Source organism: Rattus norvegicus, chromosome 2 (genome assembly GCF_021556685.1).
Source record: "Rattus norvegicus strain SHRSP/BbbUtx chromosome 2, alternate assembly SHRSP_T2T, whole genome shotgun sequence".
Classification (NCBI taxonomy): domain Eukaryota; kingdom Metazoa; phylum Chordata; class Mammalia; order Rodentia; family Muridae; genus Rattus; species Rattus norvegicus.
Genome location: NC_141535.1, coordinates 139,772,268 through 139,916,446, shown reverse-complemented (window position 1 = coordinate 139,916,446; position 144,179 = coordinate 139,772,268). Strand labels below are relative to the sequence as shown.

The 144,179-nt window shown below is 40.8% G+C and overlaps 1 protein-coding gene and 1 long non-coding RNA gene across 5 annotated transcripts; one reads left to right on the top strand and one right to left on the bottom strand.

The window, feature by feature from the left end:
* Nucleotides 1-78,887: 78,887 nt before the first annotated feature.
* Nucleotides 78,888-84,906, top strand: LOC147996255 (uncharacterized). The gene is made up of 3 exons (XR_015678045.1): nt 78,888-78,957; nt 82,714-82,858; nt 83,312-84,906. It is a non-coding gene; the product is annotated as an uncharacterized LOC147996255 (long non-coding RNA).
* Nucleotides 84,907-107,852: 22,946 nt separating this feature from the next.
* Postn (periostin) lies at nt 107,853-139,133 on the bottom strand. 4 transcript variants are annotated; one of them, NM_001439590.1, is made up of 23 exons: nt 138,976-139,133; nt 137,523-137,621; nt 134,373-134,437; nt 132,875-133,032; nt 130,210-130,374; nt 129,184-129,330; nt 128,548-128,689; nt 127,144-127,356; nt 126,421-126,555; nt 125,472-125,620; nt 124,121-124,257; nt 122,615-122,745; nt 122,024-122,154; nt 121,832-121,934; nt 121,659-121,726; nt 121,284-121,329; nt 118,363-118,443; nt 115,349-115,438; nt 114,282-114,371; nt 113,576-113,653; nt 113,120-113,203; nt 109,464-109,505; nt 107,853-108,617 (listed from the first exon to the last, which is right to left on the bottom strand). In NM_001439590.1, the coding sequence occupies exons 1-23, from the start codon at nt 139,098-139,100 to the stop codon at nt 108,580-108,582; spliced, it is 2,517 nt and encodes an 838-aa protein (NP_001426519.1). In that variant the 5' UTR covers nt 139,101-139,133; the 3' UTR covers nt 107,853-108,579. The 4 variants fall into 4 exon arrangements, with proteins under 4 accessions (NP_001426519.1, NP_001102020.1, NP_001426520.1 ...); NM_001108550.2 differs by lacking the exon at nt 113,120-113,203; NM_001439591.1 differs by lacking the exon at nt 118,363-118,443.
* Between the last annotated feature and the right edge of the window lie 5,046 nt (nt 139,134-144,179).

Below are 144,179 nucleotides of genomic sequence, written 5' to 3'. Positions count from 1 at the left end.
CTTCCTTTCCAATTTATATCCCTTTGACCTCCTTTTATTGTCTGATTACTCTTTGAGTACTATATTGAATAGATAAGAAGAGAGTGGGCAACCTTGTCTAGACCCTGATTTTAATGGGATTGCTTCAAGTTTCTCTCCATTTAGTTTAATGTTGGCTACTGGTTTGCTGTATATTGCTTTTACTATATTTAGGTATGGGCCTTGGATTCCTGATCTTTCCAAGACTTTTGCCATGAAGGGGTGTTGAATTTTGTCAAATGCCTTCTCAGCATCTAATGAGGTGATCTTTGAGTTTGTTTATATAGAGGATTATATTGATGGATTTCTGTATATTGAACCATCCCTGCATCCCTGGGATGAAGCCTACTTGATCATTATAGATGACCGTTTTGATGTGTTCTTGGATTCAGTTTGCAAGAATTTTATTGAGTATTTTTGCATTGAAATTCATAAGGAAAATTGGTCTGAAGTTCTTTTTCTTTCTTGGGTGTTTGTGTAGTTTGGTATAAGCACAGTTGTGGTTTCTACTTTGTGAAATAGTTTGGAGAGTGTTGGTACTGACTGATCTGGTCCTGGCCCTTTTTTTTTTTTTTTTTTTTTTTTTTTTTTTTTTTTGGTTGGGAGACTTTTAATGAAGGCTTCTATTTCTTTAGGGGCTATGGGGCTATTTGTTTAGATGGTTCATCTGATCCTGATTTAACTTGGTACCTGGTATATGTCTAGAAAATTATTCATTTCATCCAGATTTTCCAGTTTTGTTGAGTATAGGCCTTTTTTTAAAAGCAGGATTTGATGATTTTTTTGAATTTCCTTGGTTTCTGTTGTTATGTCTCCCTTTTTAGTTCTGTTTTTGTTAATTAGGATACTCTCTGTGTGACCTCTGGTTAGTCTGGCTAAGGGTTTATCTATTTTGTTGATTTCCTTAAAGAACCAGTTCCTGATTTTTTGATTCTTGTATAGTTCTTTTTGTTTCTTCTTGGTTGATTTTAGCCCCAAGTTTGATTATTTCCTGCCATCTACTTCTCTTGGGTGTATTTGCTTCTTTTTGTTCTAGAGCTTTTAGGTGTGCTGTCAAGCTGCTAGTGTATGCTCTCTCCTGTTTCTTTTTGGAGGCAAATCAGAGCTATGTGTTTTCCTCTTAGTACTGCTTTCATTGTGTCGTGTCCCATAAGTTTGGGTATGTTCTGCCTTCGTTTTTATTAACTTCTTAAAAGTTTTAAATTCCTTTTTTATTTCTTCCTTGACCAATTTATCACTGAGTAGAGTGTTGTTTAGCTTCCATGTATATGTGGGCTTCCTTTCGTTTTTGTTGTTATTAAAGACCAACCTTAGTCTGCGGTGATCTGATAGTATGCATGAAATTATTTCTAAATTCTTGTATCTATTGAGGCCTGTTTTGTGACAGATTATATGGTCAACTTTAGAGAATGTACCATGAAGTGCTGAGAAAACAATCTTTTGTTTTAGGATGTAATGTTCTATAAGTATCTTTTAAATCAATTTGGTTCATCAATTCTGTTAGTTTCTCTATGTCTCTATTAAGTTCTGTTTCTATGATCTGTCCATTGATGAGAGTGGGGTTTTGAAGTTTCCCACTATTATTGTATGAGGTATAATGTGTGCTTTGAGCTTTAATAAAGTTTCTTTTATGAATATGGGTGCCTTTGCATGTGGAGCATAGATATTCAGAATTATGAGTTTATATTGGTGAATTTTTCCTTTCACGAGTATGAAGTGTCCTTCCTCATTTGTTTTGATAACTTTTGGTTGAGAGACTATTTTATTAAATATTAGAATGTCTACTCCAGCTTGTTTCTTGGGACCATTTGCTTGGAATTTTTTTTCCAGCCTTTTACTCTGAGGAAGGTGACTATCTTTGTTACTGAGATATGTTTCCTGTATACTGCAAAATGCTGGGTCATTTTTATGTATCCAGTCTGTTAGACCAAATGGAGTCATTTGATATGAGAGATATTAGGGACCAATGATTATTTTTTCCTATTATTTTTGTTGTTAGAGGTGGAATTATGTTTGTGTAGCTATCTTCTTTTGGCTTAGTTGAAAGAAGATTACTTTCTTGTTTTTTTCTAGGGTGTAATTTCCCTCCTTGTGTTGGAGTTTTGCATCTATTATCCTTTGTAGGGCTGGATTTGTGGAAAGATATTGTGTAAATTTCGTTTTGTCATGGAATATCTTGGTTTCTCCATCTATGTTAATTGAGAGTTTTGCTTGATATAGTAGCCTGGGCTGGCATTTGTGTTCTCTTAGGGTCTGTATGATATCTGCCCAGGATCTTCTGACTTTCATAGTCTCTGTTGAGAAGTGTGGTGTAATTCTGATAGGTCTGCCTTTATATGTTACTTGACCTTTCCCCACTACTGCTTTTAATATTCTTTCTTTAATTTGTGCATTTGGTGTTTTGACTATTATATGACGGGAAGAGTTTCTTTTCTGGTCCATTCTATTTGGAGTTCTGTAGGTTTCTTGTATGTTTATAGGCATTTCTTTTTTAGGTTAGAGAAGTTTTCTTTTATAATTTTATTGAAGATATTTACTGGCCATTCAAGTTGGAACTCTTCGATTTCTTCTATACCTATTAATTTTACGTTTGATCTTCTCATTGTGTCCTGGCTTTCCTGGATGTTTTGGGTTAGGAGCTTTTTCCGTTTTACATTTTGTTTGACTATTGTGTCAATGTTTTCTATGGCATCTTCTGCCCCTGAGATTCTCTTTTCTATCTCTTGTATTCTGTTGGTGATGCTTGTGTCTAAGACTCCTGTTCTCTTTCCTTGGTTTTCTATCTCCAAGGTTGTATCCCTTTGTGATTTCTTTATTGTTTTTATTTTCCATCTTTAGGTTCTGGATGGTTTTGTTCAATTCTGTCACCTGTTTGATTGTGTTTTCCTGTAATTCTTTAAGGGATTTTTGTGTTTCACCTTTAAGGGCAGATGTCTACCTGTTTACCTGTGTTGTCCTGTATTTCTTTAAGAGAGTTATTTATTACCTTCTCAAAGTCCTCTAACATCATCATGAGATGTGATTTTAAATCAGATTCTTGCTTTTCTGGTGTGTTGGGGTATCCAGGACTTGGTGTGGTGGGAGAACTGGGTTCTCATGACGCCAAGCAGTCTTGGTTTTTGTTGCTTGGGTTCTTGCACTTGCCTCTCATCATCTGGTTATCTCTGGTGTTAGCTGGTCTTGCTATCTCTGATAGTGGCTTAATGGTCCTGTAAGCCTGTGTGTCTGCACTCCTGGGAGATCAGGTCTTTCCGGGTAGATATGAGTATGGAGAGTTGTGGCAGAGGGTCAGCTCCAGGTTCAGCGAAATTTTCATCTTGAGTGAAACACTAACTTTTCAGCTGTTTTGGTCATTTTCATAGTATAATTTTATGACTGTTTCTAAAGCAGTGCAAACTGCAAAGAGTCAGAATTACATTAAAAATAAGTACAAATGACATTCTGAATTATATTGTGGTATCTGGCATATTGGATTATGAAATGATTTTTCTTTAGGAATGTTTGAAATCTTGTCTGGGATATATATACTAAATATTCATTAGTACGTTTTACAGTGGAAAATGTGTCAAATGTACTTAAATGGTTATAAATTTGTGTAAGTCTCTCAACTTCTCTTTAGATTATTTCTTGCCAGAGGGGCTGAAATTAAGTCGGAAATTCAGAGTTCTTTAACTGCTTCAAGTTAAATACTTGAAGTTGTAGATACTTGGCTCTTGGTTGTAACAGAGATTTTAGAATTTATAGTGATATTTTAGATGTTTCAAAATATGGTGAAATTAGGTTATGTTAAAATGCTCTTGTGAGATTGCTCCAAGGGGAAGTGATCAAAGAGATTTAATGATCATGCTACTTAGTTAATTAACTTGCTTCTGCTAAATGTTTGTTCTTCAAATGTGGTGGCTGGAATGATGTGTCATTTATATTCTCAAGCAATTCTTTCCAATTTCTGTTGTTTGTTTGAGTATTTGCTGACATGATTTATGGGCTGCAGTTAATATTGAATTGGAATATTGCATATAATATCATTTTTATGTGAATAAATGAAAACAGAAACCCAAAAAATCCTCCCCAATTGTGGATATATAAGATTTTATGTGACAGAACCTAATGAAGTCTTTACATGTTTTGCATTATGTAGTTCAAATGATTTGTATGTTTCCATTATTTCATGAAAACCTGCTACCATATTAGGGCTCCATCTGGCCCTGATCATCAGAGGTCATCGCAACTGGACTTGTTGTATTTTGAAATTCCCTCTTGGAAGGAGAGGGCTGGTATGGAGTGTGAGCCCCTCTTCTGAGTATCCAGCCACCTCTCCTGGTGAGTCATATGCAATTTTGCATGTGGTCTTATGGTCTAAGAGGGACTAGAGGGTATAGGTAGGGAGGGACTCTGGGAGGGAGGATTCTGTCTATGCAGCCATGGGCAGGGGAACAACCCTGATGCTTGAAGGCATTGCAGTGTGGTTGCTTTAAGGCATCCTCACTTGCCTGTAACCATTCACTCTCTGTAAGTAAACCTCACTGGTTTCTTGGGTACCTTGATCTCTCCTAAGGACCCTGATTGGAAAGGCATTACTTACATCTTTCCTACAGAAAAACTTTTAGTAATAGGTGCTTATTGTTGGTAAGGATTATCCTTTTAGTGATTGATTTGTATATTTGTAGAAGTTACAGAGTTAACATGTATAATTTCTTTAGAGCAATAATGGTCAATGGCTTGCATATATGCTATATATATGTGTGTATGTGTAGTACATATTAATGTTATAAGATATATATAGTATAAATTAGGTCATGCACACATACATCATAATATTTTCATATTTAATAAACAGACAAGCTTCCACTTATAACTTTCTAATACTGCAGCTTGTAACTCTGAAGAAATTAGTTGTTGGTATATGTCATTTCCTTTGCCATCGGTTGCTCTATTTCCCAGGAAGTGAAGAATGCAAAGAAGTTATCTGTACATGTAAGGAGGACTAAGTCATTAAAGGGACTTAGTCAAAAGTTCTGCTGAAAGAGTCAAAGGGAAGACAAATGGAGTAATTATCATGAAATCAGAAAATCAATTTGTCCTGTTCACATTGTCAAATTCCCTAGGCTTCTTCAGTATGTCTGAAACAAAAAACAATGCTGTTTGCTTCCAACAAAGAAACAGTTTCCCTTTGCTTCCACTTTTTGGTGTCAAAGGGCCTTTGAGGGCCAAGGTCATGTCTATACAAGGTGTGCTGACAGCTCCTACAGAGAGCCCACCACTTAGTGTTGACTGAATGGACTGATTGCAGGAGTGAGTGGTGGGTGGTAGGAGGGAGAGGTCTAGGTGTTTTTTAAATATCATAACCTATTATAAAAAATTAACTAAAACATTTAACACCAACATATGATATATGAGCTTTTTATCAAGTAGAAAAGAATTTTAAAATCAACTGAAGACTTTAAAAACCTGAATTAAAGCATGTGTGACTGCGATCCCCTTAGGAATTGGACTTCTCAGAAAATTGGCTTTCTAAACCTGTGACTAAATGCAATGTGACTGTGACTGTGCTTTGTGGCTCATGCCTATTTATACCAACTATCATAGCAAGTGGGGACATAAATGCATCCTAGTGCTGTGTCCCCATGTGTTTTTTTCTAACAGTAGCAATACTATTCCTTGATGTAATTAATACATAGGGCAGACCAGATGTCCTCAGTTTTTAGTTTTTTGTTCCTTCATGAAGTTAAGACAGACACGTTTGAATAGCCATGTTTATTAGTAAACAATTTGAATGCTGCAGATGCTAGAAGTCTACCCTGTGAGCCCAGTGATAGATCTTTCATTTCCTGGTTTCTCAGTATCATAGATGAGTCTGGAAGACTCTTATTCTCAGTCTAAAGGGATGGTCTTGGTCACTTCTGCTGTCTTCACTTCTGTTTATGCATGTGTGTGTGTGTGTGTGTGTGTGTGTGTGAGAGAGAGAGAGAGAGAGAGAGAGAGAGAGAGAGAGAGAGAAAGAAAGAACACTTATCAGACTCAAAACAATAAAGGATCTTCTCATTTTGTTCCCCTTTCCCCCTTTGTGTCTGCCAACTTGATCCTGTTGAGGGAGGATACATCATATTTCTCCCTGGAAAGGGAAGGAGTGGGACACAAAATAAGCACTGACATTTCAGGGTACTCTCCCAGTGTCCCTCTAAGCTAGGTTTCAGCTGCATTCCCTCTTATGTGGCAGCATTGTTGGGAAGTCTAGGCTGGTGGCCCTTCTAAGTTTGACCACTCCAGTAGATTTTATCTTTTAATTCCTTTTAAGGGATAGCTCCTATTGCCTTGTTGGGTTATACTGGCAACATTACTATTTGTGGGGCATTGCACAGTGGGTGGAGTAGATCTGTGTCAGGCCAGGGGCTCCTGCTGGTTGTGTGTGTGCGTGTGTGTGTGTGTGTGTGTGTGTGTGTGTGTGTTTGTATGTGTATGTAATGTGTGTGTTTGTGAGGGAGCTTTATGTACATCAAAAATGTTGAGAAATGTGTGTATAAAATGGACTGAAGATAAATATCTGTTCTTCCACTAACTTATTGACAATTTGTCCCAATTAAAATAAAAATATAAATAGGTTTGGTATGTACTAATGATAGTGCATAAATACCACAAAATATCTTAAAATTACATTAGTGTATGTGTGTGTGTGTGTGTGTGTGTGTGTGTGTGTGTGTGTGTGTGTTGGGGTGCGAGCCACAGTGTGCACATGGAAATCAGAGGACAACTTAGTAGGAGTAGGTCCTCTCTTTCCACCATGTCATCCTGGGGATGAAATTCTGGTTATCAGGCTCAGTGGCAAGTCCATTCATCCATCAAAACATCTTACCAGCTCCAATAAGTCACAATACACTTTTATATAAACACGAGTATTGATTTATTACAAAACACCTTCTCAGTTCTGGTAGTGTAACTTACTGCTGAAGAGACTAACATGATGCAGCCTTCCCTCACAAGTGTGCTTGGGTAAGTAGTATTGATTGTTACAGAAAAATTTGATATTAGAAATGGCATCAAGCAATTCTATGGTGATTTCTAGGAAGTTCATATAGGATCACGTACATCTTTTCATAGAAATTATGTGTGTATTTGTTTGTTCTAAAGACAAGATCTCATGGTGTGTATAAGCTTAGGTTGCCTTCCAACTTGCAACCTTCTTGCTTTAGTCCTTGAGTTCTGGGATCACAGGCATGTAATACCATGTTCAGCTGGGAATTTATGTTTGTTGGCAGTTAGTTTTCAGATGGCAGGATGCACTAAATCCTCTTCTGGAAGGAAGAACAATTTGAGAATGAGTCTCATCACCACAGAGGATTCCTAGAGTTTAAAAGATAATAGTTATGGCCTCTTTCTGGTAGTGCACAAGAACAGATGGAAAAGGTTGAGTGGGACCCTAGATGTTCACATATACCTTAGAAATAGGATATGGCAGCTTTGAACGTTGTCTTTTTAATATGATGCTCTTCTTAAGTGAATGCCATAAAGATCCCATTGTGAGCATGCTGAGGTGATTGCAGTGAGCAGAGGGTGAACTTCAGAGCCAGCCATATAAAGAGACTAAAAAGCCTTCTGTGACGTTTTGTCAAGGAATGATACTTTCCATGAAAAAAATCATTCCTCAGCCATGGTCTGGAAGACACTACAAACCAGATTCTGAAAACTGGAGAAGTCATTAACCCATTGTAAACCTGCCCAGATCCCTGGCAGACAGTGTGGTTTTCTCAGAAAGCATGTTAAATTTAGCAAGGAGGGGAGTTGAGATTTTGGAACTAATATTTAGACAGATTTTGATTTCAAGGTATGTGCAGAAGCAGCATTGGTTCCCGACTTAAGCCTGAAGGGTCTTATTGCTGAAATCCCTTCCCACGGAGGGAGATGTAGCAATGTCTACCCGTACTCCTAAGGTCTCATCCACAAACTGAGGCATGATCTTGCCAAAATGAGGTTCCTAGTTCGACTCTGGGAAACTAATGAGTTCATTGATCTTCCTTACAGGGCATAGATGAGGGGTTACATAAATGAGTATGGGTACTCCTCCCACACCTGGGGAGCCTTTACCCAGCAGGGGCAAGGGCTCCTCCATAGCTGCAAAGATGGAGCCCCCTCTCCTAGTCTTTCCCAGTCTATAGCTCCTCCCTGAAGCCATGTGTGATTAAGGAAGAGTTGCATACAAGCAGGTAGGGAGGCTAGATACTCAAATATCTTGTAACCATCCCTATCCTTCACAGAGGAAGTGTAAATAGTGAACGAGCTCACCTGGGATGATCATTTACAAGGAGGTACAGCTGAAATCCCCAAAATGGCAGTTGCTGGGATCTACGGACAGACATCCACGACAGACCTCTAACTGCCACCTCTGTGGATTTACTAAAGAATACATCAGTTCATTAATTTAACAGATTTTTGTCTAGCTGTGAGTCTTGTTCAGTTTGCAGAATCCTACCCAGAGAAAGTACCCAGATCTATATAGTTTTATGTATCTGTGTTGTAATTATATATTGCATTTTATTAAAGTGACTTAAATGAATTAAGTGTCACATGCGCTCAGCTCAGGAAGAGCTGGTCCTGAGGAACTGTTGAATGGCACAGTGCTCTTAGATATTGGGAGGGAGGTCAGTGGGCTGGCAAGATCAATAAAGGCACTAATATACAATTGGGAGAGGAGTCAATTTGGGTTCTTTAGCACTATAGTGTATGATGAATTTCAAGTGACCAGAAATGAAGATGAGCGATTTTCTAACACGTGGAAATGACAAGTGATCAAAGGGACACTCTCCTTACTGAACATGTATTCTTCCGTACAGTACATGCATCAACTCATCAATGCTGTACCTATAAAGTGGTGCAAATATTCTGTCATGATGAAAAAATAAACCTGACTAAAGAAGGGAAGTGCTTGCTTGCACAGAGCAGTATCAGCAGAGCCACCCACAGTGTCCCAAACACCAAGACCATTATGTCACCATCGACAAGGTATTCTTTTTCCTTTTAAGATTTATTTATTTTATATGTGTGTGGGTGTGTTGGCTGTACTCTATCTGTGTACCACATGTGAGCCTGGTGCCCGACAGGGTCAGATCTGGAACTGGTGTTACAGATGGTTGTGAGCAGCTGATTTGGGGGCTGGGCACTGAGCCCCGATCCTCTGGAGGAGCAGCCTGTACTCTGACCCACAGAGCCTTCCCTTCAGCTCCTTGTTTGTGTGTTTTGAGAGGCAACCTAGGCTGACCTTAGACTTAGAGCAATCTTCCTGCTTTCCTCCCCAGGCACTGAGTTTGCAAGTTTGTTCAACCACACCTGGCTCACTATTCGTATTTATAATTCATGTTTCTTGTCAATCTAAAATAGTCACACATACCATTTTGTTAAATTTACATGGTTTAGAGCTATGCATGCTTGAGTATATTGTAGATGTAGTTTTTAATGCAAATTATACTTTGAAAATTTATATTTTAAGGCTTGGAGGAGGATTTTGCTCCTTGAAACCAATCTTGATACATTTAAACATTTGAAAATGGAATATATTTCTTTTGGTGTCTGAACACAGAGTCCTGAGTTTGAAATCCTTGGCTAGCCATATTAATTGAAATAAAATTCAGGGGAAAAATAGAACAATTTATTGTAACACAGGCCAAGAATGACTGAAAGTAAGTTAACTGCATTTTTCCATACCATTTATAAAACATATCTTCGTGACTCAGGAGGGGTGGTGAGTTTTAGTAAGTCCACTGGGTCAAATAAGCATGACTCCCTAAAGGACATCGGGGTCCAGTGGTGTGATGGGGTAGGTGTAGAGGGATATCGGGAGAGTTTTATGTGATCTGAAACCTGTACTGGTCTGGCTGAGGCTGACCCCAAGCCTGTGCTATTCTTCTCCCTCTCAGCTGTTGCCCAGGAGGTAACCAAGCTGGAGGCCGGATTCTCCCCAGCCAGACTTTTTTTCCTGGCCCACAGAAGTGGCCATCCATTCCAGTTCAGTGAAACATTACCGAGTTTTCATTTCAAGACTTCTGACTTTACTGGAAAGAGAAGTTGGACAGATGTCCTGGCCACTCTCAGACATTTACTAAATTGGAGTCCGCTGAAGTCAGAGAGGTCAGAAGCTGCCTCCACCCAATTCCAGCTAAGCCTGTGTGCTGTGTACTGTGTACTCGGCTACTCCTGTTCAGGTAGCCAGACATTTTAGTGAGGGGGGAGGGATACAGCACATGTACAAATACTCATGGCAAACTAAGGGGTTAGAATGTTTTCCATTACTCCTTAGATGTTTGTTTCCGTGCACATGTGTCTTGTGAGGGACACAGAGGCCAGATGCTCCTGTGGGATGTGCTGGTGGTGACAGAGCTTGGACCTTTACTGCTCATTCTGCAAGAGTAACATGAAGTCAAACCTAAAAGGCACAAGCCGTGTCCACTGACTCCCAACTGCCTTACATCTTTAGGGAGTTGTTCTAAACCGTTACAGAGAACCTCTGAAGAACCTTCAATTTAACAAATTTGGCATCGAGTGCTGGGTGTAGACTGATGGGCTACAGTGATGTGTCCTCATGAGATCTTCTGTTTTCTGTGAGACTGGCATACCACAGTCACACAGACACTTACTTACACTGAAATCAAGAACACACAAAGAAAACCTTAAAGACCCCCAACTATGGCAATGAGGCCACTGACTGCATTCTTTGAAGAATGCCACACACGTGAAAGACTGGTTTCTAGAATATGGAGGAAAATCCAAAAGATGCACAGGCTCTGGCAAGATAGGGGCTTGGATGCTGAACATGCCAGCAACTGGCTGATGTGTGGCTCTATTTCTTTTGCCATCGTGGTGCGGTGCCCTCCTGGCCATCATTTTGTAGTTACATCCCTGTTCTGCAAAAGGGCTGCAACATAGTGTTAGTGTCTGAGTGAGCATGTAGCTTGGGGGCTAAACCCCTCTGCTAATGCAACTTCAGAATGCCTGTCTTTCATAGAGCTATAACTTTCTGACAGAGGTTGGATATCTCTAGAGATGTACTGTCTGCTGTCTTTATGATATAAGCTGAGCATATCCCCTGTTATTCCTGTTTGTCATATTAACCTATCAACCATATTCCCATTGACCTTGAGCTGAGCATGCCCCAAATTATATCCACCACCTTTGCTTCTGGAACTATGACTTCAGTCTGCTCAGGGATGTGCCTCTCTCTAATACACTTTCCTGCTCGAGCAGGCTTTCTAAATAAAATCCCTTCAATAGATTCCCTTGTCCTCAAAGGGCACTGCCTCTCTCTATTCTTTTAGTTTTTTTTTTCAGTTGTGTGTGATTTCTGCTTCGAATTCACCAAGAAGTGAACCTATTGCGTTTGGTTACAGCAGAACTCACGTAGTCTTAACTTCTTTGTTTCCAGGCTGAGGTGGTAAAATCTTATGCTTTTAGAACATTTGGAAGTTCATTATTTAACTCATAGGTCCTTGTGAGTAAGGAGTACTTTTGGATTACTTTTCACCGTTTTGGCTGTTAATTTCTTCATGAAACCTTCTGGTAGCCCAACTTCACATTTGAATTTGACCCCCAAATTTTAAACAATCAACTCGGACTAGCTTATTTATAGTCATTTTGTGCCAGACTGCTTTTGAGGCAGAGTAGACAGACTGCTGCTAGTCATTGGAATTCTGGGACTTGGAGGTTCCTCACTGGGCTGCCTTCAAAGGCACCTGCCCTATAGAGTTGCCCTGCTCTCCTCTGCTTCTTGGATATGGCTGTGCTGGCGCCCCTGTGCAGATTGTTTCTGTGATGCTCCATGCGTGTGAGCCTGTGCCTGTCCCATAGAAGACCGCTGTGTGCTATTTAATGTTCCCCACCATATATTTGCTTTGGTATCTTCTAAATGCTGTAAACCTTGTCCCCACAGGAGGCAAGACTAGAGAGGAGGCATATTTAGCACATAAAAATAATATACTAAGATATCGGGATATTATTTCCCATGAAGACCTTAAGTAAGAGAGGGACACATCCATTTTTTTATCCTGTAAGTTATTTTACTCTGGCTGTAGAATACAAAAAGAGTTAAAGGGACCAAAAAATGGAGTTAAAGTCTTAATCAATGGAGGCAGTGCTAGGGCAAGCTCCAGGAGAAGCCAGTTATGAGGTTTGGGGGTCGACTGGAGATGGAAGGAGTTAATGACAGTGAGGCATCAAAGATTTCTATTGTGTTTACCCAAAAGCTAGAATTATTACCTTGGGAAAGAGAAAATCTCTCTCTCTCTCTCTCTCTCTCTCTCTCTCTCTCACACACACACACACACACACAGATACAGAGAGAGAGACAGAGACACAGAGACACAGAGACACAGAGACACAGAGACAAAAAGACAAAGACAGAGAGACAAGGAGACAAGGAGACAGGGAGACAGGGAGAGGCAGAGAGAGAGAGAGAGAGAGAGAGAGAGAGAGAGAGAGAGAGAGAGAGAGAAAGAGAGAGAAAGAGGGAGACTGAGAAAGACAAAGACAAAGACAAAGACAGAGGACAAATGAGACGAGAGATGATAAAGGACAGCTTAAGAAAAGTGTTCCTCATAGAAAGAGTATATTTGAAACTCATTGACTTTCTTGGAGTGGACAAGTGTTCCCAGAAGACTGTGTTTTAGAATGATATGTGAAGAATGGGAAAGCAGGGTAGAGGAGGGAGTATGGGGAGGGATGATTAATACAACTTTTGAAATAGTCATATGAAAACCTTCAACTGTAGAAGCTTCTTAAAATATATGCAACACACACACACACACACACACACACACACACACACACACACACACACGGACTTTAAATGGAGTTAACATATAACTGGAGTACAGTCCTTCCCTCAAACATCATAGGCCATCCCATAAAAAGTCCAGTGACAGATAGGGGTTAGCTCTTTTTACCTTGATGGTCTTTCCAACTACAGGCTAGTTTTCATAGTGCTGGAAGGTTCTATGCAGGCTACCGAGGGAGAATAGTGATTGACACTCTTACCCATATGTGAACCCTATGCACTACAAGATGGATGACCTTCTGAGATCTCCCTACTGGTGCAATAGTGGTATAAAAGATATGGGAGTAACCAACCACTTACTGATTGGATTTAAAGGCTGCCGCACAAGATGGATCCCATGGCTAATGCAATGAATGAACAGTTCTCAAGGGATGGCAAAAAAGAGCCAATAAACACGAGAAAATAATAAACCTTGGAGAAATGAAAATTAAAAAGTTGAGCCTCAACTTTACCCTCGTGAGAATGGCATCCATTAACAAAACAAATAACAACTGGTGTTAAGGATGCATAGTAAAAGAAATATTTATCTGCTACTGGTGAGAATGTATATAGTCCACCAACTATGGAAATCAGGATGGGTTTTTCTTTAGGAAAAAACTATCATTAACTCAACATTTGACCAACAGAGAGCATTAAAACTTACCGGAAGGACTCTAAGCCAGCATATCACAGAGACACTTTCACCTAAGGGCTTACTTCAGAACTAGTTATAATATGTAGGCTATAGAATCCATAGGTTTCCAACAACAGAGGAATGGATAAAGAATGAGATACATATGATAGTATATTTAGGTGATCCCAAAAGTTCCACCAGAGAACTACTAAAGCTGATAAACAACTTCAGCAAAGTGGCTGGGTATAAAATTAACTCAAATAAATCAGTAGCCTTCCTCTACACAAAAGAGAAACAAGCCAAGAAAGAAATTAGGGAAACGACACCCTTCATTATAGATCCAAATAATATAAAGTACCTCAGTGTGACTTTAACCAAGCAAGTAAAAGATCTGTACAATAAGAACTTCAAGACTCTGAAGAAAGAAATTGAAGAAGACCTCAGAAGATGGAAAGATCTCCCATGCTCATGGATTGGCAGGATTAATATAGTAAAAATGGCCATTCTACCAAAAGCGATCTACAGATTCAATGCAATCCCCATCAAAATACCAATCCAATTCTTCCAAGAGTTAGACAGAACAATTTGCAAATTCATCTGGAATAACAAAAAACCCAGGATAGCTAAAACTATCCTCAACAATAGAAGGACTTCAGGGGGAATCACTATCCCTGAACTCAAGCAGTATTACAGAGCAATAGTCATAAAAACTGCACGGTATTGATACAGAAACAGACATATAGACCAATGGAACAGAATTGAAGACCCAGAAATGAACCCACACACCTTTGGGCACTTGATTTTTGACAAAGGAGACAAAACCATCCAATGGAAAAAAGATAGCATTTTCAGCAAATGGTGCTGGTTCAATTGGAGGTCAGCATGTAGAAGAATGCAGATTGATCTATTCTTATCACCCTGTACAAAGCTTAAGTCCAAGTGGATCAAGGACCTCCACATCAAACCAGATACACTCAACCTAATAGAAGAAAAACTAGGGAAGCATCTGGAACACATGGGCACTGGAAAAAATTTCCTGAACAAAACACCAATGGCTTATGCTCTAAGATCAAGAATCGACAAATGGGATCTCATAAAACTGCAAAGCTTCTGTAAGGCAAAGGACACTGTGGTTAGGACAAATCGGCAACCAACAGATTGGGAAAAGATCTTTACCAATCCTACAGCAGATAGAGGCCTTATATCCAAAATATACAAAGAACTCAAGAAGTTAGACCGCAGGGAGACAAATAACCCTATTAAAAAATGGGGTTCAGAGCTAAAGAAAACATTCTCAGCTGAGGAATGCCGAATGGCTGAGAAACACCTAAAGAAATGTTCAACATACTTAGTCATAAGGGAAATGCAAATCAAAACAACCCTGAGATTTCACCTCACACCAGTGAGAATGGCTAAGATCAAAAACTCAGGTGACAGCAGATGCTGGCGAGGATGTGGAGAAAGAGGAACACTCCTCCATTGTTGGTGGGATTGCAGACTGGTACAACCATTCTGGAAATCAGTCTGGAGGTTCCTCAGAAAATTGGACATTGAACTGCTGAGGATCCAGCTATACTTCTCTTGGGCATATACCCAAAAGATGCCCCAACATATAACAAAGACACGTGCTCCACTATGTTCATCGCAGCCTTATTTATAATAGCCAGAAGCTGGAAAGAACCCAGATACCCTTCAACAGAGGAATGGATACAGAAAATGTGGTACATCTACACAATGGAATATTACTCAGCTATCAAAAACAATGACTATGAAATTCGTAGGCAAATGGTCTGAACTGGAAAATATCATCCTGAGTGAGCTAACCCAATCACAGAAAAACACACATGGTATGCACTCATTGATAAGTGGCTATTAGCCCAAATGCTTGAATTACCCTAGATGCCTAGAACAAATGAAACTCAAGACGGATGATCAAAATGTGAATGCTTCACTCCTTCTTTAAAAGGAGAACAATAATACCCTTGGCAGGGAATAGAGAGGCAAAGATTAAAACAGAGACAGAAGGAACACCCAATCAAAGCCTGCCCCACATGTGGCCCATACATATTCAGCCATCCAATTAGACAAGATGGATGAAGCAAAGAAATGCAGGCCGACAGGAGCCGGATGTAGATCGCTCCTGAGAGACACAGCCAGAATACAGCAAATACAGAGGCGAATGCCAGCAGCAAACCACTGAATTGAGAATAGGACCCCTGTTGAAGGAATCAGAGAAAGAACTGGAAGAGCTTGAAGGGGCTCGAGACCCCATATGTACAACAATGCTAAGCAACCAGAGCCTCCAGGGACTAAGCCACTACCTAAAGACTATACATGGACTGACCCTGGACTCTGACCCCATAGGTAGCAATGAATATCCTAGTAAGAGCACCAGTGGAAGGGGAAGCCCTGGGTCCTGCTAAGACTGAACCCCCAGTGAACTAGATTGTTGGGGGGAGGGCGGCAATGGGGGGAGGATGGGGAGGGGAACACTCATAAAGAAGGGGAGGGGGAGGGATTAGGGGGATGTTTGCCCGGAAACCGGGAAAGGGAATAACACTCGAAATGTAAATAAGAAACACTCAAGTTAATAAAAAAAAAAAGAATGAGAGAATGAGATACATATGTACAATGGATTTTTTCTCAGCCGTAACGAGGAATTGAATTATGAATTTGATAGAACACGATGTGGCTAGACATAGATAAAAAAATCGGAATATCATGCTTTCTCCCTCCCGTGGATCCTATATAGATACAATAAATCACATGCCTATGATATGTGAAAGTAGAAGGGAATTTCCCTGGATGAATGGTGGTTATTTGAGGAGTGGGTGAGAGTATTGAGTTTGGGGCACTCGCTCTAAGTACACCGTGAAAGGGTTCTTATGAAATCATACTTGTGTGAAAGTCTTCTTGTGAGATTTATCATCACATATAGGGGGTGCGTGATTAAAATATGCGAGGGAGAGAAGGAAAGAGAGAGAAGATACAAAGGCAGGGTCAAGAAGCCATTGAGGGCTTCGGCTGGGTTCAGAGACAGAGAAGAGAAAGACTGGAAAGCAGATGCTTAGGCTGCTTAGGCGCTGGGCTCTGGTTCCAAAGCCGCAGTCTGCGCTGCGCTTACTTCTTTGGATTCGATGAGGTACCTACTTAATCTTTCAATAAATGTTTTCAATCACGTCCTGAGTAATATGCACAGGAAATCTAAAGTCCAGACAGGTTAAGTATTTGGAAGGTACCGAGCAAGCTGTCGGAGGATCTGGGAACAGACCCAGGGCTTGAGGCCACTCTCTTTGAATGCATGGAGCTGTTGGCAAGATCCATCAGGGGAAAATGTCTTCAAACCTCCGCCAGGGCCCCTGTAGGGGTCCCGTGTGTCTTTGAGAATTATGTTAGTGGCATTTGGTTTTCTAATAAGTAGTCTCACTTATTTGTTAACTTTTAGTAATAAGCTTCTCCCCATCCTATTGTTTGTCTACAGTTCTAGTTCTTTAGTGGACAAGTAAATCCCTCATCTGAAGTGGAGATGGCACCTTCTCCTTAGTGTCAGAAGCAAGTCCTGCTTTTTGACTTAATAAGAACCCCAGAATGCTACCGTAACAGGAAAGTCCCTACGGTATATATGTCATATTTTATATATTAATATTTATTGTGTATGTTGGAAAACTACATGGGTAACTTTAGAATTGAAAATAGAGCAAAATTAGGCAAAAATGAAGAATTGGGACTAGTAAATGACACTTGGCAGGAGACCTAGATATGGGTGTTCTAGACAGTATAAGGGATTTCTCTTTACAAGAAAAATTTGGTCAGTTTTTTTTTAGTGTACATTCTTAAGATTTTCATATTAAAGGAAAATGTTGAAATAAGGAAATTTTGATTTATTTCCCCTACCTACTAAAATAAACCCTATTCGGGCTGATTCAGAAAGTGTCGCTGTGCCTGAGTCCCTGGTGGGAAATCTGAGAGTAGTTTTAAAAAGTAAAATTTCAGCAGACATACCTTTGGAGAAGACAAATAACTATGTAAGGGAATACTTCATTTAGAAAGTACTTTTCCTAAAGAATTTTTAAATAAAATCTTTAACACTGCCATAATAATCGCACATATTTATGGATTATTTCAATAATGAGCTGTTTCAATAATATATATGCTATGTAATGATGAGATGAGAACATTAACTGTACGCCTAGTGTCTCCAGGATTTATCGCCCCTTTTTTGTTGGAATATTCAGATCCTCTTTGCTGAATACTTTTAAATGTGCGATTAGTTGCTTTTGAACCTAATTTTCCACAAACCGTTTTCTCCTGCGTATCTGCATTCCTGTGCCTGTGAACTGTCCTTCCCCTCTCCTACACTCCAACCCACACATCCTCCCCAGCCCCTGGAAACCACTCGTCTTTTGTGCCGTTTCCACGAGGTCAACTTTGGAGTGTGTCTCTCAGAGTCTCCCTGACCTCCTTTGGGATGAACTCATCATCTCTGTGTTTGATTCTCACAGTGTGATGTCTCCTAAATGTCAGAAGTGAAAGTGTCACTTTTGATCTCAGGTCCATGAACCCTCGGCTGCTCATCTGAGAGCTGCCTGTGAAACTGTGAAACCTGCTTTTCCCCCAAGCAAAACTCAGTTGTTCTACCATAGTCAGAGAGTCTGAATGCGAATAATCTTTTCCGCCTCGGTAAATTTCCTCATTTATTTAAACCCCAGACTTTTAAAAAAAATTAACATATAAAGTTGTATGCATTTGGGTTAATGAGATGTTTTAGTAAATAAAGGTGCTTGTCACACAAATCTGGTGGCTGAGATAGACCTCGGGAAGCCACATAAAAGGTGGACAGAACAAACTGACTCCATCATATTGGCTGGCTTCCACATGTGTGCCATGACATGTTGTCTATGCCCCCCCCCACACACGCACACACAGATAAACACATTCATAAGCAAAACAGGCATTGTATGCATTTGTCACAGCATTATGGAGAGGTTGAGTACAGTTTCTGGGCAGACATGTTCCCCCACATAGCTATCGTGATTGTGGTGAGAGCATTCAACACCCACTCTCTCGGCATTTTCAAGAACACCCTGTAACGCTACATACTATACTCTCTTTGCTGTATACTAGGTGTTTTGTTCTAGGTATGACTCCTTTCTGGGGCATTCCTCACCCTCCTTCTCACCACACCACCCCTGGTAACCATAGATTATTCTCCAAATCTATGAGATCAGGGAAAACAGGATCCAGTTCAGATTCTTAGAAGCATCTTTCTGTGTCTGGCTCATTTCACTTTACATAGTGTCTTACAGGTCCCACCATGCTGTTGTAAGAAGGATTTCCTTCTTTTGAGACCAAAGGGTATTACATTTAAATTGTAAGCGCAACTGACCCAGCACCATAGGCTCATTCTGTCAGTTTCTGTCCACTTCACTGCTAACATCTTGCTCTAGTATAAACCAAGTCTCAACTTGATTGCTGAAATGTGTTCCAGTTAGCTTCACTTGTCAGTTTGACATAAACTAGATTCATCTAGAAACTGGGAGGAAGCCAGAGAATGAGGCAGTTATCAGCCTTCCTCCATGGCTCCTGCCTCTGGGTTCCTGCCTTGACTTCTCACCTGACTTCCCTCAGTGATGGATTGTGACCTTCAACTGTAATCCAAATAAACCCTCTTCCAATTAGTTGCTTTGGTCGGAGTGTTTATCATAGCGACAGAAAGCAAGCTAGACAAGGATGACTTACTTTGTCTGCCAGGATGTTTTAACTGTTCTGTAACAGGGTCCCTATTACAGAAATCTCAGTAACCTGCAACAGTAAATATTTCTTTGGGGGGCATATGTTTGTTCCAATAAGAACAGGCTGAGTATGTCTGTTGACTTCAGGTCCTAGGGGAGTGGACCAGTCATCACCTCCACCTTGCCAGTTATTGTGGTAAAGGAAAGTAAGTGTAAGAGCATTGGACGACTGTATGTTGGCAATGGTATCCTCATCCTGGAACCTTTGCGAAGATTTTTGTCTTTTCATGGTTTGGTGACTAGAGCTAGTCACACAACCTCTGTGAAACAGGAGAGTGCCAGGAAAGGCAACTGTTTTATGTACATGGAACAAGGTGTCAGGGTGTCTATTTTTAGTCTTGCCTTCTTAGACTAGTCTCTGAGTAGCCACCAGAAGGAAACTTTCAAAGCTCTAAGACATATATACATAAAGCATTCTAAATCCTGGTGGTCCTCAAGGTCCTGTGTCCCTTGACCCTCATTACCTTCCCATCTGATCCATAGCTGTTTCTGACTCTATCATGTGACCACACTATGCATAGTTTACATCCAGTCCTTCTACTCTGGATTTCAGCAACAGCTCCATTCTACAGACTGTTTCGTGTTTGGTTGGCTTATTATGCCTTGATCTTTCGCTTCAGTTCCTATTAAGATCACAACCTCAGAGACATCATCCCCAAATTTCCACTGAACCCCCGTTTATTTATTTCAAAGTTCTGTTCTTCAACTGTCTGAAATTATTTTGTCTAAAAAACAAAGGAGTGTGAGTAGTTTGTGTGTGTGTGTGTGTGTGTGTGTGTGTGTGTGTGTATTCATGTTATATGCATGTTTTTCCATTCATGTGGAGGCTAAATAGTGAACAGTGAGTGTCTTCCTAAACCACTACCACTTTATTTGTTCATTCAGAGACAAAGTTTCTCAGTGAACCAGGAAGTTACCCACTCTGCTGGCTGATTGGGCAGCAAGCCCTAAGTATGCTCCTTTCTCTGCTTCCCCCACCTTGGGATCAGAGACATGGGCTTTGCCTCTCTCCTCTTCATGTGGGTGCTGGGATCTGAAATAAAACCTCAACCCTTATAAAGTAAGTGCTTTGCTGACTAAGCCATCACCCAGCCCTAAAAGTATTTTACCTTCCTATTAGCGGTGACTAAAGGACTGAAGGAGCTGAAGGGGTTCGCAATCCCACAGGAAGAACAGCGATATCAACCAACCAGACACCCCAGAGCTTCCGGGACTAAACCATCAACCAAAGAGGACACATGGAGGGAGCCATGGCTCCAGGTGCATATGTAGCAGAGGATAGCCTTGTCGGGCATCAATGGGAGGAGAGGCCCTGGGTCCTGTGAAGGCTCGATGCCCCAATACAGGGGAATGCCAGAGTGGGGAGGTGGGAGGGGGAGCACCCTCAAAGAAGCAGGAGGAGAGGGGATGAGGTAGGGGGGTTCCGGAAGGGAAACCAGGAAAGGGGATAACATTTGAAATACGAACACATAAATATCCAATAAAAAGAAAATCATTTATTATGGTACAAAGGGAGGAAACGAGGTAAAATAGGAACCTACAGGCCAAGAAGATGGTGTAGAAGGTGCTTGGGTCTGGGAATACATCTCTGGGAAGGTCTTTCGCTGCAGTCGTTTGGCACCGCTTGCTACAGCACAGGACTCCTGAGAAAGTTTTCACCAGGGAACAGGCAACCTGGCCATAGATGCTGAACAGCCATTTGAGGCTCAAGACTGAAGTGGCCAGTCTCCTGACTCAGCACTTAGAAATTATAGGGCAGTCTGTACACTTGGAAACATGAAAATCAGATAAAAGTATTTAAAAGGTAAAAAGCTGTTAAAAATTAAAGAATGGTGAGAAGCTAAACTGAGTCAAAAATTTAACTCAAAGGTTTTTTCGAAAAGATGGAATCTTATTCATCTCTCAGTAACTGAGTGAAGGGGAATTGGCCATTCGTGATATAAATTTTTAATATGACCTCCAATGAGTGGGCATATGTCATACAAATATTTTCCTATGGGGCAAAGTAAGCAACAAGCTTGGTAACATTTTAACAATTGGAAACAGCTTACGAAAAAGGAGAAGGCAAAAGGGAGGTCCATCAGGGCCCGTTCCAATTCTGTGGCTTTATGGATATCTGAATCAACAGCAATCAGGCTCAGAAATACATGGTTGCTACAATGATTAGATATTTAGGTCAGATGTTTCCAGAAACTTGGTGAAGTAATTCGAACTGGAGGTTGCTGGCAAGAAGCTAGAGCAGGAAGCTAGACAGAGATGAGGTTCTGATGTGGAAGTTTCCAGATCTATTTTCTTACACTAACTGAGGGTTATTCTGTCTCTTCCTGAAGATTGGGCAGAGAGAGAGAGAGAGAGAGAGAGAGAGAGAGAGAGAGAGAGAGAGAGAGAGAGAGAGAGAGATTACAGTATACCCTATGTCCCTTCAAAAGAGGACAACTGACTTTAAAGGATAAACTGAAAATACACAACTGCTTGGTAAAAGGAAATAGAGAGATTGGTTATGCTGTAAACTTTCCTTAAAGAATTAATTCTATCACAGAAGGTTTTGAGTAGAGACTCTAGGAGTCCTATTTCTTGGGTCAAACTCTGGTTCTGTTAATTCCTTAGGCCATGCATGTCTTAGATTTCTCTTTTCCTATGCCACAGGGTCACCAGAATGCAATGAATGATAGACGTAGACGCACCACCTGGCATTTTTATCATAATGAATTTTGATTCACTCTAAGTCTACTCCTAGTGATTTTTTTCTTAAAGCTAGAATTTGTTAGGAAAGATGATGTGGAAGCCCTCTTGCTAAATTTATTTAAAAACAAAATTCACTTTACATACCCAAGAAGGATTTGGATGTAGGGGTGGAATGCGATATTACGGTTCTCTTTAATTCTATTTCTTTAATCCAAGTGCCTTTCTCTTCTCCATTCCTAGTGTTGGTTGTAGGGTATCCTTCAGAGAAGACAGCTTAGACATGTGTTTAAGCCAATTGAAAGTCCTTTTGAGCCAGCCAGCAGCTACACTGGATGTTCAGGACCCAGGGTGAGGTTTGAAGCACAAAACCAATAACTTGGGTTGACATACTTTGGCTTACAAGAACAGTTAGCCAGAAATGAAACTACAGAAGCCAAAAAGCAAGGTTAGTACATTTAGAGATTTCCCCAAAACTACTTTGATGGATTAGCTCTTTGTTCTAGTTTTTGGGCAGGTGGGGATGTCTGTGTGCTAAGTTTTACGGCCTAAATGATACATTAAGGAGTCAGCTGTGCTAAGGTGTGGGGGACACCTAAGGTCTAGGGGCCTGATACAATGATCTATTACTACTGCTACTATTACTACTATTATGACAACTGCTATTAATATTAGACTGTGTCTTTTCATGTAGCCTTGGCTGTTCTGGAACTCTTTGTAGAGATCAGACTGGCCTTGAACTTGTAGAGATCCATTTGTCTCTGCCTCTCCAGTGCTAGGTTTAAAGGTGTGCACCACCTTCCTGGTTCCTGCTGTTCTTTAAAACAAAACAAAACAAAACAAAAACAAAAACAAAAGTGTAGCTATTTTTAATAAAATGTAGTTTAATGAAACATAAAATATTTATTAACTTATCTTCCCCTAGACTTCTTATTTAAGTGTACTTAAATTTTGGGCTAAAAGAAAATCAAATAGTTGAACAATCAACAAAAATTTATTTTCGTTTGAAACATAATACTTAGAAATTTTTAGGAAGTTTAATAATAGTTCATTTAATATTTAAAGAATTATAAATTTCATTTTATGTGTATGGCCTGCCTATATTGATGTATAACACATGCATACACCGTGTCCTTAGAGGCCAGTAGAGGGCATCAGATTCCCTGGAACTGGAGTTACAGATGGTGAACTGCCTTGTGGGTGTTGGGAACCAAACTCTGGTCTTCCACAAGAGCAGCCAGTGCTCTTAATGGCTTAACCATCTCTCCAGCATGTAAATGGAGGGCAGAAGACAGTGTGTAGATGTTAGCTTTTTCCCTGATCCCCAGAAATTGAGCTCAGGCCATCAGGCTTGTTGACAGTGCCTTTATCTCCTTGGCCTTCTCATGGGCCATGTGTGCTGATTTTGATAGACATTTTGCTGCTGATGCCCATTGTTTTTAACACTTTGGTCATGTGTATGTTCGTGCTGGTAAGGAAATGGATTCTCAAGAGACTTCACAGCCTATTTTTTAAAAATCTATTTTAGAAGTTATTTTCAGGAAGACAGAAGCATGTGTGGCTGTGTCTAAAGTTTCTGGGCTAATTCAGTAGTTCTTCAGGACGATCACAGCTGCTCTTGGGGAAACTTACTTCCACCCTCTTACCGAGCCCTGCCCTTCAAGAAAGAGGTGCCTCTTACTATTCTTGGAATATCTGTCTCATGCCCAGCATGGCACTACCTCCTGTCTCCAGACAAATACAGTATACCAAATCTTAGGCAGCCACAACCTAAAGCAACACCAGCATCAGTATCTCTGATTTTTCTGATAACCTCCTGAGAAGTTGGCATAGTCAGAAAATGAATCACAATTTTGCTCTGTACAGTAGCAACGATTTCACATCCATTATTCCATCTTGAAGAGATATGTCCTTCCAGGCACTCACATTGGATCTCATGTAAGCTGGCCTGTTTTCTGAATGCAGTTTCTGAAGATGTATGATCCAGGGGACGCGTGGAGAAAAACACTTCTTCGGGGTTTAGGATGTGAGACAACGTATTCCAAATAAGATCTTTTTTATTAATACTTCCTTCGGGACCACTATGACAATATCTGCAAGCTTGTTTCTTTGTGTCACTTCATATAGACCCAACATATGTTTGACATACACCAGTGTCCTGAGCATAATGAGAATACAGTGACAAGGGCATGACTCTGGCAGTTATCAAACCCCATGTTTTATTTCATATCTATCTAATTTCCTCTGTCTCTTTATAGCTTGCCTGTGGCCCAACTTTGCTAATTTTGGAGAGTGGATTTGAGGGTTGCTTCTGTGGGTAGATGTCATTACAATCCTGAGATTCCATAATTCTATGATTTGATATATAACCCATAAGTCGTTAAAATATTTCCAATTTCTCCTTCCTCCCCCCTTCTTTTGTTCCCTCTTTCCTTCTTTCCTTCCTCCCCTCCTTCCTTCTTTCCCTCCTTCACTCCTTTCTTCACTCTTTCCCTTTTTTCTTCCTTCCCTCTTTCCTTCCTCCCATCTCTCATTCCTTCCCTCTTTCCTTCCTCCCCTCCTTCCCTCCCTTCCTTCCTTTCATCCTTTCTTTTCTCCTTCTGTCTTTCCTTCCTCCCTGATTTCCCTTTCCCTTCTCTGCTTCCCTTCCTCCCCACTTCTCCTTTACCCAACAAAAATAATCACAGAATAAGAATGATTACAATTTGCCTGCTGTGTGTAAAATACTAACAGTTTGCATAGAATACTACTGTTCCTGTGGAGATTGGTATTTGGGGAACTTAGGTCTCATATGATAGTTCTGTAGTCTGGGACTCAGGCTACACTGAGATTTCTACAGTGTCATCCATGGGGAATAATATTCACTCTTTTGATACCTACATTGTACCTTTCCCAAATATGTTCTAGGTAAAGAGAGAAAGAGGTGTAGATATAGATGTCATAGAGTTAGCTAATAGATAGAGCCTTGTCTCTCCTAACACCTCACTGATTGGGCTGTATTTGAATTATATGGGTAGATTGGTTGGATGTCTTCACAGGTCTCAGGTGATGCTAAAGTGGCTGGGGGGCGATCCCTTTGTGCCTCTCCATACTGAGAAAGCGCCACTGCAAAAGACAAAAGAGATCAGAACACTTACTCAACCATGCTCAAACATTACCCCCAACATTCACCACCCCCCATACATGTTATCCAGAAGTTAATTTTTAGAATAAGGGAATTGAATTTTACATGTCAGTTGAAACTTGATTCAGTGGAAACGCACCCATTTCGAATTATAGCTGAACCTAACGTGTAATTGCCTTAACCTTTGCTTTAGATGGGTAAACACTGTGCTGTCATTTATGTGATGTTAGCCACCTAGTCTCTGTAATTCACTAATTTGCCATAAAATTCCTATAATGACATAGCTTGCAGATAAATTGTTATATTTAAATAGCATAACTTATGAAAAAATAATGTAATGTTAATCATGTTGCAAACAATAAATTTGGTTAATTCTTTCAATTCCTAAGTCCATGAAAATAAGAGAGAAGTGACTCACGGTCCTTTCAGTAGGAGTATGGCTGCTATACTGGAGAGGAGAAAAGAGGGAATGCAGACGGGTCATAGACACTTGGGGAGAAATTGCTACTATGACTGTGCCAAGAGGATACAGTAATTAAACTAACTCCTAATGGCTTATCACTGTATGCATAGGTGAGAGCATCTCTGCCCTCATCTGAGAAGCTTCTCGTAGTAGTGATCAACATAGAGCAGAGCTCCTCAACTGGTCGTGGTGCAGAGAATAAGACAGTAGAATGCTTGAGACCACACCCCTCTTCCCAGGGCTCTAGGATTATCATGGAAGTGGGGCTGGAAAGAATGCAAGAGGTGTCCTCTGGGCACAGCGGGGCAGTTGAACCTATTAACTTGCAGTGCTTGTGATAGCGTACACAAGACCTGCACAAGCGCAAGTCGATTAAGTCTTTGCAAAGAGGGGACAGGTGGGCACAAAGCCCTGCCCCTGCTTAAGGAGCTATCGGCAATGGATGGTTGCTGGGAGAGAGAAAATGACTCTAATGATGTACTGTTTACTGAGTTCCAGGGGTAAACCTCACATCTAAGAGTATTTGTGAGACACAAAGATATTTGACGAGTTAATAAGAAAAGAGGACAGAATGTTGGGTGGGTCGAGAGGTAGGAGTGGATCTGGGAGAAGTTGGAGAAGGGGGGGTGAATATGATCAAAAGTCTCAAAGAATTAATAAAAACACTATTTCAAGAAAAGAAGTTTTCATGATATTGCAATTCTTATCTGATTATGTGGTCTTGACTAAGTCATTTCTTTTAATTTTGAGTTTTTTTCAAAGTAAAGTGTCAACAATTATAATACATATCAGGTTTCATAAGGGTCAAATGATAAAATGTATTTGACACACTTAGAAAATTCTAACCCTCTGCTTTGAAATGAGTTATAGGCATAGGTGCTATTAACACATCCCCAAATTTGCACTCCTCAAATTATGCTGAAAATCTTCACAACCTGTTGTATAATTCTTTTGATGAGCATGCGATGTATACCCCTTTGTCCCAAGGAAGAGGAGACAGAATTTTAGCCTCATGACACATTTTTTGCTAGGAACTGAGAGTTCTCTGCCAGGTGGGTTTATCCAAAAGTAATATTCATAAAACACAGGTTGTAGTTGTTCTAGTAATGAAGTACTTCAGCGCGTGGGGACAGCATGCTGGCAACTGAGGACACTTTAATTTAGTGAGCTCACAGAGAATCTACTGGAATACTGGAAGTCAGACCTGGATCTGGGCTGTGGGCACTGGAGGGCTCTGAATGTCCTGATGAGATCAATATTTAACATGAGGCCATGGGAAACTTTTATGGATGTGCAAGCTGTGACTTAGAACAGTTGGGAAAGTGATTAAAAGGAGACAAAAAGCAAAGGGATGACTAAGAGACTATTTTAACATTTTGTTTCAGACTGGAGTAGGGCATTTGGTCATCGTGAGACTCCATGGTGAGTCTGTGTCTAGGAATGCAGGAGTGCATTATTAAGCAGTGCGTTAAGGAGGAAACCGTCCACACGCTACTTTTGGACAGTCTTCAGATGTGCGTAAGAGACATTAAGGCAGATGACAGTCTAGACTCAGCTGCTCAAATTCCTGGGGAAAGACCATTGTCATCATTCCACCACTTGAGACATAACTCTTTGTTTGTTTGTTGTTTTTTTCTCGGCTGCTTCTAGCTCATCTCTGAGCTGGGCACATTTTGTTTTCTTGGGTTCCAACATCCATGTTTCACATGTAAGGTTTTACAAAGAAAATTACTCTATGTATGTGTTGAGGCCAACAGCTTAGGTTATCATTGAGAAAAACAGTCTCAGGGTTTTAGGAAAATATTGGGAATGGCCCCCACAGAACCCATGGCAGCCCTTAGCTACAAGCCAGAGTCAGTTTGGAGGCAGAAACCGTGGAGAGTACGGGTAGCACCTTTTACCATCACATTTGCACAGTGGAAAGCCTCGCATTGGCCAGCCTGGGTAACTTTGGTGTGAGTGTGGCAAGGTCTCAGGTTTACCCTTAGTGGTTAGTTGTCTGTTGGGGTGATTGGCATAGATGGTTGGTAGCCTGAAGTAGAAAACCTGGTGAAAGAGGTGCCTGGGTGGGGGGTGAACTCTCAGCAGGTTGGTTTTATATGAACGATAGGTGTATAATATTAGATAGTTTTCAAACCATCACTGTTGTGGTTTGAAAGTAGACCCTAAATCCTCTACATGCTGCCCCCTTGTAGTCTCCCTTCAAACTTTGCTTTCATGTCCTATGTGTCCTATCGTCCTCCCCCTACCCCCTCCCTCAGAACATTCTTTACCGTTTTTTCTTTTTGCATTTACACCCACTCCAAGCTGGGGCCTACATATGGGAAAGAATGTATAGTGTTGTGCTGTTTACCTTTCTGGGCCTGGGCTGCCTCTGTTAGTATACTAATTTTGAGATTTTTTTTGCACATTTCATAGTTTGACTTCTCTTTGGAGTTGAATAAAATTCCATGTGTATATGTACCCCATTATGTATTCATCTGTTAATGGGTATTCTTGCTGTCTCCATTTCTTTGCCATTGTGAATAGAGCAGCAATAAACGTAAATGTAAAACTGACCATGTGAGAGACATAGGGTCCTTTGGGTGAATAACCGAGGACTGGTCTAGCTGCATAACAAGGCAGTTCTACTTTTAGTTCTACTCTAACCTGATTTCCACGATGGCTACAGTAGTTTACAATCTCACCAGCAGTAAGTAATGGGCTCCTTTTCCCCACAGCCCTCTGACATTTCTTATCTCAGTTCTTGACGATAGCTATTCTGAGCAGGGTACGGTGGTGTCTCAGGGAAGTTATAATTTCAGTTTCGCCAGTGGCTGTGGATGATGAATACTTTAAAAATGCTTATTGGTCATTTCTTTCTTTTAAGAAGTGTCTATACATCAACTCACTTTTGAAGCAGGGTGGGGGAGAGAGAGAGAGAGAGAGAGAGAGAGAGAGAGAGAGAGAGAGAGAGAGAATGTATGTGTGTAATCTATTAGTTCTTTACAATTCTGGATAGTAGCCACCTCTGAAGAATGGCTGGCAATGATTTCCTCCCAGTCTGTCTGCTGCCTGCTCTCCTGGTAGTTTCTTTCGCTGTGCAGAAACTTCTAAATTTCATGCACTGCCATTTGTCTATTTGTTAATCCTAGTTCCTGTGTGGCCAGAGCCCCATTTAGAAACTTGTGTCTGTGCATATAGCTTGAAGAATGTTCTGTGTCCTCTAGACGTTTCACTAGTTGGAATTAAGGTTTCAGTTATCTATTTTAACACTCCATTTTTTAACAAATCCCATTGGTTCTTTAGTCTCAGGGTTTTTTTTTTAAGGTGTGTTCAGATTATGTAGTCTTTATGTTCTGCCAGCTTTAGTGTTCTATGATGCTAACGTAAGAAAGAAAGGCCCATACTTCTTGGAGTCCTTCTTATTGTTTTTACTTTATATGCTAACTAGACAAACTCTTTGGGCTTTTAGCTCAAAATATTTTTCCCTTTCAAATGAAATGCAGTGTTAGGGAATATATTACATGAAACGAAACATGTGTTTGTGGTTTGGTATGAGACAGCCCACTAAGCTCTCCCCCCTTTTCCCCGAAGTTGGCTGTTGGGTACAAAAGCTCAACAGCTTAATCAGTGATTCTGTGCTCTGAGCTTAGCTTAATCAGTGATTCTGTGCTCTGAGCTCAGCTTAATCAGTGATCCTGTGCTCTGAGCTCAGAGTTCCATTTGCAATCAGCGGGGCTGACAGCTGTAAACACTCTTGCCTCCTGCCCGGGAGAGCTGAGTGTTCCAGCAAATGCACATTGCAGTGGAAAACCCATGATTACTTTTCAGTGTCTCTGCAACACGCCATCCCACAGTTGTACTTGAAGCCAGCAGAATGCCCTGTGCATTTAGGGTGGGACTTCAGACTTTGCCTGAAACCTGGTGATACTCACTGTGTCCTTAGAGCTGGATGCTTTGAAGCCAAACCCACAGCCAGCCACCAGTTTTATGCACCCCCCAACTCATTATAATTTTAAATGATTTATTTTACATGTATGAGAACTGGCACATAAGTATGTGCATTACATGTACACAGGATCCAAAGTGACTAGAAGCCAGCATCTATTCCCCTGAAACTGGAGTTACAGAGAGTGGTGAGCCACCAAGTCAGTGTGGGAACTGAACCGAGGGTCTCCTAACGGCTGAGACAATCCCGTGGCTCCCCACTCCAGTCTCAAACCTCTTTTACTTGGGATGAAGTGGATGAAAGTGTATTAATTGTGAAGTCTTAGCATACATGCCTTGAAAAAACCCTCAGCACAGATCTTTCTGTCTTGGCTGGGAACAGGTGAGGTTGTTTCTTCTGCAGAGGAGCAACATTTACTTTAATATCGTAGTATTATTAATGTATTAATAGTATAAATGTAGTAGTATTAATGTAGTATTATGTAGTAATATGACTGAACTAGGGGAAGGAAGGAAGTGAAAGGGAGGGGTGAAGGAAAGGTAAAGATGAAAGATTTGGGTTTGGGGGGAAATGTATTTGGCAATATTTTATTAGTGAAGTTACTTCTTGACTTGCACACCATCAAGGGAGAATCTTTACAGGTGGACATCAGAAAAGCTCCAGATGGGCTGTTAAGATGAATATTTCTTCACAGATCAACTCTCCACTGTCCTTATACACCCCAGGGCAAGAACAGTGCGTGGGGGACTTGATAAACTTTCCTGGGACATCTATTTTTTTTCTTACAAATGACTTTTATAGTAAAATAAAGATAAAAAAATGTAAAAGAGCCCTTTTAGAATAGGCATAAAACTTGAAGAAAATCCCTACCCATGATGGGCAGTTTCAGTTCTTAGGACCCATCTCCCCAAACTAAGTATTATTTTCCCCTAGCCCCGCCCCGACCCATAGATAAAAATGTTAAGGGCCATTTATCTCCTATGCTTTAGAAATTAATAAATTATGCCATAGAGATGTAAAGTTGCCGTGGAAACCCAGATTTATAAATGCCAATGTCATCCATCCAAATAGGCTCTGTGTTCATGGTCCCAAGGTGATGGTGGCAGCCCAGTTCTATGGCTCATTTGTGGTAAATCTGAAAAGCGGGCATCCGGTTTCCACCAATAACAAGAATTTAACATGTCTCATTAGGTCTGGATCACACGATCATTACAAAACCAACTAGAGCTCAGCTTATGTTCAGCTGCCTCAGATACTGGAGTCAGGGATCAGGAATGTAAAACACAACGATTGCTGTCTTGGAAGAAAAGTAGGCAATAACCAGGGAGGCAGTGTTGACTTAGAATGGCAGTGTTATTACTGTTTTTGTCATTTATTTTTGAGACAGAGTCTCCAATAACTAAGGCTTGTCTCAAACTTGCCAACAGAGGTTAACCTTAAACTTCTGGCCTGCTTGCCTCCTCTCCCAAGTGCCAAGATTACAGGTGTATGCTACCAGGCCTAGTTTATTACCACTGGCTTTATAACTTAAAAATCACAGATTCTTACAGCACTGTGGCAAAGCGGGGAGGTTGGTGGTCACTGGACTTGTAGAATGGGCTTCAAAAGTGACTTTTCTTGGATTTTAGGGGAAAGAATCAGACCCTCATTAGACCTTTTCTTGTACCAGAAGCTTCTCACACATTCCTGCAAGCTCTCGCTACAATCCAGAGCGATCCAGTGGTCTCTCAGGGAGGTCACAGTTAACTAGGACAATTCTAAGTGTTGCTGTTATCTTCCTGAAAGGAACTAAATATTTTCTGTGCCTCCCATGACTGTCTAACTTTCCCCCCTTTCTATGACGTTTTATGGAGCATGGTTGAATTCCATTTTGAGTATATAAAACCTGTAACACAACTAAGAAGTGGGCCCCGGGGAGAGACACGAACTTTGCCCCAGCACATAATTCATCTCTCCACTGCTAACTTCCAGCAACTACGACTAGCGTTCCCACAGTCTGTACACCGACTCGCCCTCCCCCAACATCCCATAACCTCTAAATAATGTTGGAGCTATTCCTAGGAGGGCTTCATCTTCCCCAAAGTCAGGGCCCTTCTCTTGCACAGCCTTCTCTCATCCATATTCATCTCGATACAACAATGTGGAATTTCTCTGACATGTTCGCAGGCCGTTCTCTATTTGGCAATTTATCATTGTCCTCTTTCTATTGTATCCAGAGCATGTGCTAGTTTCCTAGGGAGAGGCTGGTATCTCATTACTGTCTCTGCAGTTCTGGTTTCTGGCTGACGATGGCCAGTATTGAATCGTCTGGGAGCTCGTATGTCACGTCACCTACTGCAGGGCACAATTCTGATATGAAGATCACGGGTGTGGAAGTGCACGCTCTACTGCTTCCAATTGCCCATGTAGTGCCAGGGAAACGTTGGTGACCTCCCCAAACCCAGACAGGGGTGGATCTGATGCAACTCATGGCAGGGTCTTCATTCTATTCGAGCTAGCTCAGGACCCCTCCCACCCACTGCAACCCACCCGTATCACACAGGATGGTTTTGGTGGTGAGGGAGCTCTGAATATCTATTAGGGTTTACAGTAAGCAGCAAGCAGGGGTAAGTGTGCAAGCATCTAATTGGAAAGCTACTGTGACCTTTAACATAATTGGCTGGTGCTGGGAGTCATATCATAAACGTAATTTCTGTTCTCCTCTGCGTTGGTGGTCATTAGGCAGGGGGTGGGCTTGTAACCTGGAGACGCTGGTCTTGTTGAAGGTGAGCCTAGAACCTCGAGAGCTAGGTTTGGATTTTGCTGGGGGAATAGCTTGGAAACAAATGCTAGGCACCAGCCTGTTAGTTTACCTGAATTCAAACTTAGGTCAAGCTCTCTGAAAACAGTCTGAATTTAAAAGATTTGGCCTCTCCCCTACATGGTAGACGTTTCACCACATCCCCAAGTTTTAGAAGATGGATGTTAGGCTTTTCTTTCTTTCTACTGCTTTGTTCCCATCCGATCCTTTTGAGGATTTGTTGGTTTGGTAACTCACATCTCTCTCCTTTGGACAATGTTGCTAGCCTTACTGCCCTGTTCCCTAACAGATGATGATGCCTTGGTCATGTTTTTAGGACAGTAAATGTGGTTCATTTTACCCAGATCTTGTTATCTTGCTGTGTTGGGAGGTGCACCATTCCAAGCTTATGATTTTGCTGCAGCTGCTGGATCATGTGTCTTTTCTCAAGGGACCACGGAGGAACCTTAGCTGGCCAGTGAATGTTCTTCCTGTCTTACATTCAAGCCACATGCTGACTGTAGACTAGCATGGTATCTAAATTAAAAGGGGAATATTCTGGATGAATTTCCCAGTATAGAGAAAGGCGCTAATGATAACAGAAGAAATTTAATCCAGCTGTTTTAATTTTCTGATAAACGAATGTAGCGAGCATAGGACATCCACAGCTACTTTTAAAGCTGCAAACATTCAATTTTCTTTTGGCAGTGAACACAACTACTTGCTCACAGAAAATGTATTTTCTTCTAAAGATAGTATAATATTTTATATTTTAGTCTCGGAGGAGGGAGAGGACATAGTTTGTTCGCAGTCACGACTTTAAATAATGGTATTTTAAGGAAAGCAATGATAATTGACCACAAACTTGAATACTGAATTCCTTTCAATAACACAAAGCCAATTTTGTGGATTCACTGAAAAATAAATAACCAAACAGTTCGTGTTTCTAGCTCTGAACTTAAATGCAGAGCTGACTTGTGGGCAGCAACAGTAGGGGATTCTCATGGAGGGAGTCTTCTCTTGGCTTAGAAGGTCTGAGGGGCCCTGGACTGACTGCTTGGCTCTGTCATGCATGTATTTAAAAACAAAACAAAACAAAACAAAACAAACAAGCAAACAAAAACAGCTTAAAATAGCTCAGGGTCTTGAAAGATAATTTAGTGGTTATTTAAGAGCACTAACTGCTCCTGCAGAGGGCCCAGGTTCTATCCCCAGTACTCACAATTACTTGTAATTTCAGCTCCAGGGGATCCGACACCCTCTTCTGGCTTCTACAGGCACTGCACACACACACACACACACACACACACACACACACACACACACACACAGAGAAAAGGAAAACAAATCTCTTTTAAAAGAGAAAAACAAACAGTGCATAACTAGGGTTCATAGTGATGGTCTTGCTGCACCCTTAAATTAAAATTGTATTTCCATTTGCACATAAATGCTGCAGTTCCAACTTTGGTTATGTACGCTTATGGAAAACATAATTCAGACCTCTGAGAAATGTACTGTGAACTCCAACTCAGAGCGATAATTATGACGACCTAATGACAATTGACTGGATTTCCAGAACATTCAGAGGCCTGGGCATCTCAAGTTCTGATTGTTATTCCATAAGGAAATATTTCCTTCCAGTAGAGACGTTTTACCTTTAGAAGGAGGATGAAGAGCAGAAGGAGGAGGAGAAGAGGAAGAGGAGGAGAGAAGGAGGAGAAGGAGGAAGAGGAGGAAGAGAAGGAGGAGAAAAGAAGAAGTGGCAGCAAGCAGGGCCATGTCTGTGGTGGATGACGGAACATCAGCCTTTGAGTGAGCTCTCAGTTTAACCGTGAGCTCTGCCAGCAGTGGCTTGGTTGGGGAGGCAGAAGGGCTGAGGGTTGTGGAAGCTGTGGCAAGAGAAGTGCAGAGAGAGGCAAGAAAGACTTCCACAAAATTAAGGATGGCAATGGCCTGGATTGGAAACCGGAGGGGGAGACATCTCTGTGAGCTATTTCTTCCACCGTGCTGTTCGTGTCCACAGGATCTTGGAGGCATGCCCCTTACTTTAAGAAAAAGCCTGATTCAAGGGAATCTCCAGATGAGCTTTGATATTCCCAGCACAGCGCTGACACTCTCCTGCCACAGCTCTTCCTGCTATGCCCTGTTCTCTGAGTGCAGGTATGGAAGGTGGGCAAGCCTGAAGCCAGCCAAGCAGCGCAGGTGCAGATGTGTGGCTGGCACCGCCTTCCCTCAAGGGTGGGTCTCCATACTGTTTTATCAAGCTGACACATGAAGGCAGACCTTCAACAGGAAGTGAAAGGTTTTTCTACAGTATTGTGCTTTTGAAAAATGTTATTTTTATCTTGTAGCACAAGTACCTTCATGGTAGATTTTCTTCTTGTTTCTCTTATGTAGTGAAAGCTTCAAGAACACACTAGGCTCCTTGATCCATGTCTTTACCATTTACTAAAACTAGTCTTCTTGGGTGTGACGACTCACATTTAAGCAATGTAAGACATTATCGACCATGGATTGCAGACAACAACAAAAATGCACAGATGCAGCCAGATTCCACTTCTCCTGGGTGTAAGTCAAGCCTAGGACTTAAATCAGTTCCTCAAGGGCTAATATATTTTTTCAGTTGTTGATAAGTGCATTACGAATTTGACCAAAGATCTAGACAGTCTGAGATATTTACACATTACAAACATAAGAAAGCTTGAGCAGAATGGATTTAGCATTTTTAACACCGAGTAACCAAGGGGGAGAATCCCTCTCTCAAGGGAGCCTCTCACCTTCTTTCCCGGTTTTGACAGTTACCGATTGGACACAGAGGGTGTGTTGTGCTTCAGCCCTGCCTAGGACGTTTGCTCATGTTTTCAGCTTTCACACTACTGAGATTCAGGTGGTTCTAGGAATTAGGTCCATCTCTGACTTTTTCTCTCTTACCAAGAACTGTGCACCAAGTTCCTGTGTCTGTGTGAGCTCTCGCATCTGTATCTATCTCTTGGCATCCTCAGCTTCTGATAGTTGTCTGATAGTTGCCCTGACGTTGTGGTTAGGTCAGCAATAACGTGGCTTTGCAATTGGTCACCGCAGCGTGGCTCTGAGAGCCCGGCTTCGGTTCCGGCTCTTGTTGCTGATTTAGATACTCATAGGTAGTTAGTCTTTAGCACACTTAATACACAAGTGAGAGGGAAGAAAAGGGGAAAGGGAGAAAGGAAGGAAGGAAAGAAGGAAGGAAAGGTGGGCGGGAGGGAGGAAGAAAGGCTGGTTTTTATACCAGCAGTCATTACTTTGGTGTGTGTTTCGCCCTTTAAATATTACTAATAAATGTTTCAGATGCGGTGTGATGAATATGTCAGTAACTTTAGAAGGATGGAAAGATGGGGATGATCTCTGTCCTCGTTTAGCTTCCATTGCTACGATAAAACACTGACCAAAAAGCATCTCGGGAGAAGAAAGGCTTTACTTCATTTCACAGGCCATATAGTCCGTTGATAGATTCAGCTTTAGTTGCCAACTTGTGACCCCTAGAAAGAGGGAACCTCTAATGAGACATCGCTTCCACCAGGTTGGCTTAAAGACTGCAGAGGTGCTTTCTCCATTGCTAATCGATGTGGGAGGAGCAGCTGACTGTGGGCGGTGCCACCCTTGACCTGCAAGCTTGGCAGGCTGGGAGAGTGCGCGCATGCGCGCATGCGCGCATGCGTGTGTGTGTGTGTGTGTGTGTGTGTGTGTGTGTGTGTGTGTGCGTGCGTGCGTGCGTGCGTGCGTGCGTGCGTGCGTGTGTGTGTGTGTGTGTGTGTGTGTGTGTGTGTATGTAATTCTGTTCCCTTGGCACAGCAGTGACCCAGGCAAAGTCTGTGCCACTTGGGCTAATATTATATATTTCGAGTTTCCTTAGTCCTTCATAATCTTTGATTGTTTGCTTTGCGTTGCTTTGCTATAGGGACAAACTCTAAACATAAAACAACACATAGCTTAATTGTTCAGGGGCTTTGACAGTGTTTGGAGGACACACATATACACACAATCAGGAAAACAGTTTATAAGAATTCTGATTTTCTATTTCAGTCTCAATACACATCAGAAAATAAATGATAATAAACAACAATTCACAATCATAGGCATTACATATTAAAAAATTTCATTAGTTTTTAAAAATTTTAGTTTAGATTTCATTATTCTTTCAAGACACCAGTCAATATATACATTTACTTTCCACAACACCATTTCCTTTCATATAGAATGGCCCTGCATGCCTATTTTTTTCTGACATTAACTTCTTGAGGAGTTTATACAATTTTTTTTTTTTAAAGAAGTCCTCACAATCTTGGTTTGGTTTATGTGATTCCTGTCTTCTAATCAAAGTTCAAAATTTGGGGACTTGAATTCCAGCTGATCTTATGCAACTTTTATTTGTGTCACATAATAACCAGATGTCCAGTTGTCATTTGGTCAAACTGTTAAATCTCCTCTCCCTTATAAAAGTCAGTTACCTTTTAAAATTCATAATAACCAACAAGGCAGTACTTCATGTACATGTGCAGCACCTGTTTTCAACAAAATCCACCCCACGGTTTTAGATCCTCTGTGAAGCAATTATGACATTGGGGTTGTACGACTCCACTTAAGGATCCTATTACCCACCCTCTGTGCCCCCTGCATTTAACTGTTTAGTTGGTCTCCCACACAGCTCCTGTAAGTGGGTATTTTGTCCTATGTGAGCAGAGGTGGTACTCCCGTTTTGTAAACTTTATCACTGGTATTTTGGTGAGGACAGCACTGAATCCGTTGATCTCTTTGTGTACTGTAGACATTATAATATCAGTTGTTCTGCTTTAAGAATGTGGGTCTCCCCGGCAATTTTTGCTTGTCTCACTCTCCTTCTTTCATCAATATTTTATAGTTGGCATTGTTATGAATCATTCATCCCCAAGTCAATGTATTGGTACTTCAGTTGTTACAGCTTCTGTAGATGGCAGAGCTTTCCTAGTTTCCAGTTCGGAATATTTGCTAGTGCTATGTGGCTGTGACATCATCTGAGCAGGTACTCATGTGTGTATGGTGAGTTTGTTTTCTGGAACTTCAGTAAATGTGTTAATTTTAATGTTTTGTTTTAGTGGAGTTTGGGTTTTTTCTCTCCATTTGTTTATCTATTTGACTTTGGATGTTTGATGCCCTTCCCTTTCTTTGCCTGACTTTTCTGCACAGGACCTAGGATGCCGAATAGAAGTGGTGAAAGCGGGCAGCTTTGTCTTGCTTCAGATCCAAGAGAAAGTCAACGTTAGCGATACGCTTTTCATTCGTGGATTTTTATCATGTTCAGGAATTTTATATTATCTCTATTTTGTTGAACCTGAGGGACATGAATAGTTAAATTTTTGCCTATCGTTTGTTTGGTCCTTCAATTTGTTCATGTAATTTATCAATTTATCAGTTTATTGATTGATACTTGCATCCAGTACAGGAATACACTTTCTAATGTGCTTTAAGGGATTTGGTTCACTAGTTTTATGTATTTATTTACTCTACCAATGTCACACATATGTATATACATACATATTACAAATACATGTAATAAAATGATACCATACATTATACATATTATACATGGAATATAATCATATCATGTATTATAATATAATATATGCATACTTATATAATATATACATATAATACATAATACAATGTATACATATTATATACATGTAAAACTCTGATCACACCCACATCTTCACTCTCTCTGACTGTCTTTCCCCATTGCCAACCTCACTATGCCCAAGCCCCCCACCCTCTTTCATGTCACTTTGTTTTGCTTTGTGACTCCCCAGGTTTAGTGTGGGATTGTGGTCTGTACTCCAAGAAGCCAAGTTCAGCCACCTTACCTGGGGAAACCAATTAAAGTAGTCAAGGTAAAAGCTAAAAGCAGAAAAAAATAAAGAAAGAAAAATGAAAAAGTGATGCATTCAATGTGGTCCCACTGGTAAGAGGGACAATGCTATCCAGTGACCCGCTCCAGTCCCTTCTCTGGGATCCTGAAGGGAGATTACAGTTTAGATAGAGGGCATAGGTGAAGGTGTGGTCTGCCTATCACTTACCCACCATTATTATAGTTTTGTCCAGTCCTGTCAACTGTAAATCTCATTTCTATTCTTTCTCTCCTTGGTGCCCTTTCCTTCTCCCAGTGTGAAATTCCTGGGGAAATTCCCAGTCCATTCCACCGGACTCCACCCTTGCCCGTCCTCCCTCCCTTTCTCCCTTCCTCCCCCCTCCCTCGCTCCCTGCCTCTCATCTGTTTCCTGAAGCTCCTCTAGTTTTGGCTCCTGTGTGACTTCGGCTTTCTCATATGTTTTTGAAAGGATTCACTCCTCTTTAATTGTTTTGGAATGATTGAAAAAAAATCGATGTGTTTCCTTTTTTCTGTTTGTGTGATTCAGGAAGAAAGCTGTCTGGTCCTGGGCTTTGTTTGATGGGGGACTCTTCATCATCAGTTCAATGTCAGTGTTTGGTCTTCTCAGATTTTCTGTTGCTTCAGCCTTAGCAAGGTGCAGGTGTCTGGGATTCTCAAACTTTCTCCATGCTGCTGTGCCTGTTGGTGCACCAAAATTTTGATAAGTTAATAATAGTCCTTTGGATATTTTGTTGTGTGTGCTCTAACACTTCCCCTTTCATCACTGATGTTTTTCATTTGGGTCTTTTATTTTTCCAAGCTGGTCTAGCTAAGGGCTTGTCTCTTTTGTTCATTTTTAAGAGAACTGTATTTCATTGACTCTGGGAGGGGCTATTTGTTAGCCCCTGTTTTGTTTATTCTTTCTCTGAACTTCTACTATGGAAATTTTGACCCACTCCCTACATTTCCTCGTTCCTTATGTAGCAGAGCTTTCTGCTTTTTTGTGAAGTATTGATGGCCAACAGCGTCCTTCTTGGTGATACGTCCACATTAGATTCGAGTGTTTTCATGTGTAGATGGATTTGTCCTTGACTCAGAAATAAGCCATGTCGTTCTCAGAGCTGTTTCTTCTCATTGATTTTTAGCTTTCTTTCATTGTGGTTGGAAAAGATACTTGATATGATTGCAGTTTTTGGAAGATTTGTCAGGATTTGTTTTGTGGCCTGTTATATGATCTACCTTTGGGAGTTTTCTGTGTGCTGTTTGAGGGTGTATGCCCTCCAGTTGTTGAGCAGAGTGTCCTTAGATGTTGTTTGCCCAGATGTCTCATTGATGATGTATTCTTTGCTGAAAGTGGAGTGTGAAAGTTATACTGTTACTGTCTATTAATATCTGGATTCCACATCTGGATTTTTGAAGATTTAAGCCATTTATTTCCTATGTAATTATAGCTAGGTATAAGTTCTTACCACACCCACTTACACTTTCTAACTTTATTGCAGTTTCCTTATTTCTTCCTCTGCAATTAAGTGATTTGCTCTAGCAATGTGCTTTGGTTCCCTGTTTTTTTTAAGCTTTAAAATTCTTTTCTGTCATGGATTTTAGTTTTGTGTTTCTATAAGGCTAGAGCAAGTATCTTTCTCTTGTAAGATATTTTGAAATGACATAATGGTAATGTTAAGAAAAGAAAGAGAATGGAAAAGCATACTAATAACACTGGCCCCCAATGTAGGCTCTTGAAGTCCCTCCTCCCAGCAGTATGAACTGTCAATCAATGACTCACTTTGCATCATCCTGTATCCTGCATCCTCTTCTACCTTGGCACATGGATGCCATTGTGATTTAGTTGCTTTGCTTCCCGTTTTTATACAGAAGATATGAATGGTTAATGTGCCATGTTTACAACATCATCGCGTCCTGGATTTGTCTATATAGTTACTTTTTCCAGCATATTTTGTACCTTCTAATGTTTTCCTGTAAGGCATCAACAGATCTTTCACTCAGCATGCAGAACTACTTTGGACTTTCTTATAAAACAGATCTGGTGGAGACATATTGTCTCCACTCTGGCTTATGAGGGAATGTCTTTCAGTCATTTCTGTCATGACTTTGCTTGATAGAGCATCTTCGGTGGACAGAATCTCATGTCAGTCCCTCTGGCCCATAAGATTTCTCCAAAGAAGTGAGGTGTGGATGAGCTACAGTGCATAAGGGATTTCTTTTTCATGGAAGGAAAAGCTCTTGCTAGCTCGTAAAACTTCTCCTTACCTTCCACCTCTGAGAGCTCAGTTATGAGATGTCTTAGGATAGAACTGATCAGATTGAATCTGAATGGTGACCTATGGCTTTCCTGTAGCTGAATATTTGTGTTCTCTGAGTTTTGACAGGTTTAATTTTGTTGTTGTTATTGTTGTTTTCTTTGAATATGCTTTCTATCCCTTTGTCACTCTTGTTTCTTTTTTAAGTTTTGGTTTTATTTTATGCATTTAGATGTTTTGCCTTAGTGTATGTCTGTCTACTACAGGAGGGCATCAGATTCCTTGGAACTGGGGCTATAGACAGTTGTGAGCTGCCATGTGGGGGAATTGAATCCAGGTCCCCTGCAGAAGCTCATAGCCACTGAGCAATCTCTCCAGTTCCTCTTACAATTTCTCGAAATTGGGTAGCCCAAACACTTGCTTTTACTTCTACCTAGAAGCTCCTCTGGATCCCCTTTCCTCTCCTCGTGTACATTTTCAAATATCCTGCTGCGAGCTCATAGACATTGCTTCTGGTTGACCCGCTCTGCCAATTTCTTCTCTCATTCTTACAACTGCATTTGGTGCTGCTCACGTTTTTCAGTGTAAGTTTTAAATGTATTTCCATGTCTTTTTGTAGTTTCTGTGTTTTAAAAGAATTAGTTATTTGCATTAGGAGATCCACTTTTAAGTCAGATGTGCTTGAAACACATCTGAGAGCTTTGTCATACTCATTGATGTATAGACTGCTTCTAGAGCCTTAGTTTGACCACTAGGTTATCTTCTGAAGTTCTTGATGACTCTTGGTACATGGCATTATCTGTGCATTGAAGGACTAAGTGTCACTTCCAGTTTTCAGAATCTGGCTTGGCTTGTATGTGTCCTTCCAGAGTCCTAAGCCAGCTGCCCGCTTTCTCTGATGCTGTGGTTGTTTTAGCTATCAGTACTAGATTGCCCAGTTCAGGGTCTGTTGTGACTCTTCTCTCCATAGGGTCATTGCTATTCCAGCATCTGTGGTGGTTTCAGTGAGAAATGTTCCCTCTAGGCTCAGATTCTGAAATGTTGATCCCTAGTAGGTGACGCTGGTCAGAGTAGTAATGGAACTTTTAGGAACTTGCTGGAGGAAGTTTTATGTCACTGGCAGGCAGGGCTCCAGGGAAGGTTTAGAGCACTTAGTTGGCAATTTTATCTTTGAACGGTGTCCCAGCAATAGCCGTGATGGCTAAGGTTAAAGGCGTGAGTGATGTTGATGTTCTCTTGGCACCAATAGCTAATGGTAAACTGTGTTCCACCAGAGTGTCAATGACTCAGTAAATTGTGCTGTTTGGACGTGCACATGTTGGGAGCCTGTGGTGAGAAAGAAGTTTGGGTAGCAAGGAACCAGAGATTAGGATAGTGAGAACAAGAAAGGAGTGTGAGGGTCAAACATCTACCTTAAATTCTGAACCAGAATCTTTTGCAGCACATATTTTATTGTATTTTTAAATGGTTTTGTTGTGGTGGTTTTAACAGGCAGAACAACTAGGCTTGTGGAAGATTCTTATATTGTATTACCCCCAAGCAGAGAAGGGCAGGATTTGAACCCGACTAGTGCTTAAATTTACCAGAGCAGAGTAATTCACTTTAGGTCACATGCACTGAGGATAGAGGGAAGATCGCGTATGTGCTGCAGGTTCTTAACTGTAGAACAGAGGAAAGAGATAGTGACTTCAATTGGAAGCGTATTCTGCTGACACAAATCTGTTTCTTATTAGAAGCCACTCCTAGGCATTCACTGATGGCTGCTCCCAGCAGTGCATGCTACAGACTCACGTAGTGGCACGGCTTTCAGACAAGAGGATCTCATTGTGCGTGGCTGAAGTTAGGCTGATGGACCTGGCTCGTCATCCAACTACACTATTGTATTTCATGAGACAGAAGAAAAACGGTGCAGCCAACCTTCAGAAAGGCTTCCCACAAATGCCCCCAGAATAAACAGCTTATGTGTTTTCCTCTTGCCTGTCAGAGGTTATTTAAGTAGAAGTAAAGTGCAGGGGAGGGGGGTGATGCTTTCGATAAGCACAGGCCAAGGCTAACCCACACCACCATGTTACTTTCGTGTGGTGAGGGTATCCTAGACAGACCTGGTCATCATTTCCTAAACGTGCTTTGGTAACGGTGTTCTGTGTCATCAGTAACACAAAGCTGCCTTGCTTCTACCCGTGCTTTCACATGATTTTAGCAGTTAAGGAGGACTCAAACTTTGGATATCATCAGTCTTGCATCATTTGGATTAAGTACACCTAGAAATCTCTTCACTCTTAAAATGCCATCTCTGTTTCTAAACCGAGTCTCTCAGATGGTTTCTGTCTTAGGCGGGGGTACTGTAACAAATCCTTGTTGATCTGCGGGAGGAAACTCTGTTTTTGTTAGCTCACAATGCTCTAAATGAGATGATTGCAGTGTACAGTGTCTCTGAGTCATCGGACTGGAGCCTCCCGTGCTTGCTTTCAATGCGGAGCATTAGGGTCTGGCCTGTGGCTCTTTCCAGTCTTTGATGTAATAAATGAACAGCTTATGCACTCATCGGCTGTGGTAAAGGCCCTGTCTGAAGAGCCATCTCTTTCCAGGCCCAGATGAGCAGCACAGGGTCAGGAACAGGGAAGCTGAGGAGGACACAGAGCAGCTGGACATGTCCCACAGAAGTGGACACATACAGGGAACAATGGACAAAGGGAACTGAGCCAGGCTGGCATCCTTGAGGACCATCATGGCCAAAGCTTGCTTGTGGTTTTAATGTGTTTTGTTAAAATATGAACACATTTGGACTGGGAATATAGCTTGCCCAGCACATGTAAAGCCCTGAGTCTGATGCCAACATTACACAAACTGAATATGGCAATAGACACCTATAATAATATAGACACCTTGCAAAGAAGCAAGGGGATTAGAAGTTCAGGGTTGTCCTTGGTTATTCTTCTCCATAATGAGTTAAGGTTACCCAGGGCTACTTGAGATTTGTCTCAAGAAACACACACACACACACACACACACACACACACACACACACACACACACACAGAATTTAATCTTAGAAATTAAGCTTATTTTAATGATTTTAATAACTGAATAAAGAAGGCAGCCTGGCTGAGAATCTCTACTTTCTCAGCTTTCTCAGCCTCAGCTTCATATCCACACGACAAAGGGCTAGAATGCCTATAACACAGTTTATGGTTCTTAGTTCTCTATATTATCATAGAGAGTGACACTAACGTATGTACAAGGTTATATTTGAAGGCACGAAGGTCTAGACTATGAACTCCGATAAATAGATTTGTCTGTATGCACGCCTGTATTTTCTTGTGAATGTACATGTATGTGCTTTTGTGTACGCCTGTCTACACACCCAGAAATCAGAGAGGGAGTCAGAGAGGGGTGACCTCTGTCACTTTCTGTGTGTTTCTTTCCCCGATGCAGTGTCTCTCCCTGAAAACAGGGCTCACATGTTCTTAGCTAGGCTGGAAGCCAGCAAGGCCCCATGATCCTCCAGTCTCTGATCTCCTTGGTGCTGTGGTTACAGGCACTTTTGGGGCTGTTCAGCTTGTTACTTTGGTGCTGGGGTTCGTACCCTGGTCTCCATGATTGGACCGTGACTGACTCTTAGCTGCAGAGCCCTCCTGTCCAGCACTCTGGTTTGTTTGAGTCTGTTTATCCTCCTCTTTGTACTTCAGTCTTGTCCTTGACTTATTTCTCCACTTCTGAAATGTAGCATTTACAAGGAATAAAGATCACATCCTTTTTATTGTTTCAAATAAAAAGTTTGTTGTTATTCAGTTGAGCCCAGGTGTTACCCATGCAACCTTTGGTATTCGAATCCATTATTAAATTCAGACTCAAGGATGGAATCCATTCTGCATCGTTTGTTGGTCTGGAAGTCATGTATATGTCACATGTTTATTAGGTTGATACAGTGGCCTTTGGCAGAGACCATATTCTGTGCTAAGCCCTAGCAACTATGCTGTCCTTGAACTCTACAACTGCCTGGCTCAGCCTCCGGCATGTTCGGATTACAGCACGCACCATCATGACCAGCCATTCATTAGTTTTGAATCAACTTCCTCTTCGCTATTTTCCTAAAAATGTCCTTCCTTTTAGCGATGAGAATGTGGCATGATTGGTATCAGTGTTATCCATGAATAAAATTGTAAAGACTACCTTGTAACTGTGATTCTGGAGCTGAGGTGCTTCATCCCCCCTTTGCTCCCAAATAACTGCGGGGCATTTCTACGCCTGTTCTAGCCCATTTTAGTTCCCAAATAAATGACACAGAGACATATTATTTGTATGATAAGCTGTAAGCACTTAGCTGGGCAGGTTCGGAGCTATTCTGACTTACACCGCCTGCCTCCTCATCATGTGGTCCTTTATCTGCATCCGAGTTCTTCCATTAGGTCCACATGTGTCTTCATAACGAATCCTCCTGGTCCATCCACATGGTCTCTCTACTTTTCTCTTCTCCCTCTCTCTTCTTCCTTCTCCTAGACCCTCTCTTTTTTCCTTGGGACCCCAAGACTGGAATCAGAAGTCCTGCCATTTCTCTTCTGCCCAGCTAATTGACTGACTTTCTCTTTATTAACCAATCAGAGATGATGGAAAACAATATTTAAGTAACATTGAGACTGGACATGCTTGACGAAGCCAAGGACTGTAATCAGATATCTGTGTGTAGGAATCAGCATCCGGATCAATACACAGTGCCCCAAACCATCCCCCAACACTACCTTGTATTTAGAATGTGAATCTCTCTCTCCATCTCCTTCCTTCTTCTCTCTCCCTCTCTCTGAGTCTCTTTAGCACCTACTCTTGTGAGGGAATGTGACAATTCATGTATCGTCTACATTCCCCCATGTTTCTGTGTCTGTTCTATTCCTTGCCCACAGTTTCTTTATCGCTCTGCCATTTGGGTCAGGCAGCAAATATCTAAGATAAGGCTTTAGCATTTTTAACTTTTCCTATTTTAATTCACTCTAGATGCGGCTGCCACATACCCACCACTAAACACTTCCAACCAATGGAAGCTCATCAGTGGATCAGCATTTTTTCCATAAAAAAAAAAAACACACAGAAATCAGAGAGGGAGGGCTATAAAAATAGCCTGTATGACTTGGGATCAACATTACAGACCAAACCTGGCTCTTACCTTGAGCCCTCTCGAGTTTCTCCTTCAGATCCCCTCTGAATTAGAAAAGTAGAATTAGATGACTCAGTGGTTAAAAGCCCTGGCTGCTGTTCCGGAAGTCCTGAGTTCAATTCCCAGCAACCACATGGTGGCTCACAACCATCTGTGGTGGAATCTGATGCCCTCTTCTGTTAGCGGGCATACTTGCAAATAAAGCACTCATATACATAAGTAAATAAATATTTTTTTAAAGAACAGAATAAGCATCCTAATTACACTATTTTACAGTTTGCTACATCCATGGTTCCCTAAACCAGCAGTGATCTCAGTACTGAGTTCTGCCAAATGGCGTCCCCTCTCAAGAGTCCCCACTCAGAACTTCTGGTATTTGTATCGAAGACATCACACTTGGACTGTAGCATCTCGAACATAGGCACCATTCCTTCATTTTATTGAGAAATAATTATTTTGTTACATTCCGAAGCACTTCATATTCAGTAGACAGCTGAGAAATGTCTGGGCTGTATGTTAGAAGTTGGATGTTTAAACAGATGGAGGAAATTCTCAAATGAGAAGTGAGGCTGTTTTGAAGGGACAGGCTTGTTTTCTCTCTGAAGCAGTTATGAGATCATCAGTGTTGGGAAAGAATGGGAATAGGGAAAGGAGTTTTAAGCAAGACTTGCCTTGTGTAAGAGCAGATGCAGCGTGTGACCACATCATATTGAACAAGAGGACAACAGAAAAGTCTGCTTTCCCATGCGGTTAGAGAAAAGCTAGATACAGGCTTGAGTTAGGTCAAGTGGTTTTAAGAGTTTTCTTCTCAACAGCGTTTTGCTCTTTCAGGCTCGGAATTTGATCCAACGCAAGGACAAAGTTGCAAACTTCATTAGAAATAGCCTTTGCTTACCAGAAAAGGGAGGTGGGGAGCTTTATGAAGATTTAAGATAACTGTGGACAAGTAAAATGGAGAGTATAGCCAGGAATAAAAACAATATAAATAAAAACTCCCTCCACAATCGCCAGCACAGAGTGAATGGTAAGTTTGGCAAGGTGAGAGTTCCCATGTTTCTCAGATCCAGCAGCTACCGGTTAATTTATTATCACAACAGGACACAATTCTGGAATAGAGGAAATGAATTATTTCATAGGTAGAATTAAGTTCCTGTCAGATAATTTGTGTCTCAGTATTTTTATCTAGAAACCACAGGTTGGGTTTGAATTGGCCTCTGGTGTGGGTTTACGCATGTGCAGTTTAAGACAACAGTGGTTAAGAGAATATGGGGACTGCCTTACTCATTCATTTCTAGGAGACAGTCTGGTGACTGTAACTCTCATGTTATAAAATTGAGTAGTTTCCGTGTGACCTTTATACATATTTAAGTATTTAGTGTTTGAGTCCTTTAAAATACCTCACAGGATAATTGAAGGGGAGTTGTACTCATGCAACCGGCAAAGCAAATGGCTTAGCTATTCTAGTTCGAGGGCCATAGCCCACTATAATTACCTGTTTGACTAATGTGTCACACTAACTCTGCTGATCCTCCCATGATTCAACTGTTCTCATTTTATAAACAAAAATCTTAGACGAGATGGTAAATCATGAGCCCAGAGCAAATCTGTGTGCATGACACATAACTGTCATATGGTAGCTCCCCATTCCTGCTTTCATTCAACACAGGTTTTCCTGAAAGATGGCTAGCACAGGAATTTTATAAATCAGGAAAATTAAAGATGCTTGTGCATTTGACTGAACCTACAGTAAATACGGTGTTTTAACTATTGATGCAGATAGTTAGATATTAGTAGTCATGGAGGTATATTAGGATGCATCCCTTTCTCACAACCAGCAGTTTTGATTATGGGTCATAACAATGGGATCTGAGTGGTATCCCTGGCCCCGGGTAGAGACATGACATTCTGAGATCATCCCAGTCAGATGATTACTGTATATCTGTTCTTTATCTTCCTGATAAAGAACAAACTAACAGTATTCTCTTCTCTGAAAAGAGTTAATGCCATTGGGCCTGTCAATCACATGGGTAGGAAAGTGTTAGTTGGCACAATGTCTTTTAGATAATTTTCCATTTTTGTCCTATAAATGTGTTCTCCTGCCTACGAGTTCCTTTGCTTGTTGTCCTCTCACATCCCTCGAGGGAGCCCTACTTTACTCTGTAATATATTGTACTTCCTGTACTATATTCTCTGGACCTTATCTGAGTTCTTTTAATGGAGATTCCCAAGGACCAGGGGCTAGAGGGAAGGTTAGGGTGATTGCCCAGCAGTATCCTCACATTCAGTCACACACAGTACTCAAAATCAATGGAGGTATCAGGAGATGAAGCTGTTTGTTGTTTTCCATGGTGGCATAATCCCAGCACTTAGGAGGAACAGAAATGCAAGAACATCTTCTGCTACATAGCAAGTTGTAGGCTAGCCAGGGCTACAGTGCCCTGTTTCAGATATTAAGTAAAAATTAGCCGGCTAGCTGGGTGTGGCGGCATACATCTGTAGTCCTTGCAGTTAGGAAGCCGAGATGAGCGAATTGCAAGTTTTAGGCTAGCCTAGGTTACTGGGTAAGACAGTGCTTCAATGTGAGCCAAACAAAAATCCTAAACAAATAAAAACTGTATTTTGTACAATTCCTAGGTAAAGCGCCCTGGCTATATGTAAAGTCTTGCTTCTGGGCCAGGCCTATTGTGAGATGCTAATGGGATCTGTTCATGATGTACATAGATGTCACACTTCATCTCCATCATAAATAGATGTCAGGCCACCCCTTGAGCTTTTGGGTTTGGATTGTGGGCTTGCTTTGGGTCCTATGTCATGAACACTGAATACTGGAAACCATACAGAGGAAAGGAGCAATCCTTGTAAATGACTAGAGTCTATTACATCTGGAAATGTTAGAGGCACTGGAAATGGAAAATAATTATTTCGAAGAATCAGAATCATGTGGATGGATTTTCCCCTAGGAAAGTTCAGGACTGATGGCCAAAAACACTGGGGCATGCACTCTCACTTCAAAGTATAGCTCAAGTATTTAATCTTCTCAGATTCAAACATTTTATTATTTCACGTAGTGTTGAAGTTTGATCTTTGGCCATGTATTGTAATACTAAATACTGGGGCCCAAGGCCTGGTTGCTCCCAGGAACGAGAGAATCTGTGCATACAATGTGACCTTGCTCCTCAATTTAAAACTATTAGTTAAATAAAGATGCTGACATCCAATAGCTGGGCAGAAAAGATGTAAGTGGGGTTTAGGGTCCCTGGGGTTTGGGGTCTGAGGAGACTAGGGGGAGGAAGAAGAAGGTGAAGAGAGGTGGAAGTCGCCATGGTGTACGTGAGTCATAAAAATATATCCATGAGGACAGCCAAGTGGAGTTAAGAGCTGCCCAGATAGAATGTAGTGAATTATAAAATGGTGTTAATGATGGGGAAATAGATTCTAATAGCCAAGAGGGTAGACTTCCCAACTGTAGGGCTGATTTAGCGTTCATAAATATAAAGGTTGTGTGTGTCTTTTATTCAGGAACTGAATACTCAAAGGCAGGGTAGAAGCCCTGATGGAGATTAAATATCTACCACAGTTAGGTGATAAGGGAAGGTTGGAGCCCGCAGTAAGACAGTAGCAGCTATAGCAGGAGGGAATGTCACTGGGGATTTTGTGTCTACTGTTGAACTGATGCTATATTCTGCAACACTGAAGTTTGTAAGCAAGAAACTGAGGCTAAACAATGTTACTGTTCAAGTACATTGCTAAAAAATAACTGGAAATATACTCTGTCTTTGGAGAAAGGGTTGGTGGGCAGGAGATCAAGGGTCAGGGGTCAGGGGTCAGTGATGATGGTCTATTCGCTTCATTTTTCATGCACAGAGATAAACCACTCACACTTTCATCCAATAAGGAGAGAAAGGGATTTGGTTTTCACAGATGAACCAGATACTGAAAAATTTCCCCAAATAAATTGTTCTGAATCATGCAGTTCCTGAAAAGACACATAAGGTGATTGGTACATGACACCCGTGGCTAGCACTTGACCTATATTGAGGGAAAAATCATTTCTACTGTGTATCCACATCCTATACCTTCAGGTCAATAAGATCTACAAATCCACACTTTTTATATATTTTGCTATATCACTTAATTGTTTTTTATTATTTTATAGGTTATGGATGTTTTTGCCTGCATGTATGTGTGTGAACTATGTATAAGTAGTGTTCACAGAGGCCAGAAGAAGACGTTGGATCCCATGGAAATGGTATTACATACTGTTCTGAGCCACTAGGTGGGCATAGGGAATTGATTCAGGTCCTCTGAAAGAGCAGGCAATGTTCTTTACTGCTGAGCCATTACTCCAGCCCCATATCATTTAATTATGAAAGATAGAACTAGTCAAATAGAGCCCTACTAAACACTCCCATCTCACCGCCCTGGAGCTGGCTCGGGAGCACTGCTTTCACTTTATCGAGCACTTTCTCTTCTAAGTAAATCTTTGACTCACTCACTGGCCTTCTATGTCTGTCTCCACCTTTACCAAGGAGAACAAACACCTGGACTGTTTTCCTTGGACAATGTCCCCAGAAAACATGAGTGTGACTTTGTGTATTCAGTAATAAGACAGTGAGGCTACTGAACACCTCATGAGGACTAAGTCTAAATGTCAGCCAGTGGTCTAATAAAGAGGACACTATTGACAGTGGCATACTGACCTCCCTCAGCAAGAGAGAGGAGGCAGCTGTGGTATAAAAGAATTAATAGGAATGACTTCATAACCATCAGATCTCATTTCTGAAAGCATGAGGTAAGAGAAGACACAGATTTACTAAGGGTCACAGGCCATCTCTCAGGCTGATTTAAAGTAGAAAAGATGTTTACTTGAAGGCTTAGAAAGCAATGGATTCAGTGATTAGGTCTGTGGCCTAAGACTAGTTCTCTCGGGTCATTTCTGTCTATGAACCCGTCAGGTGGCACCAAAGCCTGGTTTCAGAGCTTTTAGCTTTTAGGTACAGACTTTCTGTTGAAAGTAAATCTTAGTTCCTGAGAGCAATGGCAACACAGAGCTATCAGAACTAGGTATGTGTGCTATGAGCAAGGAATGAGGCCATTGCTACAGCTCCTTAAAACTCCTAAAATAGCAAAGCCTTAACAACATCTAGCTTCATCTGATTTTGGGTAGAATTGGAAGTTGGTTCCCAGTGTTTGTTCAGGACCTTGTGCCATCTTATTCAGTGGCCATGCTGTATTCTAGACTTGTCTCATCTTTCTGGGTTTCCATGACTTGTTTCTACATCTGTTTTGCAGGATGTGGAGTGGAGGAAGAGGTAATAGGAGGTTCTACTTTTTCACTTTGAGTCTCAGTCATGCCACCAATCAAACCATGGTCAAACGACACATCCATCTCTAAGGGAAACAAATATTGTGAGTGGTCACATGATCCAGATAAAATATCTATGACTCTAAGCAGAAGGGATGGGCTAAAGCAGTAAGTGAGTCTGTGGAAACATGCCCCCCTACAGATGAGTCTACTCCTTCTGTGTATTTGTCTCCTTTTTCCACTGTAATTTTCAGTAAAACCACACTCTAGTCATTTACTGAAAAGTATGTGTTGGTGTTCTTACCATGTAGACATCTCAGTGTTTAATGTGGTCAATTTATTAAAGGCCACATGATGTCCTTGTTATAGATAAGCAGACTCTCTTTAAAATGGTACTTTTATTTTATGTGTTTGAATGGTTTGTCTACATGTGTCTGTGTACCACATGCATGCAGTACACATAGAGGCCATAATAGGGTTCTGGGACTGGAGTTATAGGATGTTGTGAGCTACCACGTGGTTGCCAGAAACCAAAGCCTGGTCCTCTGCAAGAGTATCCAGTGCTCTAACTACTGAGCCATCTCTTCAGTGTCTATAGTCTTTTTCTATAAACAGATGTGGAAACAAGTCATGGCAACCCAGAAAGATGAGACAAGTCTAGGAAAACAGCATGGCCACTGGACCAAATGGCCTCAGGCCCTGAGAAACACCTGGAACTACTCCCCAATTTTACAGAAAAAAAAATAAAAAAAAAAAACAGATGAAGCTAGATGTTGTAAATGGAAGGGCATTGCTGAGAGCTGAGAATGCAGTGTGCTGGTGAGGGAAAAACTCTAATTAGGGAACTGTTAAAATGTTATTCATTTTAAAGAATCCTTCCAAATAAGCAGAAGGGGGGTGGGTGGGTGGATGTGTCTCAAACCATGATCACATGACAAATCCATCTCCAAGGGAAAAAGAAATAGTCTTTTTTTTAATGAGTGGTAATGTGATCCAGATAAAATGTCTATGATTCTGAATGGAAGGAAAGGGCTAAAGCAGTAAATGAGTGAGTCTGTGGAAAATGGCCTCCTATGGGTGAATCTGTGGAAAATGGCCTCCTATGGATGAGTCTGTTCTCTCTGTTGGTGATCATTGGTCATGATAAGACCAATTTATGAATTATTAGAGGACTTGTACATCAGTTTTCTATAAATGGTTTCCTTTACTGGTTTTTCTTTAATCCCTCTGGATAGGTCCTTGCCCTGAGGTCACCACTCCCTTTATTCTGTTTAGCATTACATATTTCTTTAAACTGTTTATCTCCTTGAGTCCTGGACTTGGCTCCAACATTACATTTACCGGGTTCCCTTGTATCCCCAAACTGTACATTTTGATCTTTTCTGTGCTCAGCTTGCTCCTTTTCATTATAGAGCTGCATTAGCATGGCCACCAACAACCAAGCAACACAGTCAGTTCTCGGCTATCTGGAAATTTCCTCTGCTGAAGCTGGTAATTCATAACTCTTCAATTAGCCTCAGGCAGACATTTTTGAACAATGGCAAAAATCAGCCACATTCTTCACCAAAATATCTCAAAATGGTCTCTAGGTCACTTATAAATTGTCTTAGTTAAGATTTCCATTGCTTGAAGAGACACCATGACCAAGGCAACTTTTTTTACAATTTTTTTATTGGATATTTTTTATTTACATTTCTTTTTTTTTTTTTAACTTGAGTATTTCTTATATACATTTCTAGTGTTATTCCCTTTCCCGGTTTCCGGGCAAACATCCCCCTAATCGCTCTCCCTCCCCTTCTTTATGGGTGTTCCCCTCCCAACCCTCCCCCCATTGCCGCCCTCCCCCCAACAATCTGGGGGTTCAGTCTTAGCAGGACCCAGGGCTTCCCCTTCCACTGGTGCTCTTACTAGGATATGCATTGCTACCTATGAGGTCAGAGTCCAGGGTCAGTCCATGTATAGTCTTTAGGTAGTGGCTTAGTCCCTGGAAGCTCTGGTTGCTTGGCATTGTTGTACATATGGGGTCTCGAGCCCCTTCAAGATCTTCCAGTTCTTTCTCTGATTCCTTCAACGGGGGTCCTATTCTCAGTTCAGTGGTTTGCTGCTGGCATTCGCCTCTGTATTTGCTGTATTCTGGCTGTGTCTCTCAGGAGCGATCTACATCCGGCTCCTGTCGGCCTGCACTTCTTTGCTTCATCCATCTTGTCTAATTGGATGGCTGTATATGTATGGGCCACATGTGGGGCAGGCTCTGAATGGGTGTTGCTTCTGTGTCTGTTTTAATCTTTGCCTCTCTATTCCCTGCCAAGGGTATTCTTGTTCTCCTTTTAAAGAAGGAGTGAAGCATTCACATTTTGATCATCCGTCTTGAGTTTCATTTGTTCTAGGCATCTAGGGTAATTCAAGCATTTGGGCTAATAGCCACTTATCAATGAGTGCATACCATGTGTGTTTTTCTGTGATTGGGTTAGCTCACTCAGGATGATATTTTCCAGTTCAGACCATTTGCCTACGAATTTCATAAAGTCATTGTTTTTGATAGCTGAGTAATATTCCATTGTGTAGATGTACCACATTTTCTGTATCCATTCCTCTGTTGAAGGGCATCTGGGTTATTTTCAGCTTCTGGCTATTATAAATAAGGCTGCGATGAACATAGTGGAGCACGTGTCTTTTTTATATGTTGGGGCATCTTTTGGGTATATGCCCAAGAGAGGTATAGCTGGATCCTCAGGCAGTTCAATGTCCAATTTTCTGAGGAACCTCCAGACTGATTTCCAGAATGGTTGTACCAGTCTGCAATCCCACCAACAAGGGAGGAGTGTTCCTCTTTCTCCACATCCTCGCCAGCATCTGCTGTCACCTGAGTTTTTGATCTTAGCCATTCTCACTGGTGTGAGGTGAAATCTCAGGGTTGTTTTGATTTGCATTTCCCTTATGACTAAAGATGTTGAACATTTCTTTAGGTGTTTCTCAGCCATTCGGCATTCCTCAGCTGTGAATTCTTTGTTTAGCTCTGTACCCCATTTTTTAATAGGGTTTGGCATGGGTTATAGCCTCTCTGTAGAAGCACCAAGCTGGATTCAAACAAATAAGTCCAATGACAAGTTTTGACCAGCATCTTTGAAAGATGAGGGCATTTTCCCCTCAAGAAAACAATAAAACCAACTAATGGTAAAGTCATTTTTAGAAACGTTCAACAGAGAACTTCCACAAGCCTTTAAGCCACAAAATCAACTTTGAAATATGAGTCTGCTAGCTAAGAGCATGTGATGGATGTAGTGTGGGAGGCTATCAGTTGAAATCTCGAGCCTCGTGGGGCTTGAGATTGAGACTAAAGAAAAAAGAGTCGGAAAGGATAAACCAGGCTGAGAAAGCACAAGCTCATGCTCATGCTTTGGTCCTGAAAACAACAAAACAAACAAACAAAACAAACGGAAAAAGCCTTCTCCAAGGGAAGATGCTGACAGTGCCCTAAGCACTGTGGGAAGAGGTTTTTTTTCCTGTTCAGTTCAGAGTCACTGGGACATCCATCTCCAGTATTGCGTTCTTGGCTTATGTAAACAAGTTTCAAAAGAGTAGCAATCTTAAGCAGAGCTCTGCCCCTTTTCATATCCCTGAAACCGCAGTTACATATAAATCAAAAGCTGTGGCTCTGCACGGTAGGCCCTGGATCACAGCTGCTCAGACCACGAGTGCTCAATACACAATGCAGTCGATGAAGAATATCGAGGACTTGAGATTAATCCTGGAACCCACACTAAGGTGGGAGGAGGGAACAGAGTCCACAAATCTGTCATCTGACCTCCATATTCTTACCATGGCATGTGTACTCTACATACAAGTTGTATATATGTACATACACATAAATACATATAACACACACACGCTGTGTAGATTTATATACTGTCTAGATTTAATTATTCTGTAATATGCATATGCTTCAAAACAGCATGTTATGCTCTGTGATTATAATTTTAGGTACCCTTGGTGCTTTTCATGGGCCTCCTGACTGTCATGCATCAACCATTATCAAAGTTTTAGAGTGCAGGCTTGGTCCCAGAAACCCTAACAAGCTAGGCTTCACCACTCATTCCTAGTATTTCAATTAAGGGGGCAATAATGAAAATCAGAGAAAAAATAGGTTTATTCAATGAGGCCATGTTGCGAAGAGGAACAAATAGGTTAATCTAGAGACTGTGATGCCACTCATCTTCATGGCTGACATGGTATTTAGGTTTAAACACACAGCAGGAGCTGTGAATAATGAACAGTCCTGGACAAGGTGTGCCCCTTGCCTGTCATTAACCCATCATTGTCTGAACTCTGTTTTTCATGCAAGGCAGACTCACAATTGTTAGACCTGTGTGAAATGTCTCTGTGCGAGGCAGCTTCCTTCTCTGCTGGTGTCAGACTTCAGCTCTCTCTTTCTTCCACATGGGATTCCTGGGAAATTTTAATTCTTTGAGCTCCAGTGTTTCAGGAATCATAGCTAAGGGCACGGAGGATGTGTCTCTTTGACAGATGTCCTCTCCAGCCTGGTGAGCCACCGAGAGACCAAAAGCCAACGATGCCGACAGATGGCAGCTCTTCAAGCATCTAAGTCCTCAATGTCCAAAGCTGGCTTCACTCCTCCGGTGAGTGGCATTTCTTTCATTATCTTGTCACTCATAATAAGCAAAAGAGACCCGTCTACATGACCAGCCATCTCCAACTGATACAGCTCTGACTTACGTTTTCTCCTTGGAATCTTATTTCCTTTTGACATGGGTTGAATAATCCCATGGTAGACTTTTCTGCCAAGTATAGAAGCTTCTAAATATTTGCCCCCCTGGGCATTTGCTTAAGTCCTGTCTCTAGGTTCTGTGCCTAAATCCTTTAACTCCTCTCCACATTCCAGTGTCCCAAGCCATCTTAACGTTTCAGCACAATCCCCTTGCCTTTGGCTATCTTAATATGAGGAACTAAGCACAGAGAGTAACATAGGCTCTGTTCTTTTTCTCTTAAACGGAATTCTTTCTCTGCTTGCGAAGGCTCTATTTGTGGTTTTTTTTTTTCCTTTCGAACTCTCCAGCCCATCGATGACCCATCTCAGATGTGTCAGACATTCAAACTCACAAGTTGGATGCTGGTAATAAAGCAGCTCTTCAAGGTCTTTACAGACACAAATCTTTTTCCTATATTTTGTGGTTTCTAGTTTTACATTTTTTATGGAATTTCTGTATTTGCCAGGATGTGTGTCCATCTATATATCTTTCTTGTGCTTTTTCTTTGGTTTGTTGCTTCCCCTGTTCTCTCTTATTCAGGTTTGCTTTTATTTTTATTATTGATTTTAGATGACTTTCTGTTTTCTAATGATAGAGAACAAGAAAAGATGTGGATTTGGCGGGGAAGATCTAGGAAGAATTGGGGGAGGGAAACCATAATCAGGATATATTGTATGAAAGAAATTTATTTTCAATAAAAAGAGAGAAAAGGTCCTTTTTTATATTAAAAACATTTACATTGGTTTCAAATTAAGATCCACGAGTCAGAGATACCCCATCTTTCCCCCTCACTGGTAATTATTTTGAGTCTGACAGGAATTGAATTCTCTGTTTAATTGTTTTCTACTTTCATAACGTTCTGTTTAGACAGTATGGTATTATCAAAGAAATTCAAAGTATCTATCATAAAATAATGGAAGTGTAGTAAAGTATTTAATAATTTAATATATTTTCCCCCTCCACTCCCCTTTCTCCTTCCTTCTCTCCTTTCCTTTCTCCCTTTTCCCTCATTTCTTGGACTTTGTAAGTCAGACACTCATGGAGCCCTGACTGCCCTCAAGTTTACTACAGAGCCAGCGGTGACCATGAACTCCTGATCCCTCACGTGCAGAGATGGCAGGCCTGTGTCGCTACATGCGGCCCAACAGTTTCCTTAAATGAATGTATGAATGGGTTATGTATTTATTAGAGCATATTTTCCTTTCCTCCATCTCTTTGTGGCGAGGCTCCGTGACTATGAGTATAAAGAATGTGGCTCTCATTCTGTCTAGTCCCCGACAAAACAAAGCTCAATGACTTCTTTGTTTTCCTCTCCGAGCTAAGCACGTCATACAGGGCTACTTAATATTTTCCCATAGTAAGTGTCAGAGAAGGCTCATTGGGACATCATAAATAAGCAATTGGTGCTGGAAAGGGGGGTGCTTCCAAGTTAGCATCCCCCCAGGAAATAAAGAAAGGCAGGTCAGCACCCCAGTGGCTTGGCTGGGTCTGCATGTCCACTGTCCTGTGACTCCCTGCAGGAGCAGAGGGTGTCTTGACTGAGACATGTTGTCTTGGTGATCCTGAGATGTCATTTCAAGATGTGTACTTGGTTAGAGACATGATATTAATTCTGTGTTTTTGTCACAGCCTTACTGAATTTTACTAGAATATTGTAAAACAACAAACTGAGACTATGTCTGTATGCACAAAGAAAAAGCAGATTGGTAACCCAAATGCCCCAGTCTACTAGCATTGAAAGAATCTTTTAATGAAAGCATGCTTCTTTAACAGTAGGGTAAGCATATTTTAAATCACACTAAGTTAATAAAACTATCAATATGGTTATTTTGTAGGACGGTCTTGAGGCATGCTTCATGGAATACAAGTCCAAGTAGACTTCTCTGCAACGAAAATAAACCTTTGGCCACAAATGTTGCTGAATATCCACTACCCAAGCACTCCAGAGGAAAGCAAGGTCTAGCCTGGGCTACAGAGTGAGTAAGTAAGTTTTAGGTCAGTCTGCGTTTTGTAATGGGATCCAGTTGGAAACAAAACAAAACACAATAAAACCTTTTAAAAATAGCACATGCAAAAAACGAACAGAAACAGGTCATAAGCAGCAGATTCTCTGAGTTCTACAGATGTGGTCACTCCTCTGTGATAACTTCTGTCATTAAGTTGAAATGTACTATATACCTCAGGCTAATCCTAAACATGAGATCTTTCTGTCTTAGCTTCCAGAATGCCAATATTCTAAGCATGTGCCACTATACCTAGCAGATTAGCATGTTTTTAAATTAAAATGTTGAGAATTTCATGCATGCATTCTATATTCACGTCATTTCCATGCTTCCCTCCTCTTGCTCCATTTCCTTCTGTGTTCTCTCTCATTCCCAGTCCCACTATTGGCCTCTGCTTTCATTACTACTCTCTCACACGAGCACTCTGCTGTTCCTGTCTTCTCTTGCTTGTGGTATGTTTAGGATTGACCACCTTGGATTAGACAGTCTTTAAAAGTGAGTAAGTTAGTGTCTTCTGTATACGCCAGGGAAGGTGAACCCATTCAACCTCAACAATATGACTGCCTAAGGGAGATCCTCAAAATGACAGCACCAGTTCACATTCTGGTACAGATGGGTAAACCTCACAAGGATTCACCCTGGATGAAGAGATGCTAGAGAATTAGTCTTACCCAGATAGGTTTCCCAATCCCAAATGGTCAGCCATAGCCATATATACACACAAGAACTATACAGGTAATTATTATGTTTTGTTATATCTTTTCTTTAGTCCTTAAGATATGTAGGCAAACCATTCCAATCCTATTTAAGTGTTCCAGGTCTTTCCCAAGTTTGGGTTACATCTTGGTGGTGGACATATACCCATCCCTATAAATAGAATAACATTTGTATAGATGTCTTTAGTTCAATCTAAAACTAAGGTATTTTGAAACAGAGTATGTGGAGAAACCCTACTGCTAAGGCTGAAGTTTGAGTTTATGAGAAAGCCCTGAGCTTGGCGCAGAACGGTAGACTCCCTTGTCAGCAGGGCTTCTCCTCTGACCTTGTCTGGGGGCCTGAAACCCCTCTGCCCTCTGTTATACAGTGTTGTTCTGGGGTTCCTAGAGTGGCTCTCCATGCTAACGAGGCATCTCAGCACCTTTGCCTTCAACCAATGACCTTTGCTCCCACTGGATAGTCCTAAAACCATATGAACTTTGGTCTACTCCAGATAAAGCATATGCATGTGAACCTGCCCTGAATACATAAGCTAAGGTCATCTCAGAAAACATTTCATTGAAGATCTAAGGAGAAGGCCTTTGCCCAAAACAGCTACACCACTAAGATCCTCTGAGAAGGCCTTCTCCCCCAAACCCCTCTTGCCCCGGCATTTTCTCCCAGTTGGACCAGGATCCTGCATAACTCCACCCATTTTGGATTTTTGCTTCATCCTTCCGGCCGCATCTGGACACCCTGAGGGGAGGAAGCGGAGGTTGCAGAACCACAGCTGGCCCCCCAAAACGCAAACCACAAGAATGAGCTTCCGAAGCTCACACACTGGAAGGCTTTGGAGGTAATAGCTATTCCTTTTGGCCTCCAGTGCTCTGCCAGTTACCCCTCCTCTTTCAGTCTCAATGACTGATTCACTTCCATGGTTAAAGATGAAAGAAATGGCCAAGGAAACAACTTAGCACTGTCCCTACCGCACTGGAAGGCACCCACAGAGAGGCAATATTATTACAGTCAATATTTCTGAAAAATCAGTGTCCTGCAACTCAGTTTTACCAGGTTGCCTTCCTTTTAAATTTTTTCCAGCATAGGATTTTTATTGATTGTTTGGGAATTTCACATTACGTATCCTTGTCACACTTAACTTCCCAGTCCTCCAAGGTCTGCCTCCCTGACTTGGGACCTCACTCCCCTCTAAAAACAAGAAAAAGAAAGAAAAACAAAAACCCCAAATCAATCCCTCTCTCACAAGTCCAATATGTGTTCTCCACATGTTCACAAAGGCATGGTTAGGTTCCCAGTGGCCTGCTGCCTTAAGAAACCTGAGTGCTTCCCTGCCTGCACTCTCACTGGAAGCCACCAGTTGTGGAGAGCTCTGCTTCAGCATCCTTACCACAATTTTTAAGAGCTTTCTCTTTGAAAGCTTCCTGTCTAGGCTGGTATGTTTTTGGAGGGAGTGTGGGAGGTAGGGGTTGTTGCACAAGTCTTCTATGACTTTATTTCTCAAATGTAAGTCCTCAGTCATCCATGCCACTGCAACGTGAACTTCCTCTCCCTTTACAGTCAGTGGGAGCGCGGATTGTGGACTTTCTGGTGACAGCATAGGTCACAAACATCCACATAGTCACCAGCATCTGCATGTGCCACGAACCTCAGCAGTCTCTAGTGACTGCAGACTACGGACATCAGCACAGACCTCTGGTATAGCACAAGCCAGAGACAACATTGTAGCCCTTTGTGGGTAGCAGAAGTCAAGAACATCAACATAATCTCTTTGGGGCATTGGCCATGAACACCAATATGGTCTCTGGCAGCAGTCCAGCCCATGGGCTTCCAGACACCCTCATGACCCTCAGCAGTAGCACCGACCATAGATATCAACATCGACCATGGTAACAGCACAACCCACAGATGTCAAGATGGCTTCAGGTGGTGGCACAGACCACTGATATCCATACGGCCTTCAGTGGTAACACAGACATCAACATGGCCCCCACCTGAGCTGGACTACAGACCCCCAACATGGCCTTTGGCAGCAGCATGGCCCATGTAAATCAACATGGCCTCAGGTGACTGTATACAGGCCACTGACATTAACATGATCCCTGGTGGCAACATGGCCTACAGATATCCAAGTTATTTTCTTACGTGCAGTTTAGTTCTCAATAAGTATTGTTAGAAAGCATATGCTAATATAAACATGTAAAAGTGACTGGATAGTTTTATTTCTTAAAGTCATAACTTTCAAGTAGCGGTTAATTTACTGGATGTATATTTACAAGATGCTCCATTTATTAGTGTAAATAAGAAAATTTAAATGAACAAATGTCATCTGTACATTTGCTGAATGTGAAATGTAGTTGTTGAGTGTTAATGTCCTCATTTGTCAAAATATATTCTTCATCAGAGATTTATTTTTATTTGTGTATATGAATGCTTGCCTGCATTTATGTATGCATATTACATGTGCAGTGCCTTCAGATGCCAGAGAGTACATTGGACCCCTTGGAATTGGAGTGACAGTCAGTTCTGAGCTGCTGTGTGGATGTCGGGAACCTAACCGAAGTCCACTATAAGAGCAGCCAGTGCCCTTAATTCCTGAGCCCTTTCTCCAGCCCCAAGATTGATAGATATTTTTTCAAATCATGTATTATTATGGGATATAAAGTTCTTCTAGTATTTCTGTTAATTAAATACATGTGGAATCCACAGTACCATTAACCCAACTTGAGGCCTTGTTAGTAAATGCTTTAATTTTGTTCTTGTGCATTTATGAGCCCAGCCACTAAATGATTCTAATCCACTGTCTAAAGCTTCAGTGGACAGGGTAAAGAATGTAACCATAGCTCTAATGTAACAAAGGTAATCTAAATACTTTAAAGTTCTTAACTATTTGTGTGATCTATGAACAGCTTAAATGCTTATAGGTAAATCATATGATAAGGAACCATTATAAAGAGGATGCTGTGATGGCCAACGAACTAAATTTTAACCTCAGTAAAGCTCGTTGCCCTAAGTTCTTTCTCCAACCAGAGGATCAGCTTTTCTTCTTTTCACAACTGTATAGGGACGTCTCCATGTTTCCTTATTTTAGATCTGCTCAGACAAGATCCCAAACTGAAAGTGACATAGATTTAAATAAAGATCCTGTAGGGAAGAGAGAAAGTCATGCTTCTAGTTGGAATCCACTGTGTTTCTTGAGGATTACATTTTTGTGCTTGTTTGTCTATCATCTATCTATCTATCTATCTATCTATCTATCTATCTATCTATCTATCTATCTATCTATCTTTCATCTATCAATCTATCAATTTATCATCCATCTGTCATCCATCAAATATGTATGTATGTATCAATCAACTATCTACGTATCTATCAATCTATCATCTATCAATTTACCATCCATCTGTCATCTATCAAGTATGTATATATGTATGTATCTATCAATCTATCAACTATCTATCAACTATATATCATTTATTTAGGTATCTATATATGTATGTATGTATGTGTGTATGTATTATGTGTATCATCTATCTATATATCTACCATCTATCTATGTATTTATGTATGTATAAATCTATCATTTATCATCTATCTGTCCATCCATCTATCCATCGTCTGTCCATCCATCTGTCTGTCTGTCTGTTTGCCTTCCAGGCTACATGTCTGCCTCACTGCTGGGGTTCCCAGAGTGCCACTCAGGAGAAGCAGAGCACAGCCCGTAGTGGGGGTCCTCAGTCATGTTATCCCAGAGTGTACTGCAGTGTACTCATGTGCCACTGGTGAACCAATGGGAGTTGGGAATGGGGTTCCCTGGTCCATGCTTCCCCTCAGGGAATCCACACACCAGGCAGGTAGGGCAAGAGAGAGCCCAGGATGAGGGCAGAACCAGATTTGACTCCTAAACCAAGTGAGTACTGAGAGTCAGGAGGGGTTGGAAAAGAGAAGGCCTTCTCCAGGAGATTTAGGCGAAGCTCTTCACATCAAGTAGGCCCCCTCTCCCCACCTTCACAGAAATCCTTGAGGGAGAGGTAATCTTTGCCTGTTCAAAATGCTTTCTTTGATGGCAACTGTGAATGCATACACCTTACTTAGGTTGAACCAGAGATTAAATACCTTTTTAGGGAAGGGAAACTCATTGGTTGAATACTTGGGATCTATCTAGACATCTCATTAGCACAAGGAATTCCAGGTTTTTATGCTACATGACTGATTGCCATGTTCCTCAATGGGGTGTCATGGTTATGTGTCCCACTGCAGAGAGAGTTAGGGAGGGAGTTGGTTTCACTACTACTAGTCTCAGTTCTGAGATTTGCAGGGTTTGAGCTCACTCAACCTTACCAGCTCTTCTGTCTGATAGTATGATCCACTAACCCCACATCTATCGAACTGTCATCTATGTATCTATGTATCTATGTATCTATGTATCTATGTATCTATGTATCTATGTATCTATGTATCTATGTATCTATGTATCTATCTATCTATCTATCTATCTATCTATCTATCTATCTATCTATCTATCATCTATCTATCTATCTATCTATCATCTATTATTTATCAATCTATCATCTATCTATCTATCTATCTATCTATCTATCTATCTATCTATCTATCATCTATCTATCTATCTATCTATCTATCATCTATCTATCTATCTATCTATCTATCTATCTATCTATCTATCAATCTATCATCTATTATCAATCTATCATCTATCTATCTATCTATCATCTATCTATCTATCTTTCATCCATCCATTGCTCCATTCATTTATCCATCCAACCATCCATCCACCCACCCATCCATCCATCCAACCACCTCTACAGAGAGAATACTCTGGCCCAATTCCAGCAGCTTTCTGCTTCCTGATTGGCTGAGATACGGATAGTTGCTGCTCTCCAACCTTCCCCTCTATGGTGGACCAAAACCCCATAGGCCTTTTAAACCATGTGTGAAATGAAACTTTTCCTATAAGTCATGATGAAAAAAACAACACAATTGACATTATTACCCACATAAATCCTCTCTCGTGTCAAATACTTTTGTTTTCTCACTTCTGCCATGCTACGAGTTCTTTTTCTCTGGGTCTCTGTAACTCTTCTTGTTTATTCTCTTAGTCTTTTTGACTTTCTCTTAGAATCTCAAATATTTTATCCCTATTTTTAAAAGGTTAATGTTTTTGACTTCACTCACGAGCGCTGTGTCTACACCCTGGTGGTTGTGTGTCCACAGCCAACACTCTCACCGTTCCTGCACAGGGCTTTCCTCACAGCCCTTGGTTGAGTAGGCAGCTCTTGTTTCTTACAATTGCATTATTATTTTTGTGTAAAACCCTTTTATCTCAATAAACAGAAGACTTTCTCTGGAAAGAATTGTGTTTTCTATTTCCATATTACAGTTTCCTCTGTATAATTATGAAATTCTATTATGGGGATGGTTATAGAAGCTCATTCAAAAAACAGGACCTGGGACCCAACTCTCCAAGTGCATTTAACCCAGAACTAACCTCTAGAAAGTTGAATAACTTTACCAACATGGACCAGCTATAGCAAAGAAACACTGGGAACTTATATTTAGACCTGCTTATTATTTGGCAAGCTTTTATCTAAAACTTGAAGTGTCAGGGTTAAAAGTAAATGCTGACCAAACTCTACTTTAGACAGGGACTAGTGCAGACTTTTAAACATAGCCATTCTCCACAAAAAGAGGACAAAATAATGAATTAGCAAGGACTCCTCTTTGAGAGTCCTTCAGAAGGCACTGACCTAAGTTGGGGGCATGTGATGTCTCAATAGGCAGACAGCCTCAAAGATCACTGCCTGTAGGAACAGGAAGAGATTGCTTCTCATGGTTTTCAACATATTCCCCGTGGGATTTTAGTTTTGTGTTAAGCTTTTCCAAGCCTTCCTGCAGACATTACATCTTAGTCTCTTTCTCTTGGGGAAACATGAGTTGGAGTTTGATGATTTAGACATCTAGTATACAGACATCAAGATCAAACGACAGAGACATCAGCTAGATTTTACAAAAAAAGTGTCTCTTAGTGTCTTATTGCATAATGTTAAATTCATTCAAGAAGCCACAACCTAGTTTCCGTTTTGTTAAAATATCTTCCTGGAGACTTCATATTCCTTTGGTCTGATACTCATTTCAAGAAAAGTAGACTGGTGGTTGAGGTCTTATTTAACTGTGGTTTTAGCTTTATAAATCAGTGAAAGAATCAATAAAATGTTACTTTGTATAACATTAATCATAGAATATCTAAATATCTTTAAAAATATGACAGGTTTTGATAGGAGTGAATTAGCCTGAGCCAGGCTGACTCCATGACAGGCTGCAAATTAGCAGTTCAGAAGACCAGGCCTTAAAGACTATACATGGACTGACCCTGGACTCTGACCCCATAGGTAGCAATGAATATCCTAGTAAGAGCACCAGTGGAAGGGGAAGCCCTGGGTCCTGCTAAGACTGAACCCCCAGTGAACTAGACTATGGGGGGAGGGCGGCAATGGGGGGAGGGTTGGGAGGGGAACACCCATAAGGAAGGGGAGGGGGGAGGGGGATGTTTGCCCGGAAACCGGGAAAGGGAATAACACTTGAAATGTATATAAGAAATACTCAAGTTAATAAAAAAAAAAAAAGGATAGAACTTCCAAAGTTGACACTCTTTACATGAAGAGTGGTACTGATCATAATGGGAATGAAAAATGATTAGCACATGTTAGTTTACCGTCATAAAGAAGTTTGCTGTTGAAAGTGTGGGAGACTATATCCACCTTTGCCATTCAGTTTCATGTGAGCACTGATATCATTCTATGTTATCACATGTAGTTGTGGGAAACCCTGTCACTGTGGCACTTCAGACATAGACTATGCACTTTTCTATCAGAAGACCACTCTGTTTAACACCTCATGCTTTTCCTGCTGGTAGCCGTGCTTCTGTGTTTGCTTGTTTGTTTGTGGGATTTTTTTCAATAAATAAAGCACAGTTTTTTTTTTAAAAAAAAAAAGAAGACCAGGCCTGAGTTTCTACTTTCCAAAACTGGGCGAGTTAGTTATTGGAACAACCACAGGCTTATGTAAAAGGGACCCCTCCCCAGCTTCCAAAAGGACAGTTAGCCAAGCTTGCAGTCAAGAGGTCAAGTTGCTTGAAGCAAGACCCTAACCAATCATAGGATCACCCAGATACCCAGAGATAGAACCCTCCAATCAAGATAGAGATGACCTTCCCTTTCCCAATGTTCCTCCTTTTGGCTTTAAAATTGAATCTGTGAATTCAGGCCGGGTCCTTCCATCCTGATGGGATTGGGCCCATGCATGCAGGAATTTGTTCAATAAATGCTCTTTGCTTTTGCATACTATTTGAGTCTGGGTTATAATTCTTCCAAGAAATTCATGGGCCCTAACAATGTATTCACTATAGCTTCCAGAAGAAGGCTCATGCATAAATTATGGGGGAATAAGGCAAACCTCAGTTTCCTATGCTCAGTTTCCCATGTGTTTCTCCTAGAAGTGGCAGAGAGGCATCTATCAGGGTTCAAATCACTCAAGACCAAGACTTAATTAACCAAAGGTAAGAAGGATTTAGGGGAAAAAACTCACAGAACTTAGACTAAGGAGGGTACTTTGTCTATAGCTGCCAGTAGTGATGGCAGAAACGCAAGAATACTGCATGCTAGCCACAAATAGATGGCACATTAATCTCCTCTTTCTGCGTGAATTGACTGAATTAAACATTCCTCCTAGTATCCAGGTAACATTGAACCATATCGTCATAGTTGAGTAACTTTAGTGAAACAGACCACAATGGCTGAAAGTAAAAGCAATCCGAACTGTGTCCTTCAACTCCAGGCTTATAGAATGAAAGTATTCTAAAGAGAGATTTGTAGATGATGACGAGTCTTCTTTACATAAGGATATGAGAGGAGGACGGAATCGGGTGCTAACTCTTGGAGCAGGGCTCTGTACAAGGCATGGTACCGGTTGCAAGGCCCAGGTTAGACCATCCATTGTCTTATGCAAAGGTAGCATTAGCACACACCAGCCCTACCCATGCTACTTACCTTTACTTTGATTGGCTGTGACTGTCAGGGCCCTGGAGAGCCCCCGAGGAGATAATGAGAACATCTGACTCACAATTCCAAAACTATATACACACCCTAGAGTGTGACTTTCATTTCTGTCAGAGCCTTTAAGGTAGAGAGATGTCTGTGCTTCTTCTGAGGCATCGAAACGAAACTTCTGCAGCCGTCTGTGGGCAGATGGAGAGAATCTTCAATGTGTGTCGGCTTTTGAAGGCTTTGTTAATTAATGGTGGTGAATGAATTGTTTGATACACTGCTTGGCAGAAGGAAGCAGACATCTAGACAAACAAGCAAGTACATGGGTGAATGGGTCAGCATTTCCTCTCTGGAGTGATAGAGTGTGGGGACTTGTTTAATTACTAGCTGATGAGGAGGGAGGAGGAGAAGGAAGAGGAAGGGAGGGAGGGAGAGAGAGAATCATTTTAGCATTCACTTAAAGAGAAAATGATCTAGAAAATATCATCCTCAGTGAGGTAACCTGATACGAAAGAACATGGCATGCACTCACTAATGAGTGGCTATTAGCCCAAAAGCTTGAAATATCTGAGGAAAATAAATTCACAGACCATATGAAGAAGCCCAAGAAGAAGAAAGAGCAAAATGTGGATGCTTCATTCCTTCTCAGAAGGGAGAACAAAATACTCATGGGAGGAAATACAGAGTACAAAGAGTGGAGCAGGGACTGAAGAAAAGGCCATCCAGAGACTGCCTCACCTGGGGATCCATCCCATATGCTACCACCAAACCCAGTCACTATTGCTGATGCCAAGAAGTACTTACTGACAGGAGCCAGATATGGATGTCCTGAGAGGCTCTGCCAGAGCCCTATTTATGCAGATGGGGATGGCTGCAGCTAACCATTGAACTTAACAAGAGGAACCCAATGGAGGAGCTAGAGAAAATACTGAAGGAGCTGAAGGGGTTTGCAACCCCATAGGAAGAACAACAATATCAACCAACCAGAGCTCCCAGAGCTCCCAGGGACTAAACCACCAACCAATGAGTACACATGGAGAGATCCATGACTCTAGCCACATCTGTGGTAGAGGATGGCAATGTCCAGCATCAATGGGAGGAAAATCCCTTGGTCCTGTGAAAGCTTGTTTCCCCAATGTAGGGAATGCCAGGGCATTAAGGTTGGAGTGGGTGAGTGAGAATGGGAACATTCTCATAGAAGCAGGGGGAGTGGGAGAGGGTATAGGAGAGGGGGAAAAGAGGATATCATTTGAAATGTAAATACATAAAATATACAAGAAAAATAAAATTATTAAAAAAGAGAAAATGTTTTTAATTTTGGAGGAAAATGAAAGCAGGTATGGTGGAAACCATTTTAATCTGTTGAAAGCAGACTGAACGTGAGGGTTAAAATATCATATTTACCCAATGTAACCCCAGCACTCTGAGCCACAGGAGATACTGAGCCTCCTGGTCTGACCTCATTGGTTCCTCTGTCAGTTGATTAATTAATTAGGCAAACATTGAGTGCCTCCTTGTGCTAGGCTCTGTCACAGACATACAGTCAGGTCGGAATACCAGATAGGTCTCAGGAGGTCCTCACAGGATTCACATCCCTGCATGATTTCCTTCATTTTTACTACACAATTCTCAAAAACACATTAAAACCATTTAACCTAAGTTCTATATCTTCCTTCTCTTCATAGTTTTCTCTTTGGCCAACTTTAGTTCTGCATGTATTTTATTTATTTATTTTTTTCTCCATCTTTATTAACTTGGGTATTTCTTATTTACATTTCAATTGCTAGTCCCTTTCCCGGTTTCCGGGCCAACATCCCTCTAGCCCCTCCCCTTCCCCTTCTATATAGGTGTTCCCCTCCCCATCCTCCCCCCATTACCGCCCTCCCCCCAACAATCACGTTCACTGGGGGTTCAGTCTTGGCGGGACCAAGGGCTTCCCCTTCCTCTGGTGCTCTTACTAGGCTATTTATTGCTACCTATGCAGTTGGAGCCCAGGGTCAGCCCATGTATAGTCTTTAGGTAGTGGCTTAGTCCCTGGAAGCTCTGGTTGCTTGGCATTGTTGTTCATATGGGGTCTCAAGCCCCTTCGAGCTCTTTCAGTCCTTTCTAAGATTCCTTCAACAGGGGTCCCGTTCTCAGTTCAGTGGTTTGCTGCTGGCATTCGCCTATGTATTTGCCGTATTCTGGCTGTGTCTCTCAGGAGAGATCTACATCCGGTTCCTGTCATCCTGCACTTCTTTGCTTCATCCATCTTATCTAGTTTGGTGGCTGTATATGTATGGGCCACATGTGGGGCAGGCTCTGAATGGGTGTTCCTTCTGCCTCTATTCTAAACTTTGCCTTCCTATTCCCTCCCAAGGGTATTCTTGTTCCTCTTTTAAAGAAGGAGTGAAGCATTCGCATTTTGGAAGATTTAAGGCTTAATTATCCCCAGTCCCGGGGCAGCAATCAGCACATACATTCCTGCAGTCCTGGTTGCTGCTGACATGTGCTCACAGGTCAACCAGAATCCAGAGTCTGGATGCTCGAGTCCTCAGTCCTTGTTTGGCTTGCTGGGCTATTTCTCTGGGTGTCCTGTGAGCTGCCTGTGTCCTTAAATAGGCTCCTGGCCTCAGGCTGTGTTTTAAACTTGGAATTCCCCTTTCCACAGACATCAGCTTTTACCCCATCCTTTCCCAAACAACAGGAAAACTGGACGATGGAGGGGACGCTTGCTCTAAATTGTCCGTCATTGCGCCATGAAGTAAATCCATTCACCTCCTACCAAGCCTTCTCACTGTTCTCATATTGAGTTTGTCCATGATTACTTCCAGAGACTTGGTGTTTTTCTTCATATTTGAACAAGCGTTTGTACTATTCAAATGACAGGGAGACAAATATTTTATGTGCTGATTAAGCTAGGGATGATTTGTAGAGACATAATTATTGATCAAGACCGGGCACTGTCAATCACAATGTGCTTTAAATCTCTCCTGACCTTGGACACAGTGTGCTTCAAACAGTGCCATTAAAATTATATTAACGGAACACACTAGATGCTGGCAATGCTGGCTGTCATCTAACACGTTCTGTTTACCAATAAAGTTATTCTCATTATTAGTGATGAGATTAGAGTTCACGTAAGGGAAGATCAGGCACAAGTTAAAGATCAGTTTAACGTTTTACAGCATGAAGTTACAACTTGGAATATGAAAACAAAAGGCTCATCAGACAGTAAACAGAAAACTAACTTTAATTAATTACATGATTTCATAAAAATAACTGAATATCGGATGTCCATTTTAACCCAGGGGTCATACTTCTGATAATCTGAGTTTTCTCGTTGTAGACCACTTGCACATAGCTTCTGACAATGGTCACGTTCTGTTATCTTTTCCTCGTTGCTCCTGGTCCACTTTTAAAGAGATTTGCTTGTTAATCAAAGTATTTGAGTATATGCATGCCAGGTATACCTTTGTGTGCTTGTGGTGACCGGAAGAGGGCAGTGGGTGCCTCCCCGTCATTTCCCATCTGTTCCTTTTAGGCAGGGTCTCTCAGGGAACTTGGGGTTTGAGTTTTCTCAGCCAGGCTGACAGTCAGTAAGGCCCAGTGATACTCCTGTCTCAGGCCCTGTTGGAGCTGGGGTAACAGGCTTATGTGAGACCCCTGCTGGGTGATGGGGCTGGGATCTTAGCTCCAGCCCTCATGTTCACAGGGTGAGGGTGAGTTCTCTCAACAGCTGGGCCACCTCCACATCCCCTTGCATTTGCTTTTCCTTGCTGTAAAATGTCCCTCAGGTCATCTGCTCTGCCCTTGTATGAACATCACTTTACTCTTGAGATTAGAATACCTCTGCATACTGGACAGCTGAGATGGCTCAGGAGGTATAAGCCTGCTGCACAGGAATAGCAACTTGAGTTTGATCTCCAGAAACCATGAAGAAGCAAGCCCATTGCCCAAAGGTTTCCTTTAGTTTCTATATCCTTGTTCGTGTGGGGCTTCCTCCCCCACATATTTTCTCACCAACATACACTCGCATGTGGAGATCCACATGCACACAAGCATACATGCACTGACACAAATATATGTTATTAAAAAAGATTAAAAAGAAGTACTTGTATATGCTGTATTATCCTTTGTATGGGCCTGCTTTGTGCACCCAGCCTCAAAAGAATGTAGTGTCTATTAGCTAAAAAAAACAGGCAAGATTTTATTTGGGAATTTGGGGGAATGTGTCATGTCTTTTCCTGTTAAAGTTTGACAAAGGCTATACACTATATCTGTCCACTCTGTACTATATCTGTCCACTATATATTATACATATCTATTCTGCCCTGTACCAGTCTGCTATACATGATACCTGTCTACTACACATTATACCTGTTCCTATACACTATATCTGACTACTCTGTACACACCTACCCACTATACAGTTTATATATTTACAGTACACTATACCTATCTACTATGCATTATACCTCTCTACTGTACACTGTATCTGCCCATTCTACACTGCACATGTCTATTAGTCATGTACACACTATATCTGACTACTATCCACTATGACTGTCTACTGTCCACTACAACTGTCTACCATAATAAGCCCTTTCAAACTACTGGGTCTGTTGTTAATAATTCCCCCAACTCTGTCATACGCATGTCACTTACACATCTCTATACACTATACACCCTAGGCCCAAGTGAGATATAAATGCCTGCCTTATGGGTTACCTGGTAAACAGATCAGAAGAGCAGTTTCAAATAAATACGTTGTTTTCTTAGTTCAAAGCGATCCCATTTAACCTGCTGTTCTCTTCAGGGCCAGGATTTCAAGCTTCAGCCTCTTTATTTCAGAGAGAATATCCCAGCCCTTCTTCTGGTTGCCTGCTTCCAAAAATGTTTGTAGACATAGTAGCCCCTGAATATCCCTAGCTTCTTCCTTACTCTAGTGTCCTGCAGCTCTATAAATAAAATCATCCTGGTGCTTCCTGTTTCATGGAGTCAGGGATCAGTTAATAAAGCTGCAAAGTGACGTTGTCATATGGACACTATATGATGTTGTGCTGTTCCAATTCCTTCTCAATTATATTATGACAGCCATCAGGGGAATTGGTGTACACACACACACACACACACACACACACACACAGGGACATCAAAGCTTACTTTCCTCACCACATGATCACTTATTTTTCTGATTAGTTTTTCTGCTACATACGGGAATGAGAAGGGGAAAACATTTTCTTGGTCAATAGCTGGACGTGGGGTAACAAGAATTTGTTGATTTGTTCTAGAAAAGGGACTTCAGCTGTTATCATTACTCTGTGTGTGTGTGTGTGTGTGTGTGTTATGTGTATACATGTGTATGCATGAGTGTGCATGCCAGAGTACATGTGTGGGTAGACGCACACGTGTGCGGAGATCAGAAGTCAATGTTAGAAGTCGTCTCCAGTCATTCTTTACTCTATTTGTGACTAGCCCCGAAGCTCACTGACCCAGTTCCAGTGGCAGGCCAGCAAGCCCCATGAATCCTCATGTTGTTGCCTCCCTGGCACAAGTATTACAGATGTGTTTCAGCATCCAGTTACTTGTAATGGCTTTAAGGGTGTAAAACCAGGTTCTCATGCCTGCAACAGCCAGCTGAAACGTTCCGCAGCCTCATAAAGTGATCACCTTTCACATGACGTATACACAGTTGTCCTAGGACCCACGTGCTCTTGCACAGCTCAAATGGCCTTTTACACTCGGGTTCCTAATACCTTTAAGAGCTACTCTTAAACAATATTATCTTTTACACTTTGTCTGTGACCGTTTTGCCTGCATGTATACCTGTGAACCACATGCATTCCTTACATACCCAAGGAGGTCAGAAGAGGGATTTGGATCTTCTGGAACTAGATTTACAGATGGTTGTGAAGCACTATGTGGAGGTTAGGAACTGAACCCAGGTTCTCTGCAAGAACAGCCAATGCTCTTAAGTGCTGATCCACGTCTTCAGCCTCAAGGTTACTAGCTTTGCTGATCTAATGCTGGGTGTTGTTGCTGACAGAAGCTGCACCTCTCTCTGTCCCACTAGTGGTGTTCGAATCACCTGTTCTGGTCCTCAGTTTTCACAGCTGCTGGTGTTTCCATTTCGTTAGTATGGAGGTGCGATGTCGACTTTACTGTCATCTTCAGTTCCCTTCCTCTGAGCGGTAATGGTATAAACTGGATTTTCTTTTCTTATTCTGGGCATTTGTTAACGTACATTACACAAAGCACAAATGGAAATCTACAAAGTGATCATGCACCGAATGATTTTTCCATACACGACAGATGTGCTGTGTTGTGGCTTGGCCGAGCTAATCGGTACATCATCTCGGATATACATAGGTTCTCCCTCATGAGAACACTTAAAAATCTGTTTTCTCAGTCAGTCTCAAGCCCAGAATTCGTAGTGATAAACTACACTTCATGAAAACAGCTCTCCTGATAGTTTTCTTTTCTCTAACAGAACATATATCCTTTGAACAAATCTCCTACTGGGGTCCCCAAATCCAGAACCCGATCACCAAGTTACTCTCTGGATGTCTTTCATGTGCCTGTTACCTGTTTAACCTTCCTCCAGGAACCAACTCTTGATGTCTTTTGCCAGCTTCTTAATTGATTGTTTTTTGCCCCATTGAACTTGGGGAGATTTTTTTTTCATCAAATTACTCGGTCCCAGAACCTCTGGGAAAGTAGGAGAAAACAGACAAAGGCACATCCATGTGGAGCCTGTTAGGTTCACACCAGACCGTTCCGTATCTGACCTTGCATCTCACGCGTCTGTTCTTCCGGTTACAATATCAGCACACATCCTGCCGCTGCTGTGCTGTGCAGGCACGGCTCTGACATCTAGGACATATAAGGCTTTTGTTCTCTTCCTCATTATGTATCTGGCATGCATTTCCGCATTTCCAAACCATTCACAACGTGTTTGGACAACGTGTTATTGTCCTAATGTTTATCATAGTGTTCTCCTTCTGTCCATTCACCCAGGGAGGAGATCTTATTTAAATAGTGATATTCTTTACTGTCTCATCCATCAACCTGACTTAACTTAAAACAAAGTAGACTCTATTGAACTGTTATTATTTTTTTTATCATTTTAAACCATGTAAGGAAATTCCTCCTATATCACACATCTCTGGAAATTTTTAACTAAGTTGCAAGGATTCTCTCAGATCTCTGAAAGACAAAAGTGACCAACTAGAGCATTTCTTTCTGGATTGCAGTCTGCCAACCCAAGAGAAGGAGAAATGCTAATGTTCACAATTTCCAGCATTTTTTACTTGCGAGCTCAGAACACAGGAAAGCTGCAGAGGCTACCGTGCCAATGGAGCGCATTCCACGGGGATTACTGTTTATCTCTCAAGAGCAAAAGTGCTGTTAATCTCTACCCACGGCCTTGTCTATCCTTCCTTGGGGATATTGTTCTCAAACAGAACATGTGGAGAAAGCCTTGCCCATTGGGAATTTCGTTTTCTCTCTCAAAGTTCAATGCCTCTCTTAACTAAAGTGATTACAGAAACAACCACAACAACACTTGGGTTGTCAATAACTAAATAGCTGAGAAGAAACAGAAGTCTGCCTGTAGAGGAACTCTAGGTAAATCAATAAGAAGAAAGGGGGAGGGACGATGACGACGACGACGATGATAAATAATTTACATATAGAAATGACCACATTGCTCTCATCGTGTTAAGAGACAGGTAAAGGATATGTCCTAGAATGCCAAAAGCATATTCCCTTCACTTTTAGGGCATGTAGCCCACTCACTGAGAGTAAGTCCCCGCAGAAACTCCAAAACAAGCTTTTAATGTTAAATCCTTAGAAAGTTCCTTGGTAAAATTAGATGCAAGCCTGGGGTATAGGTCACTGGTAGAACATGTGCTTTGAATGTATGGGTTCAATCTCCTGAACCATGGCAACAGAAGGAGGAAGGAAAGAAGGAAGGGAGGAAGGAAGGAAGGGAGAAAGGAAGGAAGGATGAAAGGAAGGAAGAAGGGAGGTGAAGGAAGGAAAGAGAGAAAGAAAGGGGGTGAGGTGAGGTAGGAAGGGAAGCACACACACACACACACACACACACACACACAGAGAGAGAGAGAGAGAGAGAGAGAGAGAGAGAGAGAGAGAGAGAGAGAGAGAGAGAGAATCATGCCATAACTTCCTCCTTCTGAGCCAATTTAAATGCGGTATATTTTAATCAGCCTAGTGGACAGTGACACTTTTTCAGCTTTTCTAGTTAATTCTGTGGTGAGCAGGAGGGTTTAAAAAGATTACCCAGATTCCAGGATTATTCAAACAGGGGCCTGTGTAATGTTCTAAGAAAGCTCTGGAGAGATGCCTGGGAACCCCGGAGAGGCATCTCTGACCACAGAAGATAAGTTTGCTTATGAGATCGTAGATGAAAAGGCCTGAGGCGAGAGTATCTTGAGTCATTAAAAATAAGATAACGGTAACCTCAGGCATTGGCTTCAGTCTGGGGAAGATAGCAGAGGTCGAGGGTTGAAATCTGAGGTCTTTGACGAATCCTAGTCCTTATCCAGAGTTCTATGTGCATGCATGTAATGGTGCCCGAAGCTCAAGGACAGGGCCAGATCCTCTGGAGTTACTGAGGGTCGGGACCTTCTGTGCGGCTGCTGGGAACCAGACACATGGGCTCCTCTACAAGAGCAGCCCCAACAGCGGAGCCATCGCTCCACCTCCTCTTACCATTATTTCTCTCTAGAGTTGTCTTTCAACCGTAGTTAAACTCAGACCCCATAAGTAAGTCTAACCCATCTTAAATTTTAAAACAATCTGTGGATATTTGAGAAAATTCAGGAATTTGCAGTGGACACCGAAACAGCAACGTCTGATTTCAGTGGGATGGATTTTTTACCTTGGCTTCCTTTCCTTTTTTGGATGCAAATTGTTAAGCAAACACTTTCCTAAATTAGATGCATATTTGAAGCTCATTCTGAAAGCGGTCAGACTTCCTTGTACTCAGTAAAAAAATCTGTCACTTTGAGATGTTTGAAAATAGCATGCACTTTGGAACCTCATCAGAAATGCCCACTGGTATTATAATACATTGCTTTAAGGAAAAACATTGAGATATCTTTGAATTGGCTACGTAGCAGGTATAATTAAATTTAACTTGTATCATTTTCATAGTATATTGATCAAATATTAGCTGACAAAAATATGTTGATCAAACCTCAATTACTTATCAAAATCTGTTGACTAGTAGCATTAAATTCATGTAAGATGCCCTTTTCACCCTTCATAACCCTCAGAATATGTCCATCTCATCTCCCATTTTCACATCCTTCTATCCAATATTGGAGGTCAGGAAGTCAGCCCCACATAGCAGAACCAATTTCTCCCTTGCTTTGGGGTTAGGAACACAGACTTAATTTTCACACAGTTCTTGGATTTGTACCATGCCATACCTCTACACTTTATGTGTGTTACCTGGGACAAATGGCCTAACTGCCCACAGCTCTACTTTCCTCAGCAGCGAGTGGGTTACCTGGCAGAGTCACTGAGATGATTCTGCACACCACACACCTCCCCTAGACCAGAGACAGTGATTTTGTACATTCTGGTGAGCAGTGTACTCATTTATAAAGGGCAATTTGATAAGGTATGAACATGTAGTTTACATTTTAAGTGTTTTTATTTATGAATAACTGAAAAATAATTCCTCTCTCCATTTTAGCCATTTGCATTCACTTGACTGTACTTTCATAGATAAGTCAAAGATATACTTTGGGGCTGGCAAGATGGCTCAGTAGTTAAGAACACTGGCTACTATTCCAGAGAAAAGAACCTGAATTCTCAGCACCCAGATGATAGATCACAACATCTGTAACTCCAGTTTCAGGGGATCTGTTGCCCTCTTTTGACCTCCATGAGCACTTTACATGTGTGTGGTACACAGTTAGACATACAGGCAAACATCCAGGCAAAATAAAATGAAAATGGTTCAATATGTCCTTGGGTTTTTGTTAAGTATTGTCAAGTACTGTAACAAGTGTTAACATTCTGAGATGAGAATAGAGGAAAGGAGATCATCATATTTCATATCTCACACACAGAAATTAGCATTGGTTAGATTTTTCAAGATAGGATATATATAGTATATATCTATATATAGTATATATAGTATATATATATATATATATAGTATATATATAGTATATCTTTTATGATGGCCAAGTTGGCTTCAAACTGTATGTCAAAGCTGAGGCTCTCCCTGGCTAATCCTCCAGGGCTCCACACCTAGGCTGTGACATCTGTGGCTGGAAGCCCTTAGTGCCTCCATTGAGAATCACTTATAGCACTTGCCAGAGGACTTAGACATTATAATTATAACATCAATTTTGTCCAAATAATTATGCAGTCTAAAATAGAATGAAGTCCATATATGTTCCCTATCATTTATGGTAGTTTCATTTGGGCAAATTGAAAAACTCTAGTTGAGACAATGACCATTTCAAACTTAGCAGGGAGTTTATAGGGTCAAGTCCTTGTGGTCCTAACAAGCCTTGGTTATTTGCCAGTCCTGAACTTACCAATATACCAAGTAAAGAAACAAGTACTTGTGTGAAACAGATAAAGGAGGGATGTTCAATATGGCTGCTTTGTGAAAATGAAAGACCAAGGAGGTCCAGCAATGGCTCTAGTCATTCTTCAGTGTCTGAGCACCATGTCTAAGTATAAATATAGGGTATGAGTTAGACAGTCCCAGTGAAGTCCCATCCATCCCTGTCTCATCATTGCCTTGAGTTCTGTCTTCCTGTTTCTCCTAAAGTTGGTCTGATAAATTGTCAAAGGTGTTTCAATTGTCATTTTAAAATGAGGACATGAAGTTGGGTGGGTAGGGGAGAGGGGTGGAACTGGCAGGAGTTGGGGTGAGTATGATCAAAATATAGCATGTGAAATCTTTTCTCAGTTGACAAGCTTTACCAATTACTGGCATCAGGGCTTTAGTACCATCTTTCTTGGGGGACATTCCAATTCTTTCTGGTCCATTGTCTTAGTAGTTGAAGGGAGAAGACATAAGTGTCCCTCTAGAATATCTTCTCCCCTGTCTGAATAGTTATAGCTTCCAACAATGAGGAGTTCGTGTGTCCAAAATGTCAAAGTGGCAAAGTCAAGAAACCCTACTCTAGTGCCCAGCATCTTGAACTATGGTTTGTGACCCCAAATGGGGTCAGGAACTGAAAGTGGGAGTCATGAAAAGTTGTAAGCTAGGTATTTGTGCCATTGTTGCACCACTGGGCATGTCTTGTTAGGCTATCACTATTCTAGCTACTAGGATTTATATCTGAGTAAGATTTATGATTATTATTCTCTTCTGGTAATATACACAGCGCCTTCCAGTGCTATGAAAGCTACTGGAGGTGGGGGAGTTTCAAGGTCGGTACCAGTTTGATTGCTCTATGTGATATGACTCAACTACATGGTGTCTTCAGCAATAGGTCTTGCCCACAAATTGTGTATAGTAAACTGGAGCATTGGTGGCTTCTGGGATATCAAATATACTCCAGTGGATGGCCTCATGTCCAAGGGCATATGGGTAGCATAAGCCTGAATTAGATGGGTGTTTTTAAAATGAGGACATGAAGTTGGGTGGGTAGGGAAGAGGGGTGGAGCTGGCAGGAGTTGGGGTGAGCATGATCAAAATATAGCATGTGAAATTATCAGAGATTCATTTAAAAACACATCAGTCAACTCTGAGATATTCTGAAGATTCTGTACTTGTTATAGTATTATTCATCTAAGATTTAATTATTCATGGAAAAAACAAACAAGCACATCATATAAAAACTTGCTTTCACTTTTAATACATGTTAAAATATATGCATGTCAAACCATTGCTTTAAAATAAATTTTCGAATATTTTTAGTAAATATTTGAGTTATTTAATTTTGTATACATATCCTAGGTCATGAAAATGTTCCAGAGAGAAAGGGGTCATGAACAGAAAACATTTAAGATGGCTTTCTTTAAGGGGGTATCCACAAATTCATATGCAGGCAGAGAGAGAACAACCTGTCTACTAGAGAGGACCAAACATCTTTCCTGGAAACATGAATGTTAGCTCAAAGATGTAGTTCATCCTGTCTCAAATGCATAGAAGCCATTCGAATGCTTCCTTTAAAATTTTTAATGTTTTTGAGAATTCACACATGAGCACTGCATATTTTGATTAGATTCATCTCCTCCAACACTGGGAAGTTTGTTAAAGTACAGAACTGTACCTCCGTGAGATGAGCCCTGAGAGTCTGTGTGCCTTAAGTTCCCACAGAGCGCTGCTCCAATGCAGGATTCATGTTCTCTGACCAGGAGGCACACAATCCTGCCCAAGCTCTGTGGGAGGAATCTGAGAAAAAGCCAGGTAGGAGAGAATCCCACCGTTCAACTCTAGCTGGATTGAGAATTTTTGGGATGATGTCACAGGTGAGGCGGGTACAAAATAGAATGAGACCTGTCATTGGACGAGAAGGAAGGATGGGCGGGAGGAAAGTTTGAAGGAAGAGGAGGAGAGAGAGAGAGAGAGTAGCTGTGGGACAACATGGAGGCTGACGTTAAGATTCCACGCTGCACCTTTACAGGTTGTTATGAATGTTCTTAAGGGATGGGTGTGTACCAGGCTTTGTATGTTTAGGGGGGCAATTATATCTTATCAATTGGGTCAAAGGTTATTGTGCTGTGTGTTCTTCCGTGTGCAGATTTAAGAGAGTGTGTGGTGGCTGGTCTGGGCCGCCACAGAGTTGGGATGTGTGTTTCTGGCATGGAAACCTGCCTTGGGAATTAGGTAGAGAGATTGCTGCCAGTCTAAGAGAGAGGCCTTCGGCAGTGTGATATGGGCTAGAGCAGAGCGGGACTGAAACTTAAGATATCTAGCAGATATCTTGGGGCACAGCAGTGCCGGATCTAGTGGGGTAAAAAGATAGCATTTTATTTTTTATATTTTTACAACACCAAAAATCATCATAGAAAGGTTCACTTTTAAATAAAATAATTTAACCAAATATAATTTTGTTTCCAAAGTTTCATACAGAGCGTTTAAAAGACACACAGATTTTCTATGAGAAGTGTCAGGCTTCCTTCGCTTCCAGTTCCTATGCTGCTGGAATCGCTGACTGGAGCCAGTGTGCTGACCCTTCAGTCGTTTGGATCCACAGCGGAAAGCAGCATTTCATAACCGCCACTGCTGATCTCCCCTTTCGGTGTGAGGTAGTTAATTGTTTCACCAGTAGAAATTTAAATCGATACTCATGTGGCTTGGTGTTCTCTCTTTCCATGACTATGCATATACATTTAATATAATACATACATATCCCCATTGCCTGAAGACATTTCATTTCATAGTAACTTTTGTTGGATTGATATTCATAATTTCAACAAATATATAGCTATAGTTCAGATTTATATTGTTGGCCATGGACACTTTTTTGTAAACAAACATGTCCCTTAGAGTTTTCATTGTTTTTGTTTTCTCTTAGCTTAGAATTTTCTGTGCACTGTGAATCTGATTGTTTTCCCATGGTACACGAGGCATTTAATGCAACCCCGATCTTTGTGTGCCTTCTCCACATTTTTCCTTACCTTCTGATCCCAATCCCTCCACCACCAACCATCCTCCTCCTCAGTTAATGACTTTGGATAGTGCATTTTGATATCAAGTCACTTCTGAGACTTCAAGAGAGTCCCCAAGAGGGAACAATTACTGACAAGACAGACAGTAGCCTCTTAAGTTGGAAGACACTGACTGCCCATCATGGAAATATTGGTCCCTCTTCTATATCCTTACCATCCTGTTCTGAAATTCCTGTCTTTTCTTTCTGTTTTTTTTCCAAGTCATCTTGAACTTTTGAGAGTCTTATTAGGCTTTTTAGCATTTGGAATTCGGACACTCTGATAGGCCAAGCAGGCCATTGCTGTGCTGTTGGCTTCCCACCATGCACTTGTTGACTTCACGTCTCCACAGAGGCATGGTAAGGACAATATAGATTCAGGCATCTCAGAAACTGTGAGATGGAAAGAAAAAAAAAGCTATTGTTTCTAGATAGGCTCTTTTCTGAGACTGGAGTGTTTCTTTGATGTTGTAAGTTTTCAAGATTACCCATAGAGGAAAATCCAACATTGATCTTCCACAAATGGGGCTTTTGTATACATAATGTTATTTGGGCTCGTGGCTTTTTACATATGTGATGTTATTTAGGCTTGCCAATGGTTTTAAAACTGGATAACTTGTAGAGAGGCCTGATGACTTACTTTAACCAAAAAATATCAGAAATTGGATCCAGCTTCACATTTTACATGACTCGCCAGTCTGTAAGATTCTATGTATGAAGAGAGACATAATGTCTTCAACATGAGCCTCATTCTGCATATCTAGTCAGCGCTCACAAGTGTCACGACCAACAGAGGAAGCTGATGCTTGACTGCAGTTTAGTGACAGTTCTCTGGTGGCCATGTATTTCTTTGCCCTCAGTTCCACTAAGGAATTTGCTAAAGACAGCTTCGTGCAGATGGAAGGAGCCTGCAGGTTGAAATATATCTAGTCTACAGACGCTCATTTTGGCCTAACTATGGTGAAGATTTTAGGAAACCTGAGCATGATGACTTGGGGAATGTGTCCATTGGATAGCATGTTTATTACTTTCTCCTGTTCCCTCCAAACACTGGCTATGAACCCAAAGTCCCATTAACAGTTATCAACCGTGAAGTGAAGCATTTGGAGGAAACTTTTATGAAGTCAGAAAGAAAAATCACAGATCATCAGAAGAATAGCCCAACCCTCATCTTCCCTCAGAGCAAAGGCGGTGTTGGATGCGTGAAGTGACAAAACTTCTTTATTTGGGTGGAGAAGTTGGAGCGATGGCGTGCAGCCTGTGTAGCTTAACTGCTGAGAAGAGAACCCCAAGAGCCACAGACATAGTGTGTGTTCAGATGCACATGGCTCTCCGATAAACACTTGCATGTGTGCTTCTTGGCTGTGTGAGAGACTCAGAACTGTGTTCAACTATAGCTCACCCTCTTTTTGTTCATTCCTCAGTTTTCTAGTGACCTGAGAAGTGATGAAATCTGTAGTTAAGGGGGTCGAATTAAAATGAGCTTCCAATAGCTAGAGAGGTGACTCTGCAGTTAGGAGCACTTGCTGCTCTTACTGAAGACTTGGTTCCATTCCCAGCATCCACAGGTGAATCACATCATCTGCAACTACAGCGTCAGGGATCTGACACTTCCTTCTGGCCTCTTCCGGCACAAGGCACACATACGCATGGGCAAAACACTGATACACATAAATTAAATAAATCTAAAACAGAAAATTCAGTAAATATGTATTAATGTTGTGTTCTTTTATTTCTTACCTGATATTTTAGGAAAAAGACCTCGGAACATTCACTTTATTAAGTTCTTCATTTTTTTCTCATTTTTATTTATTTTTAAAAACAGAGTTTCACCATGTAGCCAGGCTAGGGTGGTGCTCTCAACACAACCCTGTCTAGCTTTGAACTCGTGGAGATCATCCTGCCTCAATCTTTTGAGTGTTGGGATTACAAAAGCATGATGCTACCACACCCAGTTCTGATTTTATTGCTTATGACTTCCTTCCCTTCATTTTTGATTCTCTACTACATGTATGAGAAACACAATATGATTCCCACTGGGCCCAAACATATGCCATATGTGTTATGATTCAATATATAAGACTCAACTTTCGGCTTCTTTATATGTGGTAACCCTTCATGTGTCTGCATGTTGTGTGTGTGTGTGTGTGTGTGTGTGTTTGTATGTGTGTGTGTGTTTATAGAACAACAATATTTTTAAAAAATACAGAAAAAGATTCCCATTACATGATCCAGAGGATATTACTGGAAATATTTTGGTTTTTTTAAAGCATGTAAACCAGGATTAATTCTTGCAGGCAAGAAGAAAATTGAATAAAAGAACCTGAAACAAGCAACAACAAAAACCAACCAAACAAACTGCAAATAAAATACCATAGCTGTGTTGGCCATCATACTCCAAAATGACTGAGTCAGAGAAACAGGAGAGAACAGACTGTATATTAAACAGCACCGCTTTAAATATGCGATAATAAAACCATGATTTAAATCCCAACAAAGAGTGATGTCATAGATTCCAGTTGCGAAAGTAAACAGCCATTTAATCCTTTCCCTAGGGAAGCCGACTGGCCTTAATGGAAGTTTAAGTGGCCTCTGTCCTCTTGTCGGATGTCCCAATGGGAATGATGTTAGACCCCTTGGAGGACTGGCCCCTCTAATCCATTGTTAGGATTGACTATGAAATTTCGATCATTTATTTACTAATCAATTATTTATTTATGTTACATTTAGGATTGTTTTGCTGGAGCGTGTGTGTGTGCACCATGTGTGCTCAGTGCCCGCAGATCAGAAGAAGACACCAGATGCCCTGGAGCTGGAGTTACAGACAGTTGTGAGGTGTCTTGTGAGTTTTGAACCTCCGTCCTCAGCAAGGGCTGTAAGTGCAAGATTGCAGAGCAATCTTTCCAGTCCTTGAACAGACTTTCTTAATAAGATCCATAATTATATCATTCTTCTAACTGAATTAAGTAACGTGGGAAGTTAACAGCAGTGTCCGGGGCAGTGAGGCATGGCCTGTGTTAATGTGAACCTGGCACAACAGCCAAGCGTCCTTTGGAAACATTTCATACTATTCTGAGAACAGGGTTGGAGACAGTATCCATGAGATCCATAGCTATGCAATGCTAAGATCTTTCTTATGAAAAATTAATAGGAACAGGGCTCCTGGAAGAAAATCTGCAGAAATAAGAAGCCCTGGGACTTAAACTTCACTAAACTTGCAAAAAGCATGCCTTTTTCTGAGCCTTGGCACTTCCTCCTTCTATTGTTAACAGTAAAAGTTAAAGAAAGGTCTAATGATCCGCATTTTCCTTTGTTCGTGTCCTTACAGGGTTCAGTTTGACTTCATGAGAAACTGCTGAGTTGTTGCTGTTATTTCTACAAATACTGTCTTCATTAGTATCAAATTTACTCCCTTAAGAACAAAGTTGTATAAATGTAATGTGTTAAAGATGGTTTCAATGCAGCACCAAGGAAGCCTGCCATTCAACTAAGTGGATGTCAGCAAATTCTTTGTTGGGTTCTCTGGGTGAAGATCCTTATGTCATCATTGGCTGTTAGCTGCATCCTGATTCCAGAGAGTTAAAACATGGATTTACATATCCCAGAGTTGATGGAAAACAGTAGTTGTTTCTTATTTTTTTTTAAATGTATTTAGCTCCTTTATATTTCATGTGTATATTTGGCTGCAGATATGTGTATGCACCATGTGTGTGCAGTACCCACAGAAGCCAGAAGAGGGCATCTGATCTCACACACACAGGTCTCCCCTATTGTGAGCTGAGAATCCAACCTTAGTCCTTTGCAAAGGCAGCCAGTGCTCTTAACCTCCGAGCCATCTCTCCAGCCCTTGGATTTGTTTGTAATTCTTGCTATGTTTAGTTTACTCTTTTACTATTATTTCTTTTTAATTGAAAGCTTTATGAGATAACAGTTACATATGTTAAGGTTTACTAATTTGAATGTTTGGCCTAATATTTAACACATTTAAATACTTAGGGAATCATCAGCACAGTTCAATTTAAAACATTTTGTGATCCACCAAAAAATCTCCATGGTCACCCCTATTTGTTCTCATCAATGTAATGCTGCCTGTTTTATTTACATTTTCTTGCGATTGCTTTTCGTTTTCCTACTTTATGGTTTATGGCACAAATCTTAACTAAAGCTATCTATTTAAAGATTACAAACTCTGGGAGGCATTTGATCTTGTTGAGGAAGGATGGCTTTCCTTACTGCTGGAGTGACTGCCAGGCTTTCTTGGCCTTGCCTCTCAGCACCATCTTGGAGGTTGGGAGTAGGAAGGACTATCTTGTGTCAAAGTATGTTCTCTCTGCCTCTCTGTTAATCATTACCACTGCGGCCAGCTTCCAGCCCCATCTGACAGTAATAAACATTGTCAACAAGGCTGGCCTGGGCATTGTAGGCGGCCTGCATGTTGCTACAAGGCCACCTCCCCTTTCCTCATTTTGGATATGGAGATTTGCTTAAGCTTCATCCATAAGCTGATCGTTCAATTCGTTTTATCCTGAAGATCCTGGTTTCAGCTCCTGGTCTGAGTTTCAGTGAAGTTTTAATCCGATGAGTCCTAGTTGGAGGACTTCTTGGCAGCCTCTCTTGCTTTCAGAGATAGTGTTGAACTCTGTGGCTTTATTCCTTAGCTCCCCATTCCACTTCTGGTCCTGGAGATGTTTCTCTTATCCTAACATCTTATCTTTCATGTTAAGGATGCTCTCTGCTCAGGTCCAGTTCATTAGTCCCTGTGTTCTTCAGGCTGTGTGCACACCTGCCTCTAAGTGTAGGTCATCTGTGTTTAGACTCTCACGGCAAGACATTAAAACACCACACAATGGGGTTGGGGATTTAGCTCAGTGGTAGAGCGCTTGCCTAGGAAGCGCAAGGCCCTGGGTTCGATCCCCAGCTCCGAAAAAAAGAACCAAAAAAAAAAAAAAAAAAACACCACACAACCAGTCAGGAAGCTTACAATATGACAAAGGATCTTTGCAGCGCTGAAGGCTTGTCTGCTGCTCTGCTGCTCAGGGGTTTGCAGACTCGTGTGTGATTATTTTGGATGTCTAGTTTTTGGCTACGGGGTTTTGGGTTTGGAGAGTGGAAGAACAAAGATAAGGTAGAGTCTTTACTGTAGGAAGTGGTAGATATAATTTTGGGTTTTAAAGACATTTATGCAGGTGATGTACCTGTGGGATTCAGGATGTGTTCTGTGGGAAGGACACAGGGACAGAAGACTGCCAACAGAAGAACTGATGGAATGAAATGTGCCTGAATGTTAAGAGAGAGGAATGAGTCTTCACGGCAGAGCAAGGGTATAGCCCGGTTGGTCCACAGGTCTTAGCATCTCTGATTTATTTTTCTTGCCTGCTATGTTAGGTATCTGATTACCGCTCTAGTTGATGGTAGTACTTGGGAAAATGGAGTTGATCAGACTGAAGTTTCACACAATAGCCAACTTTATTCAGAGCATCAGACAATTATACTCTGTCAGTCACATGAGTAAATCGTATAATCACAACAAGCTGTGGGCAAAACACATGTGGCAAAAGCATGTTTTTCCATTGAGCTATATAAATGGATAACAGTTCAGAATGAATAATCTGAAGTAAACTCATTCCTGTCCAGTACACCTGGGAGAGGCACAAAAACACATTTGAAGAAAAAAAAACTGAGGTCCCAAAACTTTTGTCTTGGTTCCTTTTTGGTTCCTTGGACTTTTCTCACAAGCACCCATAAACCTAACATGATTCCATTCTTAGACTGTGTTTCAAAAGTATCTAAATTCATATAAGATTAAGAAGAAGGCAGCCACTGTTATAGAGACTGACAGATTGAGGATTGGGGTTGGAAAGATGGCTAAGAGGTTAAAAGCACCTGCTGCTCTTGAAGTTTTATTCCCAGCATCTATAGGGTGGGCCACAACTTTCTGTAATTCCAGTTCCAGTGCATCCAACTTTCTTCTGGATCCTGGGGCACTGACACACACAGGTGTACATGCACACACACACACACACACACACACACACACACACACACACAAACACACCATACACCAAGTACATACAACATACACACTCCCACCAGTCACATATAACACACACAATATACATACAACATACACACTCACACCATAACACACACATACATACCATACACACACACACCATACACACACACATACCACACACACATGTACACACACACACACACCACACACACACATGTACACATAGTAATAAAAGGTATTAATGTTCAATCACGTCACTAAGAAGTGTGGTCATGCTCATATGTAATCCCAGCTAAGGCAGGACCACAGGTTAGAGGCCAGCCCAGGGCACACAGAGAGACTAGATCTTTGATGTGCCCTCTCCCAAGGATGGTGCCAATGCTCATTTTTGCATATTCTATCTGTGTCACTAGTGAATACTCAGGAATCTCCTTGTTTATTCTTATATAGCCAGTTCCAGGCCAGGGGGCTACACAGTGAGAGCCTGTCTCCAATTGCAACCGTAGTAATAATCGTTATCATTACTATCATCACCATCATTAATCTTCACTTATTTGGTCAGACATTCACAGTTGTCTTTCGCCCAAATTGAAAAGTATCGGTTTTAAATTTAATTTAATACATAATCTATAACTAAATATACGAACATTTATAAATGCGTAGACAGCATAATTTCATAACAGGATTTTGGTATTTTTAGCAAAGGCATTTGCAGAAATCAGGGAACAAAGTCCATGTGCTCCTGTCTGGTGTGCTCATCCCCCCGGCCCTCCCAAGCAGGGAGCGATCTGCCTGTTTCACCACTGTTTGGAATTTCTATAAATAGACTAAAGCTATATAGTCCTTAAAGAACATCTGGTTTCTTCCTTGCAGCATACCATCTTGAGATGTATTTATGGACTTGCATAAATCCCTCAATCATTCCTTTTTATTGCTGACTTGTGCTCCTTGTGCAGATGTGCAGTGTTCCGTCCATCCAGCCACTAAGCTGTGGGCTCAGGTTCTCTGAGACTGTAATTACACTCATGAACTCTCGTGCTCCCTGTCCTCTGATCCTGGGAATCTTCCCATTTCCCCATCGCTTCTTACTTGTGTATTTTTAATTTGTTGCAACTTCAAGTTCAGCAGTCTTTCCCGCTTTTCTTTGTTTATTCCACGCAGGATTTTGCACAGCTGATATTTATTTTGCATTCTTCCATTCTAAGATAACTTACATTTCCTCACGATCGTTGCGTTATCCTTTCGACCGCGCACCTTTGTTTCTGATTCTATTGCTTGTTTTCCCTGCGATGCATTACCTGCCTTTTGGTACATCTGGCAGGTGTTTGATGTGGTGCCATGCTTTGCATGGCAAATGTGATTCCTTCAAAAGTCTTTATTTACCCACGAATTATCCTGGACTTAGATCTGGTGCAAAGATGAGATGGTTATAAAAACTGTGTTGTTCTGAGTCATGCTCTTAAGCTCTGGGAGGCAGATCTGTCGCCTCGTCATGATGACAGCGTACAGCTTTGGTTTTAGAATGTGCCAGGAGATCAGTGAGAATGCCCCTCCCCCAGAAACCCCTTTGGCCTCTGCTTCCTTGGGAAAGTTCTGCATTGTAGCTGTTTCCCGTTCCTTATGGAGTTTATGCGTGTCTTAGCTAGCATTAATGAGGGCTCAGAGAGACACTGCTACCCCCCGAAGCATTTTAATTTCTGGAATTCTGTCTCCCTTTCATAACCCTGCCAGTTCTGTTTGTAAGGTTACTCTACAACTGTTGGGGAATTACATTTACTTTGATTTATAAATTAAAATCACGTTCCTTTATGGTGCACAATGCAGTATTTTGAAACATATATGTGTTAGGCAGTAGAAAAACTGAGGTGATTGACATATATTTTCATTCTGTTTTATAATGCATTTTTCTTTTAAAATTAGAAAGATTGATCAGTGGTATATTACTATTTACGTTTTCAAATCATTTTAATTTTTAAATCTTAAGGGAATAAATTATTCTTTTTCATTTATCCATGTATTTTGTGTAGGCAACTGACCTTACCTTTGCTTATAAAAATAGCATTATGTATTTTTAATCATAATGAATGTATCTTAGTATTACTTATAAAGTAATAAATATATTAGTGATCCCCCACCCGTTTGTTTATCTGGATCTGTCTTCCTTGCTTCCTTTTTGAGAGGTATTTTAGCTTAGAGGATGGTTCTCCTCATCTACAGATTCAGACAACCTTTAAATAAAAGAAATCTAGGGGGAAATGTGTTTGGATATACTTCCAACTTCTGGCCACTCACTCTCTAAGCTATGCATATCAGTGGTGTTTACATGACTTTCACACTGTGCTAGTTACCCAAAGTCACGCAGAGATGACTCCATATGGGGGAGTCTGTGTAGGTTGTACGTAAACACTCCAGCATCTGTATTTAAGGCTTGTATCCATGTGGATCCTGGAGCCAGTCTTCTGCCTCCAAAGGACGGCTGAATAAGAGTCTACGCCAAAGCTTTTATTTTGCTTGACCTTAAAGGAAAAAGATTACTTAATTGTCTCCTGCTGTCCTGATGAGAAATAAATGGTATTTATTCTCTGTATGAAATATGTGCTGATTTTTAAATCTTCTTTTAAGGTTACATATATTTTTTACATTACATCCTATCTTTAAGTGTAATATCCTTTTTAGTATTTTGCAAGGTTTAACTGAAATTCCAATATCTTTGATTAAATTAGAATTAACATTTCTTCTTGTATTTTCCCTTCCTCTCAAAACCCCCAGGTCATTTTTTTTCTTTTTCATCAATCACTGCTCTCTGCTATTTCAATTACTCTGTCTTCATATTTACAAATCATTTCTTCTGTAATAATTAGTCTTTCAAAATATCATCTGACATTTTTTTTACTGCAGAAGTGGCATTTCTAAGTTACAAAGTTTCCTTTTAGTGCCTAAAGCTGTTTTTGTAAGTCTCTAAACTATTTCCGTCTTTCTGTCCAGTGTTTCCACTTCATCTTGAGGCAGAGGATTGCTCTAGGATGGCGCACTTCTGCATCCTTCTATTCTGTGTTGCGAGAGTTGGGGCTGGAGAACACTTGTGAGCGGTAACCCTCTTCTCAGGCACCCAGCACATTGAGATGCACCAGCAAGTCAGATTAGACTGAAAATTCAGGTTCAACACTGGTAAGCCTGCCTCAAAGATGCCACTCGGGTCATTGGTAAAGGCTATGTATTGTGGCCCATTGTGCCCAGGCAGGACAATTACAGAGCTCCTGATGCTACCAAGGGCTAACCTGAGCCCTCAACTGAGCTTCCAACTGAGCACTCAAGGAGTTCCTTGGAGCACGAAGCATGCAGATGGGCACGGAGAGCATCCGTGTCTCCAACCTTGTATCTTCTCTTGCAGAAGAGCAAAGCCTTATGGAGATAGGAATGAGCGTCCCTAGGAAGTTTTACCACTCATTCATGGATTCATCACCTTGTCTTTAATTAGTATTGCATATATATGCATATGTATATGAGTATATCAATGTATATAGATACACGTCCTACTGGGTCTATTTAATGGTGCTTGTATGTGCATGTATTACTGATACTCGGGTTGGGTAACCAATAAGGAGGCTCTTTCCTAAAGACTGACTTTCCCCCTCTTAGAAGCCATGGCTTGCCCATCATTCTTCATCTAGGGGTGGGGCCTTGGGAAAATCTCATCCATACACTTTGGAACGTCTACTGGTGTGATTATTACTCAGGTCTTGTTTAAGTGGCGATAGTGTGAGATTTCATGGATTCAGCTGACATCCTGGGTTTTATTTTTCCTTCCTCTTTCTTGATGTTTCCTGAATGTGTGAGTTGTATAATAAATATCCCTATTGGAGCTGGACATGCCAAGCCACACTGGGTCTAGGCTAATCTGTGCACCTTGAGGTGGCCACGATAATGCCTATTTCATTCATTTCTATAATTTTCATCTTTTCAAACCTTAAGGTTTTATTCTTTGCAATTGTTTTAAAATAGCAGTGAGCTTTGGAGAATGCTTACGTTCAGATCTATGAGACAAGCTCCAGTGATTCGTCAATGTTTGGAAAAGAATGAACTATCCAATTCCTAGGTCCTCATCCAATTCAAAGGCCCCTCACCCAATCCGAAGGTCTCTCATCCAATCCCAAAAGACTCTCATCCAATTGAGAAGACTCTCATCCAATCCCGAGGCCTCTCATCCAATCCCAAGGCCTCACATCTAATCCCATGGTTGATGGTAAATCAGACCGAAACTGGCTTCCAGAGAAGGTAAAAGCAGCCATGTTTTTGATGTAGTTCTGTTGAAATGCCAATAAGGATGCAAAAATCTCAGAGGACAGTGTTAGCTTGCAGACCATTCTGCTAGGCGCCTCCCAGGGACCTAGCAATGGCTTGTGTCATCATACGTCACTTCCAGGTGTGGGTGGCATATGAAAGGACAGCTGTTCCCACAAGTTCCCAGCCTGTCTCTCTTTCCTCCTTTCTATCCTTCTCTGCCCTCCACCTACTCCCATTGCTCTGTTCTGTCTGTCTGCCTCTACCCCTTCTCCAGGCCCTCACTCTCTCCCATTGCCTTATAAAAACCACCTTTAGACCAGATCTGTCACATGGCATGAATTCTCTGGGGAACACTTTGGCATGGGCCTGCCAGGTACTCCCCTCTCCCCCCAATATACTTTACAACAGATGAAATATGTTCCATTTTCCTAGATGAAAAACTATGGGGAATTAATGACTGTTCAAAGAGAGAGAGAGAGAGAGTCAGTCTTTTCCAGAGGTAAGCCCTGTTATAGGTTATCCAAACCCAAGGGCTCAACCCTAAACACGTGTACACACAGAGAAGCACTGTTAAATGGACCCAGTATAGTGTGTGTGGCTTATGAATTTGAGAAAGAATGGAGGGATACAGAAGGATTTGGAGTTAACAAGAGAATAGGGAAATAATGCAATTTTTTTTAAATTAAGAGATTAAAATTTTTCTTCTAATTTTCAGGACATGCGTTACCATTATAATTGTTTTGTACTAAACCTTTTAATTGAAGTACAGTGACTATGTAAGGAAACCACTTGGCCATAAGTTAGTAGCCATTTGTAAACTCAACACAGCAATGAACATTATCCCCAAATTAAAAAAAAACACACACAGGTGTTTCCAACACCCCAAAAGCAACCCCAGCTCCCTGCAGATCACTACTTGATGGTAATTTCTTCAAGGTTTTAATGACAGTCACATGTAGAGGTCATATATGAACAATATGGTGTTATACTAAGTTACCAATCATTGAGTTATCTTTGAGAGTGTTCTCCTGTAGATGAAGTGCTTGAAGTTCCGGAAGTCTAATTGAATAAGTGTTTATAAATGTCCTTTGTAAATTAAAAACATACGTTGTGGAATGCAAGTGTTAGCAATTATTTTGAAATCTCTGACTTGGTGAGTAAGCCTGGTTCCCCCCTACCCTCCCCCTTTAGTCCACTTTCTGAATGCAAAACTAACCAGCACATTCTGTGCACACTCTCTCACAGTGGTGTTCTTGCAGCTCAGGACTCTAACAGACTGTAACTCAGAGTCCGTTGTATGGCGACCGTCCCTGTCCAGCACAGTGACTGGATTTCATCGGGCTTTTGTCCTAAGTGGATGCCCAGCCTGGGAGGTTGATAGTTTGCTTTGGATGCTCTTCCATTACAGAATCTATGCTTGTCTGCTTCCCAAGCTGGTCAAGTCAGAGAGCAAACCCTGCTGAGACAGTGCACATGTGGATGCTATGTGCAGAGGCTCTCACGGCTAATGGATGTGAAAACCACAGCAGACTCTCAGCTTGGGAGCTGCCCTCCACCAGGGATGTCAATTTCAATCCACTGATTGCTTCTCTGCATTTCTCTCCATTCCTCTGAAAGCCAAACATTTTCAGAACTGGAAAACAGCCATACACATTTTGAAATCATGATTCTCAAACTTCCACTTCGTAAAGGACAATCGGTGTAATTGTTCTAACTTTGAAAATATAGTTAATTATTATACTTTTGTGAGTTGAAAGAAAGATGTGATACTGATTACTAACAGCTAGATTTCTCCTTTAAAAGAGAGGCTTGTTTTACTTGGCAAGTCCTGGTCTATGGAGCTGTGTGAAGGAAGATGGCCTACATACGCATAACTAAGGAGGTTTAAAAAGAACATACTCACCTTGTACATACTGAAAGGGAAGACCTTCAAATGCCACAGATTTTAGAAGATCACCATGGGAATTACATTTAATGTGCTGTTTTTGATTGTATATACTAGTTTATGTGTATGAGTGTTTGCCTGTGTGCATACATGTAGTATATGTGTGCATATATGTAGTATATGTGTGCAGTGCCCTCCAGTCCAGAAGGAGGCTCTACCTCCTCTGTAACTGCAGTTGCAGGCGGTTGCAAGGCACCAGCTGGGTGCTGAGAACTAAGTCTTAGTTTTCTGCAAGAGCCGCAAGTCCTTATAACCCCTGTGCCATCTCTGTAGCCCCTTGCATATGTTATTTTTGATGGAAAAGATGGATCGATTGCTTATGCATACACAATGCACACATCCTCCATTTCTATGAATATACATTGTTTACATTTACTGTGTATGGCATACTGGCTTGGTACGTGTGAACGGCATGGGATGATTGGAGCAAAACTGTGAGCATCCGCATAGCCTTAGCCGTGTTTCACTGCTCCACATTGGAGACCCTTCAGACTCTGCTCTTTGAAAGAGGTCATAAACTACTTTAGACCGTGGTGACCCCAACTGTGCTGTGCTCTATAAGATAACGCAGGAATTTGTCTGGATGGGAAGCAGCCCCCTTGTTCTCTTTCTTTTGTGGCAGGGGTATATTCATTGCCACCATTAAAGCATGTTTTGTATGAAGAAGACAAAACACCCTGTTCTGTGTGACTTGGAGCTCTGAGGACAATCCTAAATCCCCTCCAGTGAAGTGTTTTGACACTTCCTGCTTCCTGCTCAGCTTCTCTTCTTTCCTCTTCACCCAGTTGGCTACCCCTTATCATTCACTGTTAGTCATTGCTCCCCCAACTTTTCCTGAATGTAAGTTAATGTCTCTCATGATGCCTTTCCTGCTGTAGGGCTGATAGAATCACGATGTTAGAAATGCAGTGGAGGGCTGGAGAAATGGCTCAGCCATTAAAGGCTAGGCTCACAACCAAAAATAAAAGAAATGCAGTGGAGAGGCCAGTGTTTGAACTCTGGTCTTTGTCTTGTCGCAAATGGTGTCAGAAGCCATGCACCATAGTCAGTGTATCAATCACAAGGTTTATCTTTCTCTATAGATATTCTATTGCACAATGAAATGGGTAGTATTTTTATGTTCCAGGGGCTCTGTTCTAGATTACTCTGGAGTGAATCTTCATTATTTTCGATGGTTGAAATTCTTTTTTTTAAAATAAGAAACAAACCTTCTTTTAGCAAACACTTTGTTTAACAGGTCTGACTTATTTATATATGATGAAGTATTTCCATGAAGGCTCTTTTGCCTGTAGAGTTGCCTCACTGGTTAAGAACACTGACTGCTCTCCAGAAGACCTGTTCAGTTCCCAGTGCCCATGGTGTAGCTCACAGTTCCAGATTTTATGCCTTTTCCTGGTCTTCTTGGCCACTAGAGATACAAGTGGTTACACAGACATGCATGACAGCAAAGCACTCATACATATAAAATAAAAATAAATAAGCCTTACAAAAGATAATTCACTAACCGAAAATGATGACATTATAGTTCACAGCCCCATCCTCTCACATGCGTGATATGGGTCTGAGTTTTCTCTCCTTACGGCCTCTTTTATCTGACTTCTTGCAGCTCTACAGAGCCCGCAATTTCGCTTTTCTAGGGTGATTGATTTTCAGGTTTCCACATTATCTCTTCTTCCTGATATCTTAGTCACTTACATGGAAATGTTAAATCTTGTCCTTCCTCTTGGCTGTCAATGAACTGATAAAAAGTACAGGCACCAGCTTGCTGCCAGTGTAAATAGATGGTCATTTGCAAAGTGTCAAAAACCTGCAGGGCTTTGGGGGACCCTCAAGAAGGGAAGGAGGGCCCAAAATGCTGTACTCCATTGCAGCCCTCATTGTGCGCAAATGGTTTTACAAGGGGTGAGTTAGCATGAACTAATAGTACAGAATAAGAGCTGTACCCGTTCCAATGCCTTCTCTCCTGGCACTCTCTGCCCCAGCTCTCAGAGACTTTTGCTGACTGTGCAGGCAAACTAATGACTGGGCTAAGGACAGACAAAGTTTCTGGGGGCAGAGGAAGCTAAAGTAGCAATTTTAGTGGTTGTGTTGGCCTAGAGCAGCAGATTGGAACCTTTAATCTGTTATTCAGGAGTATTTGCTGACTCTGGGCTTCTGTAGAAGACCAGAGAGTTGGAATTTCCCCTCTAGAAAGGGAGAGTGAAAACTCTGAAAATTTCATGTACTTTGAGAGGCCAACCCTACTAGTGGTAGGACACTATCTGAATTTTATTGATAATCTCCACATCAAGTCATTCGTCAGAATTTATAGCAAGAGAGCCATTCAGTTGGGGAGCTAAGCTGAGAACTATTAATGTCCCAAGCTCTATACACTGTGGTTTTGAATATTCATGAGCTAGAGACCTTTGCATTTTCTTTTTTTAATCTTTATTAACTTGAGTATTTCTTATTTACATTTCGATTTTTATCTTTTTTAACTTGAGTATTTCTTATTTACATTTCGATTGTCATTCCCTTTCCCGGTTTCTAGGCCAACATCCCCCTCCCCCTCCCCCTCTATATTGGTGTTCCCCTCCCCATCCTCCCCCCATTGCCGCCCTCCCCCCAACAGTCTAGTTCACTGGGGGTTCAGTCTTAGCAGGACCCAGGGCTTCCCCTTCCACTGGTGCTCTTACTAGGATATTCATTGCTACCTATGAGGTCAGAGTCCAGGGTCAGTCCATGTATAGTCTTTAGGTAGTGGCTTAGTCCCTGGAAGCTCTGCATTTTCTATCTAAAGCAAAATGGTGTGTCGAGAACAGCTGGAATGGTCTATCCAAACTATATCTCAAGGAGTTCAGAATCAGCTTTTCTTCAGGCTCAACTGATAAGAATGGAACTGAAAAAAATTAATGATACATTTAATAAACTTCCATACAAAGATGAGAAGGGATAGGATGAAATGATGCTGATGAGTTAAATGCCCAAATGCTCAAAGCTCTCAAGTAGGCAGAACGTAATGATAGTTGCACATCAGGGAACTTAATTACTGAACACTAGACTGAGAAAACCTTGAAGCTATCAGAGCAAAGCTAAACACACAGTAAAATCAAAGGAGTGAAAATGGCTAGCCTCATCAGGACTGCTGGGAGTTAGAAGAGAATGGAACAAATCCTTTAGTTTCCGAGAGACATTCCAAGTATTTCATATGATGTCAAGATATCATCGAAAGCTTAAGGCGAAATAAATCTTTTTTTTTTTTTTTGGATAAAGACACATTGAAGCAATCCAGCAAATGAGAACATTTCATGATCAAGGCTGAACTAAATAAAATAACTGAAAGCTTTTGTTTATTTCATGTGGGCTGTAGAGAAAAAGGTTTAAAAAAAAGGGCAAGCATGAGAGGGTAGAGAATAAAATGAGAATTAATGTGCTGCAAAGTATAAATAAATAATGATATGAATAGTCACTCTTATTTAGAATTAAAGTATTAAATCTAAATTACATAGAGAATTAAAACTCAATTACAATGTAGAAATGAAATATGGAGAATAGAGGTTAAAGGTTAAAAAATTCATTCTCATTGAGACGTGGGTGGCTTTTTTTGTAATTATTTCTATGGTCCTTCCAAGTCTGTACAGTTAATTTCCATCACTTAGCCCATTGTAAGAGATGAACTTGGTCGGTATTAAAAGTGCTGTAGGTTTTTCACCTCTCGGTTACTCTGCCAAACAACAGACAGGGTGTCTGTTATTCCTCAGAAGTGGAAGAAGGAGGGGGAATTGCTCTCTGTGCTAAAGGCATTTACGAGGTGTCTCCTCAGAGAAACTCCCAGTATTATAGTCAGACCTGTGCATGATTGATGCTGGCACTCTCGGGGCAGCCTCCAGACTCTTTACTTCTTGTTTGTTTTACTTATCTGCATGTTACCACAACAGCAATGGTTGTTGATGTCAACTGTCATACGTTCTCAGGGTCTGGCTCGAGTGGGATGCTTCAGCCTGGGAGTAATTAATATGTGACCCTGCACACATGGCCTCAAATGTTTAGGTTGTTTCCATCCCAAAGGGAACACGTCAAATTTTCTGGTGATGGTTCGTGCAACTTAGTGGGAGTTCAAAAAGAAGATGTTTTGCTTTTTCCAGCTAACAGAAAACCTAGGGTCTAGATATTGCCCTTGAATACTAAAAGACAAATCTCAGTGTGCAGATATTTTACAGAGTCTGTCCTACAGTAATTAGTCATACAAGGCCACTCACAATTACCTCATGAGCTCTTGATTTCGCTTCTATCATCCCTCTTGGACTTTTCTTTTATATTTATTATTATTTTGTTGTGTAGGAGTATGTGTGCATGTGTGTGTTTATGTGTGAGGATGTATGAGTCTGCATACACATGCCATGGACATAGGTGGTGATCAGAACACAATGGGCAGGAGTCAATTTCTCTTTCTAATTCAGGTCATCCGGCTTGGTGGCAACCCTGTGAGCCTCAGGCCCTTCTCTTGTAGTCTTAATCTTAATTATTAAAAATTTAAACTTTTTTTGAGAATTTCATACATGACCACTATATTTTGATTCCTTCCTCTCACCTTCTAACTTATCCCATGTCCCTCCACTCCCTCACTCCCTCTCAAATTATTGACCGTGTCTGTGTGTGTGTGTGTGTGTGTGCTATCTATCTATCTATCTATCTATCTATCTATCTATCTATCTATCTATCATATCTCCCTCTCTCTCTCTCTCTCTATATATATATATATATATCTCATTAATATATATATGTCAATAACAATCATCATGTATATGTCAGAGGACTCATCTCTGGAGAAGACTGATTTTCTCTCAGCAGCCATTGGTTGTCTGTAAACCTTCATGTATGAGATGGGGCCCTCATGGGATTTCCCCACCTACTTTGGCACACTGACTGGTGTTGTTATAGCCCAGGTCATGTTGAGCAGGCCATACTGTTTCAGAGGACCAGGCCAAAATCTCATCTTCGATACAAGACAGGGAAGTTCTAGTACATTCTATAGCACTGAGACAGGGACAGGTCCAATTTGAGTTTGTAATATAATCACTCCAGGAATCAAGTTTGCTTCACTTCATTTATCTAGTGATGGGCTTTAATTTTGATGAGAAAAACAGTATTTATAAGAAATCAGGATGTTTGGATAGCACAGTTTAAAAATTCTATGTTTGAGCCAGGCATGGCCACTCATGCCTGTAATCCCAGGGGATTTAGAGTTCTGATTCTGTTTGGGATATAGAGTGAGATTCCGTCTCAAGCAAATAAAGGAAAAAAGATATTTGTTTGGATTGTCAAATGAGGATCTTGTTTGGCTCAGATGATTCTGAACATAAATAAAAATGATTTTAATTTTATAAACAATATTGCTAAAACAAGAATTACAAAATAATTCCTATATGAACAGAGGAAATGCTATTAGGAAAATCATCTTAATGACTTAACATTCTTATTTTTAATTCTACTCTGATAATAAGAGAACCACTTTCCACACATCTATTTTATCTCTATGAATACAAATTGCATTCTTCACTGATGTTTATAACATACGCATCTCACCGTGGTGCCAGCTGGGTCTATATCTTGGATTTAACAAATGGTACCCAATGCTTTCAGTGTCATCCGTTCTGAGGTCCTTCTCAGTGAGCTGAGTCTGGCTTAACCGTAAGTGGCAGGGCTGAGTTTGTGACCCGAGGTTGGGGAAGATCTAAGAAGGCCTCTCTATCATTCAGAGAGGGAGCAAAGAAGAGAGGTCTGAACAGATGAGTTTGGTGGTCTCAAGGGGGCCCAGTTTCAAATTTATCAAGACATTTTCAAAATAAGAAGTCTGGAAAAAAATCAAAATCCACTGATTTCACTTAGAAATAGTAGCTTCAGGATTATATTGTTAGATTTTTAAGACAGGATCTTACTACCTAGCCAGGGCTGGCTGGGAACTGGTTGGGTTCAAACTCACAGAGATCTGCTCATTTCTGCCTCTAGAATGCTGGGATTAAAGGCCAAGTGTCCTAGATGCCTGTTGGGAACTAGCCATTCCATGACTATATGGCCGTGGTGCATGATTCTAGCAAAGATGAGATTTACAAACTCATGAACAACCAGAAATAGTAGAACAAGAGGTAGCTAGTACCTCTGCTTCTCCTCTGCTTATGTGGCATTTGGGTGAATCTGCACAGGCAGATGTGACTTGTTTGTCTGAAGAAAAGCACAGAAGGTCTAGAGATGAAAATAGCAAAGCACGCTGTTACACCGGGGTTGACAGGTTGTGGGTTCTACCAGGGCTTAATCGATCCAAAAGTAGGCATGTAAGACCATGCCAAAGGAGTTCTGATTTTTATTCTTATTTAATGGAAAGTCTTTTGTCCCTTGTTCCTTTTAGTTTTAGTAAGGAAATCAATCATGAGGGAGCCATATGGAGGTAGCTGTTCTCTTAAAAAAAACAAAAAACAAAAAAAACAACTGCAACTTGTTTTGAAGAAAACATGGTTAGCATTAATGCTAGTTTTTGTCTCCCTCCAATGTTCTATCTGGTTCAAGTAGTGAATATAAATTTTTTTGTTTGGTAAGTTTATTTCAGCTGTGCCAAAACCTGACATCTGCAGTTCTAAGTATATGCTAAGCTAAGAAAAACAAAGTGTTCTTTTAACTAAGGGTGACTTCAGACCTATAAACACAGCAGTGAAGTCAGTTTTCCCATGCGTCCCAGGAATGAATGGATGCTCACTCGAGCCAGTAGTCCACGAGGTAGCCTGTGCTGGCTGCAATCTCCTGGGGACCTTCTATAATTTCTAAATCTCCTTTTCCTCCCCTTGTATTCTGCCTCACCCCCTCCAGATATTTTATGCTAAGCACTCTAGGAAGGCGTGACCCTCTATTCAGATCAATAATGGTCATTAACCTTTTCCTAAAAAAGATCTCCCAGCAATGATATTAAAATAGGTGAGAAGATGGGGAATATGTACGATTAGATTGAGAAAACGAAATACATCGCTAGCTGATGAAAACCTACTGGAGAAAGAGGCTGACACAGAAAAGAGAAGCTAGTCGGGCATACAGGGGGCAGTTCTCCGTAAGGCGTGTTAATAGGGTGGGTGTGAGGTTGGAAACTGTTTAACAGCACTGCCTAAGTGAGTGTTTATTCTAAGCATAATATAGAAAAGCATGGGGCAAAACAGTCGGTAGAGCATTTCATTGTAGCTTGGGACACACCGACCCAATTATTGGAATGGAAAAAAAAAAGTTAAAGAGGTAGGGCTGATGAGGAAGAGCTAAAATAAGAGGTTGGCTTGGAAATTGTGGGGTGACTTTAATAACATAGGAAACTTTTAAAAGATATTGATGACATGGAACAAAAGCCAGAGATATGGGATACATGTAGTAATTCATGTAAGAAATTGGAGTGGAAAAAATATGAGGTAATGAACCACTGATAGAACAAAATATTAAATATGCGTTGATCCTAACTAGTTACCCGGAAGATTTTAGTATGACATTTTGCATGTATGTTTATGCCACTTGCCTCCCAGAACACTTTCACTGACAGCTGGTGACATGAAATACATTGTTTCATGTACTAGGTTCACCCAAGCATCCCAGCAAACAAACTCAGTCCTCACACTCTTCATTTAACCCAGCATCTGTTCTTAGTGTCTGTTCTTTGTGTTCCCACTCCCCTCGACCTCCATGCTGGAGCCCTCAGTGAATGTCCCTCTGCCACCACTGCTATTCCTACCTCAGCAACCAACCTCTCTGCTGCCCTCAAGCACACGCACACCTCACAGCCATCATCTCTAGCTATGGTCTCTCCACCTCTGTCCCATTTCATCCATTTTTAGCCACTCTCCAGCCTCCTAAGTTCACCCTTCATTTGTCTAATTTACCTAAGTTGGTTCATCTTATCATTTTATAAAGTATTCTTGTGTCAATATGCATGTGAAGGACATTTTATTCTCTAATTGAAATACCTTCTTATATCCTCCTGGGTCCAAAGGTAGATCTGACAGGTCTATTCACACGATGATAAATATTCAAGAGTTGGTAATAGCTTGAGTTCTCCTGATGATGACACAGTTCTTACAAGCTAACTGCCTTCTCAGGGTCCTTAATGTTACCCCACTGGAGATTGGGATTATATATGAATTTGGGACAAAAACATTCAAAGAAACAATAGTGTCCTAGGTAGGTATATGCTTGTGTACATTCCAACTTATGACGATATAGGTTTAATAGTTTGGAAAGGTACATTTGGTTGAGAATTAAAACTTTCTAGTGTTGGTGATGTTTTCTTCTTTGTGTTATAGATACATATCACTAGTGAAATACATATGTGTATATCTATAAAACAAAGAAGGAAACATCACCAACAACAGGGAATTTTAATTCTCAATCAAATGTACCTTTCAAAATGAAATACACACACACACACACACACACACACACACACACGTATTCCATTAGTGCTTTATATTTGAAAAATAAATTAAGATGATAAGGGTGTTTTTACTTCACCTAGGAATAGGTAAAGATCCCTAGAAGTGAAAATCAATCCATAAGATTTTGGTTACTTTTTCATATTTTGTATATATCTTTATATAGTTCAATATCTATGAGACTTGAGTTCTAGGAGATTAAGTTGTTAGAATAAACAGTGTCGTGACTCAGATAAAGATGAGACCCTACCTCGGTCAGGGATATCTGCTTACAATTAAAGAAATGGGAGGATGAAAGAGGGATGGTTATCTAGTGAGTCAGTAGCCGCTTTGTAGAACTGTGGGACTACAGAAGTTCCAGCTGGTTTCTTCTCCTGATTTGAGAAAATGTCTGAATTTTTAACCAAGTGAAGAGCTAGTGACTTTACAACACTATCTATATTGACATAGTATCATTCTAGTGTTAAGCCTGCTTGTGGTTCCTCCAAACCTCCCGACTCCCTGTCTCCATGAAGTGTGGACTGTCTTGGCTAAGCTTCCATATTGCCTTGCTTACTCTCTAAGAGTCCTCAAAAGTTTCAGAGCTACTGCGTAGCAGAAACACTGCTTCAGAAGGTCTGACTCCAAGTCATCTCCCCTCCACACTGTTCTGCCCACAGTGATTGGTTCAAAGAACATACACGTGACTCACAGACAGCAAATTTTTCTCCTAGCGTTCTGTTTCTGGTTTCCTTCTGCTTGGGTTTATAGATTTTCAAGAGTCATCATCCATACTATGTAAACATCCAGAAACATGAATAACAACCTTCCCCTGAATTCCAAAGCAACAATTGCACAACCGATTCAGTTGAAAAGAGCTATTTACTTAGTCCTGAGCCATACACCCCCAAATTTCTGGTTGTGGTTAATTCTTGAAATGTACAAGTTACTTGATATATATGCTAGTATGTAAACAAAATGATTAAATTATTCTTTTCCTCAGCTTAATAAGATTTAGTTTTGTGTTGTTTGCAGGCTAATGGAGTCTGGCTAGTAAACAGGTGAATGGGAAAACGTGGCTAAAAATAATGAGTCACAGTCAATCATTTGATGTGAGCATGGGGCATTTTAAATGAGTGCTTTTTCTATCCTATTCCCAGTTACTCATTAAGTTGGGAGAAATGGCATCCTGAGTAGCATTCTACATTCTGTGTCTGTACCCTGCATGGATCTTGCAAACATTTATTCCTCTGATTAAGGAGAAATGACAGTTGCCATTTTGGGATAATAAAACTCAGCACGTTTATGAGTTACCAGTGGCCTGTCTTTGTAAGTGAAACTGGTTTAGCGAAGTCAGCTACACAATAAGGCAATCCTTTTGCCAAGCACGCTCGTTCCTTCGGAACACGCCACAAAGAGCCAAAGACCCCACTGGAATGACAGAGTGGAGGAAAATCCTGTAGTGATTTCTACTCAACATTCTTGTGGGAGAGAAGGTCAAGTGGAATACTCAGAACCACCCTAGTGGATGTCATTATGGGAGGAAGCAGAGTCTGTATTGTTTACCTTTATTATCTTTTTGTTTTGTTTTGTTTTTTTACCAAAATGCTGGCAAATGCAACTTCCTTCAGGGAGCAAGGATTCAGTGTGGCTAGTTCTTACCCAGTGCCATGGTTGGTCATAGTGGGAGGGTGGGACAACGTAGCTCCATTCCAATGTTGGCGCATGTGGGCATGGCTGTCGCATCCTGGTAGACTCAGAGCCAGGCGTAGCCTCAAAAGTCCCCGACTTTAGTCACATCCTAAAGATTTCATAGCCTTTAAAGTAGCAGCAAACCCAGGGAAAGGATTTTTAAACTTGAGTCTATGGAAGACACTTGGTGTTGAGACCACGGCCGTGCTAGTGTAGCCAGGATCTAAAAATGTTTGGCCAACATGGAGAAACTCTGAGGAAGAACTTAAGCAAAACCTGTTAACTCTCCGGCATTTTCCTGTGACTAAAAACCACCAACAGATGTGTACAGATGAACAGCAGCCTGGGAGGTTTCTCAAGCCATCTTTCTCCCAAACTGTGTTGTTTACAGCTTTATTGTTGGAAATGACTACTGAAGATGGCGAGAAACATTACCGCCAAACAACAGGAAGTGGCTATTTTGATTCTGGGGAAAATATTTCAAGGCTTTTAACAAGCTTTTTGGAGAAACAAATAAACCTGTTTTAACCATCTTTTGTTAAGTACAATTTAGCTGAGATATATTTTGTATGGCTACAGCGTGTTGTGAGATGGCTGCCTCCAAAATACTTTGTCAAATAAGATGAGTGTGAGATAGAAAGTGTAAATGCGAACCATAAGGTAACAGCGGGAGGATAACAGTAGGAAAGAAACATGGTAACCGTCGCCTTGGGGTACATCCAGGAGATCCTGAGTGATTTAGGTTTGTGTCGAATGGATCTCTGGAGACTTAAAGTGAGGTTAGTTTAAAAATCACAAATATCCAAAACACTGCAATTAATGAGAGCGAAGGGCAGCTTCTGAGGAAGGAGATTAAGCAGGCTGCAGGTGTTGGGAAGACAGAGCCAAGCCCGTTTCAGAGGCCCCACTGAAAGTACAAAGGAGCCTAGTTAGTTCTGTGTCCTCCCCTAGGAGCAGATTTAGCAAGGCCAGTCTGGGGCTGAGGCCAAGACTTCAAAGGAATTGAGTTCCTCAGAACTTAGCTTTTCCTCTGTGGAGAGGCTGAGGTTATCAGTCCCAAGGCTGCTGTGTGCTTGGTTGGTAATGCTCTGGACATACCCTGTGTTCCCTTAGTGCAAGATTGCTTAAGTGGCCTACTCTGTCCCACTTCTCCCCTGGACACAGTACATGGGATGCTGTACTTCTTACAAAGTTTGCTTGGCAGAAGACAGCTCACGCAGGACCTCCTGATCCTAAACTTTTCTACCTCCTTACCTTCCTACCCAGTATTCTCTCTCAAGACCTGTCCTTAAAGAATGGCCTGCTTGCCCAAGTCCTGGAGTGTAAGAAGCCTTTGACGTTAATGGCACCCACAAGTTCATCACCATGCCAGACTTGTCAGCCGTGTTTCTCCCAGAAAGAAGTAACATTAGGTAAAACACATTAATAGTGAATGTGTAAGCCAACATTCATCTACCAGAATGAGATGAATTAAAATATATATTTCTTTCTTTCCTATTGTTGTCTCATCAAATGTCTGCATGTGTTACATGGACCATAAAGATCCATGAAAATAGATGTATAGGGTATCATAAAAATCACTAATCAAGACTCGCACTTTAAAATGTTATTTTTTTGTAAGGTCAAACTAAACAGCTGTGATTGGTGTGATGAAATTCTTCAAGAGTGTAACTGAGTGAAACTTTTGGGTTTGCTTTTCTTCTCCACTGCAGTTAATTTATTTCCACATCTTCAGCAGCTGATCTCATTTGCACAGAACAGAGACGAGTTTGAGTTTTACAGAACTGCGTCCTGCTTCCCGATACCCCCAAGACTGTTTCCCATTAGCCAGTCTGCCCTGGCTCACAGGACAATATTTGCATTTGATGTAAGTCGGTGATGCTCCACGGGGCACATCAATGCTGGAGCAAAGTCTCCAATGTATCTGAGAAAGTCACATAAATATGGAAATCTTTGTAATGTGCTTTCATTTTCAAAGTAGCACATGAAGAAATACGTAATCCAGTAGAGTGTCTTTCCTGTCCAGATTCTGTTCTTTCCTAAGCTGTGACCTATCCTCGCCTGTGAGGATACCTCTCCCACCCACCGGATAACTTTGGTTGTCATAATCTGGTCCCCGTTGCTCAAAGCATCAGTTTTCGGTGCTAGCATGTCAATAAAGAGCTCAAACTTTGAAGCCATACTACGGGTATTCAAATTCTGATTCTTTCTCTTTCAAATCTAGAAAAAAATGCCTCCTATAATTTTCTCTTTTCACAAATGCAGATTGAAATTGTGCACACACCTTTAAACTCTGCACACAAGAAGCAAGGGCAGGCAAATCTCTGTGAGTTCATGGCAGCCTGGTCTACACAGCAAATTTCTGGACAGTGCTGCACAGAGAAGCCCTTTCTCAAAAAGACAAACCAAGCCAAGGCAAACAACATGGCCTCTGTCCAATAGTTGTGTTTCTTCAGTGTTGGGACATCTGTCAGTGTTGGGATGTCTGTCTGGGTTGCACCGCAAGTGTGAGATGGATTGAGTGAAGAGGATGGTGTGGGACAAGGAGTCACACAGTCAAACCTTCCAGCAATGTGCCAGGAGGCTGCAGATCCTAGGTGACAAAATAGGAAGACCACAGTGAGTGAATGACCAGAGAAATCAGAAGAATGAAACTGATCTTTCTTTCCTGTGGCAAATAATGTGTAGGGCCTTTGGGACAAGAAATCCAGGAGTTATAGGCAGAGTTGAAGTAGTCCCCTTTCTCAACTTCCAGTGAGCAAAGGCATGGTAGCCTTCTTTTTTATTTTTACTGAAAATAGAGTCTCCTCTCATACAAGGCATCCTGGTCAGCTTCTCCTCCCAGCTCCACCCCTGCCTCTCCTCTCCCTCAAAATTACTCCCCCTACATTTCCTCTTCAGAAAAGAGCAGGCCTCCAAAAATGACAGCCAGACGGGATGAAACAAGATACAACAACACAAGGCAAAGCTCTCAGGTCGAGGCTGGACAAGGCAACCCAACAGGAGAAAAGGAGTTTCTTGAAGTTCTGCTATTTTGGATATTGGACGCTTATTAGATATAGAGCTAGCAAAAATATTTTCCCATCCTGTAGGCTCTGCAGTACAACGTGAAATCAGGGACGGTAATAACTTCAACAGTTGATTTATTGTTCAGTATTGCTTTATCTATCCTGATTTTTGTTTTCCACCATGTGAGTCCTGGCGTGTGGATCCAAGTCCTCAGAGTTGGGGACATGAATGGTTGTTGCGTGTATGGCTATGTACAGTGTGCAAGCCCTTATAATGGAGGCCAGAAGAGGATGTGAAATCTTGAACTAGAGTCACTGGTTGTGGGCGAACATGTGGGTGCTAGGAACTGAACCCAGGCCCTCTTTGAGGGCTCTTAACCATTGAACCATCTCTCCAGTTTTTTTTTAAGTAAAACAAAACAAAACAAAACAAAACAAAACAAATAACAGCTCTAAAAGTTAAAACAATTTAAAATGACACTATTTTCAGGAATAATTAAATCAGAAAGCACTTTCCTGTGAGCTGATCATCAAAATATATACTGGTGATAGATTCTTTGTCCTCTCCAGTACTGGTTTGTTTTGGGTTTTCCTTTTGGGCTATTTTTTTTACTCTCAAGTCTTCTGTGGATGCCCAGACTCTCAGCACCTGAATGTTGTGATGTGGAATCGTCCCCTTTTCATGAAGTTGTGATGTGGAATCGTCCCCTTTTCATGAAGTTGTGATGTGGAATCGTCCCCTTTTCATGAAGTTGTGATGTGGAATCATCCCCTTTTCATGAAGTTGTGATGTGGAATCGTCCCCTTTTCATGAAGTTTCTTGGCTCTTTCAGAAATTTCTGTTTTCACAACTCTGTGACACTTCATAAAAGCATAGGCTATGAGGTAGTTAATTGCTTCATTGTTCAATGTAAAGCCACCTAGCAGCCTGCCTCACATATGGTCTAGTTTTCCAAGTGTTGTTTTTGGAATTTAGGTTGGCAAAAAAAAAAAAATCACCAGACTTTTCTTACCAATCGGAGGCCACCCCACCAATGAAGGTCATTGTGCATTGTACATTGGCTCAGACCTTATAGATGCCCAACAGCAATGGTCCTATTTCTAAGAAAAAGAATAACCCGTTAAGGAGAAATACCGATTTCAGGAGCTTTATTCCAGTATTTATGAAGGAGATGTGCTAAGTCTTCCAATGGTCATACAAGGGTCTGGAGAGGATGAAGGATGGTAGTAAATCCCTCCTTCTTCTTCACCACTTTCTCACATGGGGGAGGGGTCTTGGGTACACACTCTGTAGCACTGACTGTAGGAAGGGTGCTGGGTAGTGTGTGTGTGTGTGTGTGTGTGTGTACACCACACACACACACACACACACACACACACACACACACACACGGTTAAAAAATTCAGCATTTTTTTTCAATACTGGTAACAGGTAATGGATGGCAATGGCGCCCCAAATCTGGGGACACAAAAGTGGCATGAACGTGAGACTTCATGTCCCGTCCTGTGTGAGTCTCAGATTGGAGTGCGAGAAGAATCCAGGTGAGATCTAGCAGAAGTGAGTTGGAGCTGAGCATCAAAGGTGACCAAGAAGGCTCAAGTTTGTAGATCAGAGCACCACAGAGGAGAGAACAGTCACAAAGACCGCCAGGATCTGCCACTGGAAAGGGTTAGGCCCTGATACTGTGCAGAGCCTCCCTACCTGCTGTGACTCTCTCTGAAGATTCTGGGCTACTGGGCATTTCCACTCCTATCTGGGAGTCTAAATGAATGGTAGAGGTAACCTTGCCACTCTCCGATGTTCCACAGTGTCTTAGAAACCCAAACCCACTGAGGACTTCTTCAGTAGACAGAAACCTTGATTTTTCTAGCCAGGCTTCCTCAACCCTGTCATTTCTCACGTGAAGAACTATTGCACAAGATACATCCTAGCCCCCACAGTGGTACCTTAGGGCTAAGTTCAGTTTCCTGAGCCACACCGGTCATTTAGAATGAAGTATGGGTCTTCACTCTGTACTCCCTCAGTTTCTCATCTCTCGTGCCCGGTATAGGACAGTGTTTGATTCCAGCACTATTCCCACTTTGTTTCTATTACATTGCTGATTGAACTTGTTTTCTCAGCCAGTCCAACCTGCAGATGATACTCGTTAGTGTCTGAGGGTAAAGGCCAATCTAACAGTCTGGATAAACCAGTCGATTTCTTTTCTTTGACACACAGTAAGGACTCTGGCTACTTTAAGTCTTATTGAAGGGCATCTGTGACTCTCATTACCCTGAGCACAAGAATAGTTAATGAATTGATGTCTTGTGTACTATGACCTGTTTATTTCATGAAGTATGGTACATTATGAATAACTGTCTGGCCTTAGTCTTCCAAGCAGAGTAACTTTCTATATGGATGCCTTAACACAGTTCCATGGTTAAATTAGACACATTATTGATAATTCTGATTATCCCATTATGAAATGATCGTTCATATTACATAATAGTTTGAAAAACTTGAGCAACACTTATGTTATTCAGATTCCTTTATTGAGTACTTGTTAACAATAAAAAAAGGTATGAAGTCCTATTCCAAAGTCTAAACTCACTTTTAACTTAAACCTTGAGTTTTCTGAATTACCAAGTCTGAAGTAATTCTCTTTATACCTGAAGAATGTTTTTATTGAAATGTTTGAGAGAAACATTTGTACTGCAAAAAGCATATGACAATCATCTCGAGGATATAAATCAAGTGTAAAAACAACAAAATTTAGCAGGAAACCCACATTGCACGAGAAATATGTAACACCACTGTTTGTAATTTGGTGGCTTGGCTTGCTTGTTGTATAACTGAACACCGCTTTTGATAGCTTAGCCTCCCATGGAAAGGTAACTGTGTGCTTTGGGTTTTTCCAGCCTCTTCTTGACCATGTTCACTGAGCAAAGACTTAGCTGTGTGGATCCAGTCACAATGATGGTCTTTGGTGGATTCCTAATATAATCAGAACTTCTCTCATTGAGATAAAATCCCTGCATGGTCCTATATTTCCTTCAGTTCCTACCCCACAGGAGACTATCATTTTCCTATGTTTCTCATTCAGAAACAAATTAACTCTGCGTTCAGATTTGCTTGACAATTAGCTTCTGTTTGTTGCCATTTCAGATTCCGAAGTCAATGGGGCTCTTATAATTTCCCTTAAAAATCAGATTGTTGATTTAGGATTATATAAACTCTGTTGTCTGGCCTTTGAATTTTCACTGAGAACGGCCTTCTCTTGATCGCCTTCTAGACCCTGAGGAGAAGGAAGTGAGTGCAGTTAGAAGTGAATAGGACAAAATATCACAGGTAAGAACAGGGCGCCGGTGCACAACATATCTGTCAAAAGCGAATACTATCTTCACTTTAGGGTGAGAAAGACTGATTGCTGTAATTAAAGGTGTATTAAAATGTAAATTTAGATGATTTTGAGTCTCTAGAAATTTGAAGAAGTTTTGTGTGCCCATAAAAATTGCTGATAAATCTTTTAATTAAAAACATATGCAACTGGTCACTTAATGTCAACATTCTACATACCAGGTTAGCTTAAGGCTAGATCTTCATATATAGTATTTGAGAGTCTTTGGAGTTCTTTTCATTATTAGTCTGCAATAACTCAAGAATTAGAAACTTTCAATTCAAGGTTTGTAAGTCCTACAAAGAAACTCTTTGCTCTTTCAATACGTTGATATGTTTACTTACTTAAGATATTAGAAAATTGGCATAAATTTAAGAAATTACATTGTAAATGTCAAGTATGCAATAGAGAATTAAATTAGATAAGTACTTATTTGAATACTAATTGATTTCTGTCTCAATTGTAACCCCAGCATTTGTTTCTGACTTAACTCAGTGGGTGAATAGATGTAACCATTTATACAAGTCTATCTGCCATCCTTTTAAGGCTTGTTCAACTTAAATCAAGTAATAAAGGAGAACATATACAGTTTACTTGACACTTATCAAAGCAAACTTTGCATCAAAGTCACTAAATATTGTCTGTCCAAACCCAAAACTCAACAAACTGCATTAAACACCCCTCTCTGCCACTTACACCATAGAGAATATGTCAAACACGCATCAATGTAGTCGATTCACCTACCTTGAACCCTTTTGTTGGCTTGTATCTTCTTTGCAGGTGTGTCTAAAATTAAAGATGTGTAGTTAGAAATGCTTTGTGATTCCAGGTAAAATCCAGAGGCCATTTCCAAGCACAAAAGTCTAAGTGTATGTAAGCATTGATTCAATGTGTAGCTGTGTGAGTAGTAAACTTACTGGTCCTTAGAATTTCACTTACTGACAGGCCATCTGCTCCCCACACACCATAGTGAATGTTCAACAAAATACTGTGTTTTATTGTGTCTTTTGGAGTCCCTTAATTTGTGCTATTTTTGCATGGAATAAATGGTTATACTGTTGCTGACATTTTGGTAAAATGTGACACTACTTTCCAAGACAGCTACCCATATTTCAGTCATTGTATGTGTTATTTGTGCCTCTGTAAAATTGTAGACCATGAGCAATTTAGAAGTGTGCTTATGTCCATTCCCCTTGATTCCACTGTTTAGCTTATAAAATCAGAGAAATTAACAAGATATATAAATGATAAAACCTTTCACTTTTCTTTACACTTTCTTTTATGTTTAGGGATTTTTATATGCATGTATGTCTGTGCACCACATGTATGCCTAATGTCTGCAGAGCACAGCAGTGTAGATCTGAAGTTACAGACAGATGTGAGCTGCCATGTGGGGGCTTAGACTCAAACTTAGATCCTTTGGAACAGCATTCCGTGCTCTTAACCATTGAGCCATCTCTCCAGCTCCAATGTTCTCCATAGTTTTACAAGGTTCATATGATTTGTGTTTTTATAGTTAGAAAATAATGCTCTCATCCCTTTAATCTAACTCCTGATGTGACCACCTAATAAGCCTAAGATCGTGTTTTATCTTCATTTTGAGGGTGTTTGGGATTAAAAACTGATTGGTTCCTATGGTGGTTTCATTTTTTTGGATTTCCTTCACTTTATTTTCCTTTAAAACTTTACTTGGTTTTTGTGTATCATCAATATTCAACAATAAAACCAATTTTCTTCACTGGTACTTTTTTCGATTTTATACATTTGAAAAATGCTCGCACTAAGCATAGTGCAAGATGAACAAAAGAAAGCAAGTGAAAAAACCCACTCCATTTTAAGGAATTTATGAGCTATGCTCCAGTGTTAACACGTTTCCAACATGTCAATTCTCCCCAAGGCAGGTAACCATTTGCCAAATCATGTTAGGACTATAGTTGGACACAGAACCATAGCAGCCCCCTTGAAATTGGCTAATAAGAGGAAAATGTCCTTGAATTAGAGAATCTAGGTTAAAACATATCAAACAAACATTTTCTTTAACTACAAGTTTATTTGATAATAAAATAATGGGTTATAAAGTTCATCACAATGAGATAGATGATGTAACCTTAAATGTTGAGTAAGGGTGTGGTTTATAGTGAGCTTATTAAATTCTATTTGATTGAAAAAATTGATATCAGGTTCAAAAAGAATCTTCTAGATTCCCCTTTCAAATGGACAACTGCTTTCAGATTTCCTAACATAAATTTGGTAGAGTCTGACAATGAGGTTTTGCCGATTACTCTGCTATGAAAGGATCCAAATTAGAAATGTCCAGTGAAGCTCAGAAGCATCTTGGAATGAAATTCTAATAAAACACGGAGTCCGAGTGTACTCTCCTGGCTCTCAGATATCTCTCAATGAGAGAGTATTAGGAAGTGACTCTCTGGTGGATGTGGGTGAAGAAACATTCAGAAAACTAGAGAAAGCTAACTTGTCTAGCTCATGCCCAGGTGCTAGTAACTACATTGCACACACTGGTACCTATAGTGCATCTTTTAAAAGACTTCTTATTTATTATTTGTGTGTGTGTGTGTGTGTGTGTGTGTGTGTGTGTGTGTGTGAGAGAGAGAGAGAGAGAGAGAGAGAGAGAGAGAGAGTTTATATGCATCACATGTGTGCAGTGCCTATAAAGACTAGAAAAGGGTGTCAGAGACCCTGCAACTGGAGTCACAGGCAGTCAAGGCTGCTCTGTGGGAGCTGAGAAACAAAGCCCATTACTCTGAGCGAACAGTGTTCTTAACCTCAGAGCCATCTCTCCAGGACCACATCCTCCTTTTATTTTTCTTTTTTTCGGAGCTGGGGACCGAACCCAGGGCCTTGTGCTCGCTAGGCAAGCGCTCTACCGCTGAGCTAAATCCCCAACCCCACATCCTCCTTTTTAAGAAAAGAAAAATCCTTAGAAATAATTTGCTAAGCCTTCTAAAGTGGCTCTTGGAACCCATTCCTCATAGATCTGTGGACAAGTCACATCCAGAGAAGTAAAGGAAACAGAGAACAACAGAAATAAAAAGAACCCCATTAAGTAGAGAGAAAACACCTTTTTGTGTGTGCTTATTATTATTATTATTATTTTAAATTTCATCTTTTCCTTTTCTTTTTTTCTTTTATTGGCTATTTTTCTTTACATCTTAAATGTTATCCCCCTTTCCTAGTTTCCCCTCCAGGAACCCGCTATCCCATTCCCCTCCCCCTGCTTCTATGAGGGTGCTCCCTCACCCACCCACCCACTCCCTCCCACTGAAAACACCATTTTTAAAAAAATGTACATATATTCTGGGAGGGGGGATCAGTTCTTTAATATTTAAGTGCCATTTCAAGGAAGACTTTCGGAGTCTTATTAATTAAAGGGAAGAGATATACTTACCCATAGTTTAAGCCTATAGGGATGAAACAGTGTAAACAGGGACAAACTCTAATTAATTCTCTAAAAAGCACCGCCATTCCACAAAGCTGCTGACTATGGCAAGGGTTAAAAAGGAAAACCAAGGATTCAAATTAAATTCCGCAATGCATTTGCTCTCCCTTTAAGGTCTGCTATGTTTTTATGACAGGGAGGCGCATACTGGGTTCTTCAGTCTCACTATGGCTGTGGATGTGAAGAACATATTTGCTGTAGATATCTATTTGCTTTGAATAATTTCTAGTCTGATGTTTCATTGTTAGTAAATTGAACGAAATATGTATTTAGTTAGCTGTCAATGATCCAAATGATTTTTTAAAAAAATTCCCATTTTTTGAATAGCTATCACTGCGAGTTTGTATAGTTTGAATCCTTTTTTTCTTTTGAAAGTAAGTCAATTTAATGCCACAGAGAACATTCCAAACTTCATAGGTTAATTTTATATGCTAGGGATTTTGCAATCCCGAGTATAGATTGTCACTCAAACAGTAAGCAGGAATACATAGTCACTTGTCAGAATGTAGTTTTGGAAATGCAAGTTGCTAAAAGCACTTTTCTTTAATGCTTAACTATGCACCTACAAACTCCAAAACATGCCTGTCTTTGTTATGGGGACAGTGAATACGTTTTTTGGAAATAAGGAAAGCTTTCTCAAATTTAAACTTATGTGCCAGGTAGCAAAATCATTTCTCTTTCACATAGTCAAAATATCTGCTCCGTTTTCTGTGTCAAGTCAAAAAAGTATTCACTGGTTCCCAGTTTTACATCATAAAACTTTTTAAAGACTGTTTAAGCAGTAATGGCTTTCTGGACTGACCACTCACACACACCAGTCAATTTGCCGGAGACAGCAGACGGTGCCGTCTTTTTAATCTAAATAAAGGAACAGCCTACACGTCCAGTCTTTAAAAAGCTCCACCACACCTGTTAAGGGGGTTAGTGTTCAATGTGTACTAACCTCCCTGAAGCAGTCTTTTAATCGCCTCATCTTCAAATAAGTGACCATCGCCACCTTCAATGAACTTTGTGACCTTGGAGACCTCTGAGAGGACACACGTTCACAGCAGAAATTGGGTCACACAATAAAAAGGAATTTGACACAGTGCATACTGCCACCTGCTCAGTAAAGAATTCCAGACACTTTGCAGCTCCTCCTAAGTTCTAGTGTTGGTGTCTGGTATCCTGTTTTCATCAGCTGTCAATCAGTATACAGGCAATGTAAGGCAGCTGCCATTACATTACAGCTATGCCAGCCAACAATCTGTACAGGTACCACATCTGGTCTCGTCCCCTTTTTTTGGACGAGCCCTTATGCTGGTGTGGAATGGGAATACTGGAGCACGGTGGCATAAGACATGTACTCAGCCTTCAAGCTGACCTTAGATATAGGACAGGTGGCTCTAGGCATACTGACCTTTTTGCAAGAATTTCTGCAGGGTCTCTTCTGTTTCCCCACCTCCTGTGGAAATCCTAGTGTATTTTATCTCAGGACCTAAAGGAAAGAGGGTTTTAGACTACGTGGGCCACAGGTCTGTGCTGTGACCGTTCAGCTCCTCAGAGTGAGTGCAGCCATAGGCACCATAGCAACGATGGGTACGTCTGTGCCCCACAAAAGCTGACTGCAAAATATGAGGCACAGGCTGTATTTGCGGATTTCTTTAAATAAAATATACAGAATATTGAATTTAGAATTTTAGGGTAATTCATAGATGTAAACCTCATCTAAAGTTTACTAAATTTGTCAGCTGTTTTAGACAGACTCATATATACTTTGCTTTGTAGATGTACAGACTTTAACACTAATAGAACCCCAAAGGAAGTTTCTCTTAGTATTCAGAAACTCAACAGGCTTTAAACTAGAAGCAGAATATCAGAAGGCTTGTGTGTGCACACAGAGTTTCATGGACATGATTACAGACGTGTCTATGGAAAAGTCTTAGAGTAAGACGGGGTGACATTTTGTACATTATCTTCTCTGTAAAAGCAAAACGGGAAAGGGAGCAACTTTAGTACTCGCCGTGACAGAGGCTGGGTTGGTGTAGTGCACATGTCTTAGGGGTGTTATAACTTACAACGTGTGTATAATCTGAGTACCGCTCAGAAACGGAATCAAAAATCACCTGTGATGATGCGTTCTTCCCGGGTCTCTTTTTCAGTTATTTCAACAGGAACCCCGTCTATGATTTTGGTGTACTTTTTAATGACTGGTTCTGAAAGAAGAGAAAGAATACCACACGTGATTCATCCTCTTACAATGTCTATATCTCCAGAGCTGGAGATTTTACTCAAGGATGTGTTTCTCATAGCCCCTTTGTTTAAGAGACAGTCCTAGCCATTGCTGGAATAGACTGAATAAATTCCAGCCAGTCTGAGGAACTCTGTGTCTCAGGTGAGCAGGAGGGTTAACTGGCAAGCTGAGCTGTGATTGGAAAGGAAACCTTCCTAAAAAACCCAACTGGTTTGTTAATACAGTCTCTAAAAGGTTGATTGCAATTTTATTTTACTAAGGTGTGTATGTGTGCGCGTGTGTGTTTGTGTTTGTGTGTATGTATATGTGAGTATGTGTGAGTGTGAATGTGTGTGAATGTATGCATGTTTGTGTGTGTATGTGTATATATGAGTGTGTGCATGTGTGTTCATATGTGTATATGTGTATATGTATATGTATACGTATGTAAATTGTGTCCATGTGTATGTATGTGTGTGTGTGTGTCTGTCTGTCTGTCTGAGCTATGGTGTACCTGTGGAGGTCAGAAGACAACTTAATCCTTTCAGCATTTGTGACCCAGGAATCTAACACAGGCTTGGAAGAAGGTGTTTTTTCTATCTCACTAGCCCGTATTACTAGAGTCTTAAACAAAAAACACCAACCCCTTCTCTTCTGAGAACAGTATGGCTGTGTGTGTTGACATCATTGTGATCATTGTACATCAAGACTGTCACTTTGCATATTCATAAGAACTGATCTAGGAGCTTAATCCTTTATTATTGAACACGCTTAAAGACAAGCTACACTATCTTCCTGATTATAGCAAAACTCATACCTAGTAACCAAAAATCTCTCAACTTGTATAAAATTAAAATCAAGATAAAATTTGCTGTTTAATAATCCTAAATCAACACCATTTTAAAACGTTACAGGGATGCTGCTACCCCGGCATACGCAAAGGCCTAAGGCTTAAAGTACCTCCGTGGATCACTTCTGTCACTGTTTCACCTTCTTTAATCAGCCTGAAGTCAGGCTCGCCTTCAATGTGGATCTTCGTCATTGCAGGTCCTGAGACATCGTGTTAGGAGACAGATTAGTGCACTGAGGCAAACCTTTAATTTTCCCAAACAAGAAATTTACTTCCACGTTTCTTGTTATTCAGACTTCAGTGTTTCAGGTTTTGTGAAACCAGTTTTAAACATTTCCTGCTATTCTTAGGTTAGACGATATTTGGGAACACAAAGGACTCAGTTATGCTGCGTCTTCCCCAACCCCTGCTTTAGCATTTACAGTGATGCTCAAGCCAGTTGTGTTCACCATCACCCCTCGTTAGTGGTTGTGAGGTATGATTACAGACAGTATCTTACGTGGGTTTCTCTGGGAATCAACATTTACAGATTGGAGATGCTCAGTTGGCAAATGGTTCAGTCACACTTTGCCAGAGGACATAACCTGCCAATCTTTGCTCACATATTTTATTTAATGCTTTTTATCATTCATGATCTTACATTCTCTTTGATGAGTATAGCGTTGGACATAAAGAAATCTAATCTACTTACCTTGAAGATGCTATGTCTTAGGCCTTAGAGGAAGATTGACTTACCTGGACTAGTGGGAGGATATAGATAGATATCAGCATCAACTCACTAACAGTTACGCAACCCTTCAAATGCACAGTGGGTTGCACTTGACTTGCAAAGTGATTTTGTTCCCAGAGAAAATCAGTTTGAATGTTAGAAAGCTTACTACTACATTAGTTGATCAGGAATATTTTATGGAGGAGTAAGAATCATTCAGTTCAGTACATTTAACTTGCACTTTTCAATAAGCTGGAGTTATAATGGATTATCTTGAGAGGATTGATTTGTTTATTGAGAAATCATCAAAGTACACCATTACCCAGAGCTAGGAAATAAATAATAAATGACATAAGGCAGAGATCTGTTCTTCAACCGGTAAGTATTTCAGGCCATAATGTTTTCTATGTGGCCCAACAGTGATTGTTCACATAAAGGTCTGAGTAGGTTTTAACATGTGATAGCCCCAAATGCAAGTATGACCAATGACTTAAGACAAGGGAATGAGTTAGCGCTCTGACTAGCTGTTATCTCTTTAGAAAAGTCAAGTCGAAATTCTGGAAGCACCTTTCATTGTCAAATATTATAAAAGAAATTTTACTAAACATTTCATATACATATACATGAAATATATATTCATTTTCTGACTTGTTCTTAATTCTGAATTTTGATTTAGTGTCTTTTTGATAAAAAATTTGTATCTTTTTGACAAAAAATAATTGTAAACTTATGTCTTGGACTCTGACACATTTAGTAAGAACCCAAAGAGCATCAGTGGATTCACAAAGTTCAAACACTGAAAGGGGAATGAGAGTCGTAAGTGGGATCTGTGGGCGGGTACCTCCCTCTTTTGATATGCAACAGCACGGAGGTGATGCTTTCTGCCCTACACTGAAGAATATTTACAGATGAGATGACCCCATCACCCTCCCTCCGAACCATTATGAGGAAGAACCCCAGGTAGACTCAAGGGTGCTCCCAACTGAAGAGTGACATCAGACCCCTGTTGACAGACTGGGAGGACACACACATTGAATGAAGAATCATGGAAGGAGAAAAGACTGAAAATGGGAACAGGGCACTTGTGGATGACTTCAGTTTTGGAAGCTGTGCATCAGGAATAGCAAATTTTATTGACTATAATTTAAAAACATCCAATATTTGTTTGCCTAAAATTGGTTGATCTTTTTTTTTACTAACATAATCAAATATATATTGTCAGCCAACACACTTTTTAAACTTAATTTCTACTTGAAATCCCCAATTTTTATTCATCAATAAATAAAAAACAATAAATGATTGAAATTCTTTTTTAAAGCTAAGCATGGATTTTAAAGGCTAACTCAACTGTAGACTCAAGAATGAACGATATCCACAGCTAGCCAGGCAGGAAATCCACCTTACGTTCTCAGTGAGTTTGCGCTGTGTTGGTCTAAAAGGAAGAGACACATGTATTTTGAATTGGCATCTCATGCCACAGAATGAAAAGCAAATGCAAACCCAGGTACAAGGACAGCTAGAACAGTGCTCCTAGGATTCAATAGAGCACAAGCTGTCCCTCTCTTAAAGGCTGTGCTATAACTGGGACACAGTGTGAATTTAAGAAAATAGAGACAGAAAAAAGAAAGACTGCTTGCATCTATCTCAAGGAAGATGACAACAGATGTGTTCTCTGTGACAAATTATCCCTGCCACAAGCACGAACGTGGGCATTGTTGCTAAAGTTTGATCTTTGAGATAATAAAAATGCATGAAGTCAAGGTAATATCCAAGAGGTTGACATCAGTGAACATAGTAAGTATAGAAAGAAAAGTGGCATTCGCAAGATGAGAAGTCTATACAGTATGTTCAGAGAAGAAATGTAGGACTCAGAGTTTGACCTGCTAAACACCACTATCTTCTGTTTTTTCATCTAAGTTTTAAAGTATTCATTAATTGTAATTTTTAAAGCTTTCATTAATGTATATACTTTCTATATCCTTTTAGAATGCTCACTGGAAAAGATGGCTGTGTATTTTTAAACAACATTCTTTCAGTGGCATAAAGAGAGTATGTGATGGTGATGGGGGGTATGTGTGAAGATAGAGCTACAGAAAGAGTATATTTTCTGAAGGAATCTGCAGCAAAAATGTTCATGATTGATTTGTAAAGTGATCATCTGGGTACCAGTGTTGATACAACCTCAATTAGATTCAAATAAATACAAGCAAATGTACTGAAAATATTAGGGGTACACCATCTACTTTGCCAAAAATATATTTCACTCCACACACTGCAGTTACACAAGCATGCCATTTGTAAAGAAACATTTAGCATGTTAGTTTCAAAAAGAAGGTAGGTGTACTTGGAGAGATGAGTTGATTACATGATATGTTTTTCCAGAATGTAAGGAACCATGGGAAACGTTGGTTTTACCTTCTGTTTTGATAATAGGCTGAAGACTGCCTTGAATGACTTTAATTTTTGGTTCCACGAGTTTGGTTATAATTTTAGTTGCTGAAAGTAGAGAAAGTGGAGCATGAACGAAGTTTAACTAGAAACAACTCAGATGAAGTTGTCCCTTTTGGGCTCTATAGGGTCTGAGTTTACGGTGCTAGGGTCAGGCAGTCACAGGAAATAGTCACAGCAAATTAATGTCTTCTCGTGTCCAGATGCTGAATCCTGCAGGCCAGTGACTTGGCTATGTTCCAGAGGGGAAGAGCTGCTAACCAAATGCCGCATCCCATCTAGAAATCTACCACTCTCTACCAAATCACTAAGGCTCTGACTTCCCTTTGTGCTTCTTGAGAACACTGGCTGCGTAGCAACAGGAGACAAATAAACATGATTAATTTCATGCAGTTCGTAATATCTTAAATTGCTCTGTCAACTTCTTTCAATGTCAACTTTTCAATGAAAAGCAGGATATGGGAAGAAAAAGACCTCTGGAATACTCCCATGCATTTGATACAGAAAAGAATATATGGAAACAAATTCACAGTTGGAGAGGCGGATAAATTTCAGCCAGGAAGTCATGAGCTTTTGGCAATAGATGTGAGGTGGTCAACATTTAATTTTCAGCTTTATAATAACTTTAAGTTAGTTTTCCATGTAAAGGTTTTCTGGTGAATGTATATCACTTCCCAAGTGAGGTTATTGTGGGTTTAGGTTGGGCAGATTTTATTGTTGTTGTTTTGTTGTATTTATTTATTTATTTATTGATTGATTGATTGAAAGAGCCAGGTCTCCAGCTCTACTTAGGCCTCCTTACTCCTAAGTAGAAGCATTAAAAGATGATTCCAGTAGAAGAGGTGTCAACTTCGGTCACACCTGTGACAGTCAGTAGCACACTAGCTTTCTGCCTGTCTCAGCCCCTGCTCTTACAAGCTAAGCTACATCAACCCTTTGAATGGGTGTGGACTACACCTCTGTGGGGACTGCTTTTCAACCACAGGTCATCTCTTGGAAAGTCAGATTATAAAGGTCTAAAATGTGTCAACTCCGCACTTTCAATGCTTGGTCTCACAAGTGCTTCTACCACAGACAACTGTGCCCCCAGAGCAACACAAAGGCCTGTTGCTAATGTTCAAGTGGAATGATTAATCCCTTTAAGGTTTTCCATGCTGGGGGATTTGAACTTCTGGGGGGGTCTTGATTGGCAGTTTTGATTCTGTGAAGGCTTAAGTCATTGGGACAGCTCTAAAGATTTCCTGATCCCTTGTCCTCTATGTAAAATACTTTGTATTTTATAATTTATAACAAAGTGTGCTCCCAATAAAAATTTAAGATGTATGGTATTTTGTAGGGGGGACAAGGAAAATAAGCACCAACAAAACAGAAGAAATGTTAGAGACAATTTAACAAATGATTCTGAAAATGGAACTCTGCTCTATTTGGCCTGCAGCTCTATTTAAAACAGCCAGCATAAGGATGTAAACCCCAGAGCACACTAAGGTCCCTGAGTGGGCTGGCAAGTTACGAGATTTGCATAATTTTGCAAACATAATTTATGAAAAATACTATAATAGTATTTTGGTTCTTTATAAGCAGTGTTGCCATGTACAGCCAATAGTCGAACTGATGTAGATAAAATGAGAAAGATAAATAATATTTTCATAAAGATTATGGCACAGGGGAGAAGGATGGTGTTATACGTTATCTGATGAACGGAGGTCATGAGGACTCCTTTATTTATTGTACGATGTTTTTCCATGGCTGGAATTTAGAAAATGCTAAATCATCATGATTCCAGTGGAATCCCTAAGTCAGCTCTGAAGGCCTGGCCCCCGGATTGCACAGGTTATGTCAAGTAGAGAAGCAGACATTTTGTTTTGCTCCATACATGGACTTTTCTCTTTTTCATGTCCAGAATTAACTTGAAGGAAAATGCTCATAATTAGATAACTGGATGTTCCTGATATTGAAAGGAATAATTTTCTAGTCAGAATAAAAGGGAGTAATGGAATGTTTTAGCATATTGGACTTTTGTGGTAGAGACAAAACAAAATGAGAAGAACTTCAGTTTTAAAAGCTACAGGAAAAGAAGCGAGGTGGGGGGAGAGGTAGGAATGAAAAAACGTAAGGAGGAAGCTATTTGATGATTGACAGCAGCATTTACGATGACAGAGAAATGTTGTTTGCCATGGTTAAGTAGTCGAACTTTGATCTTGATAATCTGGTAACGTGGGGGCTTAAAAGAATCACTTAGCAGATTTGGGGTTCTTTTGCCCAGTTTTGGAAGTGGTAATTTTTGAACCAGCATCTCATAAGAATTAGGAGGGGATGTGCCTAGTCCTGCAGTAGATTAAGGTGTCAGGGTGGGTTGGTTCCCCAGGAGAGATCTCCCAGGTCTCAGAGGTGAAGGGGAGAGGGGCCGCGTGAGGCAGGGACTGGGAGGAGTTGGTGGGCTGCAATGGGGATGTAGAGTAAATAAAGTAATTAATGGAAAAAAAAGAATTAGGACTCTTCTGCCCATCTGACATGCACAGCTCAGATCCAGGGCAGGATGAGTGACAGCCCTCTGCTGTGCTGCTGTCCTGTGCCCACTCATTAACATTTCTAGAAAGCTCTGGGGGGTCTTCTAGTGTCCTGACCTTTTGTATGCCCTGCTATGTGATTTCCACTCACGCTAGTGCATTACTCTCTGATAATGTGTCACTCTTGTTTCCAATGAGAAGAGAAGTGGTTCAGTGGACTTGGAAGGTGTGGCTAAGCCTTCCAGATCTCAGTCCCTGTTTGGAGGACAATGAGCTTCAGAGAATTTGGAATTCTAAATACCAGATTATCAGCAGACTTCTTCAATGCAAAGAGAAGTTACTTGCATCTTTATATCTAGCCAAAACTCTTCATATACTTACTATAGACAGTCATGGGGATTTCTTTGAAGGTGCTGCCACGAACGAACTGAAAATAAATGTTTATGTTTAGTAATGCAAAGGGTATTATACACCAAGAACACTGTAATTCTAACTAAAATAATAATAGTTAAGGTGACTCAATAGAAATGCAGTCAGATCAGGGTTCATAAAAACCACCAGGTCTATTGCTAAGAGTTTTAAGATTATAAAATAATTAACCCACTTTTATGTATATATAATATCCTATATTTTTCCAATTTTCAACATTATACCAATGGTATGCTAGTAATACACTATACTAATTTCTAGTCTTTTATATTAACTGTACAATACCTTCTGGACATACTAGTAGTAAAATCTGATAGCATTTCGTACCTTAATTTGGATGTATTTTATCAGTTTGTTCAGTAATTCCAAGAGCTGATCATTTCCAACCGGAATGTCTATGGAGATAAATATTCAGTGAATATGGTAAGAAAAGGAGTGATTAAAAAAAACAAGCTCATTTTGAGCAGTCTTAGTACATCATGTGTTTAATCGTTACAGACCTGCTGGATAGAGGAGTTTGTCCACAACGTGAATGACGCCGTTTGTTGTCATGATGTCAGATTCTTTGGACTTCAACTCATTCACCAAAAGCGTCTCATTGACCTTTCAAAATAAGGGTGATGGTCAGGAGAGACTGTATGAAGGCCATTTATCAACCATAAGTACTTTATAAATTCCTTCTATCAACTTACTCCTTTCACATAGATTTTGCTTCCCTGTGTGGTCTTCAGGATGTTGGTGACTCCGGGTTCAAATCCCTTTCCAATATAAACCCCTGGGGTCAGGTGGTAAAGAATGATGTTTTGGAGAGCATTTTTATCCCCTGCAGGAAAGACAGATATTGGTTTAATAATACGTTGCTTCTCTGATATTTTGATACAAGATCTAAGGAATAAAACATTACACCACCTCGTTTTCCTCTTCTGCTTTTTCATAAGGTCAACAATTTCTCACCGATGCCAATGCTTTATCAAACAACAGTCATTTCAATCAGTTCAAACTATGCCAATTAGTCTTGAAATTATGACAGTCCCCCTTTTATGCCATACAATTGTGTGTTTTCAATAAGTTAGTATGACCGTGAGCAGTTTGTGAATAAATATTAACGAACGGCTCTCCTCACATCTCAAGTAAGATAAAGGAAACCAGAGCCTGTTAAGGAAACCACTTTGTCATTCACTGTCCCTCACTAATCAGAATCTGCCATTCACTGTCACACACCAATCAGAATCTGCCATTCACTGTCATGCACCAATCAGAATCTGCCATTCACTGTCACTCACCAATCAGAATCTCCCTTTCTTCATTAGTCATTCCCTTGAAGGCATCATTGGTTGGTGCAAACAAGGTCCAATCTCCGGGCTGTGTCAGAAGATCTTTCAGATCTGCAGCTTCGAGGAGGCTGAGGAAGATGCTAAGCACAGAGAATAGGCATTGAGCTGGACATGAGAGTTAGATCTAGATTCACTTAACCACGCACAGAGCAGGGTGGAATCCATGTATTATTGAAACAGTGAGAAATCACCTGACACATTTTTATGTAAGTGCAATTTCCCTGTTAAGAAAGATTTATAATGGGAACGCCTGAAATATATAATTTATAGACTTCTCCACCTTTGTTTTTCTTATAAAAACATCAAAGTCATATTTTTTTTTATTAACTTGAGTATTTCTTATATACATTTCAAGTGTTATTCCCTTTCCCGGTTTCCGGACAAACATCACCCTCCCCCCTCCCCTTCCTTATGGGTGTTCCCCTCCCAAACCTCCCCCCATTGCCACCCTCCCCGCATAGTCTAGTTCACTGGGGGTTCAGTCTTAGCAGGACCCAGGGCTTCCCCTTCCACTGGTGCTCTTACTAGGATATTCATTGCTACCTATGGGGACAGAGTCCAGGGTCAGTCCATGTATAGTCTCAAAGTCATATTTTAATGTGACACAAACCCTTTGTTTCATTTTATATTTCAGTGACAAGTCTTTTTTATATTACCATTCACACAATTATAAGAAAATTCTCAAAGAGTAAATCAGATTATTAAGTTCTTTTTCCATCTACCAAATCATACTATAGTACCCCATGAACAAATAACATAATACTGGAAATGTGTTAATTTAAAAATATTTGTATGATTTTTTTCAATTTAATTTTTTAATATTTATTTGGAATTACATTAATAACTACTGTACTTACATAATTTTCAACCCTCCATTACTCCTCTAACTCTTCCTGTGTTGCCATCCCCACTCTTAAAATTCATGACCTCCTGTTCTTTGATTACTGTGAAAGACACACACACACACACACACACACACACACACACACAGCTTGATGAGTGCAATTTGCTGTTGCTGATGTGTGCGTGCGTTTAGGACTGGCATTGACTTAGGTATCCTTTTAGAGGCTCCTCACTGGAGGGATCTGATTCTTCCTCTCTCAACGGCCATTAATTGCCTGTAGTTCCCAATCTAAGAATGCTGCCTTGGGAATTCTTTCTCATTCACACTGACTTGTGGCCCATTGTTATCACTGTGACGGCCTTATTTAGGGGACCACATTGATATGATGAATGTGCTTCCCTATCATATATAGGAGGCATTGTTTCACAGTCAACATCCTGGTCTGCCTCTCACAGTCTTTCCTTCATCCTTCCATAATGTGTCTTAGGCATCAGGGTTGTGTTGTGGGTGTATCATTGGAGTTAGCAGTACTAACTCCTGAATACTTTCCTGGGATAGGATATCTCCCGGTGGTGCTCCTTCTCTTGTGCAGGCACAGGTGGTCGACTTACCTGAAGCGCTTATCTTGGCGCAGTTTTTCGTGCAGGGACTTCTCCGCCGGTTGGATGATCTCTCGGAATATGTGAATGGCACCGTTCCTCCCCTGCTTGCTTCCTCTCACCATGCATGAGTTTTCTATGCAGATAGCCTAGCAGTGGGAGGGAAGACCCATGATGCCCCTTGTATGTTTGATGGGTGGTAGCCCTTCCAGGAGGTCACTAGAGTGATGGGGCCTGAGAAGGCAGCTTCTTTCTTTGTAAAATCGTGTACATTTGACCGTGCATTTCTCATCCGGTCCTGCCACTGGTCTGGCCATGTCATGCATCAGGCTTCTGCATTCTGTCAGCAGACTGCAGGCTTTGCATAGAATTCTAGTTCTGTTTCCCCCTTATCATCCTTTTTCATGCTTAGCTATTCTTCGTGTTAATATTAGCTATAAATATTCCAGAATTCAGTGAATCATGTAATATTCACATTGATTAAACTTTCTTGACGGTAAGACCAGTCTTTTACATGTCAAATCCTTAATTTAATTCTACTTTAAAAATTTATATATGATATGCTTTATTTAATATGTGCACATGAATAATTTAATGGATTCAGATGTATAATAAAATGTGTAATAAACTGCATGTATACATTACTGTATTCATATGTATAATTCAATGTGTGTACATGTGTGGTTTAATATATATGCATGTATAATTTAATGTATGTACATGTGTAACTGAGCGTGAAGCTAACTTTCTGATTTATTTGAAATGTGTGCTGTGCCATCATGGAGCCTTAGTATAGAGCCCCACACGCCACTTCCATTTGTAGGAAATGCTTCCTCCACACGAAACCTTATAGCTGCATGGGAATTAAGACAATGTTTCTAGGAAATTTCCTGTAGGAAATACTTTAGGTTCATTTCACAGGATCCAGAAATCTGTATGGGCCTTCACAAATTTATCTTGAAAATCACTCAAAAGAAATTCCATTGCAGAATGTGAATTCCACAATAAAAAAAAAAATCCCTGCATGTTTGACTCAACATAAAATCTACCCTGTATTCAACTGTATTCTACAAGGCAAATGCTTACATTATGGGGAATCTTCTGGAGTGTAAATGAGTATTTCAAAACATAGTTACTTGTTAACCGGAACAAATGCCAGTTATGTGTGATCCACAGCACATTGGTACCCTCTCCTAAGTCTTTCGCCAAGCTGTCTTTATCTCTGATTATATGGACAGTTAATTTTACAATTGCATTTGCATATGTGTGAGGAACATTCACAGTGACAATTCTTTGGCCATCATATGCCGTGTGACATTCAGGCCAGGTAGATAGGTGCTGGATTCCAGTCTGATTCACCTACCGTCCGATACACGAAGACACGGAGTTGTTTGCCTCCAATGGTCTCCAGAATCTGTCCATTGTAGAGATCACTAAGGCCGACTTTTACTTTCAATATGTGATTTTGCAGAATTAGCTTAAGAAGGCGCTGGTCCATGCTCAGAGTGTCATCTGCGAATAAGTTGATTAGGGGGGAACATTATCGCTTACGAACACAAAAGCCTGGATGTCTCTAAGGCCATTCAAGTGTACCCCTCACTCACATCATAAAAGAGTCAGTTAAATGCCAAGGCCAGCAAGGCCATCTGCCAATTCAAACTGACCTATCACCCCAAGCTATGCCCATGAAGTTCTTATTGGGCAAATAATATCTTCATCTACATAGAGACTTTCGTACTTTCATGATAGTCCTTGGCAAAATCTAAACCTTTATAGTAGAGCAATTTTTTTTTCTGACAATTAGGTGTCCATTAGTCACATGGATGAGTCATTTGTAAGTTCATGCTTACTACTGGTTAAGGGATCAAAGCACACAGACTCCAAGATGTGGCATAGTGCCAGAGTATATGCTCAATATTGTTCTGAAGGAGATACTGTATTTCTAGAAGTTCTAATTTCTCTAATCAACAATTTTATATATTACAACTTCGTATTTAAAAACAGTAAAAAGTTTGAGTTTTGTTCACCAACCTTTTCCAACCTCACCATTTACATATCTTCCTGTGAGATAGGTTTTTAGAGCTAGATCTCAGTATATATATCCTAACTATTGTCAGTGAGGAGATGATACAGACACATTTCATGTCATGATCTGATTGATCCTCTCTTGATTTAATACACTTATGACTTGACACCGATATCTTATGGATTGCCAAATCTAATCAATATTTTCTAAAATATCTATTATGTCTTATTGAGAATGATCACAGGGAAGAAGGGAGAAGGGAGTGGAAACAGGACCCAGCACGTACCAGAGAACGCATTGTTCACAGGCGCTAACAGCGTGTACTCTCCATCCGGCTTCAGAGAAGACGCCAACCCTAACTGGGCTACCAGGTCCGTGAAAGTGGTTTGCTGTTTTCCAGCCAGCTCAATAACTTGTTTAGCTGTAAAATAAATCATTTCCATCTCAACAATGTCCTCATTGTTATGATCCCTATCCCAGGGTTCGAAATCAGTGCCTGTCTCCTATCTACTCTTGTAAGCTCTTTACTTGAGTCAACCCGATAAAACATCCCACCACCCTTCCTTAGTATGAAAGTTCTAGTTTGCACATGAGGGGTTTGATTAGTATAAATCATTTCAGAGGGAATATCTCTCTCTCTCTCTCTCTCTCTCTCTCTCTCTCTCTCTCTCTCTCTCTCTCTCTCTCTCTTGTCCTAGTGTAGTTTTCTTGAACATTACTCAACTTTCAGCCTGTTCTACACTATGAGTGACAAACCCTTTCTTTTACTGCATATTGACCATCAGTATGTATCTTTGTGTTGCCAAGTAACACACTAGCACATGAAAACCCTTCATAAGTACCAGATGCCGAACCAAGGGCCTACATGGGCTGTGCACGGGCTTTGGAGTCAACACTCAGTGAGCACACAGCAGTTTGCTGTTTGTTCTTCTTTGTGCTACACATTAGCTGTTCATGGACTTGCTCTCCAGGCACCTTAACTGGTAAGGGAAATGGTGGTGGGGCTCACCAGAATCAGGAATGAGGACTTCATCAATCAGGTGGATGACACCATTCTTCGTCACAATGTCTTTCTTGTTCACCATCTTGATTCCGTTAATGGAGATGCTGTCTCCCTCACACCCTATTTCAATAGTGTTTCCTTCCATGGTCTCAAACACCGCTCCTCCTGTGATAGCCTCAGAGCACTGGAGGGTATTCAGGATGTGGTACTTCATGAGAGCTGAGGAAAGACATGGGTAGGAAATCAAACTTCAGTTCAAGGGAAATCACCTAAATTATGCATTTCACTGTAGAACTAAACTCACCAAGGAACTATGACACAGACGTAAGCATTGAGATATTAAAACCTTAATATACATGATCTAGGAAAGTGGGTGTTTTAAATCAATATTTCAATAGAAACAGTTTAGGTTCGTAGAAAAAAAAGGAAAGAGAATATTAACTCTCCAAATTACTCTTTTTGCAACACCAGGAGAAAAAAAAAGAATGAAAAGAGAAAAAGAAAAAGGCTTTAGGCAGTTTATGAAATTACCTGTTAGCTATGACTGTTATAAAATATTCAAACAGAATGTCCATTAACCACTTCCAAAAGACTGTTCATGATTGGTAATATAGTTCTAGAACCTGAGGGCAAGGCAAGCATTTTCCCCAGACAACTCTTAGAAAATGCAGAGAGTTTCATGAAGCATCTGGGGATCTATCTGACCCTTAATGTTATATCGAGACTTACATCTTCAACGTTTGTCAGCTTAATTAGAGCTGAGGGTATAAAATTTGTTAGCACAAGGAAAAGACTATTTGGCTGTTGAAAGGGAGGCTGGAAAGGATCCAAGTACATTTGAGAATCAAAATGATGTCGTGGCTAAAAGAACCATATAGCTTTCTCCGTTTTCTCTAAATTTAGAGTTGGAAGTATTGTATAATATGCATTCCATAGTGAAATCATTCCTAAAATTACTCTCCCACACTACATATTTATTTATTTTGTTTTATAAGTGTGAGCATTTGCTTGAATTATGCTCATGCACCACATGCATGCCTGGTGCCTACAGAAGCTAGAAGAGGTAATCATATTTCCTGGAATTCTGTGGCGTGCTGGGAATTGATTGCAGGTCCTCTGCAGGAGCAGCCCACACTCTTAACTGCTGAGCCAGCCCTCTGGCTTCTTATCAGTCTTTCCTAACATCTGTTACTTATTTCCTTGGAAACAACACAACTGGCTGCAACCTCACAGCTGTTTTAATTAACAGTGATACTCGCCTATTCCTTCATGAAGTTTTCTAGAGCGTCTCACATTAAATGATTTTGGTCTTTCCTACCACAGCTCTCATCATTGACAATGATTGATCTTTTTCCATTGCCTTCAGTCTAGGTCTCAGAAGAATTCCAGGAGAGGAAGACATTTTCTTACCTTCAGAAGCCACTTTGTCTCCCATGATCCTTTCTAGGACTCCTCGTGGGAGTTTCTCGAAAGCCTCATTGGTGGGAGCAAAGAGTGTGAAGTGACCGTCTCTTCCAAGGGACTCCAAAAGGTCAGAAGTGATGGCAGCCGCCTGAAACACAAAGGACTTTCAGAGGGTGCAATGACAAATCCTGAGGAAACTTGTAACACACTTGGGCTAGTGTGTCGGGAGGGAGTTCACAGCTCCACCAGAGACATCTGTTCATGTTAGATGGTTAAAATAATACTTTTTGGCACAACTAATTCAGTTTTTCCAAATTTTCCTCAAACCATTGGTTTAGAGTGGGAAGTCTGCCGGCATTTACGAGTACAGCAAAATCCAACGTGTACAGTCAGTGAGTCAACATGTTCTAAAGATCCCAATCATAGTATAGTCACACAAAAAGTCTTCCTTTACAAATCATGTTCAAATATGTGTCACTATATATGGGATGGTCTCTTCTTTGTGAAATAGAAATGACCGTTTAATTGAATCTATCCGTGTAGTTTGCCAGATTTGTTGAATAGCATTTTTTGACAGTCTACAAATCTCATCAGGGGAGAGAAGGGTTTCAGTGACTCAGAGTATTCTGCCTAGGTTCTTACTCTGAATGATGAAAGCTCATCTTCTGCTTCAATGAAGTCTTGGATGGAGGTGCCAATTTGTGTCAGGACACGGTCGATGACATGGACAACACCATTTGTGGCAATCTGGTTCCCGTGGATTACTCGAGCACAGTTCACAGTGACAACCTGCAGTCATTTGAAAGAAGTCACATCTAGTCATTGACTGCTAAGGCAGTCAGGTCATTTCCACCTTCCCATTTGTACTATTAGGTATGATGTAAGGCACTACATGCCGAGTGCCTATGCTGGTGATCTACTAGGTATAATGTAAGAAATCTGTGTGCTGAGTGCTGATGCTGTGGATTAAGGCTTGAATATTGTCAAAGAGAAGACAGAACTGTCTAGAAGCCCAGTCAATCCAAAGCATGTCTGGAGATCCAAGGCAAATAACCCTCCTCATTTGAGTTATTTATTTTTACTTTTATTCTTCAATATAAACAGATACAAACTATTTCGGATGTAGATCAGAGTATTGTGTAAAGAATTCAAATTAGCTTTGAAATGAATTCTGAGCGAGGAATAAAAATCACCATTGCAAAACAGTCATGAGGTCTATTGAACAATAAATAGTACTGCCTCCTCTCCGGAAGGCTTTCTCCATCTCTGGAAATTTTAATGTTAAAAAAAAACCCTGAAGCCCTGCTGGCAACTTGCCATAGTCTAACTGATATGACAACTCAAAAGAGTGACTAGAGGGCAGTCATCACCCTCTTGATTGTGCCCTTCACTGTCGATAAGAAACTGCTCGATACACATTGCCTCTAACTGCCAATCAGTGTGCCTTTAAGAGGAATCAGTTGGATTGAAATTTTACATGGCCAGGTTTTTTTTTCCTTCTTAATCATAATACAAGCATTGACATCACACTGACATTTAATCCTTGCTGTGAACATCCTATCAAGGGAACAGATAAAAATTAAAAAAAAACCAAACATGACTTAGAAATACAAGTGTTATAAATGAATGAATGAATAAATAAATAAGTCTTCACTAAATTAAACTTACCCCATTGGGATAATGATTGATAAAAAGCCCCAGATTGTTGTACATTGAAGGAATAACCATGCCGTGTTTCAGGTCCTTGGTTAGCATTCTCTTATTAACCATGTGGCTGTGTAAAGCGTTCAGTAACTCAACATTGACATTGTTCTCTAGTCCTCTGCGGATGTCCTAGGAAGAATTAAACAAAAGTCAATTTGATGTGGTCTTATGCACCCTGTTTGTTCTCTCTCCAACCCTTTGAAAATATCTATTTTCATTTGTGTGTGTGTGTGTGTGTGTGTATGTGTGCATGTGCATGAGCACATGTAAGCGTGTACAGGTCTGTGTGCCCCACGTGTATGAGAGTGCCTGGAGATGTTGGTATCTGTTACAAGTGGTCGTGAGCTGCGGATGTGGGTGCTGGGAACCAAACTTGACTCTTTTGCAAACATTCCTAACTGTGGAGTCATCTCTGCAAACCCATCTCTACCCTTTTGTGACCTTCTTTATCAACATTATCAATTGATCATAGAAAACTGACAGAAATAAGAGAATTATATTATTTCACCTGATTGAGGAATTTTGGAATTCCAAGTTGTTAGTGAAGGGTTCCAAATCTGATAGAATGCTTAGAAACTTTTGGGGCCAAATACATTTTAAATATATTTATGAAGAGACAATCTTTATGTAGGTCCCTAACCAGGCTTGTGACATCATCAGACACACTATGACAAGTAAGTTGTGATGTCAGGTACTCAATATGCTATTATATTTGCATACAACACACGAGAGTTTTTGTGTTTTCTATGCTGGTTTTTCTGGAGGCAGTGTCTCATCGTGTAGCCCAGCCTGGTCTTAAACTCACAGCAATGTTCCTGACTCAGCTTCATGAATGCTAGAATTAATTACCAACACCCTTGGCTAACACTTGAGATTTATCAAGGATTTTATACTTATTCCTAAACTAGTCTAAGCGTTGGTCATCCTATACCTTCCTGGGGGCTGTGTTTCACGTCTTTCTGTACTCGGTGCTACAGTGTATACAAAGACAAACAAGGAGAACGTCACGGTGCTGGCATGCCTCAGTAGATAAAGTCCAGAGAGGAGGAGGACGGAAGGACGTACGCTTTAAAGGGTCCAATGAGGAATGCAGCTATTTTTACTAGAGTGGTTTGGAGGTACATGTAAGGGAGCAGATAAGACTAAAATGGGTAGGACTAGTGTGATGTCGTTCTGGATCCTAATACAGAGTGGCTGGCTGTTGGGTGAGCGACTCATATCCGTTCCATTACTGTGTGTTTTTCTGTTTCTCAGTAATGTATTATGAAAGGTCCAATGCTGTGAAAATGAAGTTAAACCAGCAATAACACTGAAGAGTGTGTGGGGCTGGGACTCTGTGATAGGGCATGGCTTTAGAAAGTTATTTAGAAAATTATTCAGAAATGATAGCACAAGGAGGATTTCCACAGATGAACATGGTAGTAGACTGACTAGCTAATTTTTAAGAAACTGAGATGGGGGAGCCAGGGCCACTCACTGTGTTTAAGTCTGAATGTTGGTATGGATTCTTCCTATTATGGGGGAATGGGTTGAAGGAAAGCAATTATTTATAGATATAAGAAATGCTTTATATTTCCAGTATCCCTCATTTATGTAGCCATATCATATGTGGAAGAAATATTACTGGGAAGATTAGAATCACAGGGCTTTCTCGGGAAATCCCACAGTTTTCAAATCCCACAGATTTCATAGCTGCACACACTAAGGCAAGAGCCAAAGTTGTCAAGGAGTAGGCAAAGGGCAGGCTGCAGTTCAGGGAGGAAACATCTAACTTTTATCACTGGTGTAAGGATGCTCAGGTGTGATCTGAAGGAGCCCCAAGGGGCTGAGATGCAGAAAAGACAGGGGTCTACGAATCAGCATTAACACAGCAGAGCTACAGGACACTGCTTGTGAAGCTGCATTGAGCCACCCTAGAAATTGTGAGTTCATCTCCACATGAGCAGAATGTAGAAACCCACTTCTCTACTAGTTATATAAAACTGGAAATTAAGGAATCTTTTATGACTTAGTCTGTCATGAATTAGACTGTTCATAAAATCAAATATTGTTTATAAACACCTGGTTTAAATATCCATGCACATTTACTATTCTGACAATCTTGGAACAGCAATCTATGTGGCATGCAGTCAGTGCCACATAAATAAGTATAAACTATTTATGACAGCTTCTCATCCGATGCAACTGTAGCTATGCTATTTATAAACAATAATAAAATACAACTATGTAATATAGCTCCTAATAGATTTTTAAATATAGATGGGCACTTTAACTTACCTTTCTAATAGATAGGTTATCTGAAATTGCTTGTGTTTTCTTACATCAAAGAAGAAGACAAGAGGACAGGAATAAAATACACTACTGTTACTATTACTGCTGCTACTACTACTACTAAATATTCTTTCAGCTCATTCACCTTCCCATTAAGGAGATTGGAGATTGTTTCCTGGGAAGTTACACTATGACAAGGTGAAAACATGTCACTGTCCCAATGGCTCATTTTTAAATACTTTGAAGTGTACAATAGAGGATTATTAAATGTTCTTAGGTTATATATAAGTTGGTCAATTAAAATGAAAATGGCAGTGTCACACAGTCAGTATATCAGGAAATGAAAAGGCTGAATTACGGAATCCAGGTTGTCCCAAGCTTCGTTACTCGGCGCGAAGTATGTGTAGGACCCTTTTCCTTCAATCTCTTCCCTGAGCTTCGAGACATCAGAATAGTGTTGAGTGGTCGTGGCTCCCACGATGCCCAGCGTGCCATAAACATGGTCAATGGGCATCACTGAAATAGCCGGAAACAAGCAAGTGCTTAGAGGCTGCACAATCATTCAAACCTTACCTATTCCCCAAAGTATTGAACTGGTCAATTTAAGCTATAAAATCCCAGGAATCACCCGCTTTACACAAATGTGCATTTTGAGCATTAAGTCACGAAGTACCACTCACACCAGGATTTCTTGTGTTCTGATATTAAGAAAGTGAGTTTTAAAATTTCAAACGGAAGTAACATTTACTAAATCCTGCCACATCACTAATGGTTTAGTCAGGACTTTTTGAGAATATAACTATTTAAGGATATTTAAGGAAAATGTATCGACTATTTTTAGAAGATTCTTCTGGAACCTTCTGGTGCCAACCCGAAGAGATAGAGCTAGCACTCGGCAGGCAGCCTGATTTTCTGACCCCGTTGATTTGAAAATTAGTGTCATATGGAAATAGTCATAAAGTAAATGACTAGCTTAGTGAATTCCCTGAGACAACTATTAAACTAAATCATAAAGTCTCCCCCCCCAAAAAAAAACCCAGACCAATAAGGTTAAATTTAATAAGGTTTCATGGCAAAGTCCATGCCTAGATTGAACAAAACACATCCTAGAGCAAACAGAGCTCAACAGTTTCCATGGGAGAAAGCCTGTAAAACATCACCTCATCTCGACAGCATTGACCAAGCATTGGGTCTCAGCAGGTGAGGAACTCGATAGTCTCTCAGCTGTGTAGTGTGCCAGGGACTGTTTATGGTCTGGTGTTCATGATGGTCAGTGCTTTGGAGTTTATGTGCAATTCAAGGCCCGGGGGACCCTTCTATTGAGGAATGGGAGCCTGGGGAAGGGTGCCGATTGACATTTGATACCCAGAGGAATGAAAAGCAACTTCTCATATTGGCACAATTATGGGCAACCACATTTCAGAGTGAGGGCCATTACAAACTCATAGCTGGTCAGCTAGAGATGTTGCCTTTGTAAGTAGATGTCATGCTTCTAAACGAGCTCAAAAAGGGACTTTCAAGGAAGACGATCCGAGCTAATCCCAATTAGCTTCACGTTAGTGTCTAGCACCATTAGCTTCCAGTGCATGAGAAGAGTGGCCTAATGTCACCATGTGATTAACACAAAAACATGGGGAATTTGCTTAGGCTTATAAGTGTTCCAAGAATGTGTGTATGCGCGAACACACACACACACACACACACACACACACACACACACACACACACGCACACACCTGTACGCTCATGCACATGCGCACACCCTCACATTCATGCACGCACACACTGTTGGCCTGTGGAATTCGTTCCTCACAGAGGAGAAGCTCCCACGTATAATCCAGAAATGTAGATTTTACCTGCTGGGCAGCCTTTCATCCCTTCCATTCTCATATAGCCGGGGCAGCATTCATATAGCACAGTGCTGCACAGAGAGGGGAAATCTCAGTATTAAAAGAGAGACCTGCAAACAATGTGCTCTTACGTAAAACGAACAGTGTTCATTATTCCTACGATGTGCTAAGACTGTGGAAGCCAGCTTTTGTCTCTGCCCTTCGGATACCAGGTATTTATGCAAGTTTGATTTTTCTCTGTAGCCTCCAGGGAGTGGAGGAAAAGTCCTGGATCTCGATACTGAAGGATGGAGTTCGTTGAACATTTTCTCTGGGCACTAGACATATGCTCTTAAACAAGGTACTTGATATGGCAGAATTCAGTCTTCCAAACAGGGTAATAAGGGAAGAGCTGTGACAATATCAAAATACAAATAGTTGTGAATACTAAAAGAATGTTTTTGGGATAACCATGTTAGCTCTAAGTACCAGCAAAATGCTCATTATTTTGTTAAGGTGTATGCTACCTTGAAACAATAGAAATACATTAACCACCCTACTGTATGAAATCCTATCTCATGTAAGATTGTTAGTATGAATTATACAAGAAAAAAAGATTTCTTCAGCATTTTCATGTGTATACATGTATACTTTGATCAATTTTACTCATTTTTACCCTCTTCTGCTTAATTTCATTTTCCCCCATGAGATAGTGTCTCCTGAGACCAGACTGGCCCTGAGCGCCATATGAAGTTGAGGATGACCTTGAACTTCTGACTCTCTACGCTGAAAGCCAGCATAGTGATTTTGTGTGGTGTTGGGGATCGAACCCAGGGTTTTGTGCAGTTGAGGAAAGAAGTTAACCAGGTAAGCTGCTTTTATAACTAAGATACACAGTTACTTTAAAAAATTACCAGTATTTATTATTGATTTATCAGTTATGACTATCAATTTAATTGTGCTATATGAATTTGAATTTTCCTATCTTATTTTAACTTTGTTTGTAGTTTTAAGAGTTGTCTGAACCTGAAACAAGGGAACTGTATGTGACCCTGATGCAAATCTTGATTTGCCCCCTTGTGACAATTATACTTCTACAGATCTCCACAGGAATAAGTAGACTATGTAGATGTTAATTGAATGTTCTTGTGAATTTGATTTATGCACATCATAAACAAAATGAGATATGTCTATAGTGAGAGGCAGATCGCTGGGATGAAAACAGGACACTGTCATTATGAGGCAAATGTCTAAACCAAACACTGATACAATCTGATAATGAGCTCTGAAGCGGAAAAGTCATACTGCAGAAGAGGAGCTTGTAGAACAGTGGCCTGAAATCTCATCTGCTAAGTGGACAATGTGTTTATCTGTGGAAAGGTTTCAAATACAACAAAACTGTTTTGGTTTTGTTCCCAGAAAGCATGGATGCTACACACAAATCCATTTTCCTATATGGCCAGGAAGTCAAATAGAGCAAGAAGAAGGCAGAATAATTGCTCTGCCTGCTTGGAGAATGGGGAATTTGTCCTCACTATCTGAGTAGTAAAAAATGTCATAGGAAGCCAACTGAAGATGTAACGTGCACCAACAGGGAGCCTGCACACTGCTCTGTGGAAGGTTTTCTACATACCGTAGACAGTACCTTAAAGCTTAAGCCTAGGGATACTAATGCTTTCTTGAGACCTGGCCTGTTTCTAGTAAACACCCAATGTAGAAGCCTATTTGAAAAACTGAATGACACAGAAGACGTTGTTGGCAACTTGGGCAGAAGGGAGTGGAAAGCGAGCCAGGCTTCCTCCCTGTCAGTGCCATTGGTTTCTTTGCTTAGTTGAGATTAGCATTTACACTTGTCTCAGCGAAGAGATGTAAATGTGATCTGACGTGGAAGCCACTGAAGGAAATTTTGCTAAGGGGACATTGTTAAAGTTTTGGTAAAATGTCTGGCTAGAAGCATAACTTTTGTTTAATGGAAGACAAGAGACTCGACTGGTTGTGTGACAACTTTGGCATCTCTAATATAATTATATTGTGAAGACAAGATGTCTTTAACTTCCAGAAAGAACAGGAAAATTCTTTCCTTAAATGCACAACATGGGAAGGTCACTGACTTCCCAAAGTTAAATAGCTCTTTGTTGAGTGTGTGTTCCAATAGCACATGGATTAAAAACTGTCTGTCTGTCTGTCTGTCTGTCTGTCCACCTGCCCACCCACCCGTCTGTCTGTCTATCTATCTATCTATCTATCTATCTATCTATCTATCTATCTATCTATCTATCTATCTATGCATCTATCAATATATCTATGCATTTGTTTAATTTTGTTAGGGTGTTTCACTTTGGAGCTCAAGGTAACCTAGAGAAGTTGGGGCAGTCTCCTTACTTCAGCTTCTTTGGAGGGTACCTGAAGCTCACCATGGTGTATTAAGTGGATATTCAGATTCTTCGGTCCTCAAAGCTACCTTATAGAGGCTACAGTTCAGGTTGAGGGCAGCGAGGGGCCCTTCCATGATTTTCATTGCTGGGATGACATGGGAGCCCTTTCTGATTTACTGAGCTACCCTGTCTTTGAGACAGCCCCCTCATAAAATGATGGATTGGATAAGTCATTCTTAACCTTTATAAATTCAGGGTTTTTAACTTTCCTACCAATAACTATAGTATAATAAATTAATAAAATGTCTACTACATAGGCAATAATGTTTTCCAGCTTTGAGTTGATCAGTGAAATATACAGCAAAGCCATAGGGGTGAAGTGGAGTCTTTATCATGATGTCTAAATGACCAGAGAAGCATTGATTTGGGCCTTTACAAATGAATATTTCAGATCAATTTGTTCTCCTTGATTGTGTGTGTGTGTGTGTGTGTGTGTGTGTGTGTGTGTGTGTGTGTGTGTGTGTGTGTGAGAAGAGGGTCCAGTGAATAGAGACCACATTTTTCACATGGATTCAGGACGTACCACACCAGGCCTGCTTTGGCTTGTCCAGCTTATGGACTTAGAGAGAAATCGACTCTTCTAACTGGTGTTGAGAGGGAGCTTCTCTGCCTGTGTATGAACCTCTCTTTAAAAGCACAGGAGTTTGGACAGTCTCTTCAGACTGGGGCATGTGTCCAAGAAAAGGCGAGTACCGTCCTGTAGGATCTTCAAACCATCAACAGAGAAAAGGGTGAGACTCACGTTTTCTTCCCGCAGATAGCACCTTGATACCAGTTCTTACAGGAGCTGAAGTATTTCTTTTTGGTGCCCAGAATCTGCTGGAGGGCACAGACATTTGGGCTGGAGACAGAGGGGAGGGGAAAGAGTTAATTGCTGAGGTTCTTGCCTTTTCCCAGTTACAGGTCAGGTGGCTGAGAGAGATGTTTGGATGGAGTCCTGACATTCTAAGACGGGATTTTAACTTTGTACAAAGCCAACTCCTGCCCCAGTTCTACTGAGTTACTAGAAAAAGCAGAAGTCTAAGGGAGATAGCGAGAGGAGGGAGAAGAGGGGGAAAGGGAGGGGGTATAGGAGGAAGGAGAGGATGTAGGGAGAGGAGGGGTGAGGAGGAGGGAAAGGGAAGGGAGAAGAAGGGGATGTAGGAAAGGCCACTGTATGTTTGAGACTAATATCAGTATTTCAAAAAGTTAACCTAGCAGAAATATTTAAACAGAATTAGACTTAACAGACAAACTACTGTTAAAGTGGAAAAAAACCCATTGTTTTAAAACTAAGCATGTATTCATTTGGAGGATGGGCAGCTTTAGGATTTTTCTGAAGCCCGGGAGATTAATGGCAAAGGACACAGGTCTTACTTCACACTCTGCTGTGTGGTTCCCTAGGGGCTTGCAGAAGTAGATTAGTGTTCAAAGGAACTTTTGAACAATGCCTTTACACAAAGGAAATTTGATTCTTTAAAGAGAACAAATAAGAGTATCCTTCTCTATTGCAATTTTAAGCTTGCTTTCTCTTAAAAGGATGGAAATTCTACTCCACTGTTAAGAAGACTGCTCTGAGAACTCAGAAAATGAAAACCCCCCCAAGGCTTAGGGAGAAATGCCAAGAGTCCCATGCAAACAGTGCAGATGTTCGCTTGAGTTACTAAGATGCTTCTAATAACCTTTTAAAATCCTACATTTATCTGAAAAGATAAAAAAAAAAAACATTTCAAGGAATCCAGAGAAGCAGCTATTCAGCCCAGAGTTTAATTTTCATATACAAAACAAAGGAAATTTGCACCGATATCCCGAGAGACATCTCAAAGCCTTTGACATGATACCATCAGAGAGCAGACACTTTGATTTTGAAAACCATACTCTGCAGTCATGGAGAGAAATAAAAACCCAAGTAAACAGAATTACTAAGGATTACCCAACTGTATTTTGTTAATTACATTAAAATTAATAATCCACATCAAGTAATAATACTTGCTATGTTGATAGCAATACTTATGAATTTAAGGCACATATATGCCATAGTAACTATCTATCTCTGTCTATATATGTCTATTTACAGAATATTCAGAATTGTTCCTTTTCCTATTACCTTGCAGTAAGAAGAACTACAGCTACCCTGTGCATTTACAAGGAACTTCTACATATTTCTAGAACAAGCTAAGTGGAATAAGCCAAAAGGAAACAAGCCAGGGACTTACCCCTGATCCCGACCCCTGATGCGGCTGTGAGCTAGGACCTTGTCATAGTAACTGTTGGCATTTGCGGGGTCAACGTCACACAGGAACAGCAGCAGCAGAGCAGATAAGGGCAGGAGAGGAACCATCTTCAGCCCTGAGCTCCGTCCAGGAAGAGATCTGGCCTGTGTTCTAGAGAGCTGAATTTATAGAGCTCTGGGCTGTGGGAGGGAGCATGGCTGTGGGAGGGGGCGCTGGGCCAACCTGAAACTTGCAACTGCCTTGCAGAAGCACCAGCAGCCCTGTGCTGTCTCCTGGGTTCTGAGCAGTCTGAACTCTTCCCTCTATTTGTTTTTAATCATAGTGTGGCCGTTTTTTCACTTCTATAGGTTTACCCTGTGAAAACAGCTGTATCTGAGTTCAGGGACCTCTCCCCCATGTGCCTCTGCCACTCTCTGTGTCTCCGAGCTCAGTGACTTTCTTAGTTTGATCTTATCACACTTAAATCGTCCCACAACAGAACACTGAGGTTATTTTTCGACAGAGAAGAAATCACAAAGGGAATTTAACACAAATCCTGGATAGATTTACAATGCATACAAAGTACAATTTCCACAGCTAATGTGGAGGCACATGTTTCTTGAAGTCCTGTGAAACTTGGGTCCTGACTTTCCAACTCTTAATGAGTATAGAGAGTTAAGTTACAAAGACCTGCTTTGGGAGAATTTCTCTAACTTTTCACACACACACACACACACACACACACACACACACACACACACACACACACAATTTTCCTTTTTATTGCTTTTCATCTCCCACACACTGCATACTCTGATAAGACCTGGAAACAGGTATTACTAATCTAGAAGTAATGTGGCAATTAAATGCATATTAAGAAACAGGGCTGCTGCCAAGAATATTCTTCTGATTTTTAAAAGAACAACTGCACTCTCTCGGTGTTGAATTTCAGCATCCCCAGCTGAGGGAAGACACAGATTTTTTAGGTCTTCACACATGTGGAGAATCCTTTGGATGAAGAAACTTCAATGATTAGAAAGTTCAGAAGGCAGGGAATGGGAACAGCCATCTGTCTCTGAATGCACAGATTTTAAAGCATCCCTAGAGAGGGGGGAGGGTGTTTCTGTGCTGTGCCGTGAAGTCCCCCCTCTGTTTTGAGCATCCGTAGTGTTTTCTCACTGACAAGGCAAAGACACCATGGCTGGATTCTTTATGTTTTACAGTTGGAAAAGTTTAAGGGGGAGGCCAGAGAGAGTTCCTTATCTGGAGAGATGTGTGAGCTTTCTGTGGGAACTGCCTTTCAGTGTTAAAATAATCCTGCAGCCAACAGCTAATTTATTAAGTACACAGTTTGAAGATGAGTCAGAAGCCTCTGTCACTTCTGAAATTTTGGTATTAAAGGATTGAGAATATACCGAATTATCTCTGGGGAACGGGGAGAGAAGATATCATGGAAAGTAAACTATGTTCTTTCCAGGGTACTTGTGTGACAGAGACACTAATCTCTTATTTATATTTATCTAAATGAAGCCATTCTTACTTTAACTGTCTTTTCTCTTGTTTGCTTTATAAATAGCTTTTGCTACTCTTAGGTTGTACAAATGGTGGGCTGTCGGTAACTGCTCAATGAAAGGGCAGTCCTATCTTATGCATATAAGGTCTATCTGATATCAATCAACTGGCTGTTAGAATGTTCGGGGAACATCATTTATTGACGAGGTTACTGTGCTATTCTGACAAGCAACATGTATTTACCATTTTGCACAAGGCAAAGCGTATTCTCATATGACAGAAAGGCATTCTGAAGCCCCCTTTTATAGTTTCCAATAATAGAAATCTGAAATCTTTCTACTCCAAGCATCATGTTTGAGACTTACCAAACTCCCATGGAAGTCAACTCATGCCAAACCTTCAAAATTATTAACTAATGGGGGTCAATAATGACATCAGGGAGGGTCTTTCAAACAAGAGCCAGAGACACAGAGACCACCCGTAATCCAGAGAAGAGCAGAGATTTTAGGTAAAGATGGAGAAATCAGGATACTTGAAGAGACAGAGGCCAGGTGAGAAGAGAGATACTGCACGGTAATTGTTGGGAGAAAGTCCAAAGCTAGAGAGAGGCTCTGAGCCAGTTTGGGAACGGCTGAGAAAAGGAAGGCTAAGAAGGGAATCTTAGCCCAAGTTGTAGAAGAGAGTGGGAAAAAAATCCACAAAAGGGCACACTCTCTTCCGGGGCTCTCATCAAAAGTTGCTCTCCATACAGGGCCCTTTCTCTTCTGCTCTGTGAAACTATCCTGACCCTACTAACCCTTGCACTTTTTCTACCAGTTGGGAAGATGACGGAAATCATGAAAATTAAGTCCGACTTTCCAGGGCTGCAAAGTCTGACCCAGAGATGTAAGTCATTAAGGAAAAAGAAATGGTTCATTATGTAACTCAAAAGAGAGAGTGTGACTGGGAGACAGGGCCGTCTGTCTCTAGGCATGGGATGCTGATTTATAGGCAGTTCTCTGTTATCGAGCCCCCAGAGACCACGAGGTCACTGCACTGCCTGCCACACTTACTCACCACTGTGAAACCAACCTCAAACTCCCGCAGTCCCCGGGACTCCTCACGGACTATGTGCTTCGTAAGCCTGTGCACACAAGCCTTAAGCAGTATGCCCTTGGTCTTGATTGTGTCATGAATCTTAATACGCTTCTATGTTAATATGTGGTTCATGAGTTGTCATGGCACATGAGCTCAAAAGTCGTTTACATATAGATCACATAACACAAACCCACTCTTACAGCCCAGTCAAGCCTTGAGGGTAACCCTGTACCTTCTTAGGAAAAGTTCTCCTCCAAACCTCCACACCTGGTCCATGGAGACTACAAGCCTTCTCTAGTCCTGCAAATGGAAATTCTAGGCAAGACTCGGAGATCTTTAGTTTCTTTGACTGAGGCTGCTTTTTAAAAAAGATTATTAGATTGAAAGACTTTAAACCAAGAATCATGTATTGGTTTTCCATCTTTAAGACAATGTGTATAAATGAAATAAAACAGAGTATCATCAGCCAACCTTAAAGAGGTCAAGGAGGCAAGCTATAGGCTTAGAAATTCAGACTGACACATTATAAAGGTTACTTATGGGAAGTGGGGCTTCTGAAGCCTTCTGCTCAGTATGGTATTTTCTTGGCTTTTTCTGTGTCACCAACACAGTCTGTGGTGACACAGGAAAGACAATGGAGCAATACTCAGGGAAAGGTGGGGTTCACTGCACACCAGAGTAAGAACCATGATCTCTTAGCTGTTAACCATGACAGATGCAGGGCAGAAGCCTGTGGGGTAATGGAGGGTAGGGTGGTGCTTTCTCCCCCTCCTTGGACTCTGCCTTCAAAAGCCTTCTTTGCAGCGGATCAATTCCTCTATTGAATAGTCAGCCACCGAAGCTTCCCCCTCACTGAACTGAGTGCATTCGCACATTTAAAACAGAATGAATTTTGCATTAGTGCTATCTACTTTGTATTTCTCTGGAGACATCTAGTGGAGAAAGTACGGTATACAGAGGTGTTTAGAAACACTGGTAATGTCTCTTACATTTTGATTAAACTGGTGAATTGAAATTCATAGAAAACAATTTCAAAATGCCAACCAAGTAGGAATTAATAATCTCGTGCAAGAAATCTCTCCAGGCTCATGCAGAAGGGACTGATGAGTGATGTCAAATCTGGATGAAGAGTAACGGTGTGGGAAATGGCTGGAAATAGATCGACTTGCTTTCTGAGTGGGTTTTTTTTCCTCCACTGACTGACACATGAAAAGAAAGCATGACTATGTGATACACATGTGTGTGCCTATGCATGGAAGCCAAAGGCGGACACTGTACGTCTTCCTCTCTTTCCACCTTATTTTATTCTTTAAGAATTTCTCAAAATATCTGTGGTGCATTTTGGTCATATACCCTACTGTCTTCTAACTCTTCCCAGACTCCCCTATGCCTGCTCTCAACTTCATGTTCTACTGTTTATTCATCTATCTATCTATCTATCTATCTATCTATCTATCTATCTATCTATCTATCTTTCTATCTTTCTATCTATCTATCTATCTATCTATCTATCTATCTTTCTATCTATCTATCTATCTATCTATCTATCTATCTATCATCTATCTATCTATCTTTCTATCTATCTATCTATCTATCTATCTATCTATCTATCTATCTATCTTTCTATCTTTCTGTCTGTCTATCTATCTATCTCTCTATCTATCTATCTATCTATCTTTCTTTCTTTCTTTCTTTCTTTCTTTCTATCTATCTTTCTGTCTGTCTATCTATCCATCTATCTATCTATCTATCTATCTATCTATCTATCTATCTATCTATCTAAAAACCATCGAGTCCCAAGTTAGTGCTAAGTGTACACGTGTGTGACCATCCCCTGGAGCATGGTCAGCAATTGCCCCCATGAGCACATCTTGCCAAGCCAGTCATTAGTGTAGCTCATAGGGTCCATCCCTGGGTAAACCTTTTGGTGGCTTCTCTCCCCCAGCAGCCTACATGAGGTTCCCATATGAGGTTCCAAAAGCCTATATTGTTCGGGGTGGGCGGAACCCCTGACCAGCAACTTGAAGGGATGTATCCCACATCTGCTGTTGGGCTTTTTGTTTGGTGAGCTGTGACTTCTGAGAGAAGCCTGCATGTTAACTGCACTCCTCCCCACCCTCTCTCTATGTATGTATGTGTGCATGTAAACATATATATGTGTGTATAATATTATGACGCTTACACAATAGTCTATACTATATACAGACAATAGTCTAACATACATGTATGTATACATATATGCACATGCACACACTTATACAATAGTAGGTGTCTATATGGTTTTTCAGACATCGTTTGTATTGTTTATTTTTTTCAAGCCCTTTTCTATTCCCCATCCTTTGAACCTATTTGCTCATTATTCTCTTTCCCCCTTTTAATATTTGCTTCTTTTTTTCTAGCATCCCCCAGCCATGGACCCTTTCTAGTTTCCTGACTTCTACAGGTATTTTCAGTTAAACACAAAGAAGCTAAAGAAGCAAAGCTAGGGTGCACACAGGAGAGAGAAATTCGGTGTTAGTCTTTCTGGCTCTGGGCTACTTTGTTCAGTATAATTATTTCTAGTTTCACCTATCTTAGTTTCCAGGGGTTGGGGATTTCTCCCTGAGCCCAGAGCACTT

Coding starts and splice junctions, on each gene's coding strand:
- Postn (NM_001439590.1), bottom strand. CDS start 139,100: ATGGTTCCTCTCCTGCCCTTATCTGCTCTGCTGCTGCTGTTCCTGTGT. Junction 130,375..132,874: donor CTTGGGACAACCTGGATTCC/GTAATTCAGCCT, acceptor AATTCTTCCTAG/GACATCCGCAGAGGACTAGA. Junction 124,258..125,471: donor GTGTCTTCGTGTATCGGACG/GTAGGTGAATCA, acceptor TCCCACTGCTAG/GCTATCTGCATAGAAAACTC.